The sequence below is a fragment of the Ptiloglossa arizonensis genome, chromosome 2, assembly GCF_051014685.1.
Source record: "Ptiloglossa arizonensis isolate GNS036 chromosome 2, iyPtiAriz1_principal, whole genome shotgun sequence".
NCBI lineage: Eukaryota > Metazoa > Arthropoda > Insecta > Hymenoptera > Colletidae > Ptiloglossa > Ptiloglossa arizonensis.
In genome coordinates this window covers 34,489,590-34,628,422 of record NC_135049.1, presented here as the reverse complement: position 1 = coordinate 34,628,422, position 138,833 = coordinate 34,489,590, and positions in this window count along the sequence as shown.

Sequence of the window (138,833 nt, the reverse complement as noted above, 5' to 3'; positions counted from 1 at the left end):
TCTTCGTTTCTCCGTTTCTTTGTTCGTTTCCCCGTTTCTTTCTTCGTTTCTTCGTTTCTTTCTTCGTTTCTCAGTTTCTTTCTTCGTTTCTCCGTTTCTTTCTTCGTTTCTCCGTTTCTTTGTTCGTTTCCCCGTTTCTTTCTTCGTTTCTCCGTTTCTTTCCTCGTTTCTCCGTTTCTTTCTTCGTTTCTACGTTCATTTCTTCGTTTCTCCATTTTTTTCTTCGTTTCTCCATTTATTTCTCCGTTTCTTCGTTTCTTTCTTCGTTACTCCGTTTCTTTCTTCGTTTCTCCGTTTCTTTCTTCGTTTCTCCGTTTCTTTCTTCGTTTCTCCGTTTCTTTCTTCGTTTCTTCGTTTCTTTCTTCGTTTCTCCGTTTATTTCTTCATTTCTCCGTTTCTTTCTTCGTTTCTCCGTTTCTTTGTTCGTTTCCCCGTTTCTTCCTTCGTTTCTCCGTTTCTTTCCTCGTTTCTCCGTTTCTTTCTTCGTTTCTACGTTCATTTCTTCGTTTCTCCATTTTTTTCTTCGTTCTCCATTTATTTCTCCGTTTCTTCGTTTCTTTCTTCGTTACTCCGTTTGTTTCTTCGTTTCTCCGTTTCTTTCTTCGTTTCTCCGTTTCTTTCTTCGTTTCTCCGTTTATTTCATCGTTTCTCCATTTATTTCTCCGTTTCTCCGATTATTTCTTCGTTTCTCCATTTATTTCTCCGATTCTCCGTTTCTTTCTTCGTTTCTCCGTTTCTTTCTTCGTTTCTCCGTTTCTTTCTTCGTTTCTCAGTTTCTTTCTTCGTTTCTCCGTTTCTTTCTTCGTTTCTCCGTTTATTTCTCCGTTTCTCCATTTATTTCTCCGTTTCTTTCTTCGTTTCTTCGTTTCTTTCTTGGTTACTCCGTTTCTTTCTTCGTTTCACCGTTTCTTTCTTCGTTTCTCCATTTATTTCTCCGTTTCTCCGTTTCTTTCTTCGTTTCTCCGTTTATTTCATCGTTTCTCCATTTATTTCTCCGTTTCTCCGATTATTTCTTCGTTTCTCCATTTATTTCTCCGATTCTCCGTTTCTTTCTTCGTTTCTCCGTTTCTTTCCTCGTTTCTCCGTTTATTTCTCCGATTCTCCGTTTCTTTCTTCGTTTCTCCGTTTCTTTGTTCGTTTCCCTGTTTCTTTCTTCGTTTCTCCGTTTCTTTCCTCGTTTCTCCGTTTCTTTCTTCGTCTCAACGTTTATTTCTTCGTTTATCTATTTATTTCTTCGTTTCTCCATTTATTTCTCCGTTTCTTCGTTTCTTTTTTCGTTACTCCGTTTCTTTCTTTGTTTCTCCGTTTCTTTCTTCGTTTCTCCGTTTCTTTCTTCGTTTCTCCGTTTATTTCTTCGTTTCTCCATTTATTTCTCCGTTTCTCCGTTTATTTCTTCGTTTCTCCATTTATTTCTCCGTTTCTTCGTTTCTTTCTTCGTTACTCCGTTTCTTTCTTCGTTTCTCCGTTTCCTTCTTCGTTTCTCCGTTTCTTTCTTCGTTTCTCCGTTTCTTTCTTCGTTTCTCCGCTTCTTTCTACGTTTCTCCGTTTCTTTCTTCGTTTCTCCGTTTCTTTGTTCGCTTCTCCGTTTCTTTCTTCGTTTCTCCGTTTCTTTCCTCGTTTCTCTGTTTCTTTCTTCGTTTCTCCGTTTATTTCTTCGTTTCTCCATTTATTTCTCCGTTTCTACGTTTCTTTCATCGTTTCTCCGTTTCTTTCTTCGTTTCTCCGTTTCTTTCTTCGTTTCTCCATTTCTTTCTTCGTTTCTCCGTTTCTTTCTTCGTTTCTCCGTTTATTTCTTCGTTTCTCCATTTATTTCTCCGTTCCTTTCTTCGTTTCTCCGTTTCTTCGTTCGTTTCTCCGTTTCTTTCTTCGTTTCTCTGTGTATTTCTTCGTTTCTCCATTTATTTCTCCGTTTCTACGTCTCTATCTTTGTTTCTCCGTTTCTTTGTTCGTTTCTCCGTTTCTTTGTTCGTTTCTCCCTTTCTTTTTTCGTTTCTCCGTTTCTTTGTTCGTTTCTCCGTTTCTTTTTCCGTTTCTCGGCTTGTTTCTCCGTTTCTCCATTTATTTCTCCGTTTCTTTCTTCGTTTCTCTGTTTCTTTCTTCGTTTCTCCGTTTCTTTCTTCGTTTCTTTCTTCGTTTCTCCGTTTATTTCTTCGTTTCTCCATTTATTTCTCCGTTTCTCCGTTTCTTTGTTAGTTTCTCCGTTTCTTTCTCCGTTTCTCGGTTTATTTCTTCGATTCTCCATTTATTTCTCCGATTCTCCGTTTCTTTCTTCGTTTCTCCATTTATGTCTCCGTTTCTCCGTTTCTTTGTTCGTTTCTCCGTTTCTTTCTTCGTTTCTCCGTTTCTTTGTTCGTTTCTTCGTTTCTTTGATCGTTTCTCCGTTTCTCGGTTTATTTCTTCGTTTCTCCATTTATTTCTCCGTTTCTTTGTTCGTTTCTCCGTCTTTCTTCGTTTCTCCGTTTCTTTGTTCGTTTCTCCGTTTCTTTGTTCGTTTCTCCGTTTCTTTTTTCGTTTCTCCGTTTCTTTGTTCGTTTCTCCGTTTCTTGGTTTATTTCTTCGTTTCACCATTTATTTCTCCGTTTCTTACTTCGTTTCTTCGTTTCTTTCTTCGTTACTCCGTTTCTTTTCCGTTTCTCCGTTTCGTTCTTCGTTCCTTTGTTTCTTTCTTCGTTTCTCTGTTTCTTTCTTCGTATCTCCGTTTCATTCTTCGCTTCTCCGTTTCGTTCTTCGTTTCTCCGTTTCTTTCTTCGTTTCTCCGTTTCTGTCTTCGTTTCTCCGTTTCCTTGTTCGTTTCTCCGTTTATTTCTTCGTTTCTCCATTTATTTCTTCGTTTCGTTCTTAGTTTCTTCCTTTCTTTCTTCGTTTCTCCGTTTATTTCTCCGTTTCTCCATTTATTTCTCCGTTTCTCCGTTTCTTTCTTCGTTTCTCCGTTTCTTTGTTCGTTTCTCCGTTTCTTTCTCCGTTTCTACGTTTCTCCGTTTCGTTCTTCGTTTCACCGTTTCTTTGTTCGTTTCTCCGTTTCTTTCTTCGTTTTGTGGGTAATCGGGAGAAAGGAAAGTACGCTAATTCTTTCGTTCACTGGCTTTATTGCGGATTCGGTCGTATCGCGTGGTCGTGTCGGTCGGGTCGAAGATCGGTCGAAGACTGCTCCTCGGGGCTCGTCCCCGTCCCTTCTTTCTCCGACCATTCTTTAGGGCCCCGTTTATCGCCAGGCGACGATTGACAATTTTCGTGGCCAGCTTCGTTGCTGCGTTTTGTTTATCTCAAGAGGCGACGGTCTGGCGGCGTGCTCGAGCACGGGCCGCCACACCAGCCCCCTTGGTGAAAATAAGGGTACCCTTATTCATATCGGCTTGCCCGCAACGTAGCGGTCGGGAAAATGGACGCGTCTACCCGATTTCGTCGTGCGTTCGCTCTGCTCTTTCGTACGGGAATCCGCGGTGTCGTTGTCGGCCTTCCGCGGTGGGGGTTTGTTGGTTGCGCCCTGGCTGTCGTCCTGTAGCAGGTAGGCTGGCTTGAGTCTGTCTAACGACACTGGCACCACCCGATCCTTGACACGTATGTTGAAATGCTTCGGGTGTCGCTCGACTACCTCGTAAGGGCCGTCGTACGCCGGTTGCAGGGCGCCTTTGAGGCCGCCGTGCCTCACGAACACGTGCGTCGTTGTGGCGAGGTCCTTGAAGACGAACACCTTTTTGTTTCCGTGGCGCGTTACAGGCGTCGGGCGCAGTCCGCGGAAATGCTCGCGTAGTTTCGCGACGTAGGCTTCCTCGTTGTCGTTCGCGGTTCGCCGCTCTATCAATAATTCGCCCGGCAGGCGAATCGGTTCGCCGTACAACATTTCGGCCGGAGTCGCTTTGATGTCGTCCTTCCAGGCGGCTCGGATGCCTAAAAGGACGACCGGTAACGCCGCGGCCCAGCTGTCCGCGTGGCACACGATTGCCGATTTCAACTGGCGGTGGAATCGTTCCACCATGCCGTTCGCTGCTGGATGGTACGCAGTTGTACGCAAATGTTTCGTCCCGATCAGGAGCGACAATTGTTGGAATAAAGCGGATTCGAATTGTCGGCCCTGATCGGTTGTGATTCGATGGGGTGCGCCGAACCGGGCGATCCAACCCGCGAGTAACGCGTGAGCTACCGTCTCGGCGGTAACATCTTCAACGGGGAACGCTTCCGGCCAGCGTGCGTAACGATCGATACATGTTACGCAGTATCGATACCCCCTTGACATCGGCAACGGCCCGATGATGTCCACGTGGACATGCTCAAAACGCCCCGACGGCGTATCAAATCTACCCGCCGGTGTAGACACGTGCCTACTGGTCTTCGCTCGTTGGCACGGCACGCACGCCTGTGCCCAGGTTCTACAATCCTTCCGGATACCTGGCCACACAAAACGCTGCGCTACTAGCCGCGCGGTCGCTTTCGCCCCGGGATGCGCGAGATCGTGGATGGAATCGAAGGCGCGTTTTCGAAACTCCCTCGTCACGAATGGTCGCAATGAGGGGGTCGTCGTGTCGCAGTACACCGCCGAACTCCCGTCGGAAAACGCAACTCGCTTCAGCGCGAGTGACGTGCTCGATTGTAGCAACGCCTGTAATTCTTCGTCTCGCTGTTGGGAGTCGGCGAGTTTCGCATAGTCGAGGGCCCGGGAAATCTGCGCGACCCGTGACAAGGCGTCGGCCACGACGTTGTCTTTCCCGGACACGTGCCGGATGTCGGTTGTAAATTGTCCGATAAAGTCTAAATAGCGGAACTGTCGGGGGGTATGTTTCCCCGGTTTTTGCGCGAACGCGAAGGTGATCGGTTTATGGTCGGTAAAGATCGTGAATACGCGGCCTTCCACCATATGCCGAAAGTACCTGACGGCTTTATACACCGCCAGAAGTTCCCGGTCATACGGACTGTACTTCCGTTCGGCCTGCGTTAGCTTTTTCGTGAAGAAAGCTAATGGTTGCCATCCGTCGCCCGATCGCTGCTGCAACGCAGCTCCCACCGTGAAATCGGAAGCATCTGTAAAAAGTGCCAAAGGCAACGAGACGTCGGGGTGCGCGAGCAATGCCGCCCGCGCGAGGCTGTCCTTACACCGTTCGAACGCTTCGATTCTGTCCGGCGACCAGTCGACGGGGGTTCGGCCCTTGACGTTACCCTGAAGGGCTGCGTTTAGGGGGGCCTGAATCTCTGCGGCGGCCGGCACGAAACGCCGGTAGAAGTTTAGCATGCCCAGGAATTGTCGCAGTTCTTTAACTGTCTCTGGGCGTGGGAAAGTTCGAATTGCTTCGACTTTTTGCGGCAACGGTCGTGTGCCGCTCTCGTTCACCGCGTATCCCAAGAACGTCACTTCCGGCGCACCAAAAACGCACTTCGCGCAATTCACGAGCACTCCGTACTCGCTCAATCGTCTGAAAAGTTCGCGTAAATGATGTTCGTGCTCTTCGACCGAGCTCGATGCCACGAGAATGTCGTCGATGTAAACGTAGCACCAATCGAGTCCGCGTAACACCTCGTCCATAAAGCGCTGGAATGTCTGGGCCGCGTTTCGTAGACCGAACGACATCCAAGGGAACTCGAACAGCCCGAAAGGTGTAGTGATGGCGGTTTTAGGGATATCGTCCGGGTTCACTGGGATTTGGTTGTACGCCCGCACTAAATCTATCGTCGAGAACAACGTCTTGCCGGCCAGACATTGCGCAAAATCCTCGACGTGAGGCACCGGGTATTTATCCGGGATTGTTCTTGCGTTCAACGCCCGGTAGTCTCCGCACGGTCGCCATTCGTCGTTCTTCTTCGGGACCAGGTGCAGGGCCGACGACCAGCAACTTTCGGAACGGCGCGCCGTTCCGTCCCTCACCATGGCCTCGAACTCCGCTTTGGCGATTCGCAGTTTGTCGGGAGCGAGGCGTCGCGGTTTACAAGACACTGGTGGACCCGGTGTGGTCCTGATGTAGTGGCACGTCTCGTGTCTCGTCGTGCGGTGTCCTCCCGATGGTCGCGTGACGTCCGGGAACTCGGCAAGGATCGTATGGAATCTAGATTCCCCGGATATCGCTTTTACGCTTCCCGCTCGATTTTCGACCACGCGTCCCCCCGTCGATAACGTGGTTAACGCGTCCACCAGTTTTTTTGCTCGCAGGTCGACGAGGAGGTTGAAAAAGTTTAAAAAATCGGCGCCTATGATCGGGGTTGTAACGTCGGCAATGACGAATCGCCACGTGAAATCCCGTCTCAGCCCCAGGTTTAGACGGAACGTGACGTAACCGTAGGTCCGGATCGTCGAACCGTTCGCCGCGTATAGCTCGTACGTCGTCTTTTCGTGCACCCCCTTCGCCCGCGACCGCGGAAACACGCACAAATCCGATCCGGTGTCCACCATAAAAATTGTTCTGGTCATTCGATCCGTCACGAACAAGCGGCTTGTAGTCGGCACGCGATCGCTTGCCGCCATTAACGATCGGCCCGATTGTTTTCCGCCACATGATTGCACGGCTGGCGGCATCTTCTCGCTGCGGTACCGAACATCCAATGGTACCAGCACCGGCCGTCCTCGGGGGGAGGCGAGGCATTATAGTCGCGCGACCTCGAAGGGCTCCGTCGGGCGTCACGCGACCTCGAAAAGCTCCGTCGGGCGTCACGCGACCTCGAAGGGCTCCGTCGGGCGTCCCGCGACGGCGGGCGCGAGTGGCGGTAATCGTCTCTGCTGACGCGGAGGGCCGCGATCTCACGGCGTAGCTCGGCCAACTCCGCGTGGATCCCGTCGGGTGCGGTCGACGCGGCGGTGACCTGGGGACCCGGTGTCACCTCTGCCACGGCGTCGGCGAGAGAAGCGAGCTCGGACAAACTTTCCTTCTTTTGTGATACCAACACCGATTGGATGTTCCGGGGGAGGCGCCCCAGCCACAGTGTCCTCAAAAATTCGTTCGACACCGTGTCGCCCGCAAGGTTTTGTAACCGGCGCAGGAAAGTCGATGGCTTCCCGTCGCCGATTTCCTCGTGCTCCAGGAGCGTGCGGATCTTCTGCTCCCTGGTGTCCGAGAGGCGTCGGATCAGTTCCGCTTTTAACGTATCGTACATGTTCTGCGTTGGCGGGTCGCTGATGATGTCGTTCACCAGGTCGGCGTACTGGTTCTCCAGATGCGCGCTTACGTAATGGTACTTGGTGGAATCCTGGGTGATTCCAGCCAGCACGAATTGCGACTCCAGCTGCCGGAACCATGTTTCTGGGTTCTTTTCCCAAAACGGCGGGACGCGAATCGCGACGCGTGCTACCGTGACGTCCTGCGGAAGGTCCGTCATCGCTGCCGCTGGCCTTCTCCCAATTCCACACCAATTCTTTCACGATCACTCACGTCGGGGTCACCAATTATGTGGGTAATCGGGAGAAAGGAAAGTACGCTAATTCTTTCGTTCACTGGCTTTATTGCGGATTCGGTCGTATCGCGTGGTCGTGTCGGTCGGGTCGAAGATCGGTCGAAGACTGCTCCTCGGGGCTCGTCCCCGTCCCTTCTTTCTCCGACCATTCTTTAGGGCCCCGTTTATCGCCAGGCGACGATTGACAATTTTCGTGGCCAGCTTCGTTGCTGCGTTTTGTTTATCTCAAGAGGCGACGGTCTGGCGGCGTGCTCGAGCACGGGCCGCCACAGTTTCTCCGTTTCTTTCTTCGTTTCTTTCTTCGTTTCTCCGTTTCTTTCTTCGCTTCTCCGTTTATTTCTTCGTTTCTCCATTTATTTCTCCGTTTCTCCGTTTCTTTGTTCGTATCTCCGTTTCTTTCTCCGTTTCGCAGTTTATTTCTTCGTTTCTCCATTTATTTCTCCGTTTCTCCGTTTCTTTCTTCGTTTCTCCGTTTCTGTCTTCGTTTCTCCGTTTCCTTGTTCGTTTCTCCGTTTATTTCTTCGTTTCTCCATTTATTTCTTCGTTTCTTTCTCCGTTTCTCCGTTTCTTTCTTCGTTTCTCCATTTATTTCTCCGTTTCTCCGTTTCTTTCTTCGTTTCTCCGTTTCTTTGTTCGTTTCTCCGTTTCTTTTTCCGTTTTTCGGTTTATTTCTTCGTGTCTCCATTTATTTCTCCGTTTCTCCGTTTCTTTCTTCGTTTCTCCGTTTATTTCTTCGTTTCTCCATTTATTTCTCCGTTTCTCCGTTTCTTTCATCGTTTCTCCGTTTCTTTCTTCGTTTCTCCGTTTCTTTCTTCGTTTCTCCGTTTCTTTCTTCGTTTTTCCGTTTCTTTCTTCGTTTCTCCGTTTATTTCTTCGTTTCTCCATTTATTTCTCCGTTCCTTTCTTCGTTTCTCCGTTTCTTCGTTCGTTTCTCCGTTTCTTTCTTCGTTTCTCTGTGTATTTCTTCGTTTCTCCATTTATTTCTCCGTTTCTACGTTTCTTTCTTCGTTTCTACGTTTATTTCTTCGCTTCTCCATTTATTTCTCCGTTTCTCCGTTTCTTTCTTCGTTTCTCCATTTATGTCTCCGTTTCTCCGTTTCTTTGTTCGTTTCTCCGTTTCCTTCTTCGTTTCTTTCTCCGTTTCTCCGTTTCTTTCTTCGTTTCTCCGTTTCTGTCTTCGTTTCTCCGTTTCCTTGTTCGTTTCTCCGTTTATTTCTTCGTTTCTCCATTTATTTCTTCGTTTCTTTCTCCGTTTCTCCGTTTCTTTCTTCGTTTCTCCATTTATTTCTCCGTTTCTCCGTTTCTTTCTTCGTTTCTCCGTTTCTTTGTTCGTTTCTCCGTTTCTTTTTCCGTTTTTCGGTTTATTTCTTCGTGTCTCCATTTATTTCTCCGTTTCTCCGTTTCTTTCTTCGTTTCTCCGTTTATTTCTTCGTTTCTCCATTTATTTCTCCGTTTCTCCGTTTCTTTCATCGTTTCTCCGTTTCTTTCTTCGTTTCTCCGTTTCTTTCTTCGTTTCTCCGTTTCTTTCTTCGTTTTTCCGTTTCTTTCTTCGTTTCTCCGTTTATTTCTTCGTTTCTCCATTTATTTCTCCGTTCCTTTCTTCGTTTCTCCGTTTCTTCGTTCGTTTCTCCGTTTCTTTCTTCGTTTCTCTGTGTATTTCTTCGTTTCTCCATTTATTTCTCCGTTTCTACGTTTCTTTCTTCGTTTCTACGTTTATTTCTTCGCTTCTCCATTTATTTCTCCGTTTCTCCGTTTCTTTCTTCGTTTCTCCATTTATGTCTCCGTTTCTCCGTTTCTTTGTTCGTTTCTCCGTTTCTTTCTTCGTTTCTCCGTTTCTTTCTTCGTTTCTTCGTTTCTTTGATCGTTTCTCCGTTTCTCGGTTTATTTCTTCGTTTCTCCATTTATTTCTCCGTTTCTTTGTTCGTTTCTCCGTCTTTCTTCGTTTCTCCGTTTCTTTGTTCGTTTCTCCGTTTCTTTGTTCGTTTCTCCGTTTCTTGGTTTATTTCTTCGTTTCACCATTTATTTCTCCGTTTCTTACTTCGTTTCTTCGTTTCTTTCTTCGTTACTCCGTTTCTTTTCCGTTTCTCCGTTTCGTTCTTCGTTCCTTTGTTTCTTTCTTCGTTTCTCTGTTTCTTTCTTCGTATCTCCGTTTCATTCTTCGCTTCTCCGTTTCGTTCTTCGTTTCTCCGTTTCTTTCTTCGTTTCTCCGTTTCTGTCTTCGTTTCTCCGTTTCCTTGTTCGTTTCTCCGTTTATTTCTTCGTTTCTCCATTTATTTCTTCGTTTCGTTCTTAGTTTCTTCCTTTCTTTCTTCGTTTCTCCGTTTATTTCTCCGTTTCTCCATTTATTTCTCCGTTTCTCCGTTTCTTTGTTCGTGTCTCCGTTTCTTTCTCCGTTTCGCAGTTTATTTCTTCGTTTCTCCATTTATTTCTCCGTTTCTCCGTTTCTTTCTTCGTTTCCCCGTTTCTGTCTTCGTTTCTCCGTTTCCGTGTTCGTTTCTCCGTTTATTTCTTCGTTTCTCCATTTATTTCTTGGTTTCGTTCTTAGTTTCTTCCTTTCTTTCTTAGTTTCTCCGTTTATTTCTCCGTTTCTCCATTTATTTCTCCGTTTCTCCGTTTCTTTCTTCGTTTCTCCGTTTCTTTGTTCGTTTCTCCGTTTCTTTCTCCGTTTCTGCGTTACTCCGTTTCGTTCTTCGTTTCACCGTTTCTTTGTTCGTTTCTCCGTTTCTTTCTTCGTTTCTCCGTTTCTTTCTTCGTTTCTTTCTTCGTTTCTCCGTTTCTTTCTTCGTTTCTCCATTTATTTCTCCGTTTCTCCGTTTCTTTCTTCGTTTCTCCGTTTCTTTGTTCGTTTCTCCGTTTCTTTTTCCGTTTTTCGGTTTATTTCTTCGTGTCTCCATTTATTTCTCCGTTTCTCCGTTTCTTTCTTCGTTTCTCCGTTTATTTCTTCGTTTCTCCATTTATTTCTCCGTTTCTCCGTTTCTTTCATCGTTTCTCCGTTTCTTTCTTCGTTTCTCCGTTTCTTTCTTCGTTTCTCCGTTTCTTTCTTCGTTTCTCCGTTTCTTTCTTCGTTTCTCCGTTTATTTCTTCGTTTCTCCATTTACTTCTCCGTTCCTTTCTTCGTTTCTCCGTTTCTTCGTTCGTTTCTCCGTTTCTTTCTTCGTTTCTCTGTGTATTTCTTCGTTTCTCCATTTATTTCTCCGTTTCTACGTTTCTTTCTTCGTTTCTACGTTTATTTCTTCGCTTCTCCATTTATTTCTCCGTTTCTCCGTTTCTTTCTTCGTTTCTCCGTTTCTTTGTTCGTTTCTGCGTTTCTTTGTTCGTTTCTCTGTTTCTTTGTTCGTTTCTCCGTTTCTTTGTTCGTTTCTCCGTTTCTCGGTTTATTTCTTCGTTTCTCCATTTATTTCTCCGTTTCTTACTTCGTTTCTTCGATTCTTTCTTCGTTACTTCTCTTCTTTTTCGTTTCTCCGTTTCGTTCTTATTTTCTTCGTTTCTTTCTTCGTTTCTCCGTTTATTTCTTCGTTTCTCCATTTATTTCTTCGTTTCTCCGTTTCTTTCTTCGTTTCTCCGTTTCTTTGTTCGTTTCTCCGTTTCTTTCTCCGTTTCTACGTTCCTCCGTTTCGTTCTTCGTTCTTCGTTTCACCGTTTCTTTGTCCGTTTCTCCGTTTCTTTCTTCGTTTCTCCGTTTCTTTCTTCGTTTCTCCGTTTCTTTCTTCGTTTCTCCGTTTATTTCTTCGTTTCTCCATTTATTTCTCCGTTTCTCCGTTTCTTTGTTCGCATCTCCGTTTCTTTCTCCGGTTGTCAGTTTATTTCTTCGTTTTTTCCATTTATTTCTCCGCTTCTCCGTTTCTTTGTTCGTTTCTCCGTTTCTTTGTTCGTTTCTCTGTTTCTATGTCCGTTTCTCCGTTTCATTCTTCGTTTCTTTCTTCGTTACTCCGTTTCTTTCTTCGTTTTTTCGTTTCTTTCTTCGTTTCTCCGTTTCTTTCTTCGTTTCTCCGTTTCTTTCTTCGTTTCTCCATTTATATCTCCGTTTCTCCGTTTCTTTGTTCGTTTCTCCGTTTCTTTCTTCGTTTCTCCGTTTCTTTGTTCGTTTCTCCGTTTCTCGGTTTATTTCTTCGTTTCACCATTTATTTCTCCGTTTCTTACATCGTTTCTTCGCTTCTTTCTTCGTTACTCCGTTCCTTTTCGTTTCTCCGTTTCGTTCTTAGTTTCTTCGTTTCTTACTTCGTTTCTCCGTTTATTTCTTCGTTTCTCCGCTTCTTTCCTCGTTTCTACGTTTCTTTCTTCGTTTCTACGTTTATTTCTTCGCTACTCCATTTATTTCTCCGTTTCTCCGTTTCTTTCTTCGTTTCTCCGTTTCTTTGTTCGTTTTTCCGTTTCTTTGTTCGTTTCTCTGTTTCTTTGATCGTTTCTCCGTTTCTTTGTTCGTTTCTCCGTTTCTCGGTTTATTTCTTCGTTTCTCCATTTATTTCTCCGTTTCTTACTCCGTTTCTTCGTTTCTTTCTTCGTTACTTCTCTTCTTTTTCGTTTCTCCGTTTCGTTCTTAGTTTCTTCGTTTCTTTCTTCGTTTCTCCGTTTATTTCTTCGTTTCTCCATTTATTTCTCCGTTTCGCCGTTTCTTTGTTCGTATCTCCGTTTCTTTCTCCGTTTCTCCGTTTCTTTCTTCGTTTCTCCATTTATTTCTCCGTTTCTCCGTTTCTTTCTTCGTTTCTCCGTTTCTTTGTCCGTTTCTCCGTTTCTTTTTCCGTTTTTCGGTTTATTTCTTCGTGTCTCCATTTATTTCTCCGTTTCTCCGTTTCTTTCTTCGTTTCTCCGTTTATTTCTTCGTTTCTCCATTTATTTCTCCGTTTCTCCGTTTCTTTCATCGTTTCTCCGTTTCTTTCTTCGTTTCTCCGTTTCTTTCTTCGTTTCTCCGTTTCTTTCTTCGTTTCTCGGTTTCTTTCTTCGTTTCTCCGTTTCTTTCTTCGTTTCTCCGTTTCTTTGTTCGTTTCTCCGTTTATTTCTTCGTTTCTCCATTTATTTCTTCGTTTCTCCGTTTCTTTGTTCGTTTCTCCGTTTATTTCTTCGTTTCTCCATTTATTTCTCCGTTTCTCCGTTTATTTCTTCGTTTCTCCATTTATTTCTCCGATTCTCCGTTTCTTTCTTCGTTTCTCCGTTTCTTTCTTCGTTTCTCGGTTCCTTTGTTCGTTTCTCCGTTTCTTTCTTCGTTTCTCCGTTTATATCTTCGTTTCTCCATTTATTTCTCCGTTTCTTTCTTCGTTTCTCCGTTTCATTCTTCGTTTCTCCGTTTCTTTCTTCGTTTCTCCGTTTCATTCTGCGTTTCTCCGCTTCTTCATTCGTTTCTCGGTTTCTTTCTCCGTTTCTCGGTTTATTTATTCGTTTCTCCGTTTCTTTCTTCGTTTCTCCGTTTATTTCTTCATTTCTCCATTTGTTTCTCCGTTTCTCCGGTTCTTTCTTCGTTTCTCCGTTCCTTTGTGCGTTTCTCCGTTTCTTTGTTCGTTTCTCCGTTTCTTTGTTCGTTTCTCCGTTTCTTTGTTCGTTTCTCCGTTTCTTTCTTCGTTTCTCCGTTTCTTTCTTCGTTTCTCCGTTTCTTTCTTTGTTTCTCAGTTCCTTTCTTCATTTCTCCGTTTCTTTCTTCGTTTCACCGTTTCATTCTCCGTTTTTGCGTTTCATTTTTCGTTTCTCCGTCTCTTTCTTCGTTTCTCCGTTTCTTTGTTCGTTTCTCCGTTTCTTTCTTCGTTTCTTCGTTTCTTTCTTCGTTCCTCCGTTTATTTCTTCATTTCTCCGTTTCTTTCTTCGTTTCTCCGTTTCTTTGTTCGTTTCCCCGTTTCTTTCTTCGTTTCTCCGTTTCTTTCCTCGTTTCTCCGTTTCTTTCTTCGTTTCTACGTTCATTTCTTCGTTTCTACATATATTTCTCCGTTTCTTCGTTTCTTTCTTCGTTACTCCGTTTCTTTCTTCGTTTCTCCGTTTCTTTCTTCGTTTCTCCGTTTCTTTCTTCGTTTCTCCGTTTCTTTCTTCGTTTCTCCGTTTATTTCTTCGTTTCTCCACTTATTTCTCCGTTTCTCCGTTTCATTCTTCGTTTCTCCGTTTCTTTGTTCGTTTCCCCGTTTCTTTCTTCGTTTCTCTGTTTCTTTCCTCGTTTCTCCGTTTCTTTCTTCGTTTCTACGTTTATTTCTTCGTTTCTCCATTTATTTCTTCGTTTCTCCATTTATTTCTCCGTTTCTTCGTTTCTTTCTTCGTTACTCCGTTTGTTTCTTCGTTTCTCCGTTTCTTTCTTCGTTTCTCCGTTTCTTTCTTCGTTTCTCCGTTTATTTCATCGTTTCTCCATTTATTTCTCCGTTTCTCCGATTATTTCTTCGTTTCTCCATTTATTTCTCCGATTCTCCGTTTCTTTCTTCGTTTCTCCGTTTCTTTGTTCGTTTCTCCGTTTCTTTCTTCGTTTCTCAGTTTCTTTCTTCGTTTCTCCGTTTCTTTCTTCGTTTCTCCGTTTATTTCTCCGTTTCTCCATTTATTTCTCCGTTTCTTTCTTCGTTTCTTCGTTTCTTTCTTGGTTACTCCGTTTCTTTCTTCGTTTCTCCGTTTCTTTCTTCGTTTCTCCATTTATTTCTCCGTTTCTCCGTTTCTTTCTTCGTTTCTCCGTTTATTTCATCGTTTCTCCATTTATTTCTCCGTTTCTCCGATTATTTCTTCGTTTCTCCATTTATTTCTCCGATTCTCCGTTTCTTTCTTCGTTTCTCCGTTTCTTTCCTCGTTTCTCCGTTTATTTCTCCGATTCTCCGTTTCTTTCTTCGTTTCTCCGTTTCTTTGTTCGTTTCCCTGTTTCTTTCTTCGTTTCTCTGTTTCTTTCCTCGTTTCTCCGTTTCTTTCTTCGTCTCAACGTTTATTTCTTCGTTTATCCATTTATTTCTTCGTTTCTCCATTTATTTCTCCGTTTCTTCGTTTCTTTTTTCGTTACTCCGTTTCTTTCTTCGTTTCTCCGTTTCTTTCTTCGTTTCTCCGTTTCTTTCTTCGTTTCTCCGTTTATTTCTTCGTTTCTCCATTTATTTCTCCGTTTCTCCGTTTATTTCTTCGTTTCTCCATTTATTTCTCCGTTTCTTCGTTTCTTTCTTCGTTACTCCGTTTCTTTCTTCGTTTCTCCGTATCTTTCTTCGTTTCTCCGTTTCTTTCTTCGTTTCTCCGTTTCTTTCTTCGTTTCTCCGTTTATTTCTTCGTTTCTCCATTTATTTCTCCGTTTCTCCGTTTCTTTCATCGTTTCTCCGTTTCTTTCTTCGTTTCTCCGTTTCTTTCTTCGTTTCTCCATTTCTTTCTTCGTTTCTCCGTTTCTTTCTTCGTTTCTCCGTTTATTTCTTCGTTTCTCCATTTATTTCTCCGTTCCTTTCTTCGTTTCTCCGTTTCTTCGTTCGTTTCTCCGTTTCTTTCTTCGTTTCTCTGTGTATTTCTTCGTTTCTCCATTTATTTCTCCGTTTCTACGTCTCTATCTTTGTTTCTCCGTTTCTTTGTTCGTTTCTCCGTTTCTTTGTTCGTTTCTCCCTTTCTTTTTTCGTTTCTCCGTTTCTTTGTTCGTTTCTCCGTTTCTTTTTCCGTTTCTCGGCTTGTTTCTCCGTTTCTCCATTTATTTCTCCGTTTCTTTCTTCGTTTCTCTGTTTCTTTCTTCGTTTCTCCGTTTCTTTCTTCGTTTCTCCGTTTCTTTCTTCGTTTCACCGTTTCTTTCATCGTTTCTCCGTTTATTTCTTCGTTTCTCCATTTATTTCTCCGTTTCATCGTTTCTTTGTTCGTTTCTCCGTTTCTTTCTTCGTTTCTACGTTTCTTTCTTCCTTTCTCCGTTTCTTTCTTCGTTTCTCCGTTTCTTTCTTCGTTTCTTCATTTCTTTGTTCGTTTCTCCGTTTCATTGTTCGTTTCACCGTTTCTTTCTGCGTTTCTTCGTTTCTTTCTTCGTTACTCCGTTTCTTTCTTCGTTTCTCCGCTTCTTTCCTCGTTTCTACGTTTCTTTCTTCGTTTCTACGTTTATTTCTTCGCTTCTCCATTTATTTCTCCGTTTCTCCGTTTCTTTCTTCGTTTCTCCGTTTCTTTGTTCGTTTCTCCGTTTCTTTGTTCGTTTCTCTGTTTCTTTGTTCGTTTCTCCGTTTCTTTGTTCGTTTCTCCGTTTCTCGGTTTATTTCTTCGTTTCTCCATTTATTTCTCCGTTTCTTACTTCGTTTCTTCGTTTCTTTCTTCGTTACTTCTCTTCTTTTTCGTTTCTCCGTTTCGTTCTTAGTTTCTTCGTTTCTTTGTTCGTTTCTCCGTTTCTTTCTCCGTTTCTCCGTTTCTTTGTTCGTTTCTCCGTTTGTTTCTTCGTTTCGCCATTTATTTCTCCGTCTCTCCGTTTCGTTCTTCGTTTCACCGTTTCTTTCTTCGTTTCTCCGTTACTTTCTTCGTTTCTCCGCTTCTTTCTACGTTTCTCCGTTTCTTTCTTCGTTTCTCCGTATCTTTCTTCGTTTCTCCGTTTCTTTCCTCGTTTCTCTGTTTCTTTCTTCGTTTCTCCGTTTATTTCTTCGTTTCTCCATTTATTTCTCCGTTTCTCCGTTTCTTTCATCGTTTCTCCGTTTCTTTCTTCGTTTCTCCGTTTCTTTCTTCGTTTCTCCATTTCTTTCTTCGTTTCTCCGTTTCTTTCTTCGTTTCTCCGTTTATTTCTTCGTTTCTCCATTTATTTCTCCGTTCCTTTCTTCGTTTCTCCGTTTCTTCGTTCGTTTCTCCGTTTCTTTCTTCGTTTCTCTGTGTATTTCTTCGTTTCTCCATTTATTTCTCCGTTTCTACGTCTCTATCTTTGTTTCTCCGTTTCTTTGTTCGTTTCTCCGTTTCTTTGTTCGTTTCTCCCTTTCTTTTTTCGTTTCTCCGTTTCTTTGTTCGTTTCTCCGTTTCTTTTTCCGTTTCTCGGCTTGTTTCTCCGTTTCTCCATTTATTTCTCCGTTTCTTTCTTCGTTTCTCTGTTTCTTTCTTCGTTTCTCCGTTTCTTTCTTCGTTTCTCCGTTTCTTTCTTCGTTTCACCGTTTCTTTCATCGTTTCTCCGTTTATTTCTTCGTTTCTCCATTTATTTCTCCGTTTCATCGTTTCTTTGTTCGTTTCTCCGTTTCTTTCTTCGTTTCTACGTTTCTTTCTTCCTTTCTCCGTTTCTTTCTTCGTTTCTCCGTTTCTTTCTTCGTTTCTTCATTTCTTTGTTCGTTTCTCCGTTTCATTGTTCGTTTCACCGTTTCTTTCTGCGTTTCTTCGTTTCTTTCTTCGTTACTCCGTTTCTTTCTTCGTTTCTCCGCTTCTTTCCTCGTTTCTACGTTTCTTTCTTCGTTTCTACGTTTATTTCTTCGCTTCTCCATTTATTTCTCCGTTTCTCCGTTTCTTTCTTCGTTTCTCCGTTTCTTTGTTCGTTTCTCCGTTTCTTTGTTCGTTTCTCTGTTTCTTTGTTCGTTTCTCCGTTTCTTTGTTCGTTTCTCTGTTTCTGTTCGTTTCTCCGTTTCTTTGTTCGTTTCTCCGTTTCTCGGTTTATTTCTTCGTTTCTCCATTTATTTCTCCGTTTCTTACTTCGTTTCTTCGTTTCTTTCTTCGTTACTTCTCTTCTTTTTCGTTTCTCCGTTTCGTTCTTAGTTTCTTCGTTTCTTTGTTCGTTTCTCCGTTTCTTTCTCCGTTTCTCCGTTTCTTTGTTCGTTTCTCCGTTTGTTTCTTCGTTTCGCCATTTATTTCTCCGTCTCTCCGTTTCGTTCTTCGTTTCTTCGTTTCTTTGTTCGTTTCTCCGTTTCTTTCTCCGTTTCTCCGTTTCTTTGTTCGTTTCTCCGTTTCTTTTTCCGTTTCTCGGCTTGTTTCTCCGTTTCTCCATTTATTTCTCCGTTTCTTTCTTCGTTTCTCTGTTTCTTTCTTCGTTTCTCCGTTTCTTTCTTCGTTTCTCCGTTTCTTTCTTCGTTTCACCGTTTCTTTCATCGTTTCTCCGTTTATTTCTTCGTTTCTCCATTTATTTCTCCGTCTCATCGTTTCTTTGTTCGTTTCTCCGTTTCTTTCTTCGTTTCTACGTTTCTTTCTTCCTTTCTCCGTTTCTTTCTTCGTTTCTCCGTTTCTTTCTTCGTTTCTTCATTTCTTTGTTCGTTTCGCCGTTTCATTGTTCGTTTCACCGTTTCTTTCTGCGTTTCTTCGTTTCTTTCTTCGTTACTCCGTTTCTTTCTTCGTTTCTCCGCTTCTTTCCTCGTTTCTACGTTTCTTTCTTCGTTTCTACGTTTATTTCTTCGCTTCTCCATTTATTTCTCCGTTTCTCCGTTTCTTTCTTCGTTTCTCCGTTTCTTTGTTCGTTTCTCCGTTTCTTTGTTCGTTTCTCTGTTTCTTTGTTCGTTTCTCCGTTTCTTTGTTCGTTTCTCTGTTTCTTTGTTCGTTTCTCCGTTTCTTTGTTCGTTTCTCCGTTTCTCGGTTTATTTCTTCGTTTCTCCATTTATTTCTCCGTTTCTTACTTCGTTTCTTCGTTTCTTTCTTCGTTACTTCTCTTCTTTTTCGTTTCTCCGTTTCGTTCTTAGTTTCTTCGTTTCTTTGTTCGTTTCTCCGTTTCTCCGTTTCTTTGTTCGTTTCTCCGTTTGTTTCTTCGTTTCGCCATTTATTTCTCCGTCTCTCCGTTTCGTTCTTCGTTTCTTCGTTTCTTTGTTCGTTTCTCCGTTTCTTTCTCCGTTTCTCCGTTTCTTTGTTCGTTTCTCCGTTTATTTCTTCGATTCTCCATTTATTTCTCCGATTCTCCGTTTCTTTCTTCGTTTCTCCATTTATGTCTCCGTTTCTCCGTTTCTTTGTTCGTTTCTCCGTTTCTTTCTTCGTTTCTCCGTTTCTTTGTTCGTTTCTTCGTTTCTTTGATCGTCTCTCCGTTTCTCGGTTTATTTCTTCGTTTCTCCATTTATTTCTCCGTTTCTTTGTTCGTTTCTCCGTCTTTCTTCGTTTCTCCGTTTCTTTGTTCGTTTCTCCGTTTCTTTGTTCGTTTCTCCGTTTCTTTGTTCGTTTCTCCGTTTCTTTGTTCGTTTCTCCGTTTCTTTGTTCGTTTCTCCGTTTCTTGGTTTATTTCTTCGTTTCACCATTTATTTCTCCGTTTCTTACTTCGTTTCTTCGTTTCTTTCATCGTTACTCCGTTTCTTTTCCGTTTCTCCGTTTCGTTCTTCGTTCCTTTGTTTCTTTCTTCGTTTCTCTGTTTCTTTCTTCGTATCTCCGTTTCATTCTTCGCTTCTACGTTTCGTTCTTCGTTTCTCCGTTTCTTTCTTCGTTTCTCCGTTTCTGTCTTCGTTTCTCCGTTTCCTTGTTCGTTTCTCCGTTTATTTCTTCGTTTCTCCATTTATTTCTTCGTTTCGTTCTTAGTTTCTTCCTTTCTTTCTTCGTTTCTCCGTTTATTTCTCCGTTTCTCCATTTATTTCTCCGTTTCTCCGTTTCTTTCTTCGTTTCTCCGTTTCTTTGTTCGTTTCTCCGTTTCTTTCTCCGTTTCTACGTTTCTCCGTTTCGTTCTTCGTTTCACCGTTTCTTTGTTCGTTTCTCCGTTTCTTTCTTCGTTTCTCCGTTTCTTTCTTCGTTTCTTTCTTCGTTTCTCCGTTTCTTTCTTCGTTTCTCCGTTTATTTCTTCGTTTCTCCATTTATTTCTCCGTTTCTCCGTTTCTTTGTTCGTATCTCCGTTTCTTTCTCCGTTTCGCAGTTTATTTCTTCGTTTCTCCATTTATTTCTCCGTTTCTCCGTTTCTTTCTTCGTTTCTCCGTTTCTGTCTTCGTTTCTCCGTTTCCTTGTTCGTTTCTCCGTTTATTTCTTCGTTTCTCCATTTATTTCTTCGTTTCTTTCTCCGTTTCTCCGTTTCTTTCTTCGTTTCTCCATTTATTTCTCCGTTTCTCCGTTTCTTTCTTCGTTTCTCCGTTTCTTTGTTCGTTTCTCCGTTTCTTTTTCCGTTTTTCGGTTTATTTCTTCGTGTCTCCATTTATTTCTCCGTTTCTCCGTTTCTTTCTTCGTTTCTCCGTTTATTTCTTCGTTTCTCCATTTATTTCTACGTTTCTCCGTTTCTTTCATCGTTTCTCCGTTTCTTTCTTCGTTTCTCCGTTTCTTTCTTCGTTTCTCCGTTTCTTTCTTCGTTTCTCCGTTTCTTTCTTCGTTTCTCCGTTTATTTCTTCGTTTCTCCATTTATTTCTCCGTTCCTTTCTTCGTTTCTCCGTTTCTTCGTTCGTTTCTCCGTTTCTTTCTTCGTTTCTACGTTTATTTCTTCGCTTCTCCATTTATTTCTCCGTTTCTCCGTTTCTTTCTTCGTTTCTCTGTTTCTTTGTTCGTTTCTGCGTTTCTTTGTTCGTTTCTCTGTTTCTTTGTTCGTTTCTCCGTTTCTTTGTTCGTTTCTCCGTTTCTCGGTTTATTTCTTCGTTTCTCCATTTATTTCTCCGTTTCTTACTTCGTTTCTTCGATTCTTTCTTCGTTACTTCTCTTCTTTTTCGTTTCTCCGTTTCGTTCTTTGTTTCTTCGTTTCTTTCTTCGTTTCTCCGTTTATTTCTTCGTTTCTCCATTTATTTCTCCGTTTCTCCGTTTCTTTCTTCGTTTCTCCGTTTCTTTGTTAGTTTCTCCGTTTCTTTCTCCGTTTCTACGTTTCTCCGTTTCGTTCTTCGTTTCACCGTTTCTTTGTCCGTTTCTCCGTTTCTTTCTTCGTTTCTCCGTTTCTTTCTTCGTTTCTTTCTTCGTTTCTCCGTTTCTTTCTTCGTTTCTCCGTTTATTTCTTCGTTTCTCCATTTATTTCTCCGTTTCTCCGTTTCTTTGTTCGTATCTCCGTTTCTTTCTCCGTTTCTCAGTTTATTTCTTCGTTTCTCCATTTATTTCTCCGTTTCTCCGTTTCTTTGTTCGTTTCTCCGTTTCTTTGTTCGTTTCTCTGTTTCTATGTCCGTTTCTCCGTTTCATTCTTCGTTTCTTTCTTCGTTACTCCGTTTCTTTCTTCGTTTCTTCGCTTCTTTCTTCGTTACTCCGTTCCTTTTCGTTTCTCCGTTTCGTTCTTAGTTTCTTCGTTTCTTACTTCGTTTCTCCGTTTATTTCTTCGTTTCTCCGCTTCTTTCCTCGTTTCTACGTTTCTTTCTTCGTTTCTACGTTTATTTCTTCGCTACTCCATTTATTTCTCCGTTTCTCCGTTTCTTTCTTCGTTTCTCCGTTTCTTTGTTCGTTTTTCCGTTTCTTTCTTCGTTTCTCTGTTTCTTTGATCGTTTCTCCGTTTCTTTGTTCGTTTCTCCGTTTCTCGGTTTATTTCTTCGTTTCTCCATTTATTTCTCCGTTTCTTACTCCGTTTCTTCGTTTCTTTCTTCGTTACTTCTCTTCTTTTTCGTTTCTCCGTTTCGTTCTTAGTTTCTTCGTTTCTTTCTTCGTTTCTCCGTTTATTTCTTCGTTTCTCCATTTATTTCTCCGTTTCTCCGTTTCTTTCTTCGTTTCTCCGTTTCTTTGTTCGTTTCTCCGTTTCTTTCTCCGTTTCTACGTTTCTCCGTTTAGTTCTTCGTTTCACCGTTTCTTTGTTCGTTTCTCCGTTTCTTTCTTCGTTTCTCCGTTTCTTTCTTCGTTTCTTTCTTCGTTTCTCCGTTTCTTTCTTCGTTTCTCCGTTTATTTCTTCGTTTCTCCATTTATTTCTCCGTTTCTCCGTTTCTTTGTTCGTATCTCCGTTTCTTTCTCCGTTTCTCAGTTTATTTCTTCGTTTCTCCATTTATTTCTCCGTTTCTCCGTTTCTTTGTTCGTTTCTCCGTTTCTTTGTTCGTTTCTCTGTTTCTATGTCCGTTTCTCCGTTTCATTCTTCGTTTCTTTCTTCGTTACTCCGTTTCTTTCTTCGTTTCTTCGTTTCTTTCTTCGTTTCTCCGTTTCTTTCTTCGTTTCTCGGTTTCTTTCTTCGTTTCTCCATTTATATCTCCGTTTCTCCGTTTCTTTGTTCGTTTCTCCGTTTCTTTCTTCGTTTCCCCATTTATGTCTCCGTTTCTCCGTTTCTTTGTTCGTTTCTCCGTTTCTTTCTTCGTTTCTCCGTTTCTTTGTTCGTTTCTTCGTTTCTTTGATCGTTTCTCCGTTTCTCGGTTTATTTCTTCGTTTCTCCATTTATTTCTCCGTTTCTTTCTTCGTTTCTCCGTTTCATTCTTCGTTTCTGCGCTTCATTGTTCGTTTCTCCGTATCTCTCTTCCTTTCTCCTTTTCTTTTTTCGTTTCTCCGTTTCTTTCTTCGCTTCTTCGTTTCTTTCTACGTTTCTTTCTTCGTATCTCCGTTTCATTCTTCGTTTCTCCGTTTCTTTCTTCGTTTCTCCGTTTCTGTCTTCGTTTCTCCGTTTCCTTGTTCGTTTCTCCGTTTATTTCTTCGTTTCTCCATTTATTTCTTCGTTTCTTTCTTCGTTTCTCCGTTTCTTTCTTCGTTTCTCCATTTATTTCTCCGTTTCTCCGTTTCTTTCTTCGTTTCTCCGTTTCTTTGTTCGTTTCTCCGTTTCTTTTTCCGTTTTTCGGTTTATTTCTTCGTGTCTCCATTTATTTCTCCGTTTCCCCGTTTCTTTCTTCGTTTCTCCGTTTCCTTGTTCGTTTCTCCGTTTCCTTGTTCGTTTCTCCGTTTCTTTGTTCGTTTCTCCGTTTATTTCTTCGTTTCACCATTTATTTCTCCGTTTCTCCGTTTATTTCTTCGTTTTTCCATTTATTTCTCCGTTTCTCCGTTTATTTCTTCGTTTCTCCATTTATTTCTCCTATTCTGCGTTTCTTTCTTCGTTTCTCCATTTCTTTCTTCGTTTCTCCGTTTCTTTCTTCGTTTCTGCGTTTCTTTCTTCGTTTCTCCGTTTCCTTCTTCGTTTCTCCGTTTCTTTCTTCGTTTCTCCGTTTCTTTCTTCGTTTCTCCGTTTCCTTGTTCGTTTCTCCGTTTATTTCTTCGTTTCTCCATTTATTTCTCCGTTTCTTTGTTCGTTTCTCCGTTTCTTTGTTCGTATCTCCGTTTCTTTCTTCGTTTCTCCGTTTCTTTCTTCGTTTCTCCGTTTCTTTCTCCGTTTCTCCGTTTATTTGTTCGTTTCTCCATTTATTTCTCCTATTCTGCGTTTCTTTCTTCGTTTCTCCATTTCTTTCTTCGTATCTCCGTTTCTTTCTTCGTTTCTGCGTTTCTTTCTTCGTTTCTCCGTTTCCTTCTTCGTTTCTCCGTTTCTTTCTTCGTTTCTCCGTTTCTTTCTTCGTTTCTCCGTTTCTTTCTTCGTTTCTCCGTTTCTTTCTTCGTTTCTCCGTTTCCATCTTCGTTTCTCCGTTTCCTTGTTCGTTTTTCCGTTTATTTCTTCGTTTCTCCATTTATTTCTCCGTTTCTTTGTTCGTTTCTCCGTTTCTTTGTTCGTATCTCCGTTTCTTTCTTCGTTTCTCCGTTTCTTTCTTCGTTTCTCCGTTTCTTTCTTCGTTTCTGCGTTTCTTTCTTCGTTTCTCCGTTTGCTTCTTCGTTTCTCCGTTTCTTTGTTCGTTTCTCCGTTTCTTTGTTCGTTTCTCCGTTTCTTTCTTCGTTTCTCCGTTTCTTTGTTCGTTTCTCCGTTTCTCGGTTTATTTCTTCGTTTCTCCATTTATTTCTACGTTTCTTTCTTCGTTTCTCCGTTTCTTTGTTCGTATCTCCGTTTCTTGCTACGTTTCTCCGTTTCTTTCTTCATTTCTCCGTTTCTTTCTTCGTTTCTCCGTTTCCTTGTTCGTTTCTCCGTTTATTTCTTCGTTTCTCCATTTATTTCTCCGTTTCTCTATTCGTTTCTCCGTTTCTTTCTTCGTCTCTCCGTTTCTTTGTTCGTTTCTCCGTTTCCTTCTTCGTTTCTTCGTTTCTTTCTTCGTTTCTTCATTTCTTTCTTCGTTTCTCCGTTTCTTTCTTCGTTTCTCCGTTTGCTTGTTCGTTTCTCCTTTTATTTCTTCGTTTCTCCATTTATTTCACCGTTTCTCCGTATCTTTCTTCGTTTCTCCGTTTCTTTGTTCGTTTCTCCGTTACTTTCTTCGTTTCTCCGTTTCTTTCTTCGTTTCTCCGTTTCGTTCTTCGTTTCTCCCTTTCTTTCTGCGTTTCATCGTTTCTTTCTTCGTTACTCCGTTTCTTTCTTCGTTTCTCCGTTTCTTTCCCCGCTCCTCCGTTTCTTTCTTCGTTTCTACGTTTATTTCTTCGTTTCTCCATTTATTTCCCCATTTCTCCGTTTCTTTCTTCTGTTCTCCGTTTCTTTGTTCGTTTCTCCGTTTCTTTGTTCGTTTCTCCGTTTCTTTCTTCGTTTCTCCGTGTCTTTCTTCGTTTCTCCGTTTCCTTCTCCGTTTCTCTGTTTATTTCTTCGTTTCTCCATTTATTTCTCCGTTTCTTTCTTCGTTTCTTCGTTTCTTTCTTCGTTACTCCGTTTCGTTCTTCGTTTCTACGTTTCTTTCTTCGTTTCTCCGTTTCTTTCTTCGTTTCTCCGTTTATTTCTTCGTTTCTCGATTTATTTCTCCGTTTCTCCGTTTCTGTCTTCGTTTCTCCGTTTCTATGTTCGTTTCTCCGTTTCTTTGTTCGCTTCTCCGTTTCTTTGTTCGTTTCTCCGTTTCTTTGTGCGTTCCTCCGTTTCTTTCTTCGTTTCTCCGTTTCTTTCTTCGTTTCTTTCTTCGTTTCTTTCTTCGTTTCTCCGATTCTTTCTTCGTTTCTCCGTTTCATTCTTCGTTTCTCCGTTTCCTTGTTCGTTTCTCCGCTTATTTCTTCGTTTCTCCATTTATCTCTCCGTTTCTTTGTGCGTTCCTCCGTTTCTTTCTTCGTTTCTCCGTTTCTTTCTTCGTTTCTCCGTTTCTTTCTTCGTTACTCCGTTTCTTTCTTCGTTTCTCCGTTTCTTTCTTCGTTTCTCGGTTTCTTTCTTCGTTTCTCCATTTATATCTCCGTTTCTCCGTTTCTTTGTTCGTTTCTCCGTTTCTTTCTTCGTTTCCCCATTTATGTCTCCGTTTCTCCGTTTCTTTGTTCGTTTCTCCGTTTCTTTCTTCGTTTCTCCGTTTCTTTGTTCGTTTCTTCGTTTCTTTGATCGTTTCTCCGTTTCTCGGTTTATTTCTTCGTTTCTCCATTTATTTCTCCGTTTCTTTCTTCGTTTCTCCGTTTCATTCTTCGTTTCTGCGCTTCATTGTTCGTTTCTCCGTATCTCTCTTCCTTTCTCCTTTTCTTTTTTCGTTTCTCCGTTTCTTTCTTCGCTTCTTCGTTTCTTTCTACGTTTCTTTCTTCGTATCTCCGTTTCATTCTTCGTTTCTCCGTTTCTTTCTTCGTTTCTCCGTTTCTGTCTTCGTTTCTCCGTTTCCTTGTTCGTTTCTCCGTTTATTTCTTCGTTTCTCCATTTATTTCTTCGTTTCTTTCTTCGTTTCTCCGTTTCTTTCTTCGTTTCTCCATTTATTTCTCCGTTTCTCCGTTTCTTTCTTCGTTTCTCCGTTTCTTTGTTCGTTTCTCCGTTTCTTTTTCCGTTTTTCGGTTTATTTCTTCGTGTCTCCATTTATTTCTCCGTTTCCCCGTTTCTTTCTTCGTTTCTCCGTTTCCTTGTTCGTTTCTCCGTTTCCTTGTTCGTTTCTCCGTTTCTTTGTTCGTTTCTCCGTTTATTTCTTCGTTTCACCATTTATTTCTCCGTTTCTCCGTTTATTTCTTCGTTTTTCCATTTATTTCTCCGTTTCTCCGTTTATTTCTTCGTTTCTCCATTTATTTCTCCTATTCTGCGTTTCTTTCTTCGTTTCTCCATTTCTTTCTTCGTTTCTCCGTTTCTTTCTTCGTTTCTGCGTTTCTTTCTTCGTTTCTCCGTTTCCTTCTTCGTTTCTCCGTTTCTTTCTTCGTTTCTCCGTTTCTTTCTTCGTTTCTCCGTTTCCTTGTTCGTTTCTCCGTTTATTTCTTCGTTTCTCCATTTATTTCTCCGTTTCTTTGTTCGTTTCTCCGTTTCTTTGTTCGTATCTCCGTTTCTTTCTTCGTTTCTCCGTTTCTTTCTTCGTTTCTCCGTTTCTTTCTCCGTTTCTCCGTTTATTTGTTCGTTTCTCCATTTATTTCTCCTATTCTGCGTTTCTTTCTTCGTTTCTCCATTTCTTTCTTCGTATCTCCGTTTCTTTCTTCGTTTCTGCGTTTCTTTCTTCGTTTCTCCGTTTCCTTCTTCGTTTCTCCGTTTCTTTCTTCGTTTCTCCGTTTCTTTCTTCGTTTCTCCGTTTCTTTCTTCGTTTCTCCGTTTCTTTCTTCGTTTCTCCGTTTCCATCTTCGTTTCTCCGTTTCCTTGTTCGTTTTTCCGTTTATTTCTTCGTTTCTCCATTTATTTCTCCGTTTCTTTGTTCGTTTCTCCGTTTCTTTGTTCGTATCTCCGTTTCTTTCTTCGTTTCTCCGTTTCTTTCTTCGTTTCTCCGTTTCTTTCTTCGTTTCTGCGTTTCTTTCTTCGTTTCTCCGTTTGCTTCTTCGTTTCTCCGTTTCTTTGTTCGTTTCTCCGTTTCTTTGTTCGTTTCTCCGTTTCTTTCTTCGTTTCTCCGTTTCTTTGTTCGTTTCTCCGTTTCTCGGTTTATTTCTTCGTTTCTCCATTTATTTCTACGTTTCTTTCTTCGTTTCTCCGTTTCTTTGTTCGTATCTCCGTTTCTTGCTACGTTTCTCCGTTTCTTTCTTCATTTCTCCGTTTCTTTCTTCGTTTCTCCGTTTCCTTGTTCGTTTCTCCGTTTATTTCTTCGTTTCTCCATTTATTTCTCCGTTTCTCTATTCGTTTCTCCGTTTCTTTCTTCGTCTCTCCGTTTCTTTGTTCGTTTCTCCGTTTCCTTCTTCGTTTCTTCGTTTCTTTCTTCGTTTCTTCATTTCTTTCTTCGTTTCTCCGTTTCTTTCTTCGTTTCTCCGTTTGCTTGTTCGTTTCTCCTTTTATTTCTTCGTTTCTCCATTTATTTCACCGTTTCTCCGTATCTTTCTTCGTTTCTCCGTTTCTTTGTTCGTTTCTCCGTTACTTTCTTCGTTTCTCCGTTTCTTTCTTCGTTTCTCCGTTTCGTTCTTCGTTTCTCCCTTTCTTTCTGCGTTTCATCGTTTCTTTCTTCGTTACTCCGTTTCTTTCTTCGTTTCTCCGTTTCTTTCCCCGCTCCTCCGTTTCTTTCTTCGTTTCTACGTTTATTTCTTCGTTTCTCCATTTATTTCCCCATTTCTCCGTTTCTTTCTTCTGTTCTCCGTTTCTTTGTTCGTTTCTCCGTTTCTTTGTTCGTTTCTCCGTTTCTTTCTTCGTTTCTCCGTGTCTTTCTTCGTTTCTCCGTTTCCTTCTCCGTTTCTCTGTTTATTTCTTCGTTTCTCCATTTATTTCTCCGTTTCTTTCTTCGTTTCTTCGTTTCTTTCTTCGTTACTCCGTTTCGTTCTTCGTTTCTACGTTTCTTTCTTCGTTTCTCCGTTTCTTTCTTCGTTTCTCCGTTTATTTCTTCGTTTCTCGATTTATTTCTCCGTTTCTCCGTTTCTGTCTTCGTTTCTCCGTTTCTATGTTCGTTTCTCCGTTTCTTTGTTCGCTTCTCCGTTTCTTTGTTCGTTTCTCCGTTTCTTTGTGCGTTCCTCCGTTTCTTTCTTCGTTTCTCCGTTTCTTTCTTCGTTTCTTTCTTCGTTTCTTTCTTCGTTTCTCCGATTCTTTCTTCGTTTCTCCGTTTCATTCTTCGTTTCTCCGTTTCCTTGTTCGTTTCTCCGCTTATTTCTTCGTTTCTCCATTTATCTCTCCGTTTCTTTGTGCGTTCCTCCGTTTCTTTCTTCGTTTCTCCGTTTCTTTCTTCGTTTCTCCGTTTCTTTCTTCGTTACTCCGTTTCTTTCTTCGTTTCTCCGTTTCATTCTTCGTTTCCTCGTATCTTTCTTCGTTTCTTTGTTTCTTTCTTCGTTACTCCGATTCTTTCTTCGTTTCTCCGTTTCTTTGTTCGTTCCTCCGTTTCTTTCTCCGTTTCTCGGTCTATTTCTTCGTTTCTCCACTTATTTCTCCGATTCTCCGTTTCTTTCTTCGTTTCTCAGTTTCTTTCTTCGTTTCTCCGTTTCTTTCTTCGTTTCTCCGTTTATATCTTCGTTTCTCCATTTATTTCTCCGTTTCTTTCTTCGTTTCTCCGTTTCATTCTTCGTTTCTGCGCTTCATTGTTCGTTTCTCCGTATCTTTCTTCCTTTCTCCTTTTCTTTTTTCGTTTCTCCGTTTCTTTCTTCGCTTTTTCGTTTCTTTCTACGTTTCTTTCTTCGTTTCTCCGTTTCTTTCTTCGTTTCTCCGTTTGTTTCTTCGCTTCTCCGTTTATTTCTTCGTTTCTCCGTTTCTTTCTTCGTTTCTCCGTTTATTTCTTCGTTTCTCCATTTATTTCTCCGTTTCTCCGTTTCTTTCTTCGTTTCTCCGCTTCTTTGTTCGTTTCCCCATTTCTTTGTTCGTGTCTCCGTTTATTTCCTCGTTTCTCCGTTTCTTTCTTCGTTTCTCCGTTTATTTCTTCGTTTCTCCGTTTATTTCTTCGTTTCTCCATTTATTTCTCCGTTCCTCCGTTTCTTTCTTCGTTTCTCCGCTTCTTTGTTCGTTCCTCCATTTCTTTGTTCGTATCTCCGTTTCTTTCTTCGTTTCTCCGCTTCTTTGTTCGTTTCTCCATTTCTTTGTTCGTATCTCCGTTTCATTCTTCGTTTCTCCGTTTCTTTCTTCGTTTCTCCGTTTCTTTCTTCGTTTCTCCGTGTCTTTCTTCGTTTCTCCGTTTCCTTCTCCGTTTCTCGGTTTATTTCTTCGTTTCTCCATTTATTTCTCCGTTTCTTTCTTCGTTTCTTCGTTTCTTTCTTCGTTACTCCGTTTCGTTCTTCGTTTCTCCGTTTCTTTCTTCGTTTCTCCGTTTCTTTCTTCGTTTCTCCGTTTCTTTCTTCGTTTCTCCGTTTATTTCTTCGTTTCTCGATTTATTTCTCCGTTTCTCCCTTTCTGTCTTCGTTTCTCCGTTTCTATGTTCGTTTCTCCGTTTCTTTGTTCGTTTCTCCGTTCCTTTGTTCGTTTTCCGTTTCTTTGTTCGCTTCTCCGTTTCTTTGTTCGTTTCTCCGTTTCTTTGTGCGTTCCTCCGTTTCTTTCTTCGTTTCTCCGTTTCTTTCTTCGTTTCTTTCTTCGTTTCTCCGATTCTTTCTTCGTTTCTCCGTTTCTTTCTTCGTTTCTCCGTTTCCTTGTTCGTTTCTCCGCTTATTTCTTCGTTTCTCCATTTATCTCTCCGTTTCTTTGTGCGTTCCTCCGTTTCTTTCTTCGTTTCTCCGTTTCTTTCTTCGTTTCTCCGTTTCTTTCTTCGTTACTCCGTTTCTTTCTTCGTTTCTCCGTTTCATTCTTCGTTTCCTCGTTTCTTTCTTCGTTTCTTTGTTTCTTTCTTCGTTACTCCGATTCTTTCTTCGTTTCTCCGTTTCTTTGTTCGTTCCTCCGTTTCTTTCTCCGTTTCTCGGTCTATTTCTTCGTTTCTCCATTTATTTCTCCGATTCTCCGTTTCTTTCTTCGTTTCTCAGTTTCTTTCTTCGTTTCTCCGTTTCTTTCTTCGTTTCTCCGTTTATATCTTCGTTTCTCCATTTATTTCTCCGTTTCTTTCTTCGTTTCTCCGTTTCATTCTTCGTTTCTGCGCTTCATTGTTCGTTTCTCCGTATCTTTCTTCCTTTCTCCTTTTCTTTTTTCGTTTCTCCGTTTCTTTCTTCGCTTCTTCGTTTCTTTCTACGTTTCTTTCTACGTTTCTCCGTTTCTTTCTTCGTTTCTCCGTTTGTTTCTTCGCTTCTCCGTTTATTTCTTCGTTTCTCCGTTTCTTTCTTCGTTTCTCCGTTTATTTCTTCGTTTCTCCATTTATTTCTCCGTTTCTCCGTTTCTTTCTTCGTTTCTCCGCTTCTTTGTTCGTTTCCCCATTTCTTTGTTCGTGTCTCCGTTTATTTCCTCGTTTCTCCGTTTCTTTCTTCGTTTCTCCGTTTATTTCTTCGTTTCTCCGTTTATTTCTTCGTTTCTCCACTTATTTCTCCGTTCCTCCGTTTCTTTCTTCGTTTCTCCGCTTCTTTGTTCGTTCCTCCATTTCTTTGTTCGTATCTCCGTTTCTTTCTTCGTTTCTCCGCTTCTTTGTTCGTTTCTCCATTTCTTTGTTCGTATCTCCGTTTCATTCTTCGTTTCTCCGTTTCTTTCTTCGTTTCTCCGTTTCTTTCTTCGTTCCTCCGTTTCTTTCTTCGTTTCTCCGTTTCTTTCTTCGTTTCTCCGTTTCTTTCTTCGTTCCTCCGTTTCTTTCTTCGTTTCTCCGTTTCTTTCTTCGTTTCTCCGTTTCCTTGTTCATTTCTCCGTTTATTTCTTCTTTTCTCCATTTATTTCCCCGTTTCTTTGTTCGTTTCTCCGATTCTTTGTTCGTTTCTCCGTTTCTTTCTCCGTTTCTTTGTTCGTTTCTCCGTTTATTTCTTCGTCACCCCATTTATTTCTCCGTTTCTCCGTTTCTTTCTACGTTTCTCCGTTTGCTTCTTCGCTTCTCCGTTTATTTCCTCGTTTCTCCGTTTCTTTCTTCGTTTCTCCGTTTATTTCTTCGTTTCTCCGTTTATTTCTTCGTTTCTCCATTTATTTCTCCGTTCCTCCGTTTCTTTCTTCGTTTCTCCGCTTCTTTGTTCGTTCCTCCATTTCTTTGTTCGTATCTCCGTTTCTTTCTTCGTTTCTCCGCTTCTTTGTTCGTTTCTCCATTTCTTTGTTCGTATCTCCGTTTCATTCTTCGTTTCTCCGTTTCTTTCTTCGTTTCTCCGTTTCTTTCTTCGTTTCTTCGTTTCTTTCATCGTTACTGCGATTCTTTCTTCGTTTCTCCGTTTCTTTCTTCGTTTCTCCGTTTCTTTCTTCGTTTCTCCGTTTGCTTCTTCGATTCTCCATTTATTTCTTCGTTTCTCCGTTTTTTTCTTCGTTTCTCCGTTTATTTCTTCGTTTCTCCGTTTCTTTCTTCGTTTCTTCGTTTCTTTCTTCATTTCTCCGTTTCTTTCTTCGTTTCTCCGTTTCTTCCTTCGTTTCATCGTTTCTCCGTTTCTGCGTTTCTCGGTTTATTCCTTCGTTTCTCCATTTATTTCTCCGATTCTCCGTTTCTTTCTTCGTTTCTTCGTTTCTTTCATCGTTACTGCGTTTCTTTCTTCGTTTCTCCGTTTCTTTCTTCGTTTCTCCGTTTCTTTCTTCGTTTCTCCGTTTCTTTCTTCGTTTATCCGTTTGCTTCTTGGATTCTCCATTTATTTCTTCGTTTCTCCGTTTCTTTCTTCGTTACTCCGTTTCTTTCTCCGATTCTCGGTTTATTTCTTCGTTTCTCCATTTATTTCTCCGATTCTCTGTTTCTTTCTACGTTTCTTTCTTCGTTGCTCCGTTTCTTCCTTCGTTTCATCGTTTCTCCGTTTCTCCGTTTGTCGGTTTATTCCTTCGTTTCTCCATTTTATTCTCCGATTCTCCGTTTCTTTCTGCGTTTCATCGTTTCTCTCTTCGTTACTCCGTTTCTTTCTTCGTTTCTCAGTTTCTTTCCTCGTTTCTTCGTTTCTTTCTTCGTTTCTACGTTTATTTCTTCGTTTCTCCATTTACTTCTCCGTTTCTCCGTTTCTTTCTTCGTTTCTCCATTTATTTCTCCGATTCTCCGTTTCTTTCTGCGTTTCATCGTTTCTCTCTTCGTTACTCCGTTTCTTTCTTCGTCTCTCGGTTTCTTTCCTCGTTTCTCCGTTTCTTTCTTAGTTTCTACGTTTATTTCTTCGTTTCTCCATTTACTTCTCCGTTTCTCCGTTTCTTTGTTCGTTTCTGCGTTTCATTGGTCATTTCTCCGTTTCTTTCTCCGTTTCTCGGCTTACTTCTTCGTTCCTCCATTTATTTCTCCGATTCTCCGTTTCTTTCTTCGTTTCTTCGTTTCTTTCTTCGCTACTCCGTTTCTTCCTTCGTTTCTCCGCTTCTCTCTTCGTTTCTCCGTTTCTTTCTCCGATTCTCCGTTTCTTTCTTCGTTTCTCCATTTATTTCTCCGTTTCTCCGTTTCTTTCTTCGTTCTCCGTTTCCTTGTTCGTTTCTCCGTTTATTTCTTCGTTTCTCCATTTATTTCTCCGTTTCTCCGTTTCTTTCTTCATTTCTCCGTTTCTTTGTTCGTTTCTCCGTTTCTTTGTTCGTTTCTCCGTTTCTTTCTTCGCTTCTCCGTTTCTTTCTTCGTTTCTCCGTTTCTTTCTTCGCTTCTCCGTTTCTTTGTTCGTTTCTCCGTTTCCTTGTTCGTTTCTCCGTTTATTTCTTCGTTTCTCCGTTTCTTTCTTCGTTTCACCGTTTCTTTCTTCGTTTCTCCGTTTCTTCCTGCGTCTCATCGTTTCTCTCTTCGTTACTCCGTTTCTTTCTTCGTTTCTCAGTTTCTTTCCCCGTTTCTCCGTTTCTTTCTTCGTTTCTACGTTTATTTCTTCGTTTCTCCATTTATTTCTCCGTTTCTTCGTTTCTTTCTTCGTTTCTCCGTTTCTTTCTTCGTTTCTCCGTTTCTTTCTTCGTTTCTCCGTTTATTTCTTCGTTTCTCCATTTATTTCTCCGTTTCTTTCTTCGTTTCTCCGTTTCTTTGTTCGTTTCTCCGTTTCATTGATCGTTTCTCCGTTTCTTTCTCCGTTTCTCGGTTTATTGCTTCGTTTCTCCATTTATTTCTCCGATTCTCCGATTCTTTCTTCGTTTCTTCGTTTCTTTCTTCGTTACTCCGTTTCTTCCTTCGTTTCTCCGTTTCTCTCTTCGTTTGTCCGTTTCTTTCTCCGTTTCTCCGTTTCTTTCTTCGTTTCTCCGTTTCTTTGTTCGTTTCTCCGTTTCATTCATCGTTTCTCCGTTTCTTTCTCCGTTTCTCGGTTTATTTCTTCGTGTCTCCATTTATTTCTCCGATTCCCCGTCTCTTTCTTCGTTTCTTCGTTTCTTTCTTCGTTACTCCGTTTCTTCCTTCGTTTCTCCGTTTCTCTGTTCGTTTCTCCGTTTCTTTCATCGTTTCTCCGTTTATTTCTTCGTTTCTCCATTTATTTCTTCGTTTCTCCATTTATTTCTCCGTTTCTTCGTTTCTTTCTTCGTTACTCCGGTTCTTTCTTCGTTTCTCCGTCTCTTTCTTCGTTTCTCCGTTTCTTTCTTCGTTTCTCCGTTTCTTCCTTCGTTTCTCCGTTTCTTTGTTCGTTTCTCCGTTTCTTTGTTCGTTTCTCCATTTCTTTGTTCGTTTCTCCGTTTCTTTGTTCGTTTCTCCATTTATTTCTTCGTTTCTCCATTTATTTCTTCGTTTCTCAGTTTCTTTCCTCGTTTCTCCGTTTCTTTCTTCGTTTCTACGTTTATTTCTTCGTTTCTCCATTTATTTCTCCGTTTCTTCGTTTCTTTCTTCATTTCTCCGTTTCTTTCTCCGTTTCTCCGTTTCTTTCTTCGTTTCTCCGTTTTTTTGTACGTTTCTCCGTTTCATTCATCGTTTCTCCGTTTCATTCATCGTTTCTCCGTTTCTTTCTCCGTTTCTCGGTTTATTTCTTCGCGTCTCCATTTATTTCTCCGATTCCCCGTTTCTTTCTTCGTTTCTTCGTTTCTTTCTTTGTTACTCCGTTTCTTCCTTCGTTTCTCCGTTTCTCTGTTCGTTTCTCCGTTTCTTTCTTCGTTTCTCCGTTTATTTCTTCGTTTCTCCATTTATTTCTTCGTTTCTCCATTTATTTCTCCGTTTCTCCGTTTCTTTCTTCGTTACTCCGGTTCTTTCTTCTTTTCTCCGTCTCTTTCCTCGTTTCTCCGTTTCTTTCTTCGTTTCTCCGTTTCTTCCTTCGTTTCTCCGTTTCTTTGTTCGTTTCTCCGTTTCTTTGTTCGTTTCTCCATTTCTTTGTTCGTTTCTCCGTTTCTTTGTTCGCTTTTCCGTTTCTTTCTTCGTTTCTCCATTTATTTCTTCGTTTCTCCATTTCTTTTTTCGTTTCTCCGTTTCTTTGTTCGTTTCTCCGTTTCTTCCTTCGTTTCTCCGTTTCTTTGTTCGTTTCTCCGTTTCTTTGTTCGTTTCTCCATTTATTTCTTCGTTTCTCCATTTATTTCTCCGTTTCTCCGTTTCTTTCTTCGTTACTCCGGTTCTTTCTTCTTTTCTCCGTCTCTTTCCTCGTTTCTCCGTTTCTTTCTTCGTTTCTCCGTTTCTTCCTTCGTTTCTCCGTTTCTTTGTTCGTTTCTCCGTTTCTTTGTTCGTTTCTCCATTTCTTTGTTCGTTTCTCCGTTTCTTTGTTCGCTTTTCCGTTTCTTTCTTCGTTTCTCCATTTATTTCTTCGTTTCTCCGTTTCTTTCTTCGTTTCTCCGTTTATTTCTTCGTTTCTCCGTTTCTTTCTTCGTTTCTCCGTTTCTTTGTTCGTTTCTCCGTTTCTTTCTGCATTTCATCGTTTCTTTCTTCGTTACCCCGTTTCTATCTTCGTTTCTCTGTTTCTTTCCTCGTTTCTCCGTTTCTTTCTTCGTTTCTCCGTTTCTCTCTTCGTTTCTCCGTTTCTTTCTTCGTTTCTCCGTTTATTTCTTCGTTTCTCCATTTATTTCTTCGTTTCTCCATTTATTTCTCCGTTTCTCTGCTTCTTTCTTCGTTTCTCCGTTTCTTTGTTCGTTTCTCCGTTTCTTTCTTGGTTTCTCCGTTTCTGTGCTCGTTTCTCCGTTTCTTTCTCCGTTTCTCGGTTTATTTCTTCGCTTCTCCATTTACTTCTCCGTTTCTCCGTTTCTTTGTTCGTTTCTGCGTTTCATTGGTCATTTCTCCGTTTCTTTCTCCGTTTATCGGCTTACTTCTTCGTTCCTCCATTTATTTCTCCGATTCTCCGTTTCTTTCTTCGTTTCTTCGTTTCTTTCTTCGTTACTCCGTTTCTTCCTTCGTTTCTCCGCTTCTCTCTTCGTTTCTCCGTTTCATTCTCCGATTCTCCGTTTCTTTGTTCGTTTCTCCATTTCTTTGGTCGTTTCTCCGTTTCTTTGTTCGTTTCTCCGTATCTTTCGTCGTTTCTCCGTTTATTTCTTCGTTTCCCCATTTATTTCTTCGTTTCTCCGTTTCATTGTTCGTTTCTCCGTTTATTTCTCCGTTTCTCCGTTTCTTTCTTCGTTTCTCCGTTTCTTTGTTCGTTTCTCCGTTTCATTCATCGTTTCTCCGTTTCTTTCTCCGTTTCTCGGTTTATTTCTTCGTGTCTCCATTTATTTCTCCGATTCCCCGTCTCTTTCTTCGTTTCTTCGTTTCTTTCTTCGTTACTCCGTTTCTTCCTTCGTTTCTCCGTTTCTCTGTTCGTTTCTCCGTTTCTTTCATCGTTTCTCCGTTTATTTCTTCGTTTCTCCATTTATTTCTTCGTTTCTCCATTTATTTCTCCGTTTCTTCGTTTCTTTCTTCGTTACTCCGGTTCTTTCTTCGTTTCTCCGTCTCTTTCTTCGTTTCTCCGTTTCTTTCTTCGTTTCTCCGTTTCTTCCTTCGTTTCTCCGTTTCTTTGTTCGTTTCTCCGTTTCTTTGTTCGTTTCTCCATTTCTTTGTTCGTTTCTCCGTTTCTTTGTTCGTTTCTCCATTTATTTCTTCGTTTCTCCATTTATTTCTTCGTTTCTCAGTTTCTTTCCTCGTTTCTCCGTTTCTTTCTTCGTTTCTACGTTTATTTCTTCGTTTCTCCATTTATTTCTCCGTTTCTTCGTTTCTTTCTTCATTTCTCCGTTTCTTTCTCCGTTTCTCCGTTTCTTTCTTCGTTTCTCCGTTTTTTTGTACGTTTCTCCGTTTCATTCATCGTTTCTCCGTTTCATTCATCGTTTCTCCGTTTCTTTCTCCGTTTCTCGGTTTATTTCTTCGCGTCTCCATTTATTTCTCCGATTCCCCGTTTCTTTCTTCGTTTCTTCGTTTCTTTCTTTGTTACTCCGTTTCTTCCTTCGTTTCTCCGTTTCTCTGTTCGTTTCTCCGTTTCTTTCTTCGTTTCTCCGTTTATTTCTTCGTTTCTCCATTTATTTCTTCGTTTCTCCATTTATTTCTCCGTTTCTCCGTTTCTTTCTTCGTTACTCCGGTTCTTTCTTCTTTTCTCCGTCTCTTTCCTCGTTTCTCCGTTTCTTTCTTCGTTTCTCCGTTTCTTCCTTCGTTTCTCCGTTTCTTTGTTCGTTTCTCCGTTTCTTTGTTCGTTTCTCCATTTCTTTGTTCGTTTCTCCGTTTCTTTGTTCGCTTTTCCGTTTCTTTCTTCGTTTCTCCATTTATTTCTTCGTTTCTCCATTTCTTTTTTCGTTTCTCCGTTTCTTTGTTCGTTTCTCCGTTTCTTCCTTCGTTTCTCCGTTTCTTTGTTCGTTTCTCCGTTTCTTTGTTCGTTTCTCCATTTATTTCTTCGTTTCTCCATTTATTTCTCCGTTTCTCCGTTTCTTTCTTCGTTACTCCGGTTCTTTCTTCTTTTCTCCGTCTCTTTCCTCGTTTCTCCGTTTCTTTCTTCGTTTCTCCGTTTCTTCCTTCGTTTCTCCGTTTCTTTGTTCGTTTCTCCGTTTCTTTGTTCGTTTCTCCATTTCTTTGTTCGTTTCTCCGTTTCTTTGTTCGCTTTTCCGTTTCTTTCTTCGTTTCTCCATTTATTTCTTCGTTTCTCCGTTTCTTTCTTCGTTTCTCCGTTTATTTCTTCGTTTCTCCGTTTCTTTCTTCGTTTCTCCGTTTCTTTGTTCGTTTCTCCGTTTCTTTCTGCATTTCATCGTTTCTTTCTTCGTTACCCCGTTTCTATCTTCGTTTCTCTGTTTCTTTCCTCGTTTCTCCGTTTCTTTCTTCGTTTCTCCGTTTCTCTCTTCGTTTCTCCGTTTCTTTCTTCGTTTCTCCGTTTATTTCTTCGTTTCTCCATTTATTTCTTCGTTTCTCCATTTATTTCTCCGTTTCTCTGCTTCTTTCTTCGTTTCTCCGTTTCTTTGTTCGTTTCTCCGTTTCTTTCTTGGTTTCTCCGTTTCTGTGCTCGTTTCTCCGTTTCTTTCTCCGTTTCTCGGTTTATTTCTTCGCTTCTCCATTTACTTCTCCGTTTCTCCGTTTCTTTGTTCGTTTCTGCGTTTCATTGGTCATTTCTCCGTTTCTTTCTCCGTTTATCGGCTTACTTCTTCGTTCCTCCATTTATTTCTCCGATTCTCCGTTTCTTTCTTCGTTTCTTCGTTTCTTTCATCGTTACTGCGTTTCTTTCTTCGTTTCCCCGTTTCTTTTTTCGTTTCTCCGTTTGCTTCTTCGATTCTCCATTTATTTCTTCGTTTCTCCGTTTTTTTCTTCGTTTCTCCGTTTATTTCTTCGTTTCTCCGTTTCTTTCTTCGTTTCTTCGTTTCTTTCTTCATTTCTCCGTTTCTTTCTTCGTTTCTCCGTTTCTTCCTTCGTTTCATCGTTTCTCCGTTTCTGCGTTTCTCGGTTTATTCCTTCGTTTCTCCATTTATTTCTCCGATTCTCCGTTTCTTTCTTCGTTTCTTCGTTTCTTTCATCGTTACTGCGTTTCTTTCTTCGTTTCTCCGTTTCTTTCTTCGTTTATCCGTTTGCTTCTTGGATTCTCCATTTATTTCTTCGTTTCTCCGTTTCTTTCTTCGTTACTCCGTTTCTTTCTCCGATTCTCGGTTTATTTCTTCGTTTCTCCATTTATTTCTCCGATTCTCTGTTTCTTTCTACGTTTCTTTCTTCGTTGCTCCGTTTCTTCCTTCGTTTCATCGTTTCTCCGTTTCTCCGTTTGTCGGTTTATTCCTTCGTTTCTCCATTTTATTCTCCGATTCTCCGTTTCTTTCTGCGTTTCATCGTTTCTCTCTTCGTTACTCTGTTTCTTTCTTCGTTTCTCAGTTTCTTTCCTCGTTTCTTCGTTTCTTTCTTCGTTTCTACGTTTATTTCTTCGTTTCTCCATTTACTTCTCCGTTTCTCCGTTTCTTTCTCCGTTTCTCGGCTTACTTCTTCGTTCCTCCATTTATTTCTCCGATTCTCCGTTTCTTTCTTCGTTTCTTCGTTTCTTTCTTCGCTACTCCGTTTCTTCCTTCGTTTCTCCGCTTCTCTCTTCGTTTCTCCGTTTCTTTCTCCGATTCTCCGTTTCTTTCTTCGTTTCTCCATTTATTTCTCCGTTTCTCCGTTTCTTTCTTCGTTCTCCGTTTCCTTGTTCGTTTCTCCGTTTATTTCTTCGTTTCTCCATTTATTTCTCCGTTTCTCCGTTTCTTTCTTCATTTCTCCGTTTCTTTGTTCGTTTCTCCGTTTCTTTGTTCGTTTCTCCGTTTCTTTCTTCGCTTCTCCGTTTCTTTCTTCGTTTCTCCGTTTCTTTCTTCGCTTCTCCGTTTCTTTGTTCGTTTCTCCGTTTCCTTGTTCGTTTCTCCGTTTATTTCTTCGTTTCTCCGTTTCTTTCTTCGTTTCACCGTTTCTTTCTTCGTTTCTCCGTTTCTTCCTGCGTCTCATCGTTTCTCTCTTCGTTACTCCGTTTCTTTCTTCGTTTCTCAGTTTCTTTCCTCGTTTCTCCGTTTCTTTCTTCGTTTCTACGTTTATTTCTTCGTTTCTCCATTTATTTCTCCGTTTCTTCGTTTCTTTCTTCGTTTCTCCGTTTCTTTCTTCGTTTCTCCGTTTCTTTCTTCGTTTCTCCGTTTATTTCTTCGTTTCTCCATTTATTTCTCCGTTTCTTTCTTCGTTTCTCCGTTTCTTTGTTCGTTTCTCCGTTTCATTGATCGTTTCTCCGTTTCTTTCTCCGTTTCTCGGTTTATTGCTTCGTTTCTCCATTTATTTCTCCGATTCTCCGATTCTTTCTTCGTTTCTTCGTTTCTTTCTTCGTTACTCCGTTTCTTCCTTCGTTTCTCCGTTTCTCTCTTCGTTTGTCCGTTTCTTTCTCCGTTTCTCCGTTTCTTTCTTCGTTTCTCCGTTTCTTTGTTCGTTTCTCCGTTTCATTCATCGTTTCTCCGTTTCTTTCTCCGTTTCTCTGTTTATTTCTTCGTGTCTCCATTTATTTCTCCGATTCCCCGTCTCTTTCTTCGTTTCTTCGTTTCTTTCTTCGTTACTCCGTTTCTTCCATCGTTTCTCCGTTTCTCTGTTCGTTTCTCCGTTTCTTTCATCGTTTCTCCGTTTATTTCTTCGTTTCTCCATTTATTTCTTCGTTTCTCCATTTATTTCTCCGTTTCTTCGTTTCTTTCTTCGTTACTCCGGTTCTTTCTTCGTTTCTCCGTCTCTTTCTTCGTTTCTCCGTTTCCTTCTTCGTTTCTCCGTTTCTTCCTTCGTTTCTCCGTTTCTTTGTTCGTTTCTCCGTTTCTTTGTTCGTTTCTCCATTTCTTTGTTCGTTTCTCCGTTTCTTTGTTCGTTTCTCCATTTATTTCTTCGTTTCTCCATTTATTTCTTCGTTTCTCAGTTTCTTTCCTCGTTTCTCCGTTTCTTTCTTCGTTTCTACGTTTATTTCTTCGTTTCTCCATTTATTTCTCCGTTTCTTCGTTTCTTTCTTCGTTTCTCCGTTTCTTTCTCCGTTTCTCCGTTTCTTTCTTCGTTTCTCCGTTTTTTTGTACGTTTCTCCGTTTCATTCATCGTTTCTCCGTTTCATTCATCGTTTCTCCGTTTCTTTCTCCGTTTCTCGGTTTATAGCTTCGTGTCTCCATTTATTTCTCCGATTCCCCGTTTCTTTCTTCGTTTCTTCGTTTCTTTCTTTGTTACTCCGTTTCTTCCTTCGTTTCTCCGTTTCTCTGTTCGTTTCTCCGTTTGTTTCTTCGTTTCTCCGTTTATTTCTTCGTTTCTCCATTTATTTCTTCGTTTCTCCATTTATTTCTCCGTTTCTCCGTTTCTTTCTTCGTTACTCTGGTTCTTTCTTCGTTTCTCCGTTTCTTTCTTCGTTTCTCCGTTTATTTCTTCGTTTCTCCATTTATTTCTTCGTTTCTCCATTTATTTCTCCGTTTCTCTGTTTCTTTCTTCGTTACTCCGGTTCTTTCTTCGATTCCCCGTTTCTTTCTTCGTTTCTCCGTTTCTTTCTTCGTTTCTCCGTTTATTTCTTCGTTTCTCCGTTTCTTTCTTCGTTTCTCCGTTTCTTTGTTCGTTTCTCCGTTTCTTTCTGCATTTCATCGTTTCTTTCTTCGTTACCCCGTTTCTATCTTCGTTTCTCTGTTTCTTTCCTCGTTTCTCCGTTTCTTTCTTCGTTTCTCCGTTTCTCTCTTCGTTTCTCCGTTTCTTTCTTCGTTTCTCCGTTTATTTCTTCGTTTCTCCATTTATTTCTTCGTTTCTCCATTTATTTCTCCGTTTCTCTGCTTCTTTCTTCGTTTCTCCGTTTCTTTGTTCGTTTCTCCGTTTCTTTCTTGGTTTCTCCGTTTCTGTGCTCGTTTCTCCGTTTCTTTCTCCGTTTCTCGGTTTATTTCTTCGCTTCTCCATTTACTTCTCCGTTTCTCCGTTTCTTTGTTCGTTTCTGCGTTTCATTGGTCATTTCTCCGTTTCTTTCTCCGTTTATCGGCTTACTTCTTCGTTCCTCCATTTATTTCTCCGATTCTCCGTTTCTTTCTTCGTTTCTTCGTTTCTTTCTTCGTTACTCCGTTTCTTCCTTCGTTTCTCCGCTTCTCTCTTCGTTTCTCCGTTTCATTCTCCGATTCTCCGTTTCTTTGTTCGTTTCTCCATTTCTTTGGTCGTTTCTCCGTTTCTTTGTTCGTTTCTCCGTATCTTTCGTCGTTTCTCCGTTTATTTCTTCGTTTCCCCATTTATTTCTTCGTTTCTCCGTTTCATTGTTCGTTTCTCCGTTTATTTCTCCGTTTCTCCGTTTCTTTCTTCGTTTCTCCGTTTCTTTCTTCGTTTCTTCGTTTCTTTCTTCATTTCTCCGTTTCTTTCTTCGTTTCTCCGATTCTTCCTTCGTTTCACCGTTTCCCTGTTTCTCCGTTTCTCGGTTTATTCCTTCGTTTCTCCATTTATTTCTCCGATTCTCCGTTTCTCTCTTCGTTTCTTCGTTTCTTTCATCGTTACTGCGTTTCTTTCTTCGTTTCTCCGTTTCTTTCTTCGTTTCTCCGTTTCTTTCTACGTCTCTCCGTTGATTTCTTCGTTTCTCCATTTATTTCTCCGTTTCTCCGTTTCTTTCTTCGTTTCTCCGTTTCTTTCTTCGTTTCTCCCTTTCTTTGTTCGTTTCTCCGTTTCATTGTTCGTTTCTCCGTTTTTTTGTTCGTTTCTCCGTTTATTTCTTCATTTCTCCATTTATTTCTCCGATTCTCCGTTTCTTTCTTCGTTTCTTCGTTTCTTTCATCGTTACTGCGTTTCTTTCTTCGTTTCCCCGTTTCTTTTTTCGTTTCTCCGTTTGCTTCTTCGATTCTCCATTTATTTCTTCGTTTCTCCGTTTTTTTCTTCGTTTCTCCGTTTATTTCTTCGTTTCTCCGTTTCTTTCTTCGTTTCTTCGTTTCTTTCTTCATTTCTCCGTTTCTTTCTTCGTTTCTCCGTTTCTTCCTTCGTTTCATCGTTTCTCCGTTTCTGCGTTTCTCGGTTTATTCCTTCGTTTCTCCATTTATTTCTCCGATTCTCCGTTTCTTTCTTCGTTTCTTCGTTTCTTTCATCGTTACTGCGTTTCTTTCTTCGTTTCTCCGTTTCTTTCTTCGTTTATCCGTTTGCTTCTTGGATTCTCCATTTATTTCTTCGTTTCTCCGTTTCTTTCTTCGTTACTCCGTTTCTTTCTCCGATTCTCGGTTTATTTCTTCGTTTCTCCATTTATTTCTCCGATTCTCTGTTTCTTTCTACGTTTCTTTCTTCGTTGCTCCGTTTCTTCCTTCGTTTCATCGTTTCTCCGTTTCTCCGTTTGTCGGTTTATTCCTTCGTTTCTCCATTTTATTCTCCGATTCTCCGTTTCTTTCTGCGTTTCATCGTTTCTCTCTTCGTTACTCTGTTTCTTTCTTCGTTTCTCAGTTTCTTTCCTCGTTTCTTCGTTTCTTTCTTCGTTTCTACGTTTATTTCTTCGTTTCTCCATTTACTTCTCCGTTTCTCCGTTTCTTTCTTCGTTTCTCCATTTATTTCTCCGATTCTCCGTTTCTTTCTGCGTTTCATCGTTTCTCTCTTCGTTACTCCGTTTCTTTCTTCGTCTCTCGGTTTCTTTCCTCGTTTCTCCGTTTCTTTCTTAGTTTCTACGTTTATTTCTTCGTTTCTCCATTTACTTCTCCGTTTCTCCGTTTCTTTGTTCGTTTCTGCGTTTCATTGGTCATTTCTCCGTTTCTTTCTCCGTTTCTCGGCTTACTTCTTCGTTCCTCCATTTATTTCTCCGATTCTCCGTTTCTTTCTTCGTTTCTTCGTTTCTTTCTTCGCTACTCCGTTTCTTCCTTCGTTTCTCCGCTTCTCTCTTCGTTTCTCCGTTTCTTTCTCCGATTCTCCGTTTCTTTCTTCGTTTCTCCATTTATTTCTCCGTTTCTCCGTTTCTTTCTTCGTTCTCCGTTTCCTTGTTCGTTTCTCCGTTTATTTCTTCGTTTCTCCATTTATTTCTCCGTTTCTCCGTTTCTTTCTTCATTTCTCCGTTTCTTTGTTCGTTTCTCCGTTTCTTTGTTCGTTTCTCCGTTTCTTTCTTCGCTTCTCCGTTTCTTTCTTCGTTTCTCCGTTTCTTTCTTCGCTTCTCCGTTTCTTTGTTCGTTTCTCCGTTTCCTTGTTCGTTTCTCCGTTTATTTCTTCGTTTCTCCGTTTCTTTCTTCGTTTCACCGTTTCTTTCTTCGTTTCTCCGTTTCTTCCTGCGTCTCATCGTTTCTCTCTTCGTTACTCCGTTTCTTTCTTCGTTTCTCAGTTTCTTTCCTCGTTTCTCCGTTTCTTTCTTCGTTTCTACGTTTATTTCTTCGTTTCTCCATTTATTTCTCCGTTTCTTCGTTTCTTTCTTCGTTTCTCCGTTTCTTTCTTCGTTTCTCCGTTTCTTTCTTCGTTTCTCCGTTTATTTCTTCGTTTCTCCATTTATTTCTCCGTTTCTTTCTTCGTTTCTCCGTTTCTTTGTTCGTTTCTCCGTTTCATTGATCGTTTCTCCGTTTCTTTCTCCGTTTCTCGGTTTATTGCTTCGTTTCTCCATTTATTTCTCCGATTCTCCGATTCTTTCTTCGTTTCTTCGTTTCTTTCTTCGTTACTCCGTTTCTTCCTTCGTTTCTCCGTTTCTCTCTTCGTTTGTCCGTTTCTTTCTCCGTTTCTCCGTTTCTTTCTTCGTTTCTCCGTTTCTTTGTTCGTTTCTCCGTTTCATTCATCGTTTCTCCGTTTCTTTCTCCGTTTCTCTGTTTATTTCTTCGTGTCTCCATTTATTTCTCCGATTCCCCGTCTCTTTCTTCGTTTCTTCGTTTCTTTCTTCGTTACTCCGTTTCTTCCATCGTTTCTCCGTTTCTCTGTTCGTTTCTCCGTTTCTTTCATCGTTTCTCCGTTTATTTCTTCGTTTCTCCATTTATTTCTTCGTTTCTCCATTTATTTCTCCGTTTCTTCGTTTCTTTCTTCGTTACTCCGGTTCTTTCTTCGTTTCTCCGTCTCTTTCTTCGTTTCTCCGTTTCCTTCTTCGTTTCTCCGTTTCTTCCTTCGTTTCTCCGTTTCTTTGTTCGTTTCTCCGTTTCTTTGTTCGTTTCTCCATTTCTTTGTTCGTTTCTCCGTTTCTTTGTTCGTTTCTCCATTTATTTCTTCGTTTCTCCATTTATTTCTTCGTTTCTCAGTTTCTTTCCTCGTTTCTCCGTTTCTTTCTTCGTTTCTACGTTTATTTCTTCGTTTCTCCATTTATTTCTCCGTTTCTTCGTTTCTTTCTTCGTTTCTCCGTTTCTTTCTCCGTTTCTCCGTTTCTTTCTTCGTTTCTCCGTTTTTTTGTACGTTTCTCCGTTTCATTCATCGTTTCTCCGTTTCATTCATCGTTTCTCCGTTTCTTTCTCCGTTTCTCGGTTTATAGCTTCGTGTCTCCATTTATTTCTCCGATTCCCCGTTTCTTTCTTCGTTTCTTCGTTTCTTTCTTTGTTACTCCGTTTCTTCCTTCGTTTCTCCGTTTCTCTGTTCGTTTCTCCGTTTGTTTCTTCGTTTCTCCGTTTATTTCTTCGTTTCTCCATTTATTTCTTCGTTTCTCCATTCATTTCTCCGTTTCTCCGTTTCTTTCTTCGTTACTCCGGTTCTTTCTTCTTTTCTCCGTCTCTTTCCTCGTTTCTCCGTTTCTTTCTTCGTTTCTCCGTTTCTTCCTTCGTTTCTCCGTTTCTTTGTTCGTTTCTCCGTTTCTTTGTTCGTTTCTCCATTTCTTTGTTCGTTTCTCCGTTTCTTTGTTCGTTTTTCCGTTTCTTTCTTCGTTTCTCCATTTATTTCTTCGTTTCTCCATTTCTTTTTTCGTTTCTCCGTTTCTTTGTTCGTTTTTCCGTTTCTTTCTTCGTTTCTCCATTTATTTCTTCGTTTCTCCATTTATTTCTCCGTTTCTCCGTTTCTTTCTTCGTTACTCCGGTTCTTTCTTCGTTTCTCCGTTTCTTTCTTCGTTTCTCCGTTTATTTCTTCGTTTCTCCATTTATTTCTTCGTTTCTCCATTTATTTCTCCGTTTCTCTGTTTCTTTCTTCGTTACTCCGGTTCTTTCTTCGATTCCCCGTTTCTTTCTTCGTTTCTCCGTTTCTTTCTTCGTTTCTCCGTTTATTTCTTCGTTTCTCCGTTTCGTTCTTCGTTTCTCCGTTTCTTTGTTCGTTTCTCCGTTTCTTTCTGCATTTCATCGTTTCTTTCTTCGTTACCCCGTTTCTATCTTCGTTTCTCTGTTTCTTTCCTCGTTTCTCCGTTTCTTTCTTCGTTTCTCCGTTTCTCTCTTCGTTTCTCCGTTTCTTTCTTCGTTTCTCCGTTTATTTCTTCGTTTCTCCATTTATTTCTTCGTTTCTCCATTTATTTCTCCGTTTCTCTGTTTCTTTCTTCGTTTCTCCGTTTCTTTGTTCGTTTCTCCGTTTCTTTCTTGGTTTCTCCGTTTCTGTGCTCGTTTCTCCGTTTCTTTCTCCGTTTCTCGGTTTATTTCTTCGCTTCTCCATTTATGTCTGCGTTTCTTTCTTCGTTTCTTCGTTTCTTTCTTCGTTACTCCGTTTCTTTGTTCGTTTCTCCGTTTCTTTGTTCGTTTCTCCGTTTCTTTGTTCGTTTCTCCGTTTCTTTTTCCGTTTCTCGGCTTGTTTCTTCGTTTCTCCATTTATTTCTCCGTTTCTTTCTTCGTTTCTATGTTTCTATCTTCGTTTCTCCGTTTCTTTCTTCGTTACTCCGTTTCTTTCTTCGTTTCTCCGCTTCTTTCCTCGTTTCTACGTTTCTTTCTCCGTTTCTCGGTTTATTTCTTCGTTTCTGCATTTATTTCTCCGTTTCTCCGTTTCTTTCTCCGCTTCTCCGATTCTTTGTTCGTTTCTCCGTTTCTTTCTCCGTTTCTTTTTGCGTTTCTCCGTTTATTTCTTCGTCACCCCATTTATTTCTCCGTTTCTCCGTCTCTTTCTCCGTTTCTCCGCTTCTTTGTTCGTTTCTCCGTTTCTTTCTACGTTTCTCCGTTTCTTTCTTCGTTTCTCCGTTTCTTTCTTCGTTTCTCCGTTTCTATGTCCGTTTCTCCGTTTCTTTCTTCGTTTCTTTCTTCGTTACTCCGTTTCTTTCTTCGTTTCTTCGTTTCTTTCTTCGTTTCTCCGTTTCTATGTCCGTTTCTCCGTTTCTTTCTTCGTTTCTTTCTCCGATTCTCCGTTTCATTCTTCGTTTCTCCGTTTGTTTCTTTGTTCCTTTCTTTGTTTCTTCGTTTCTTTCATCGTTTCTCCGTTTCTTTCTTCGTTCCTCCGTTTCTTTCTTCTATTCTCCGTTTATTTCTTCGTTTCTCCGTTTATTTCTTCGTTTCTCAATTTATTTTTCCGTTTCTCCGTTTCTTTGTTCGTTTCTCCGTTTCTTTCTCCGTTTCTCAGTTTATTTCTTCGTTTCTCCATTTATTTCTCCGATTCTCCGTTTCTTTCTTCGTTTCTCCATTTATGTCTCCGATTCTCCGTTTCTTTCTCCGTTTCTCCGTTTCTTTCTCCGTTTCTTTCTTCGTTTCTCCGTTTCTTTCTTCGTTTCTCCGTTTCTTTCTTCGTTTCTTTCTTCGTTTCTCCGTTTCTTTCTTCGTTTCTCCGTTTATTTCTTCGTTTCTCCATTTATTTCTCCGTTTCTCCGTTTCTTTGTTCGTTTCTCCGTTTCTTTCTCCGTTTCTCAGTTTATTTCCTCGTTTCTCCATTTATTTCTCCGATTCTCCGTATCTTTCTTCGTTTCTCCGTTTCTTTGTGCGTTTCTCCGTTCATTTCTTCGTTTCTCCATTTATTTCTCCGTTTCTCCGTTTATTTCTTCGTTTCTCCATTTATTTCTCCGTTTCTCCGTTTATTTCTTCGTTTCTCCGTTTATTTCTTCGTTTCTCCATTTACTTCTCCGTTTCTCCGTTTCTTTGTTCGTTTTTGCGTTTCATTGGTCATTTCTCCGTTTCTTCGTCCGTTTCTCGGTTTACTTCTTCGTTCCTCCATTTATTTCCCCGATTCAGCGTTTCTTTCTTCGTTTCTTTCTTCGTTACTCCGTTTCTTCCTTCGTTTCTGCGCTTCTCTCTTCGTTTCTCCATTTATTTCTCCGTTTCTTCGTTTCTCCGTGTCTTTATTCGTTTCTCCGTTTCTTTCTTCGTTTCTCCGTTTATTTCTCCGTTCCTCCATTTGTTTCTCCGATTCTGTGTTTCTTTCTATGTTTCTTTCTTCGTTGCTCCGTTTCTTCCTTCGTTTCTCCATTTATTTCTCCGATTCTCCGTTTCTTTCTGCGTTTCATCGTTTCTCTCTTCGTTACTCGGTTTCTTTCTTCGTTTCTCAGTTTCTTTCCTCGTTTCTCCGTTTCTTTCTTCGTTTCTACGTTTATTTCTTCGTTTCTTCGTTTCTTTCATCGTTACTCCGTTTCTTTCTTCGTTTCTTCGTTTCTTTCTTCGTTACTCCGTTTCTTTCTCCGATTCTCGGTTTATTTCTTCGTTTCTCCATTTATTTCTCCGATTCTGTGTTTCTTTCTACGTTCCTTTCTTCGTTGCTCCATTTCTTCCTTCGTTTCATCGTTTCTCCGTTTCTCCGTTTGTCGGTATATTCCTTCGTTTCTCCATTTATTTCTCCGATTCTCCGTTTCTTTCTGCGTTTCATCGTTTCTCACTTCGTTACTCGGTTTCTTTCTTCGTTTCTCAGTTTCTTTCCTCGTTTCTCCGTTTCTTTCTTCGTTTCTACGTTTATTTCTTCGTTTCTCCATTTACTTCTCCGTTTCTCCGTTTCTTTGTTCGTTTCTGCCTTTCATTGGTCATTTCTCCGTTTCTTTCTTCTTCGTCCGTTTCTCGGCTTACTTTTTGTTCCTCCATTTATTTCTCCGATTCTCCGTTTCTTTCTTCGTTTCTTCGTTTCTTTCTTCGTTACTCCGTTTCTTCCTTCGTTTCTCCGCTTCTCTTCGTTTCTCCGTTTCTTTCTCTGTTTCTCCGTTTCTTTCTTCGTTTCTCTGTTTCTTTGTTCGTTTCTGCGTTTCATTGATCGTTTCTCCGTTTCTTTCCCCGTTTCTCGGTTTCTTTCTTCGTTCCTCCATTTATTTCTCCGATTCTCCGTTTGTTTCTTCGTTTCTTCGTTTCTTTCTTCGTTACTCCGTCTCTTCCTTCGTTTCTCCGTTTCTCTCTTCGTTTCTCCGTTTCTTTCTCCGTTTCTCCGTTTCTTTCTTCGTGTCTCCATTTATTTCTCCGATTCCCCGTTTCTTTCTCCGTTTCTTCGTTTCTTTCTTCGTTACTCCGTTTCTTCCTTCGTTTCTCCATTTCTCTTTTCGTTTCTCCGTTTCTTTCTTCGTTTCTCCGTTTATTTCTTCGTTTCTCCATTTATTTCTTCGTTTCTCCATTTATTTCTCCGTTTCTTCGTTTCTTTCTTCGTTACTCCGGTTCTTTCTTCGTTTCTCCGTCTCTTTCTTCATTTCTCCGTTTCTTTCTTCGTTTCTCCGTTTCTTCCTTCGTTTCTCCGTTTCTTTGTTCGTTTCTCCGTTTCTTTGTTCGTTTCTCCATTTCTTTGTTCGTTTCTCCGTTTCTTTGTTCGTTTTTCCGTTTCTTTCTTCGTTACTCCATTTATTTCTTCGTTTCTCCATTTCTTTTTTCGTCTCTCCGTTTCTTTGTTCGTTTTTCCGTTTCTTTCTTCGTTTCTCCATTTATTTCTTCGTTTCTCCAATTATTCCTCCGTTTCTCTGTTTCTTTCTTCGTTACTCCGGTTCTTTCTTCGTTTCTCCGTTTCTTTCTTCGTTTCTCCGTTTATTTCTTCGTTTCTCCATTTATTTCTTCGTTTCTCCATTGATTTCTCCGTTTCTCTGTTTCTTTCTTCGTTACTTCGGTTCTTTCTTCGATTCCCCGTTTCTTTCTTCGTTTCTCCGTTTCTTTCTTCGTTTCTCCGTTTATTTCTTCGTTTCTCCGTTTCTTTCTTCGTTTCTCCGTTTCTTTGTTCGTTTCTCCGTTTATATCTTCGTTTCTCCATTTATTTCTTCGTTTCTCCGTTTCTTTGTTCGTTTCTCCGTTTATTTCTTCGTTTCTCCATTTATTTCTCCGTTTCTCCGTTTATTTCTTCGTTTCTCCATTTATTTCTCCGATTCTCCGTTTCTTTCTTCGTTTCTCCGTTTCTTTCTTCGTTTCTCGGTTCCTTTGTTCGTTTCTCCGTTTCTTTCTTCGTTTCTCCGTTTATATCTTCGTTTCTCCATTTATTTCTCCGTTTCTTTCTTCGTTTCTCCGTTTCATTCCTAGTTTCTCCGTTTCTTTCTTCGTTTCTCCGTTTCATTCTGCGTTTCTCCGCTTCTTTATTCGTTTCTCGGTTTCTTTCTCCGTTTCTCGGTTTATTTATTCGTTTCTCCGTTTCTTTCTTCGTTTCTCCGTTTATTTCTTCATTTCTCCATTTGTTTCTCCGTTTCTCCGGTTCTTTCTTCGTTTCTCCGTTCCTTTGTGCGTTTCTCCGTTTCTTTGTTCGTTTCTCCGTTTCTTTGTTCGTTTCTCCGTTTCTTTGTTCGTTTCTCCGTTTCTTTCTTCGTTTCTCCGTTTCTTTCTTCGTTTCTCCGTTTCTTTCTTTGTTTCTCAGTTCCTTTCTTCATTTCTCCGTTTCTTTCTTCGTTTCACCGTTTCATTCTCCGTTTTTGCGCTTCATTTTTCGTTTCTCCGTCTCTTTCTTCGTTTCTCCGTTTCTTTGTTCGTTTCTCCGTTTATTTCTCCGATTCTCCGTTTCTTTCTTCGTTTCTCCGTTTCTTTCTTCGTTTCTCCATTTCTTTCTTCGTTTCTCCGTTTCTTTCTTCGTTTCTCCGTTTATTTCTTCGTTTCTCCATTTATTTCTCCGTTCCTTTCTTCGTTTCTCCGTTTCTTCGTTCGTTTCTCCGTTTCTTTCTTCGTTTCTCTGTGTATTTCTTCTTTTCTCCATTTATTTCTCCGTTTCTACGTCTCTATCTTTGTTTCTCCGTTTCTTTGTTAGTTTCTCCGTTTCTTTGTTCGTTTCTCCCTTTCTTTTTTCGTTTCTCCGTTTCTTTCTTCGTTTCTCCGTTTCTTTCTTCGTTTCTTCATTTCTTTGTTCGTTTCTCCGTTTCATTGTTCGTTTCACCGTTTCTTTCTGCGTTTCTTCGTTTCTTTCTTCGTTACTCCGTTTCTTTCTTCGTTTCTCCGCTTCTTTCCTCGTTTCTACGTTTCTTTCTTCGTTTCTACGTTTATTTCTTCGCTTCTCCATTTATTTCTCCGTTTCTCCGTTTCTTTCTTCGTTTCTCCGTTTCTTTGTTCGTTTCTCCGTTTCTTTGTTCGTTTCTCTGTTTCTTTGTTCGTTTCTCCGTTTCTTTGTTCGTTTCTCCGTTTCTCGGTTTATTTCTTCGTTTCTCCATTTATTTCTCCGTTTCTTACTTCGTTTCTTCGTTTCTTTCTTCGTTACTTCTCTTCTTTTTCGTTTCTCCGTTTCGTTCTTAGTTTCTTCGTTTCTTTGTTCGTTTCTCCGTTTCTTTCTCCGTTTCTCCGTTTCTTTGTTCGTTTCTCCGTTTGTTTCTTCGTTTCTCCATTTATTTTTCCGTCTCTCCGTTTCGTTCTTCGTTTCACCGTTTCTTTGTTCGTTTCTCCATTTCTTTCTTCGTTTCTCCGTTTCTTTCTTCGTTTCTTTCTTCGTTTCTCCGTTTATTTCTTCGTTTCTCCATTTATTTCTCCGTTTCTCCGTTTCTTTGTTAGTTTCTCCGTTTCTTTCTCCGTTTCTCGGTTTATTTCTTCGATTCTCCATTTATTTCTCCGATTCTCCGTTTCTTTCTTCGTTTCTCCATTTATGTCTCCGTTTCTCCGTTTCTTTGTTCGTTTCTCCGTTTCTTTCTTCGTTTCTCCGTTTCTTTGTTCGTTTCTTCGTTTCTTTGATCGTTTCTCCGTTTGTCGGTTTATTTCTTCGTTTCTCCATTTATTTCTCCGTTTCTTTGTTCGTTTCTCCGTCTTTCTTCGTTTCTCCGTTTCTTTGTTCGTTTCTCCGTTTCTTTGTTCGTTTCTCCGTTTCTTTGTTCGTTTCTCCGTTTCTTTGTTCGTTTCTCCGTTTCTTGGTTTATTTCTTCGTTTCACCATTTATTTCTCCGTTTCTTACTTCGTTTCTTCGTTTCTTTCTTCGTTACTCCGTTTCTTTTCCGTTTCTCCGTTTCGTTCTTCGTTCCTTTGTTTCTTTCTTCGTTTCTCTGTTTCTTTCTTCGTATCTCCGTTTCATTCTTCGCTTCTACGTTTCGTTCTTCGTTTCTCCGTTTCATTCTTCGTTTCTCCGTTTCTGTCTTCGTTTCTCCGTTTCCTTGTTCGTTTCTCCGTTTATTTCTTCGTTTCTCCATTTATTTCTTCGTTTCGTTCTTAGTTTCTTCCTTTCTTTCTTCGTTTCTCCGTTTATTTCTCCGTTTCTCCATTTATTTCTCCGTTTCTCCGTTTCTTTCTTCGTTTCTCCGTTTCTTTGTTCGTTTCTCCGTTTCTTTCTCCGTTTCTACGTTTCTCCGTTTCGTTCTTCGTTTCACCGTTTCTTTGTTCGTTTCTCCGTTTCTTTCTTCGTTTCTCCGTTTCTTTCTTCGTTTCTTTCTTCGTTTCTCCGTTTCTTTCTTCGTTTCTCCGTTTATTTCTTCGTTTCTCCATTTATTTCTCCGTTTCTCCGTTTCTTTGTTCGTATCTCCGTTTCTTTCTCCGTTTCGCAGTTTATTTCTTCGTTTCTCCATTTATTTCTCCGTTTCTCCGTTTCTTTCTTCGTTTCTCCGTTTCTGTCTTCGTTTCTCCGTTTCCTTGTTCGTTTCTCCGTTTATTTCTTCGTTTCTCCATTTATTTCTTCGTTTCTTTCTCCGTTTCTCCGTTTCTTTCTTCGTTTCTCTATTTATTTCTCCGTTTCTCCGTTTCTTTCTTCGTTTCTCCGTTTCTTTCTTCGTTTCTCCGTTTCTTTTTCCGTTTTTCGGTTTATTTCTTCGTGTCTCCATTTATTTCTCCGTTTCTCCGTTTCTTTCTTCGTTTCTCCGTTTATTTCTTCGTTTCTCCATTTATTTCTCCGTTTCTCCGTTTCTTTCATCGTTTCTCCGTTTCTTTCTTCGTTTCTCCGTTTCTTTCTTCGTTTCTCCGTTTCTTTCTTCGTTTCTCCGTTTCTTTCTTCGTTTCTCCGTTTATTTCTTCGTTTCTCCATTTATTTCTCCGTTCCTTTCTCCGTTTCTCCGTTTCTTCGTTCGTTTCTCCGTTTCTTTCTTCGTTTCTCTGTGTATTTCTTCGATTCTCCATTTATTTCTCCGTTTCTACGTTTCTTTCTTCGTTTCTACGTTTATTTCTTCGCTTCTCCATTTATTTCTCCGTTTCTCCGTTTCTTTCTTCGTTTCTCCGTTTCTTTGTTCGTTTCTGCGTTTCTTTGTTCGTTTCTCTGTTTCTTTGTTCGTTCCTCCGTTTCTTTGTTCGTTTCTCCGTTTCTCGGTTTATTTCTTCGTTTCTCCATTTATTTCTCCGTTTCTTACTTCGTTTCTTCGATTCTTTCTTCGTTACTTCTCTTCTTTTTCGTTTCTCCGTTTCGTTCTTAGTTTCTTCGTTTCTTTCTTCGTTTCTCCGTTTATTTCTTCGTTTCTCCATTTATTTCTCCGTTTCTCCGTTTCTTTCTTCGTTTCTCCGTTTCTTTGTTCGTTTTTCCGTTTCTTTGTTCGTTTCTCTGTTTCTTTGATCGTTTCTCCGTTTCTTTGTTCGTTTCTCCGTTTCTCGGTTTATTTCTTCGTTTCTCCAGTTATTTCTCCGTTTCTTACTCCGTTTCTTCGTTTCTTTCTTCGTTACTTCTCTTCTTTTTCGTTTCTCCGTTTCGTTCTTAGTTTCTTCGTTTCTTTCTTCGTTTCTCCGTTTATTTCTTCGTTTCTCCATTTATTTCTCCGTTTCTCCGTTTCTTACTTCGTTTCTTCGTTTCTTTCTTCGTTTCTCCATTTATTTCTCCGATTCTCCGTTTCTTTCTTCGTTTCCCCATTTATGTCTCCGTTTCTCCGTTTCTTTGTTCGTTTCTCCGTTTCTTTCTTCGTTTCTCCGTTTCTTTGTTCGATTCTTCGTTTCTTTGATCGTTTCTCCGTTTCTCGGTTTATTTCTTCGTTTCTCCATTTATTTCTCCGTTTCTTTGTTCGTTTCTCCGTCTTTCTTCGTTTCTCCGTTTCTTTCTCCGTTTCTCAGTTTATTTCTTCGTTTCTCCATTTATTTCTCCGTTTCTCCGTTTCTTTGTTCGTTTCTCCGTTTCTTTGTTCGTTTCTCCGTTTCTTTGTTCGTTTCTCCGTTTCTTTGTTCGTTTCTCCGTTTCTTTGTTCGTTTCTCCGTTTCTTTGTTCGTTTCTCCGTTTCTTGGTTTATTTCTTCGTTTCACCATTTATTTCTCCGTTTCTTACTTCGTTTCTTCGTTTCTTTCTTCGTTACTCCGTTTCTTTTCCGTTTCTCCGTTTCGTTCTTCGTTTCTTTGTTTCTTTCTTCGTTTCTCTGTTTCTTTCTTCGTATCTCCGTTTCATTCTTCGTTTCTCCGTTTCTTTCTTCGTTTCTCCGTTTCTGTCTTCGTTTCTCCGTTTCCTTGTTCGTTTCTCCGTTTATTTCTTCGTTTCTCCATTTATTTCTTCGTTTCTTTCTTCGTTTCTCCGTTTCTTTCTTCGTTTCTCCATTTATTTCTCCGTTTCTCCGTTTCTTTCTTCGTTTCTCCGTTTCTTTGCTCGTTTCTCCGTCTCTTTTTCCGTTTTTCGGTTTATTTCTTCGTGTCTCCATTTATTTCTCCGTTTCTCCGTTTCTTTCTTCGTTTCTCCGTTTCCTTGTTCGTTTCTCCGTTTCCTTGTTCGTTTCTCCGTTTCTTTGTTCGTTTCTCCGTTTATTTCTTCGTTTCACCATTTACTTCTCCGTTTCTCCGTTTATTTCTTCGTTTTTCCATTTATATCTCCGTTTCTCCGTTTATTTCTTCGTTTCTCCATTTATTTCTCCTATTCTGCGTTTCTTTCTTCGTTTCTCCATTTCTTTCTTCGTTTCTCCGTTTCTTTCTTCGTTTCTGCGTTTCTTTCTTCGTTTCTCCGTTTCCTTCTTCGTTTCTCCGTTTCTTTCTTCGTTTCTCCGTTTCTTTCTTCGTTTCTCCGTTTCTTTCTTCGTTTCTCCGTGTCTTTCTTCGTTTCTCCGTTTCCTTCTCCGTTTCTCGGTTTATTTCTTCGTTTCTCCATTTATTTCTCCGTTTCTTTCTTCGTTTCTTCGTTTCTTTCTTCGTTACTCCGTTTCGTTCTTCGTTTCTCCGTTTCTTTCTTCGTTTCTCCGTTTCTTTCTTCGTTTCTCCGTTTATTTCTTCGTTTCTCGATTTATTTCTCCGTTTCTCCGTTTCTGTCTTCGTTTCTCCGTTTCTATGTTCGTTTCTCCGTTTCTTTGTTCGTTTCTCCGTTCCTTTGTTCGTTTTCCGTTTCTTTGTTCGCTTCTCCGTTTCTTTGTTCGTTTCTCCGTTTCTTTGTGCGTTCCTCCGTTTCTTTCTTCGTTTCTCCGTTTCTTTCTTCGTTTCTTTCTTCGTTTCTCCGATTCTTTCTTCGTTTCTCCGTTTCTTTCTTCGTTTCTCCGTTTCCTTGTTCGTTTCTCAGCTTATTTCTTCGTTTCTCCATTTATCTCTCCGTTTCTTTGTGCGTTCCTCCGTTTCTTTCTTCGTTTCTCCGTTTCTTTCTTCGTTTCTCCGTTTCTTTCTTCGTTACTCCGTTTCTTTCTTCGTTTCTCCGTTTCATTCTTCGTTTCCTCGTTTCTTTCTTCGTTTCTTTGTTTCTTTCTTCGTTACTCCGATTCTTTCTTCGTTTCTCCGTTTCTTTGTTCGTTCCTCCGTTTCTTTCTCCGTTTCTCGGTCTATTTCTTCGTTTCTCCATTTATTTCTCCGATTCTCCGTTTCTTTCTTCGTTTCTCAGTTTCTTTCTACGTTTCTCCGTTTCTTTCTTCGTTTCTCCGTTTATATCTTCGTTTCTCCATTTATTTCTCCGTTTCTTTCTTCGTTTCTCCGTTTCATTCTTCGTTTCTCCGCTTCTTTGTTCGTTTCTCCATTTCTTTGTTCGTATCTCCGTTTCTTTCTTCGTTTCTCCGCTTCTTTGTTCGTTTCTCCTTTTCTTTTTTCGTTTCTCCGTTTCTTTCTTCGCTTCTTCGTTTCTTTCTACGTTTCTTTCTTCGTTTCTCCGTTTCTTTCTTCGTTTCTCCGTTTGTTTCTTCGCTTCTCCGTTTATTTCTTCGTTTCTCCGTTTCTTTCTTCGTTTCTCCGTTTATTTCTTCGTTTCTCCATTTATTTCTCCGTTTTTCCGTTTCTTTCTTCGTTTCTCCGCTTCTTTGTTCGTTTCCCCATTTCTTTGTTCGTGTCTCCGTTTATTTCCTCGTTTCTCCGTTTCTTTCTTCGTTTCTCCGTTTATTTCTTCGTTTCTCCGTTTATTTCTTCGTTTCTCCATTTATTTCTCCGTTCCTCCGTTTCTTTCTTCGTTTCTCCGCTTCTTTGTTCGTTCCTCCATTTCTTTGTTCGTATCTCCGTTTCTTTCTTCGTTTCTCCGATTCTTTGTTCGTTTCTCCATTTCTTTGTTCGTATCTCCGTTTCATTCTTCGTTTCTCCGTTTCTTTCTTCGTTTCTCCGTTTCTTTCTTCGTTCCTCCGTTTCTTTCTTCGTTTCTCCGTTTCTTTCTTCGTTTCTCCGTTTCTTTCTTCGTTCCTCCGTTTCTTTCTTCGTTTCTCCGTTTCTTTCTTCGTTTCTCCGTTTCCTTGTTCATTTCTCCGTTTATTTCTTCTTTTCTCCATTTATTTCCCCGTTTCTTTGTTCGTTTCTCCGATTCTTTGTTCGTTTCTCCGTTTCTTTGTTCGTTTCTCCGTTTATTTCTTCGTCACCCCATTTATTTCTCAGTTTCTCCGTTTCTTTCTACGTTTCTCCGTTTGCTTCTTCGCTTCTCCGTTTATTTCCTCGTTTCTCCGTTTCTTTCTTCGTTTCTCCGTTTATTTCTTCGTTTCTCCGTTTATTTCTTCGTTTCTCCATTTATTTCTCCGTTCCTCCGTTTCTTTCTTCGTTTCTCCGCTTCTTTGTTCGTTTCTCCATTTCTTTGTTCGTATCTCCGTTTCTTTCTTCGTTTCTCCGCTTCTTTGTTCGTTTCTCCATTTCTTTGTTCGTATCTCCGTTTCATTCTTCGTTTCTCCGTTTCTATCTTCGTCTCTCCGTTTCTTTCTTCGTTTCTCCATATCTTTCTTCGTTTCTGCGTTTCTTTCTTCGGTTCTCCGTTTCTTTCTTCGTTTCTCTGTTTCTTTCTTCTATTCTCCGTATATTTCTTCGTTTCTCCGTTTCTCCGTTTCTTTGATCCTTTCTCCGATTCTTTCTCCGTTTCTCGGTTTATTCCTTCGTTTCTCCATTTATTTCTCCGATCCTCCGTTTCTTTCTTCGTTTCTCAGATTCTTTCTTCGTTTCTCCGTTTCTTTCTTCGTTTCTCCGTTTCTTTCTTCGTTTCTCCGTTTCTTTCTTCGATTCTCCGTTTATTTCTTCGTTTCACCGTTTCTTTCTTCGTTTCTCCGTTTGTTTCTTCGTTTCTCCGTTTCTTTCTTCATTTCTCCGTTTCTTTCTTCGTTTCTCCGTTTCTACCTTCGTTTCATCGTTTATCCGTTTCTGCGTTTCTCGGTTTATTCCTTCGTTTCTCCATTTATTTCTCCGATTCTCCGTTTCTTTCCTCGTTTCTTCGTTTCTTTCATCGTTACTGCGATTCTTTCTTCGTTTCTCCGTTTCTTTCTTCGTTTCTCCGTTTCTTTCTTCGTTTCTCCGTTTGCTTCTTCGATTCTCCATTTATTTCTTCGTTTCTCCGTTTCTTTCTTCGTTTCTCCGTTTATTTCTTCGTTACTCCGTTTCTTTCTCCGATTCTCGGTTTATTTCTTCGTTTCTCCATTTATTTCTCCGATTCTGTGTTTCTTTCTACGTTTCTTTCTTCGTTGCTCCGTTTCTTCCTTCGTTTCATCGTTTCTCCGTTTCACCGTTTGTCGGTTTATTCCTTCGTTTCTCCATTTTTTTCTCCGATTCTCCGTTTCTTTCTGCGTTTCATTGTTTCTCGCTTCGTTACTCCGTTTCTTTCTTCGTTTCTCAGTTTCTTTCCTCGTTTTTTCCGTTTCTTTCTTCGTTTCTACGTTTATTTCTTCGTTTCTCCATTTATTTCTCCGTTTCTTCGTTTCTTTCTTCGTTTCTCCGTTTCTTTCTTCGTTTCTCCGTCTCTTTCTTCGTTTCTACGTTTATTTCTTCGTTTCTCCATTTACTTCTCCGTTTCTCCGTTTCTTTGTTCGTTTCTGCCTTTCTTTGGTCATTTCTCCGTTTCTTTCCCCGTTTCTCGGCTTACTTCTTCGTTCCTCCATTTATTTCTCCGATTCTCCGTTTCTTTCTTCGTTTCTTCGTTTCTTTCTTCGTTACTCCGTTTCTTCCTTCGTTTCTCCGCTTCTCTCTTCGTTTCTCCGTTTCTTTCTCTGTTTCTCCGTTTCTTTCTTCGTTTCTCCGTTTCTTTGTTCGTTTCTGCGTTTCATTGATCGTTTCTCCGTTTCTTTCCCCGTTTCTCGGTTTATTTCTTCGTTCCTCCATTTATTTCTCCGATTCTCCTTTTCTTTCTTCGTTTCTTCGTTTCTTTCTTCGTTACTCCGTTTCTTCCTTCGTTTCTCCGTTTCTCTCTTCGTTTCTCCGTTTCTTTCTTCGTTTCTCCGTTTCTCTCTTCGTTTCTCCGTTTCTTTCTCCGTTTCTCCGTTTCTTTCTTCGTTTCTCCATTTATTTCTCCGATTCTCCGTTTCTTTCTGCGTTTCATCGTTTCTCTCTTCGTTACTCCGTTTCTTTCTTCGTTTCTCAGTTTCTTTCCTCGTTTCTCCGTTTCTTTCTTCGTTTCTACGTTTATTACTTCGTTTCTCCATTTACTTCTCCGTTTCTCCGTTTCTTTGTTCGTTTCTGCGTTTCATTGGTCATTTCTCCGTTTCTTTCTCCGTTTATCGGCTTACTTCTTCGTTCCTCCATTTATTTCTCCGATTCTCCGTTTCTTTCTTCGTTTCTTCGTTTCTTTCTTCGTTACTCCGTTTCTTCCTTCGTTTCTCCGCTTCTCTCTTCGTTTCTCCGTTTCTTTCTCCGATTCTCCGTTTCTTTGTTCGTTTCTCCATTTCTTTGGTCGTTTCTCCGTTTCTTTGTTCGTTTCTCCGTTTCTTTCGTCGTTTCTCCGTTTATTTCTTCGTTTCCCCATTTATTTCTTCGTTTCTCCGTTTCATTGTTCGTTTCTCCGTTTATTTCTCCGTTTCTCCGTTTCTTTCTTCGTTTCTCCGTTTCTTTCTTCGTTTCTTCGTTTCTTTCTTCATTTCTCCGTTTCTTTCTTCGTTTCTCCGATTCTTCCTTCGTTTCACCGTTTCCCTGTTTCTCCGTTTCTCGGTTTATTCCTTCGTTTCTCCATTTATTTCTCCGATTCTCCGTTTCTCTCTTCGTTTCTTCGTTTCTTTCATCGTTACTGCGTTTCTTTCTTCGTTTCTCCGTTTCTTTCTTCGTTTCTCCGTTTCTTTCTACGTCTCTCCGTTGATTTCTTCGTTTCTCCATTTATTTCTCCGTTTCTCCGTTTCTTTCTTCGTTTCTCCGTTTCTTTCTTCGTTTCTCCCTTTCTTTGTTCGTTTCTCCGTTTCATTGTTCGTTTCTCCGTTTTTTTGTTCGTTTCTCCGTTTATTTCTTCATTTCTCCATTTATTTCTCCGATTCTCCGTTTCTTTCTTCGTTTCTTCGTTTCTTTCATCGTTACTGCGTTTCTTTCTTCGTTTCTCCGTTTCTTTTTTCGTTTCTCCGTTTGCTTCTTCGATTCTCCATTTATTTCTTCGTTTCTCCGTTTTTTTCTTCGTTTCTCCGTTTATTTCTTCGTTTCTCCGTTTCTTTCTTCGTTTCTTCGTTTCTTTCTTCATTTCTCCGTTTCTTTCTTCGTTTCTCCGTTTCTTCCTTCGTTTCATCGTTTCTCCGTTTCTGCGTTTCTCGGTTTATTCCTTCGTTTCTCCATTTATTTCTCCGATTCTCCGTTTCTTTCTTCGTTTCTTCGTTTCTTTCATCGTTACTGCGTTTCTTTCTTCGTTTCTCCGTTTCTTTCTTCGTTTCTCCGTTTCTTTCTTCGTTTATCCGTTTGCTTCTTGGATTCTCCATTTATTTCTTCGTTTCTCCGTTTCTTTCTTCGTTACTCCGTTTCTTTCTCCGATTCTCGGTTTATTTCTTCGTTTCTCCATTTATTTCTCCGATTCTCTGTTTCTTTCTACGTTTCTTTCTTCGTTGCTCCGTTTCTTCCTTCGTTTCATCGTTTCTCCGTTTCTCCGTTTGTCGGTTTATTCCTTCGTTTCTCCATTTTATTCTCCGATTCTCCGTTTCTTTCTGCGTTTCATCGTTTCTCTCTTCGTTACTCCGTTTCTTTCTTCGTTTCTCAGTTTCTTTCCTCGTTTCTTCGTTTCTTTCTTCGTTTCTACGTTTATTTCTTCGTTTCTCCATTTACTTCTACGTTTCTCCGTTTCTTTCTTCGTTTCTCCATTTATTTCTCCGATTCTCCGTTTCTTTCTGCGTTTCATCGTTTCTCTCTTCGTTACGCCGTTTCTTTCTTCGTCTCTCGGTTTCTTTCCTCGTTTCTCCGTTTCCTTCTTAGTTTCTACGTTTATTTCTTCGTTTCTCCATTTACTTCTCCGTTTCTTTGTTCGTTTCTGCGTTTCATTGGTCATTTCTCCGTTTCTTTCTCCGTTTCTCGGCTTACTTCTTCGTTCCTCCATTTATTTCTCCGATTCTCCGTTTCTTTCTTCGTTTCTTCGTTTCTTTCTTCGCTACTCCGTTTCTTCCTTCGTTTCTCCGCTTCTTTCTTCGTTTCTCCGTTTCTTTCTCCGATTCTCCGTTTCTTTCTTCGTTTCTCCATTTATTTCTCCGTTTCTCCGTTTCTTTCTTCGTTCTCCGTTTCCTTGTTCGTTTCTCCGTTTATTTCTTCGTTTCTCCATTTATTTCTCCGTTTCTCCGTTTCTTTCTTCATTTCTCCGTTTCTTTGTTCGTTTCTCCGTTTCTTTGTTCGTTTCTCCGTTTCATTGATCGTTTCTCCGTTTCTTTCTCCGTTTCTCGGTTTACTGCTTCGTTTCTCCATTTATTTCTCCGATTCTCCGATTCTTTCTTCGTTTCTTCGTTTCTTTCTTCGTTACTCAGTTTCTTCCTTCGTTTCTCCGTTTCTCTCTTCGTTTGTCCGTTTCTTTCTCCGTTTCTCCGTTTCTTTCTTCGTTTCTCCGTTTCTTTGTTCGTTTCTCCGTTTCATTCATCGTTTCTCCGTTTCTTTCTCCGTTTCTCGGTTTATTTCTTCGTGTCTCCATTTATTTCTCCGATTCCCCGTCTCTTTCTTCGTTTCTTCGTTTCTTTCTTCGTTACTCCGTTTCTTCCTTCGTTTCTCCGTTTCTCTGTTCGTTTCTCCGTTTCTTTCATCGTTTCTCCGTTTATTTCTTCGTTTCTCCATTTATTTCTTCGTTTCTCCATTTATTTCTCCGTTTCTTCGTTTCTTTCTTCGTTACTCCGGTTCTTTCTTCGTTTCTCCGTCTCTTTCTTCGTTTCTCCGTTTCTTTCTTCGTTTCTCCGTTTCTTCCTTCGTTTCTCCGTTTCTTTGTTCGTTTCTCCGTTTCTTTGTTCGTTTCTCCATTTCTTTGTTCGTTTCTCCGTTTCTTTGTTCGTTTCTCCATTTATTTCTTCGTTTCTCCATTTATTTCTTCGTTCCTCAGTTTCTTTCCTCGTTTCTCCGTTTCTTTCTTCGTTTCTACGTTTATTTCTTCGTTTCTCCATTTATTTCTCCGTTTCTTTGTTTCTTTCTTCGTTTCTCCGTTTCTTTCTCCGTTTCTCCGTTTCTTTCTTCGTTTCTCCGTTTTTTTGTACGTTTCTCCGTTTCATTCATCGTTTCTCCGTTTCTTTCTCCGTTTCTCGGTTTATTTCTTCGTGTCTCCATTTATTTCTCCGATTCCCCGTTTCTTTCTTCGTTTCTTCGTTTCTTTCTTTGTTATTCCGTTTCTTCCTTCGTTTCTCCGTTTCTCTGTTCGTTTCTCCGTTTCTTTCTTCGTTTCTCCGTTTATTTCTTCGTTTCTCCATTTATTTCTTCGTTTCTCCATTTATTTCTCCGTTTCTCCGTTTCTTTCTTCGTTACTCCGGTTCTTTCTTCTTTTCTCCGTCTCTTTCCTCGTTTCTCCGTTTCTTTCTTCGTTTCTCCGTTTCTTCCTTCGTTTCTCCGTTTCTTTGTTCGTTTCTCCGTTTCTTTGTTCGTTTCTCCATTTCTTTGTTCGTTTCTCCGTTTCTTTGTTCGTTTTTCCGTTTCTTTCTTCGTTTCTCCATTTATTTCTTCGTTTCTCCATTTCTTTTTTCGTTTCTCCGTTTCTTTGTTCGTTTTTCCGTTTCTTTCTTCGTTTCTCCATTTATTTCTTCGTTTCTCCATTTATTTCTCCGTTTCTCCGTTTCTTTCTTCGTTACTCCGGTTCTTTCTTCGTTTCTCCGTTTCTTTCTTCGTTTCTCCGTTTATTTCTTCGTTTCTCCATTTATTTCTTCGTTTCTCCATTTATTTCTCCGTTTCTCTGTTTCTTTCTTCGCTACTCCGGTTCTTTCTTCGATTCCCCGTTTCTTTCTTCGTTTCTCCGTTTCTTTCTTCGTTTCTCCGTTTATTTCTTCGTTTCTCCATTTATTTCTCCGTTTCTTTCTTCGTTTCTCCGTTTCTTTGTTCGTTTCTCCGTTTCATTGATCGTTTCTCCGTTTCTTTCTCCGTTTCTCGGTTTACTGCTTCGTTTCTCCATTTATTTCTCCGATTCTCCGATTCTTTCTTCGTTTCTTCGTTTCTTTCTTCGTTACTCCGTTTCTTCCTTCGTTTCTCCGTTTCTCTCTTCGTTTGTCCGTTTCTTTCTCCGTTTCTCCGTTTCTTTCTTCGTTTCTCCGTTTCTTTGTTCGTTTCTCCGTTTCATTCATCGTTTCTCCGTTTCTTTCTCCGTTTCTCGGTTTATTTCTTCGTGTCTCCATTTATTTCTCCGATTCCCCGTCTCTTTCTTCGTTTCTTCGTTTCTTTCTTCGTTACTCCGTTTCTTCCTTCGTTTCTCCGTTTCTCTGTTCGTTTCTCCGTTTCTTTCATCGTTTCTCCGTTTATTTCTTCGTTTCTCCATTTATTTCTTCGTTTCTCCATTTATTTCTCCGTTTCTTCGTTTGTTTCTTCGTTACTCCGGTTCTTTCTTCGTTTCTCCGTCTCTTTCTTCGTTTCTCCGTTTCTTTCTTCGTTTCTCCGTTTCTTCCTTCGTTTCTCCGTTTCTTTGTTCGTTTCTCCGTTTCTTTGTTCGTTTCTCCATTTCTTTGTTCGTTTCTCCGTTTCTTTGTTCGTTTCTCCATTTATTTCTTCGTTTCTCCATTTATTTCTTCGTTTCTCCATTTATTTCTCCGTTTCTCCGTTTCTTTCTTCGTTACTCCGGTTCTTTCTTCTTTTCTCCGTCTCTTTCCTCGTTTCTCCGTTTCTTTCTTCGTTTCTCCGTTTCTTCCTTCGTTTCTCCGTTTCTTTGTTCGTTTCTCCGTTTCTTTGTTCGTTTCTCCATTTCTTTGTTCGTTTCTCCGTTTCTTTGTTCGTTTTTCCGTTTCTTTCTTCGTTTCTCCATTTATTTCTTCGTTTCTCCATTTATTTCTCCGTTTCTCCGTTCCTTTCTTCGTTTCTCCGTTTCTTTGTTCGTTTCTCCGTTTCTTTGTTCGTTTCTCCGTTTCTTTCTTCGTTTCTCCGTTTATTTCTTCGTGTCTCCATTTATTTCTTCGTTTCTCCATTTATTTCTCCGTTTCTCTGTTTCTTTCTTCGTTTCTCCGTTTCTTTGTTCGTTTCTCCGTTTCTTTCTTGGTTTCTCCGTTTCTGTGCTCGTTTCTCCGTTTCTTTCTCCGTTTCTCGGTTTATTTCTTCGTGTCTCCATTTATTTCTCCGATTCCCCGTCTCTTTCTTCGTTTCTCCATTTATTTCTCCGTTTCTCCGTTTCTTTCTTCGTTACTCCGGTTCTTTCTTCGTTTCTCCGTTTCTTTCTTCGTTTCTCCGTTTATTTCTTCGTTTCTCCATTTATTTCTTCGTTTCTCCATTTATTTCTTCGTTTCTCCATTTATTTCTCCGTTTCTTCGTTTCTTTCTTCGTTACTCCGGTTCTTTCTTCGTTTCTCCGTCTCTTTCTTCGTTTCTCCGTTTCTTTCTTCGTTTCTCCGTTTCTTCCTTCGTTTCTCCGTTTCTTTGTTCGTTTCTCCGTTTCTTTGTTCGTTTCTCCATTTCTTTGTTCGTTTCTCCGTTTCTTTGTTCGTTTCTCCATTTATTTCTTCGTTTCTCCATTTATTTCTTCGTTCCTCAGTTTCTTTCCTCGTTTCTCCGTTTCTTTCTTCGTTTCTACGTTTATTTCTTCGTTTCTCCATTTATTTCTCCGTTTCTTTGTTTCTTTCTTCGTTTCTCCGTTTCTTTCTCCGTTTCTCCGTTTCTTTCTTCGTTTCTCCGTTTTTTTGTACGCGTCTCCGTTTCATTCATCGTTTCTCCGTTTCTTTCTCCGTTTCTCGGTTTATTTCTTCGTGTCTCCATTTATTTCTCCGATTCCCCGTTTCTTTCTTCGTTTCTTCGTTTCTTTCTTTGTTATTCCGTTTCTTCCTTCGTTTCTCCGTTTCTCTGTTCGTTTCTCCGTTTCTTTCTTCGTTTCTCCGTTTATTTCTTCGTTTCTCCATTTATTTCTTCGTTTCTCCATTTATTTCTCCGTTTCTCCGTTTCTTTCTTCGTTACTCCGGTTCTTTCTTCTTTTCTCCGTCTCTTTCCTCGTTTCTCCGTTTCTTTCTTCGTTTCTCCGTTTCTTCCTTCGTTTCTCCGTTTCTTTGTTCGTTTCTCCGTTTCTTTGTTCGTTTCTCCATTTCTTTGTTCGTTTCTCCGTTTCTTTGTTCGTTTTTCCGTTTCTTTCTTCGTTTCTCCATTTATTTCTTCGTTTCTCCATTTCTTTTTTCGTTTCTCCGTTTCTTTGTTCGTTTTTCCGTTTCTTTCTTCGTTTCTCCATTTATTTCTTCGTTTCTCCATTTATTTCTCCGTTTCTCCGTTTCTTTCTTCGTTACTCCGGTTCTTTCTTCGTTTCTCCGTTTCTTTCTTCGTTTCTCCGTTTATTTCTTCGTTTCTCCATTTATTTCTTCGTTTCTCCATTTATTTCTCCGTTTCTCTGTTTCTTTCTTCGCTACTCCGGTTCTTTCTTCGATTCCCCGTTTGTTTCTTCGTTTCTCCGTTTCTTTCTTCGTTTCTCCGTTTATTTCTTCGCTTCTCCATTTATTTCTCCGTTTCTTTCTTCGTTTCTCCGTTTCTTTGTTCGTTTCTCCGTTTCATTGATCGTTTCTCCGTTTCTTTCTCCGTTTCTCGGTTTACTGCTTCGTTTCTCCATTTATTTCTCCGATTCTCCGATTCTTTCTTCGTTTCTTCGTTTCTTTCTTCGTTACTCCGTTTCTTCCTTCGTTTCTCCGTTTCTCTCTTCGTTTGTCCGTTTCTTTCTCCGTTTCTCCGTTTCTTTCTTCGTTTCTCCGTTTCTTTGTTCGTTTCTCCGTTTCATTCATCGTTTCTCCGTTTCTTTCTCCGTTTCTAGGTTTATTTCTTCGTGTCTCCATTTATTTCTCCGATTCCCCGTCTCTTTCTTCGTTTCTTCGTTTCTTTCTTCGTTACTCCGTTTCTTCCTTCGTTTCTCCGTTTCTCTGTTCGTTTCTCCGTTTCTTTCATCGTTTCTCCGTTTATTTCTTCGTTTCTCCATTTATTTCTTCGTTTCTCCATTTATTTCTCCGTTTCTTCGTTTGTTTCTTCGTTACTCCGGTTCTTTCTTCGTTTCTCCGTCTCTTTCTTCGTTTCTCCGTTTCTTTCTTCGTTTCTCCGTTTCTTCCTTCGTTTCTCCGTTTCTTTGTTCGTTTCTCCGTTTCTTTGTTCGTTTCTCCATTTCTTTGTTCGTTTCTCCGTTTCTTTGTTCGTTTCTCCATTTATTTCTTCGTTTCTCCATTTATTTCTTCGTTTCTCCATTTATTTCTCCGTTTCTCCGTTTCTTTCTTCGTTACTCCGGTTCTTTCTTCTTTTCTCCGTCTCTTTCCTCGTTTCTCCGTTTCTTTCTTCGTTTCTCCGTTTCTTCCTTCGTTTCTCCGTTTCTTTGTTCGTTTCTCCGTTTCTTTGTTCGTTTCTCCATTTCTTTGTTCGTTTCTCCGTTTCTTTGTTCGTTTTTCCGTTTCTTTCTTCGTTTCTCCATTTATTTCTTCGTTTCTCCATTTATTTCTCCGTTTCTCCGTTCCTTTCTTCGTTTCTCCGTTTCTTTGTTCGTTTCTCCGTTTCTTTGTTCGTTTCTCCGTTTCTTTCTTCGTTTCTCCGTTTATTTCTTCGTGTCTCCATTTATTTCTTCGTTTCTCCATTTATTTCTCCGTTTCTCTGTTTCTTTCTTCGTTTCTCCGTTTCTTTGTTCGTTTCTCCGTTTCTTTCTTGGTTTCTCCGTTTCTGTGCTCGTTTCTCCGTTTCTTTCTCCGTTTCTCGGTTTATTTCTTCGCTTCTCCATTTATGTCTGCGTTTCTTTCTTCGTTTCTTCGTTTCTTTCTTCGTTACTCCGTTTCTTTCTTCGTTTCTCCGTTTCTTTCCTCGTTTCTCCGTTTCTTTCTTCGTTTCTACGTCTATTCCTACGTTTCTCCATTTATTTCTCCGTTTCTCCGTTTCATTCTTCGTTTCTCCGTTTCTTTCTTCGTTTCTCCGTTTCTTTCCTCGTTTCTCCGTTTATTTCTTCGTTTCTCCGTTTCTTTCGTCGTTTCTCCGTTTCTTTGTTCGTTTCTCCGTTTCATTGATCGTTTCTCAGTTTCTTTCTCCGTTTCTCGGTTTATTTCTTCGTGTCTCCATTTATTTCTCCGATTCTTCGTTTCTTTCTTAGTTTCTTCATTTCATTCCTCGCTACTCCGTTTCTTCCTTCGTTTCTCCGTTTCTCTCTTCGTTTCTCCGTTTCTTTCTACGTTTCCCCGTTTATTTCTTCGTTTCTCCATTTATTTCTTCGTTTCTCCATTTATTTCTCCGTTTCTCCGTTTCTTTCTTCGTTACTCCGGTTCTTTCTTCGTTTCTCCGTTTCTTTCTTCGTTTCTCCGTTTCTTCGTTCGTTTCTCCGTTTCTTTGTTCGTTTCTCCATTTCTTTGTTCGTTTCTCCGTTTCTTTGTTCGTTTCTCCGTTTCTTTGTTCGTTTCTCCGTTTCTTTCTTCGTTTCTCCGTTTATTTCTTCGTTTGTCCATTTATTTCTCCGTTTCTCCGTTTCTTTCTTCGTTTCTCCGTTTCTTTGTGCGTTTCTCCGTTCATTTCTTCGTTTCTCCATTTATTTCTCCGTTTCTCCGTTTATTTCTCCGTTTCTCCATTTATTTCTCCGTTTCTCCGTTTATTTCTTCGTTTCTCCATTTATTTCTCCGATTCTCCGTTTCTTTCTCCGTTTCTCCGTTTCTTTCTTCGTTTCTTTCTTCGCTTCTCCGTTTCTTTCTTCGTTTCTGCGTTTCTTTCTTCGTTTCTCCGTTTCTTTCTTCGTTTCTCCGTTTCTGTGTTCGTTTCTCCGTTTCTTTCTCCGTTTCTCGGTTTATTTCTTCGCTTCTCCATTTATGTCTGCGTTTCTTTCTTCGTTTCTTCGTTTCTTTCTTCGTTACTCCGTTTCTTTGTTCGTTTCTCCGTTTCTTTGTTCGTTTCTCCGTTTCTTTGTTCGTTTCTCCGTTTCTTTTTCCGTTTCTCGGCTTGTTTCTTCGTTTCTCCATTTATTTCTCCGTTTCTTTCTTCGTTTCTATGTTTCTTTCTTCGTTTCTCCGTTTCTTTCTTCGTTACTCCGTTTCTTTCTTCGTTTCTCCGCTTCTTTCCTCGTTTCTACGTTTCTTTCTTCGTTTCTACGTTTATTTCTTCGCTTCTCCATTTATTTCTCCGTTTCTCCGTTTCTTTCTTCGTTTCTCCGTTTCTTTGTTCGTTTCTCCGTTTCTTTGTTCGTATCTCCGTTTCTTTGTTCGTTTCTCCGTTTCTCGGTTTATTTCTTCGTTTCTGCATTTATTTCTCCGTTTCTCCGTTTCTTTCTCCGTTTCTCCGTTTCTTTGTTCGTTTCTCCGTTTCTTTCTCCGTTTCTTTTTGCATTTCTCCGTTTATTTCTTCGTCACCCCATTTATTTCTCCGTTTCTCCGTCTCTTTCTCCGTTTCTCCGTTTCTTTGTTCGTTTCTCCGTTTCTTTCTACGTTTCTCCGTTTCTTTCTTCGTTTCTCCGTTTCTTTCTTCGTTTCACCGTTTCTATGTCCGTTTCTCCGTTTCTTTCTTCGTTTCTTTCTTCGTTACTCCGTTTCTTTCTTCGTTTCTTCGTTTCTTTCTTCGTTTCTCCGTTTCTTTCTTCGTTTCTCCGATTGTTTCTTCGTTTCTCCATTTATTTCTCCGATTCTCCGTTTCATTCTTCGTTTCTCCGTTTGTTTCTTTGTTCCTTTCTTTGTTTCTTCGTTTCTTTCATCGTTTCTCCGTTTCTTTCTTCGTTCCTCCGTTTCTTTCTTCTATTCTCCGTTTATTTCTTCGTTTCTCCGTTTATTTCTTCGTTTCTCAATTTATTTCTCCGTTTCTCCGTTTCTTTGTTCGTTTCTCCGTTTCTGTCTCCGTTTCTCAGTTTATTTATTCGTTTCTCCATTTATTTCTCCGATTCTCCGTTTCTTTCTTCGTTTCTCCATTTATGTCTCCGATTCTCCGTTTCTTTCTCCGTTTCTCCGTTTCTTTCTCCGTTTCTTTCTTCGTTTCTCCGTTTCTTTCTTCGTTTCTTTCTTCGTTTCTCCATTTATTTCTCCGTTTCTCCGTTTATTTCTTCGTTTCTCCATTTATTTCTCCGTTTCTCCGTTTATTTCTTCGTTTCTCCGTTTATTTCTTCGTTTCTCCATTTACTTCTCCGTTTCTCCGTTTCTTTGTTCGTTTTTGCGTTTCATTGGTCATTTCTCCGTTTCTTTCTCCGTTTCTCGGTTTACTTCTTCGTTCCTCCATTTATTTCCCCGATTCAGCGTTTCTTTCTTCGTTTCTTTCTTCGTTACTCCGTTTCTTCCTTCGTTTCTGCGCTTCTCTCTTCGTTTCTCCATTTATTTTTCCGTTTCTTCGTTTCTCCGTTTCTTTCTTCGTTTCTCCGTTTCTTTCTTCGTTTCTCCGTTTCTTTCTTCGTTTCTCCGTTTATTTCTTCGTTCCTCCATTTATTTCTCCGATTCTGTGTTTCTTTCTATGTTTCTTTCTTCGTTGCTCCGTTTCTTCCTTCGTTTCCCCATTTATTTCTCCGATTCTCCGTTTCTTTCTGCGTTTCATCGTTTCTCTCTTCGTTACTCGGTTTCTTTCTTCGTTTCTCAGTTTCTTTCCTCGTTTCTCCGTTTCTTTCTTCGTTTCTACGTTTATTTCTTCGTTTCTTCGTTTCTTTCATCGTTACTCCGTTTCTTTCTTCGTTTCTTCGTTTCTTTCTTCGTTACTCCGTTTCTTTCTCCGATTCTCGGTTTATTTCTTCGTTTCTCCATTTATTTCTCCGATTCTGTGTTTCTTTCTACGTTCCTTTCTTCGTTGCTCCATTTCTTGCTTCGTTTCATCGTTTCTCCGTTTCTCCGTTTGTCGGTTTATTCCTTCGTTTCTCCATTTATTTCTCCGATTCTCCGTTTCTTTCTGCGTTTCATCGTTTCTCACTTCGTTACTCGGTTTCTTTCTTCGTTTCTCAGTTTCTTTCCTCGTTTCTCCGTTTCTTTCTTCGTTTCTACGTTTATTTCTTCGTTTCTCCATTTACTTCTCCGTTTCTCCGTTTCTTTGTTCGTTTCTGCCTTTCATTGGTCATTTCTCCGTTTCTTTCTCTGTTTCTCGGCTTACTTCTTCGTTCCTCCATTTATTTCTCCGATTCTCCGTTTCTTTCTTCGTTTCTTCGTTTCTTTCTTCGTTACTCCGTTTCTTCCTTCGTTTCTCCGCTTCTCTTCGTTTCTCCGTTTCTTTCTCTGTTTCTCCGTTTCTTTCTTCGTTTCTCCGTTTCTGTGTTCGTTTCTGCGTTTCATTGATCGTTTCTCCGTTTCTTTCTCCGTTTCTCCGTTTCTTTCTTCGTGTCTCCATTTATTTCTCCGATTCCCCGTTTCTGTCTTCGTTTCTTCGTTTCTTTCTTCGTTACTCCGTTTCTTCCTTCGTTTCTCCGTTTCTCTTTTCGTTTCTCCGTTTCTTTCTTCGTTTCTCCGTTTATTTCTTCGTTTCTCCATTTATTTCTTCGTTTCTCCATTTATTTCTCCGTTTCTTCGTTTCTTTCTTCGTTACTCCGGTTCTTTCTTCGTTTCTCCGTCTCTTTCTTCGTTTCTCCGTTTCTTTCTTCGTTTCTCCGTTTCTTCCTTCGTTTCTCCGTTTCTTTGTTCGTTTCTCCGTTTCTTTGTTCGTTTCTCCATTTCTTTGTTCGTTTCTCCGTTTCTTTGTTCGTTTTTCCGTTTCTTTCTTCGTTTCTCCATTTATTTCTTCGTTTCTCCATTTCTTTTTTCGTCTCTCCGTTTCTTTGTTCGTTTTTCCGTTTCTTTCTTCGTTTCTCCATTTATTTCTTCGTTTCTCCAATTATTCCTCCGTTTCTCTGTTTCTTTCTTCGTTACTCCGGTTCTTTCTTCGTTTCTCCGTTTCTTTCTTCGTTTCTCCGTTTATTTCTTCGTTTCTCCATTTATTTCTTCGTTTCTCCATTGATTTCTCCGTTTCTCTGTTTCTTTCTTCGTTACTTCGGTTCTTTCTTCGATTCCCCGTTTCTTTCTTCGTTTCTCCGTTTCTTTCTTCGTTTCTCCGTTTATTTCTTCGTTACTCCGGTTCTTTCTTCGTTTCTCCGTTTCTTTCTTCGTTTCTCCGTTTATTTCTTCGTTTCTCCATTTATTTCTTCGTTTCTCCATTGATTTCTCCGTTTCTCTGTTTCTTTCTTCGTTACTTCGGTTCTTTCTTCGATTCCCCGTTTCTTTCTTCGTTTCTCCGTTTCTTTCTTCGTTTCTCCGTTTATTTCTTCGTTTCTCCGTTTCTTTCTTCGTTTCTCCGTTTCTTTGTTCGTTTCTCCGTTTCTTTGTTCGTTTCTCCGTTTCTTTCTGCATTTCATCGTTTCTTTCTTCGTTACCCCGTTTCTATCTTCGTTTCTCCGTTTCTTTCCTCGTTTCTCCGTTTCTTTCTTCGTTTCTCCGTTTCTCTCTTCGTTTCTCCGTTTCTTGCTTCGTTTCTCCGTTTATTTCTTCGTTTCTCCATTTATTTCTTCGTTTCTCCATTTATTTCTCCGTTTCGCCGTTTCTTTCTTCGTTTCTCCGTTTCTTTCTTCGTTTCTCCGTTTATTTCTTCGTTTCTCCATTTATTTCTCCGTTTCTCCATTTATTTCTCCGTTTCTCTGTTTCTTTCTTCGTTTCTCAGTTTCTTTCTTCGTTTCTCCATTTATTTCTCCGTTTCTCCGTTTCATTCTTCGTTTCTCCGTTTCTCTCTTCGATTCTCCGTTTCTGTGTTCGTTTCTCCGTTTCTTTCTCCGTTTCTCGGTTTATTTCTTCGCTTCTCCATTTATGTCTGCGTTTCTTTCTTCGTTTCTTCGTTTCTTTCTTCGTTACTCCGTTTCTTTCTTCGTTTCTCCGTTTCTTTCTTCGTTTTTCCGTTTATTTCTTCGTTTCTCCATTTATTTCTTCGTTTCTCCATTTATTTCTCCGTTTCTCCGTTTCTTTCTTCGTTACTCCGGTTCTTTCTTCGTTTCTCCGTTTCTTTCTTCGTTTCTCCGTTTATTTCTTCGTTTCTCCATTTATTTCTTCGTTTCTCCATTGATTTCTCCGTTTCTCTGTTTCTTTCTTCGTTACTCCGGTTCTTTCTTCGTTACTCCGGTTCTTTCTTCGTTACTCCGGTTCTTTCTTCGATTCCCCGTTTCTTTGGTCGTTTCTCCGTTTCTTTCTTCGTTTCTCCGATTCTTTGTTCGTTTCTCCGTTTCTTTGTTCGTTTCTCCGTTTCTCGGTTTATTTCTTCGTTTCTCCATTTATTTCTCCGTTTCTTACTTCGTTTCTTCGTTTCTTTCTTCGTTACTCCGTTTCTTTCTCCGTTTCTCCGTTTCTTTCTCCGTTTCTTCGTTTCTTTCTCCGTTTCTTTCTTCGTTTCTCCGTTTCTTTCTTCGTTTCTTTCTTCGTTTCTCCGTTTGTTTCTTCGTTTCTCCGTTTGTTTCTTCGTTTCTCCATTTATTTCTCCGTTTCTCCGTTTCTTTGTTCGTTTCTCCGTTTCTTTCTCCGTTTCTCAGTTTATTTCTTCGTTTCTCCATTTATTTCTCCGATTCTCCGTTTCTTTCTCCGTTTCTCCGTTTCTTTCTTCGTTACTCCGTTTCTTTCTCCGTTTCTCCGTTTCTTTCTCCGTTTCTTTCTTCGTTTCTCCGTTTCTTTCTTCGTTTCTTTCTTCGTTTCTCCGTTTCTTTCTTCGTTTCTCCGTTTATTTCTTCGTTTCTCCATTTATTTCTCCGTTTCTCCGTTTCTTTGTTCGTTTCTCCGTTTCTTTCTCCGTTTCTCAGTTTATTTCTTCGTTTCTCCATTTATTTCTCCGATTCTCCGTTTCTTTCTTCGTTTCTCCGTTTCTTTGTGCGCTTCTCCGTTCATTTCTTCGTTTCTCCATTTATTTCTCCGTTTCTCCGTTTATTTCTTCGTTTCTCCATTTATTTCTCCGTTTCTCCGTTTATTTCTTCGTTTCTCCGTTTATTTCTTCGTTTCTCCATTTACTTCTCCGTTTCTCCGTTTCTTTGTTCGTTTTTGCGTTTCATTGGTCATTTCTCCGTTTCTTTCTCCGTTTCTCGGTTTACTTCTTCGTTTCTCCATTTATTTCCCCGATTCAGCGTTTCTTTCTTCGTTTCTTCATTTCTTTCTTCGTTACTCCGTTTCTTCCTTCGTTTCTGCACTTCTCTCTTCGTTTCTCCATTTATTTCTCCGTATCTTTCTTCGTTTCTCCGTTTCTTTCTTCGTTTCTCCGTTTATTTCTTCGTTCCTCCATTTATTTCTCCGATTCTGTGTTTCTTTCTATGTTTCTTTCTTCGTTGCTCCGTTTCTTCCTTCGTTTCTCCATTTATTTCTCCGATTCTCCGTTTCTTTCTGCGTTTCATCGTTTCCCTCTTCGTTACTCGGTTTCTTTCTTCGTTTCTCAGTTTCTTTCCTCGTTTCTCCGTTTCTTTCTTCGTTTCTACGTTTATTTCTTCGTTTCTTCGTTTCTTTCATCGTTACTCCGTTTCTTTCTTCGTTTCTTCGTTTCTTTCTTCGTTTCTCCGTTTCTTTCTTCGTTTCTCCGTTTATTTCTTCGTTTCTCCATTTATTTCTCCGTTTCTTTCTTCGTTTCTCCGTTTCTTTGTTCGTTTCTCCGTTTCATTGATCGTTTCTCCGTTTCTTTCTCCGTTTCTCGGTTTATTGCTTCGTTTCTCCATTTATTTCTCCGATTCTCCGATTCTTTCTTCGTTTCTTCGTTTCTTTCTTCGTTACTCCGTTTCTTCCTTCGTTTCTCTCTTCGTTTCTCCGTTTCTTTCTCCGTTTCTCCGTTTCTTTCTTCGTTTCTCCGTTTCTTTGTTCGTTTCTCCGTTTCATTCATCGTTTCTCCGTTTCTTTCTCCGTTTCTCGGTTTATTTCTTCGTGTCTCCATTTATTTCTCCGATTCCCCGTTTCTTTCTTCGTTTCTTCGTTTCTTTCTTCGTTACTCCGTTTCTTCCTTCGTTTCTCCGTTTCTATCTTCGTTTCTCCGCTTCTTTCCTCGTTTCTCCGTTTCTTTCTTCGTTTCTCCGTTTCTCTCTTCGTTTCTCCGTTTCTTTCTTCGTTTCTCCGTTTATTTCTTCGTTTCTCCATTTATTTCTTCGTTTCTCCATTTATTTCTCCGTTTCGCCGTTTCTTTCTTCGTTTCTCCGTTTCTTTATTCGTTTCTCCGTTTATTTCTTCGTTTCTCCATTTATTTCTCCGTTTCTCCATTTATTTCTCCGTTTCTCTGTTTCTTTCTTCGTTTCTCAGTTTCTTTCTTCGTTTCTCCATTTATTTCTCCGTTTCTCCGTTTCATTCTTCGTTTCTCCGTTTCTCTCTTCGATTCTCCGTTTCTGCGTTCGTTTCTCCGTTTCTTTCTCCGTTTCTCGGTTTATTTCTTCGCTTCTCCATTTATGTCTGCGTTTCTTTCTTCGTTTCTTCGTTTCTTTCTGCGTTACTCCGTTTCTTTCTTCGTTTCTCCGTTTCTTTGTTCGTTTCTCCGTTTCTTTCTTCGTTTCTCAGTTTCTTTCCTCGTTTCTCCGTTTCTTTGTTCGTTTCTCCATTACTTTGTTCGTTTCTCCGTTTCTTTGTTCGTTTTTCCGTTTCTTTCTTCGTTTCTCCATTTATTTCTTCGTTTCTCCATTTCTTTTTTCGTTTCTCCGTTTCTTTGTTCGTTTTTCCGTTTCTTTCTTCGTTTCTCCATTTATTTCTTCGTTTCTCCATTTATTTCTCCGTTTCTCCGTTTCTTTCTTCGTTACTCCGGTTCTTTCTTCGTTTCTCCGTTTCTTTCTTCGTTTCTCCGTTTATTTCTTCGTTTCTCCATTTATTTCTTCGTTTCTCCATTTATTTCTCCGTTTCTCTGTTTCTATCTTCGTTACTCCGGTTCTTTCTTCGATTCCCCGTTTCTTTCTTCGTTTCTCCGTTTCTTTCTCCGTTTCTCGGTTTATTTCTTCGTGTCTCCATTTATTTCTCCGATTCCCCGTTTCTTTCTTCGTTTCTTCGTTTCTTTCTTCGTTACTCCGTTTCTTCCTTCGTTTCTCCGTTTCTCTGTTCGTTTCTCCGTTTCTTTCTTCGTTTCTCCGTTTATTTCTTCGTTTCTCCATTTATATCTTCGTTTCTCCATTTATTTCTCCGTTTCTTCGTTTCTTTCTTCGTTACTCCGGTTCGTTCTTCGTTTCTCAGTTTCTTTCTTCGTTTCTCCATTTATTTCTCCGTTTCTCCGTTTCATTCTTCGTTTCTCTGTTTCTCTCTTCGATTCTCCGTTTCTGTGTTCGTTTCTCCGTTTCCTTCTCCGTTTCTCGGTTTATTTCTTCGCTTCTCCATTTATGTCTGCGTTTCTTTCTTCGTTTCTTCGTTTCTTTCTTCGTTACTCCGTTTCTTTCTTCGTTTCTCCGTTTCTTTGTTCGTTTCTCCGTTTCTTTCTTGGTTTCTCCGTTTCTGTGCTCGTTTCTCCGTTTCTTTCTCCGTTTCTCGGTTTATTTCTTCGCTTCTCCATTTATGTCTGCGTTTCTTTCTTCGTTTCTTCGTTTCTTTCTTCGTTACTCCGTTTCTTTCTTCGTTTCTCCGTTTCTTTCTTCGTTTCTCCGTTTCTTTCTTCGTTTCTCCGTTTCTTTCTTCGTTTCTTTCTTCGTTTCTTTCTTCGTTTCTCCGTTTCTTTCTTCGTTTCTCCGTTTGTTTCTTCGTTTCTCCATTTATTTCTCCGTTTCTCCGTTTCTTTGTTCGTTTCTCCGTTTCTTTCTCCGTTTCTCAGTTTATTTCTTCGTTTCTCCATTTATTTCTCCGATTCTCCGTTTCTTTCTCCGTTTCTCCGTTTCTTTCATCGTTACTCCGTTTCTTTCTTCGTTTCTTCGTTTCTTTCTTCGTTACTCCGTTTCTTTCTCCGATTCTCGGTTTATTTCTTCGTTTCTCCATTTATTTCTCCGTTTCTTTCTTCGTTTCTCCGTTTCTTTCTTCGTTTCTCCGTTTATTTCTTCGTCACCCCATTTATTTCTCCGTTTCTCCGTCTCTTTCTCCGTTTCTCCGTTTCTTTGTTCGTTTCTTCGTTTCTTTCATCGTTTCTCCGTTTCTTTCTTCGTTCCTCCGTTTCTTTCTTCTATTCTCCGTTTATTTCTTCGTTTCTCCGTTTATTTCTTCGTTTCTCAATTTATTTCTCCGTTTCTCCGTTTCTTTGTTCGTTTCTCCGTTTCTTTCTCCGTTTCTCAGTTTATTTCTTCGTTTCTCTATTTATTTCTCCGATTCTCCGTTTCTTTCTTCGATTCTCCATTTATGTCTCCGTTTCTCCGTTTCTTTGTTCGTTTCTCCGTTTCTCCGTTTCTTTGTTCGTTTCTCCGTTTCTTTGATCGTTTCTCCGTTTCTCGGTTTATTTCATCGTTTCTCCATTTATTTCTCCGTTTCTTTGGTCGTTACTCCGTTTCTTTCTCCGTTTCTTTCTCCGTTTCTCCGTTTCTTTCTCCGTTTCTCCGTTTCTTTCTCCGTTTCTCTCTTCGTTTCTCCGTTTCTTTCTTCGTTTCTCCGTTTATTTCTTCGTTCCTTCATTTATTTCTCCGATTCTGTGTTTCTTTCTATGTTTCTTTCTTCGTTGCTCCGTTTCTTCCTACGTTTCTCCATTTATTTCTCCGATTCTCCGTTTCTTTCTGCGTTTCATCGTTTCCCTCTTCGTTACTCGGTTTCTTTCTTCGATTCTCAGTTTGTTTCCTCGTTTCTCCGTTTCTTTCTTCGTTTCTACGTTTATTTCTTCGTTTCTTCGTTTCTTTCATCGTTACTCCGTTTCTTTCTTCGTTTCTTCGTTTCTTTCTTCGTTACTCCGTTTCTTTCTCCGATTCTCGGTTTATTTCTTCGTTTCTCCATTTATTTCTCCGATTCTGTGTTTCTTTCTACGTTCCTTTCTTCGTTGCTCCATTTCTTCCTTCGTTTCATCGTTTCTCCGTTTCTCCGTTTGTCGGTTTATTCCTTCGTTTCTCCATTTTTTTCTCCGATTCTCCGTTTCTTTCTGCGTTTCATCGTTTCTCTCTTCGTTACTCCGTTTCTTTCTTCGTTTCTCAGTTTCTTTCCTCGTTTCTCCGTTTCTTTCTTCGTTTCTACGTTTATTTCTTCGTTTCTCCATTTATTTCTCCGTTTCTTCGTTTCTTTCTTCGTTTCTCCGTTTCTTTCTTCGTTTCTCCGTCTCTTTCTTCGTTTCTCCGTTTATTTCTTCGTTTCTCCATTTACTTCTCCGTTTCTCCGTTTCTTTGTTCGTTTTTGCGTTTCATTGGTCATTTCTCCGTTTCTTTCTCCGTTTCTCGGTTTACTTCTTCGTTCCTCCATTTATTTCCCCGATTCTCCGTTTCTTTCTTCGTTTCTTCGTTTCTTTCTTCGTTACTCCGTTTCTTCCTTCGTTTCTGTGCTTCTCTCTTCGTTTCTCCGTTTCTTTCTCTGTTTCTCCGTTTCTTTCTTCGTTTCTCCGTTTCTTTCTTCGTTTCTCCGTTTCCTTGATCGTTTCTCCGTTTCTTTCTCCGTTTCTCGGTTTACTTCTTCGTTCCTCCATTGATTTCCCCGATTCAGCGTTTCTTTCTTCGTTTCGTCGTTTCTTTCTTCGTTACTCCGTTTCTTCCTTCGTTTCTGCGCTTCTCTCTTCGTTTCTCCATTTATTTCTCCGTTTCTTCGTTTCTTTCTTCGTTTCTCCGTTTCTTTCTTCGTTTCTCCGTTTCTTTCTTCGTTTCTCCGTTTATTTCTTCGTTCCTCCATTTATTTCTCCGATACTGTGTTTCTTTCTATGTCTCTTTCTTCGTTGCTCCGTTTCTTCCTTCGTTTCTCCATTTATTTCTCCGATTCTCCGTTTCTTTCTGCGTTTCATCGTTTCTCTCTTCGTTACTCGGTTTCTTTCTTCGTTTCTCAGTTTCTTTCCTCGTTTCTCCGTTTCTTTCTTCGTTTCTACGTTTATTTCTTCGTTTCTCCATTTACTTCTCCGTTTCTCCGTTTCTTTGTTCGTTTCTGCCTTTCATTGGTCATTTCTCCGTTTCTTTCTCTGTTTCTCGGCTTACTTCTTCGTTCCTCCATTTATTTCTCCGATTCTCCGTTTCTTTCTTCGTTTCTTCGTTTCTTTCTTCGTTACTCCGTTTCTTCCTTCGTTTCTCCGCTTCTCTTCGTTTCTCCGTTTCTTTCTCTGTTTCTCCGTTTCTTTCTTCGTTTCTCCGTTTCTGTGTTCGTTTCTGCGTTTCATTGATCGTTTCTCCGTTTCTTTCCCCGTTTCTCGGTTTCTTTCTTCGTTACTCCGTTTCTTCCTTCGTTTCTCCGTTTCCTTGATCGTTTCTCCGTTTCTTTCTCCGTTTCTCGGTTTATTTCTTCGTGTCTCCATTTATTTCTCGGACTCTCCGTTTCTTTCTGCGTTTCATCGTTTCTCTCTTCGTTACTCGGTTTCTTTCTTCGTTTCTCAGTTTCTTTCCTCGTTTCTCCGTTTCTTTCTTCGTTTCTACGTTTATTTCTTCGTTTCTCCATTTACTTCTCCGTTTCTCCGTTTCTTTGTTCGTTTCTGCCTTTCATTGGTCATTTCTCCGTTTCTTTCTCCGTTTCTCGGCTTACTTTTTGTCCTCCATTTATTTCTCCGATTCTCCGTTTCTTTCTTCGTTTCTTCGTTTCTTTCTTCGTTACTCCGTTTCTTCCTTCGTTTCTCCGCTTCTCTTCGTTTCTCCGTTTCTTTCTCTGTTTCTCCGTTTCTTTCTTCGTTTCTCCGTTTCTTTGTTCGTTTCTGCGTTTCATTGATCGTTTCTCCGTTTCTTTCCCCGTTTCTCGGTTTCTTTCTTCGTTCCTCCATTTATTTCTCCGATTCTCCGTTTGTTTCTTCGTTTCTTCGTTTCTTTCTTTGTTACTCCGTTTCTTCCTTCGTTTCTCCTTTTCGTTCTTCGTTTCTCCTTTTCGTTCTTCGTTTCTCCGTTTCTTCCTTCGTTTCTCCGTTTCTCTCTTCGTTTCTCCGTTTCTTTCTCCGTTTCTCCGTTTCTTTCTTCGTTTCTCCATTTATTTCTCCGATTCTCCGTTTCTTTCTGCGTTTCATCATTTCTCTCTTCGATACTCCGTTTCTTTCTTCGTTTCTCAGTTTCTTTCCTCGTTTCTCCGTTTCTTTCTTCGCTTCTACGTTTATTTCTTCGTTTCTCCATTTACTTCTCCGTTTCTCCGTTTCTTTGTTCGTTTCTGCGTTTCATTGGTCATTTCTCCGTTTCTTTCTCCGTTTCTCGGCTTACTTCTTCGTTCCTCCATTTATTTCTCCGATTCTCCGTTTCTTTCTTCGTTTCTTCGTTTCTTTCTTCGTTACTCCGTTTCTTCCTTCGTTTCTCCGCTTCTCTCTTCGTTTCTCCGTTTCTTTCTCCGATTCTCCGTTTCTTTGTTCGTTTCTCCATTCCTTTGTTCGTTTCTCCGTTTCTTTCTTCGTTTCTCCGTTTATTTCTTCGTTTCCCCATTTATTTCTTCGTTTCTCCGTTTCCTTGTTCGTTTCTCCGTTTATTTCTCCGTTTCTCCGTTTCTTTGTTCGTTTCTCCGTTTCTTTCTCCGTTTCTCAGTTTATTTCTTCGTTTCTCTATTTATTTCTCCGATTCTCCGTTTCTTTCTTCGATTCTCCATTTATGTCTCCGTTTCTCCGTTTCTTTGTTCGTTTCTCCGTTTCTCCGTTTCTTTGTTCGTTTCTCCGTTTCTTTGATCGTTTCTCCGTTTCTCGGTTTATTTCATCGTTTCTCCATTTATTTCTGCCTTTCTTTGGTCGTTTCTCCGTTTCTTTCTTCGTTACTCCGTTTCTTTCTCCGTTTCTCCGTTTCTTTCTCCGTTTCTCCGTTTCTTTCTCCGTTTCTCTCTTCGTTTCTCCGTTTCTTTCTCCGTTTCTCCGTTTATTTCTTCGTTCCTCCATTTATTTCTCCGATTCTGTGTTTCTTTCTATGTTTCTTTCTTCGTTGCTCCGTTTCTTCCTTCGTTTCTCCATTTATTTCTCCGATTCTCCGTTTCTTTCTGCGTTTCATCGTTTCCCTCTTCGTTACTCGGTTTCTTTCTTCGTTTCTCAGTTTGTTTCCTCGTTTCTCCGTTTCTTTCTTCGTTTCTACGTTTATTTCTTCGTTTCTTCGTTTCTTTCATCGTTACTCCGTTTCTTTCTTCGTTTCTTCGTTTCTTTCTTCGTTACTCCGTTTCTTTCTCCGATTCTCGGTTTATTTCTTCGTTTCTCCATTTATTTCTCCGATTCTGTGTTTCTTTCTACGTTCCTTTCTTCGTTGCTCCATTTCTTCCTTCGTTTCATCGTTTCTCCGTTTCTCCGTTTGTCGGTTTATTCCTTCGTTTCTCCATTTTTTTCTCCGATTCTCCGTTTCTATCTGCGTTTCATCGTTTCTCTCTTCGTTACTCCGTTTCTTTCTTCGTTTCTCAGTTTCTTTCCTCGTTTCTCCGTTTCTTTCTTCGTTTCTACGTTTATTTCTTCGTTTCTCCATTTATTTCTCCGTTTCTTCGTTTCTTTCTTCGTTTCTCCGTTTCTTTCTTCGTTTCTCGGTTTACTTCTTCGTTCCTCCATTGATTTCCCCGATTCAGCGTTTCTTTCTTCGTTTCGTCGTTTCTTTCTTCGTTACTCCGTTTCTTCCTTCGTTTCTGCGCTTCTATCTTCGTTTCTCCATTTATTTCTCCGTTTCTTCGTTTCTTTCTTCGTTTCTCCGTTTCTTTCTTCGTTTCTCCGTTTCTTTCTTCGTTTCTCCGTTTATTTCATCGTTCCTCCATTTATTTCTCCGATACTGTGTTTCTTTCTATGTTTCTTTCTTCGTTGCTCCGTTTCTTCCTTCGTTTCTCCATTTATTTCTCCGATTCTCCGTTTCTTTCTGCGTTTCATCGTTTCTCTCTTCGTTACTCGGTTTCTTTCTTCGTTTCTCAGTTTCTTTCCTCGTTTCTCCGTTTCTTTCTTCGTTTCTACGTTTATTTCTTCGTTTCTCCATTTACTTCTCCGTTTCTCCGTTTCTTTGTTCGTTTCTGCCTTTCATTGGTCATTTCTCCGTTTCTTTCTCTGTTTCTCGGCTTACTTCTTCGTTCCTCCATTTATTTCTCCGATTCTCCGTTTCTTTCTTCGTTTCTTCGTTTCTTTCTTCGTTACTCCGTTTCTTCCTTCGTTTCTCCGCTTCTCTTCGTTTCTCCGTTTCTTTCTCTGTTTCTCCGTTTCTTTCTTCGTTTCTCCGTTTCTGTGTTCGTTTCTGCGTTTCATTGATCGTTTCTCCGTTTCTTTCCCCGTTTCTCGGTTTCTTTCTTCGTTACTCCGTTTCTTCCTTCGTTTCTCCGTTTCCTTGATCGTTTCTCCGTTTCTTTCTCCGTTTCTCGGTTTATTTCTTCGTGTCTCCATTTATTTCTCGGACTCTCCGTTTCTTTCTGCGTTTCATCGTTTCTCTCTTCGTTACTCGGTTTCTTTCTTCGTTTCTCAGTTTCTTTCCTCGTTTCTCCGTTTCTTTCTTCGTTTCTACGTTTATTTCTTCGTTTCTCCATTTACTTCTCCGTTTCTCCGTTTCTTTGTTCGTTTCTGCCTTTCATTGGTCATTTCTCCGTTTCTTTCTCCGTTTCTCGGCTTACTTTTTGTCCTCCATTTATTTCTCCGATTCTCCGTTTCTTTCTTCGTTTCTTCGTTTCTTTCTTCGTTACTCCGTTTCTTCCTTCGTTTCTCCGCTTCTCTTCGTTTCTCCGTTTCTTTCTCTGTTTCTCCGTTTCTTTCTTCGTTTCTCCGTTTCTTTGTTCGTTTCTGCGTTTCATTGATCGTTTCTCCGTTTCTTTCCCCGTTTCTCGGTTTCTTTCTTCGTTCCTCCATTTATTTCTCCGATTCTCCGTTTGTTTCTTCGTTTCTTCGTTTCTTTCTTTGTTACTCCGTTTCTTCCTTCGTTTCTCCTTTTCGTTCTTCGTTTCTCCTTTTCGTTCTTCGTTTCTCCGTTTCTTCCTTCGTTTCTCCGTTTCTCTCTTCGTTTCTCCGTTTCTTTCTCCGTTTCTCCGTTTCTTTCTTCGTTTCTCCATTTATTTCTCCGATTCTCCGTTTCTTTCTGCGTTTTATCGTTTCTCTCTTCGATACTCCGTTTCTTTCTTCGTTTCTCAGTTTCTTTCCTCGTTTCTCCGTTTCTTTCTTCGCTTCTACGTTTATTTCTTCGTTTCTCCATTTACTTCTCCGTTTCTCCGTTTCTTTGTTCGTTTCTGCGTTTCATTGGTCATTTCTCCGTTTCTTTCTCCGTTTCTCGGCTTACTTCTTCGTTCCTCCATTTATTTCTCCGATTCTCCGTTTCTTTCTTCGTTTCTTCGTTTCTTTCTTCGTTACTCCGTTTCTTCCTTCGTTTCTCCGCTTCTCTCTTCGTTTCTCCGTTTCTTTCTCCGATTCTCCGTTTCTTTGTTCGTTTCTCCATTCCTTTGTTCGTTTCTCCGTTTCTTTCTTCGTTTCTCCGTTTATTTCTTCGTTTCCCCATTTATTTCTTCGTTTCTCCGTTTCCTTGTTCGTTTCTCCGTTTATTTCTCCGTTTCTCCGTTTCTTTGTTCGTTTCTCCGTTTCTTTCTCCGTTTCTCAGTTTATTTCTTCGTTTCTCTATTTATTTCTCCGATTCTCCGTTTCTTTCTTCGATTCTCCATTTATGTCTCCGTTTCTCCGTTTCTTTGTTCGTTTCTCCGTTTCTCCGTTTCTTTGTTCGTTTCTCCGTTTCTTTGATCGTTTCTCCGTTTCTCGGTTTATTTCATCGTTTCTCCATTTATTTCTGCGTTTCTTTGGTCGTTTCTCCGTTTCTTTCTTCGTTACTCCGTTTCTTTCTCCGTTTCTCCGTTTCTTTCTCCGTTTCTCCGTTTCTTTCTCCGTTTCTCTCTTCGTTTCTCCGTTTCTTTCTCCGTTTCTCCGTTTATTTCTTCGTTCCTCCATTTATTTCTCCGATTCTGTGTTTCTTTCTATGTTTCTTTCTTCGTTGCTCCGTTTCTTCCTTCGTTTCTCCATTTATTTCTCCGATTCTCCGTTTCTTTCTGCGTTTCATCGTTTCCCTCTTCGTTACTCGGTTTCTTTCTTCGTTTCTCAGTTTGTTTCCTCGTTTCTCCGTTTCTTTCTTCGTTTCTACGTTTATTTCTTCGTTTCTTCGTTTCTTTCATCGTTACTCCGTTTCTTTCTTCGTTTCTTCGTTTCTTTCTTCGTTACTCCGTTTCTTTCTCCGATTCTCGGTTTATTTCTTCGTTTCTCCATTTATTTCTCCGATTCTGTGTTTCTTTCTACGTTCCTTTCTTCGTTGCTCCATTTCTTCCTTCGTTTCATCGTTTCTCCGTTTCTCCGTTTGTCGGTTTATTCCTTCGTTTCTCCATTTTTTTCTCCGATTCTCCGTTTCTTTCTGCGTTTCATCGTTTCTCTCTTCGTTACTCCGTTTCTTTCTTCGTTTCTCAGTTTCTTTCCTCGTTTCTCCGTTTCTTTCTTCGTTTCTACGTTTATTTCTTCGTTTCTCCATTTATTTCTCCGTTTCTTCGTTTCTTTCTTCGTTTCTCCGTTTCTTTCTTCGTTTCTCCGTCTCTTTCTTCGTTTCTCCGTTTATTTCTTCGTTTCTCCATTTACTTCTCCGTTTCTCCGTTTCTTTGTTCGTTTTTGCGTTTCATTGGTCATTTCTCCGTTTCTTTCTCCGTTTCTCGGTTTACTTCTTCGTTCCTCCATTGATTTCCCCGATTCAGCGTTTCTTTCTTCGTTTCGTCGTTTCTTTCTTCGTTACTCCGTTTCTTCCTTCGTTTCTGCGCTTCTCTCTTCGTTTCTCCATTTATTTCTCCGTTTCTTCGTTTCTTTCTTCGTTTCTCCGTTTCTTTCTTCGTTTCTCCGTTTCTTTCTTCGTTTCTCCGTTTATTTCATCGTTCCTCCATTTATTTCTCCGATACTGTGTTTCTTTCTATGTTTCTTTCTTCGTTGCTCCGTTTCTTCCTTCGTTTCTCCATTTATTTCTCCGATTCTCCGTTTCTTTCTGCGTTTCATCGTTTCTCTCTTCGTTACTCGGTTTCTTTCTTCGTTTCTCAGTTTCTTTCCTCGTTTCTCCGTTTCTTTCTTCGTTTCTACGTTTATTTCTTCGTTTCTCCATTTACTTCTCCGTTTCTCCGTTTCTTTGTTCGTTTCTGCCTTTCATTGGTCATTTCTCCGTTTCTTTCTCTGTTTCTCGGCTTACTTCTTCGTTCCTCCATTTATTTCTCCGATTCTCCGTTTCTTTCTTCGTTTCTTCGTTTCTTTCTTCGTTACTCCGTTTCTTCCTTCGTTTCTCCGCTTCTCTTCGTTTCTCCGTTTCTTTCTCTGTTTCTCCGTTTCTTTCTTCGTTTCTCCGTTTCTGTGTTCGTTTCTGCGTTTCATTGATCGTTTCTCCGTTTCTTTCCCCGTTTCTCGGTTTCTTTCTTCGTTACTCCGTTTCTTCCTTCGTTTCTCCGTTTCCTTGATCGTTTCTCCGTTTGTTTCTCCGTTTCTCGGTTTATTTCTTCGTGTCTCCATTTATTTCTCGGACTCTCCGTTTCTTTCTGCGTTTCATTGTTTCTCTCTTCGTTACTCCGTTTCTTTCTTCGTTTCTCCATTTATTTCTCCGTTTCTTCGTTTCTTTCTTCGTTTCTCCGTTTCTTTCTTCGTTTCTCCGTTTCTTTCTTCGTTTCTCCGTTTATTTCTTCGTTCCTCCATTTATTTCTCCGATTCTGTGTTTCTTTCTATGTTTCTTTCTTCGTTGCTCCGTTTCTTCCTTCGTTTCTCCATTTATTTCTCCGATTCTCCGTTTCTTTCTGCGTTTCATCGTTTCTCTCTTCGTTACTCGGTTTCTTTCTTCGTTTCTCAGTTTCTTTCCTCGTTTCTCCGTTTCTTTCTTCGTTTCTACGTTTATTTCTTCGTTTCTCCATTTACTTCTCCGTTTCTCCGTTTCTTTGTTCGTTTCTGCCTTTCATTGGTCATTTCTCCGTTTCTTTCTCCGTTTCTCGGCTTACTTTTTGTCCTCCATTTATTTCTCCGATTCTCCGTTTCTTTCTTCGTTTCTTCGTTTCTTTCTTCGTTACTCCGTTTCTTCCTTCGTTTCTCCGCTTCTCTTCGTTTCTCCGTTTCTTTCTGCGTTTCATCGTTTCTCTCTTCGTTACTCCGTTTCTTTCTTCGTTTCTCAGTTTCTTTCCTCGTTTCTCCGTTTCTTTCTTCGCTTCTACGTTTATTTCTTCGTTTCTCCATTTACTTCTCCGTTTCTCCGTTTCTTTGTTCGTTTCTGCGTTTCATTGGTCATTTCTCCGTTGCTTTCTCCGTTTCTCGGCTTACTTCTTCGTTCCTCCATTTATTTCTCCGATTCTCCGTTTCTTTCTTCGTTTCTTCGTTTCTTTCTTCGTTACTCCGTTTCTTCCTTCGTTTCTCCGCTTCTCTCTTCGTTTCTCCGTTTCTTTCTCCGATTCTCCGTTTCTTTGTTCGTTTCTCCATTCCTTTGTTCGTTTCTCCGTTTCTTTCTTCGTTTCTCCGTTTATTTCTTCGTTTCCCCATTTATTTCTTCGTTTCTCCGTTTCTTTCTTCGTTTCTCCGTTTCTATCTTCGTTTCTCCGTTTATTTCTTCGTTTCTCCGTTTCTTTCTTCGTTTCTTCGTTTCTTTCTTCATTTCTCCGTTTCTTTCTTCGTTTCTCCGATTCTTCCTTCGTTTCATCGTTTCCCCGTTTCTCCGTTTCGCGGTTTATTCCTTCGTTTCTCCATTTATTTCTCCGATTCTCCGTTTATTTCTTCGTTTCTTCGTTTCTTTCTTTGTTACTCCGTTTCTTCCTTCGTTTCTCCTTTTCGTTCTTCGTTTCTCCTTTTCGTTCTTCGTTTCTCCGTTTCTTCCTTCGTTTCTCCGTTTCTCTCTTCGTTTCTCCGTTTCTTTCTCCGTTTCTCCGTTTCTTTCTTCGTTTCTCCATTTATTTCTCCGATTCTCCGTTTCTTTCTGCGTTTCATCGTTTCTCTCTTCGTTACTCCGTTTCTTTCTTCGTTTCTCAGTTTCTTTCCTCGTTTCTCCGTTTCTTTCTTCGCTTCTACGTTTATTTCTTCGTTTCTCCATTTACTTCTCCGTTTCTCCGTTTCTTTGTTCGTTTCTGCGTTTCATTGGTCATTTCTCCGTTGCTTTCTCCGTTTCTCGGCTTACTTCTTCGTTCCTCCATTTATTTCTCCGATTCTCCGTTTCTTTCTTCGTTTCTTCGTTTCTTTCTTCGTTACTCCGTTTCTTCCTTCGTTTCTCCGCTTCTCTCTTCGTTTCTCCGTTTCTTTCTCCGATTCTCCGTTTCTTTGTTCGTTTCTCCATTCCTTTGTTCGTTTCTCCGTTTCTTTCTTCGTTTCTCCGTTTATTTCTTCGTTTCCCCATTTATTTCTTCGTTTCTCCGTTTCTTTCTTCGTTTCTCCGTTTCTATCTTCGTTTCTCCGTTTATTTCTTCGTTTCTCCGTTTATTTCTCCGTTTCTCCGTTTCTTTCTTCGTTCTCCGTTTCCTTGTTCGTTTCTCCGTTTCTTTCTTCGTTCCTCCGTTTATATCTTCGTTTCTCCATTTATTTCTCCGTTTCTTTCTTCGTTTCTCCGTTTCATCCTTCGTTTCTCCGTTTCTTTCTTCGTTTCTCCGTTTATTTCTTCGTTTCTCCGTTTCTTTCTTCGTTTCTCCGTTTCTATCTTCGTTTCTCCGTTTATTTCTTCGTTTCTCCGTTTCTTTCTTCGTTTCTTCGTTTCTTTCTTCATTTCTCCGTTTCTTTCTTCGTTTCTCCGATTCTTCCTTCGTTTCATCGTTTCCCCGTTTCTCCGTTTCGCGGTTTATTCCTTCGTTTCTCCATTTATTTCTCCGATTCTCCGTTTCTCTCTTCGTTTCTTCGCTTCTATCATCGTTACTGCGTTTCTTTCTTCGTTTCTCCGTTTCTTTCTTCGTTTCTCCGTTTCTTTCTACGTCTCTCCGTTGATTTCTACGTTTCTCCATTTATTTCTCCGTTTCTCCGTTTCTTTCTTCGTTTCTCCGTTTCTTTCTTCGTTTCTACGTTTCTTTCTTCGTCTCTCCGTTTCTTTCTTCGTTTCTCCGTTTCTTTCTTCATTTCTCCGTTTATTTCTTCATTTCTCCATTTATTTCTCCGTTTCTCCGTTTCTTTCTTCGTTTCTCCGTTTCTTTCTTCGTTTCTCCCTTTCTTTGTTCGTTTCTCCGTTTCATTGTTCGTTTCTCCGTTTCTTTGTTCGTTTCTCCGTTTATTTCTTCATTTCTCCATTTATTTCTCCGATTCTCCGTTTCTTTCTTCGTTTCTTCGTTTCTTTCATCGTTACTGCGTTTCTTTCTTCGTTTCTCCGTTTCTTTCTTCGTTTCTCTGTTTATTTCTTCGTTTCTCCGTTTCTTTCTTCGTTTCTTCGTTTCTTTCATCGTTACTGCGTTTCTTTCTTCGTTTCTCCGTTTCTTTCTTCGTTTCTCTGTTTCTTTCTTCGTTTCTCCGTTTGCTTCTTCGATTCTCCATTTATTTCTTCGTTTCTCCGTTTCTTTCTTCGTTTCTCTGTTTATTTCTTCGTTTCTCCGTTTCTTTCTTCGTTTCTTCGTTTCTTTCTTCATTTCTCCGTTTCTTTCTTCGTTTCTCCGTTTCTTCCTTCGTTTCATCGTTTCACCGTTTCTCCGTTTCTCGGTTTATTCCTTCGTTTCTCCATTTATTTCTCCGAATCTCCGTTTCTTTCTTCGTTTCTACGTTTATTTCTTCGTTTCTCCATTTATTTCTCCGTTTCTTCGTTTCTTTCTTCGTTTCTCCGTTTCTTTCTTCGTTTCTCCGTTTATTTCTTCGTTTCTACATTTACTTCTCCGTTTCTCCGTTTCTTTGTTCGTTTCTGCCTTTCATTGGTCATTTCTCCGTTTCTTTCTCTGTTTCTCGGCTTACTTCTTCGTTCCTCCATTTATTTCTCCGATTCTCCGTTTCTTTCTTCGTTTCTTCGTTTCTTTCTTCGTTACTCCGTTTCTTCCTTCGTTTCTCCGCTTCTCTTCGTTTCTCCGTTTCTTTCTCTGTTTCTCCGTTTCTTTCTTCGTTTCTCCGTTTCTGTGTTCGTTTCTGCGTTTCATTGATCGTTTCTCCGTTTCTTTCCCCGTTCCTCGGTTTCTTTCTTCGTTACTCCGTTTCTTCCTTCGTTTCTCCGTTTCCTTGATCGTTTCTCCGTTTCTTTCTCCGTTTCTCGGTTTATTTCTTCGTGTCTCCATTTATTTCTCGGACTCTCCGTTTCTTTCTGCGTTTCATTGTTTCTCTCTTCGTTACTCCGTTTCTTTCTTCGTTTCTCCATTTATTTCTCCGTTTCTTCGTTTCTTTCTTCGTTTCTCCGTTTCTTTCTTCGTTTCTCCGTTTCTTTCTTCGTTTCTCCGTTTATTTCTTCGTTCCTCCATTTATTTCTCCGATTCTGTGTTTCTTTCTATGTTTCTTTCTTCGTTGCTCCGTTTCTTCCTTCGTTTCTCCATTTATTTCTCCGATTCTCCGTTTCTTTCTGCGTTTCATCGTTTCTCTCTTCGTTACTCGGTTTCTTTCTTCGTTTCTCAGTTTCTTTCCTCGTTTCTCCGTTTCTTTCTTCGTTTCTACGTTTATTTCTTCGTTTCTCCATTTACTTCTCCGTTTCTCCGTTTCTTTGTTCGTTTCTGCGTTTCATTGGTCATTTCTCCGTTGCTTTCTCCGTTTCTCGGCTTACTTCTTCGTTCCTCCATTTATTTCTCCGATTCTCCGTTTCTTTCTTCGTTTCTTCGTTTCTTTCTTCGTTACTCCGTTTCTTCCTTCGTTTCTCCGCTTCTCTCTTCGTTTCTCCGTTTCTTTCTCCGATTCTCCGTTTCTTTGTTCGTTTCTCCATTCCTTTGTTCGTTTCTCCGTTTCTTTCTTCGTTTCTCCGTTTATTTCTTCGTTTCCCCATTTATTTCTTCGTTTCTCCGTTTCCTTGTTCGTTTCTCCGTTTATTTCTCCGTTTCTCCGTTTCTTTCTTCGTTCTCCGTTTCCTTGTTCGTTTCTCCGTTTCTTTCTTCGTTCCTCCGTTTATATCTTCGTTTCTCCATTTATTTCTCCGTTTCTTTCTTCGTTTCTCCGTTTCATCCTTCGTTTCTCCGTTTCTTTCTTCGTTTCTCCGTTTATTTCTTCGTTTCTCCGTTTCTTTCTTCGTTTCTCCGTTTCTATCTTCGTTTCTCCGTTTATTTCTTCGTTTCTCCGTTTCTTTCTTCGTTTCTTCGTTTCTTTCTTCATTTCTCCGTTTCTTTCTTCGTTTCTCCGATTCTTCCTTCGTTTCATCGTTTCCCCGTTTCTCCGTTTCGCGGTTTATTCCTTCGTTTCTCCATTTATTTCTCCGATTCTCCGTTTCTCTCTTCGTTTCTTCGCTTCTATCATCGTTACTGCGTTTCTTTCTTCGTTTCTCCGTTTCTTTCTTCGTTTCTCCGTTTCTTTCTACGTCTCTCCGTTGATTTCTACGTTTCTCCATTTATTTCTCCGTTTCTCCGTTTCTTTCTTCGTTTCTCCGTTTCTTTCTTCGTTTCTACGTTTCTTTCTTCGTCTCTCCGTTTCTTTCTTCGTTTCTCCGTTTCTTTCTTCATTTCTCCGTTTATTTCTTCATTTCTCCATTTATTTCTCCGTTTCTCCGTTTCTTTCTTCGTTTCTCCGTTTCTTTCTTCGTTTCTCCCTTTCTTTGTTCGTTTCTCCGTTTCATTGTTCGTTTCTCCGTTTCTTTGTTCGTTTCTCCGTTTATTTCTTCATTTCTCCATTTATTTCTCCGATTCTCCGTTTCTTTCTTCGTTTCTTCGTTTCTTTCATCGTTACTGCGTTTCTTTCTTCGTTTCTCCGTTTCTTTCTTCGTTTCTCTGTTTATTTCTTCGTTTCTCCGTTTCTTTCTTCGTTTCTTCGTTTCTTTCATCGTTACTGCGTTTCTTTCTTCGTTTCTCCGTTTCTTTCTTCGTTTCTCTGTTTCTTTCTTCGTTTCTCCGTTTGCTTCTTCGATTCTCCATTTATTTCTTCGTTTCTCCGTTTCTTTCTTCGTTTCTCTGTTTATTTCTTCGTTTCTCCGTTTCTTTCTTCGTTTCTTCGTTTCTTTCTTCATTTCTCCGTTTCTTTCTTCGTTTCTCCGTTTCTTCCTTCGTTTCATCGTTTCACCGTTTCTCCGTTTCTCGGTTTATTCCTTCGTTTCTCCATTTATTTCTCCGAATCTCCGTTTCTTTCTTCGTTTCTACGTTTATTTCTTCGTTTCTCCATTTATTTCTCCGTTTCTTCGTTTCTTTCTTCGTTTCTCCGTTTCTTTCTTCGTTTCTCCGTTCCTTTCTTCGTTTCTCCGTTTATTTCTTCGTTTCTACATTTACTTCTCCGTTTCTCCGTTTCTTTGTTCGTTTCTGCGTTTCAATGGTCATTTCTCCGTTTCTTTCTCCGTTTCTCGGTTTACTTCTTCGTTCCTCCATTTATTTCTCCGATTCTCCGTTTCTTTCTTCGTTTCTCCGTTTCTTTCTTCGTTTCTCCGTTTCATCCTTCGTTTCTCCGTTTCTTTCTTCGTTTCTACGTTTATTTCTTCGTTTCTCCATTTATTTCTCCGTTTCTTCGTTTCTTTCTTCGTTTCTTCGTTTCTTTCTTCGTTTCTCCGTTTCTTTCTTCGTTTCTCCGTTTCTTTCTTCGTTTCTCCGTTTATTTCTTCGTTTCTCCATTTATTTCTACGATTCTGTGTTTCTTTCTACGTTTCTTTCTTCGTTGCTCCGTCCATTCCTTCGTTTCATCGTTTTTCCGTTTCTCCGTTTGTCGGTTTATTCCTTCGTTTCTCCATTTCTTTCTCCGATTCTCCGTTTCTTTCTTCGTTTCTTCGTTTCTTTGTTCGTTTCTCCGTTTCTTTGTTCGTTTCTCCGTTTCTTTCTTCGCTACTCCGTTTCTTCCTTCGTTTCTCCGCTTCTCTCTTCGTTTCTCCGTTTCTTTCTCCGATTCTCCGTTTCTTTCTTCGTTTCTCCATTTATTTCTCCGTTTCTCCGTTTCTTTCTTCGTTCTCCGTTTCCTTGTTCGTTTCTCCGTTTATTTCTTCTTTTCTCCATTTATTTCTCCGTTTCTCCGTTTCTTTCTTCATTTCTCCGTTTCTTTGTTCGTTTCTCCGTTTCTTTGTTCGTTTCTCCGTTTCTTTCTTCGTTTCTCCGTTTCTTCCTGCGTCTCATCGTTTCTCTCTTCGTTACTCCGTTTCTTTCTTCGTTTCTCAGTTTCTTTCCTCGCTTCTCCGTTTCTTTCTTCGTTTCTACGTTTATTTCTTCGTTTCTCCATTTATTTCTCCGTTTCTTCGTTTCTTTCTTCGTTTCTCCGTTTCTTTCTTCGTTTCTCCGTTTATTTCTTCGTTTCTCCATTTATTTCTCCGTTTCTTTCTTCGTTTCTCCGTTTCTTTCTCCGTTTCTCGGTTTATTTCTTCGTGTCCCCATTTATTTCTCCGATTCTGTGTTTCTTTCTACGTTTCTTTCTTCGTTGCTCCGTCTCTTCCTTCGTTTCATCGTTTTTCCGTTTCTCCGTTTGTCGGTTTATTCCTTCGTTTCTCCATTTATTTCTCCGATTCTCCGTTTCTTTCTGCGTTTCATCGTTTCTCTCTTCGTTACTCCGTTTCTTTCTTCGTTTCTCCATTTATTTCTCCGTTTCTTCGTTTCGTTCTTCGTTTCTCCGTTTCTTGCTTCGTTTCTCCGTTTCTTTCTTCGTTTCTCCGTTTATTTCTGCGTTCCTCCATTTATTTCTCCGATTCTCCGTTTCTTTCTTCGTTTCTTCGTTTCATTCATCGTTACTCCGTTTCTCTCTTCATTTCTCCGTTTATTTCTTCGTTTCTACGTTTATTTCTTCGTTTCTCCATTTACTTCTCCGTTTCTCCGTTTCTTTCTTCGTTTCTCCATTTATTTCTCATATTCTCCGTTTCTTTCAGCGTTTCATCGTTTCTCTCTTCGTTACTCCGTTTCTTTCTTCGTTTCTCGGTTTCTTTCCTCGTTTCTCCGTTTCTTTCTTCGTTTTTCCGTTTCTTTCTTCGTTTCTCCATTTATTTCTCCGTTTCTCCGTTTCTTTCTTCGTTTCTCCATTTCTTTGTTTGTTTCTCCGATTCCTTGTTCGTTTCTCCGTTTCTTTCTCCGTTTCTCCGTTTCTTTGTTCGTTTCTCCGTTTCTTTGTTCGTATCTCCGGTTCTTTCTTCGTTTCTCCGTTTCTTTGTTAGTTTCTCCGTTTCTTTCTTCGTTTCTCCGTATCTTTCTTCGTTTCTCCGTTTCCTTGTTCGTTTCTCCGTTTATTTCTTCGTTTCTCCATTTGTTTCTCCGTTTCTCCGTTTCTTTCTTCGTTTCACCGTTTCTTTGTTCGTTTCTCCGTTTCTTTCTTCGTTTCTCCGTTTCTTTGTTCGTTTCTCCGTTTCTTTCTTCGTTTCTCCGTTTCTTTGTTCGTTTCTCCGTTTCTTTGTTCGTTTCTCCGTTTCTTTGTTCGTTTCTCCGTTTCTTTCTTCGTTTCTTCGTTTCTTTCTTCGTTACTCCGTTTCTTTCTTTGTTTCTCCGTTTCTTTCTCAGTTTCTCGGTTTATTTCTTCGTTTCTCCATTTATTTCTCCGTTTCTTTCTTCGTTTCTCCATTTATTTCTCCGTTTCTTTCTTCGTTACTCCGTTTCTTTCTTTGTTTCTCCGTTTGTTTCTTCGTTTCTCCGTTTCTTTTTCCGTTTCTCAGTTTATTTCTTCGTTTCTCCTATTATTTCTCCGTTTCTTTCATCGTTTCTTTCTTCGTTACTCCGTTTCTTTCTTCGTTTCTCCGTTTCTTTGTTCTATTCTACGTTTCTTTCTCCGTACCTCGCTTTATTTCTTCGTTTCTCCATTTATGTCTCCGTTTCTTTCTTCGTTACTCCGTATCTTTCTTCGTTTCTCCGTTTCTTTCTTCGTTTCTCCGTTTCTTTCTTCGTTTCTCCGTTTCTTTCTTCGTTTCTCCGTTTATTTCTTCGTTTCTCCATTTATGTCTCCGTATCTCCATTTCTTTCTTCATTTCTCCGTTTCTTTGTTCGTTTCTCCGTTTCCTTGTTCGTTTCTCCGTTTCTTTCTTCGTTTCTCCGTTTCTTTGTTCGTTTCTCCGTTTCTTTCTCCGTTTCTCGGTTTATTTCTTCGTTTCCCCGTTTCTCTCTTCGTTTCTTCGTTTCTTTCTTCATTTCTCCGTTTCTTTCTTCGTTTCTTCGTTTCCCCGTTTCTCCGTTTCTCCGTTTCTCCGTTTCTCCGTTTCGATTAAATGATTATAATAGTTATAATTTCTATTATAAATCATTTGAGCTATAGTTAAATTGTACACTAATACTCTAAATACATATTTAATATATTTTTTAATCTGTTTAGCCTCCAGAAGAATTTTATTTATACTATTTACTATATATAATAATTTACACAGTATCGGAAAGAAATCTAATTATTTATTTATAATGATTTTTTTTTTCACTTATCTTAAAAATTTGGATGTACTCTTTAACTGTTCGATTCATTTCTTTAATTTATTCATTAATTTGAATTAATTTATTCTTTATAATAACTTTACTAAAATTAATCTTGATAATTATTATAGAACTCATATTAAAATTTAATAATGAAATTTATTTTATTTGCCTAATTAATGTAATTATTGCCCCTATCATTTGCTTAAACAAAAAAATCAATCATAATAATTATAGGATATTCATCTGTTATACAAACATCTATTATAGTTATTTTATTAATAATTAACAAAAATAAATTTTTAACATATTTCATTTTATATTCAATAATTTCTTTAATTTTAATTTTTATATTTAAAATAATAAAGATTAACTCTTCTTCCTTATTTAATATATCAACCTCTAATAAAAGAAAAATTATTTTATACTCAATAATTATTATGTACACAAATTTCCCACCTATAGCACCCTTTATACTGAAATGAATCGTCCTAGAAACATTAATAAATTGAAGAATAAAATTTACCGTGGAAGGTTTAGTTTTACATTTATTCGAAAGATGAAACATACAAAAGTTTGTACAAAGGTATTTATTTATTTTATCGCACGGTAGGGAATATCATACAAATGGAAATACTTATCTCTAATGTCGGTAAATTGTACTTGTCGCGCCATCTATTTGTGGAAATTAGAACAATTCCTCGACAAGCTTGAGCGTTTCTCCGCCAGGTGTTTTCACCCCTTAAGTGTAGTTTAACCCTTTCTCCAATAGATGGCAACCCATGTAATTACCACGTTACAGGGATTTGTAATTGCGGGTTCAGAATATATTTGCATACATACAAACTATAATTCCGATATGTAGCGAAATATTCATTTATTTTATCGCACGGTTTCTTCGATTGTATTTGTTCGATCTAACCAAATACTTCAAGAAATTGATGGCTTTATAGCCATTATTTATACCGGAACATTGTGAAAAATTGTTTAATCTACGGTCCAACGACGGTTGTTAATTATTATGATAAATAAACGTCAAGATATTGCGAAATCTGCGAAGGCGAACGGTTCCGGGGAATGTTTGTTCATTTCCGCCATTGTTACTAACATTTATGTATGTTCCCAATTTTAATCGAACAATGTGCATCCTATTTATGCATTGAAAATGATTAAGTACCTCATAGAAATTAATTTGGATCGAGATTCAAAGTAAAACGTGTTTCGTAAAGTTTTATAGCAGGGAATGTAACAATTGTTTGTTAAATACATCAATTTAACATTTGCTTAATTCTTATAATTTACACAATACGCGTAGTAGTTGCATTTTTTATTTAAAAGCGCTGAAATTCAATTAATCGCTTTTCTAGATGCAACAATCATAGCGATGGACGCTTGTGAATCGGTCATCGATACGTGTAACCTTGTGAATGTCAGTTTGATCTCAACGAAAAATTCCATCGCGAGCAATGAATATTTCGATTAAATGATATTTTAAGCCTTTATTTATACTAGGGCATTGTTAATAATTATTTAAACTATGGTACTACGACAATTGTTAATAATTATGATAAATAAACATCAAGATATTGCAAAATCTGCGAAGGCGAATAGTTTCGGTGAATGTTTATTCATTTTCGCGAGTTTTACTAACATTCATGCATGTTCCCAATATTAATCGAACAATGTTCATCTTATTGATGCATTACAAATGATTAAGAACTTATAGAAATTAATTTTGATCGAACTTCGATGTAAAGAGATGATTCTTAAAGTTTTAAAATGAAAAGTGAAGTAATTTATTACTATAATTTGGTTTAAAAAATCAATTCTTTTGTCAGACATCTAATGATTTGATTTAATTAAATATTATATGAGTAGGTTAAAATTTAATTTTGGTTGTTAATTCAATTAATAAAGTTTGAATAATTAGTTCTTTCCACAACAATTGGCATAAATCTGTGATTAGCTCCGCAGATTTCAGAACATTGTCCGAAAAATACTCCAGGTCGATTAGTAATTAAATTTATTTGGTTAATTCGCCCTGGTACTGAGTCTATTTTTAAGCCTAAAGACGGAACAGTTCAAGAGTGAATTACGTCGTTTGATGTTGTTAATATTCGAATTAGTGTATTAGATGGAATAATTATTCGATTATCTACGTCTAGGAGACGAAAAATGTAAATATTATTTAAATCTTTATCTATATAGGAGTCAAAATTTAAATTACTAAATTCTGGGTATTCATAGGATCAATATCATTGGTGCCCAATTGATTTGATTGTTAAGTATACGGGTATTCATAGTTCATCAATAAAATATAGGGTTTTTAAAGAAGGAAGTGCAATTACTCCTAAAATTATTATTGGGAGTAAAGTTCATACAATTTCAATATGATGATTTTTAAGTGAAAATCGATTGATAAATTTATTAGTAAAAATATCTAATATAATTATTAGAGTTAATGAAGAGATTATAATTATTATAATTATTGTGAAGTTGTGAAAAAGATTTAAATTATCGGCATATGGCGAATTGGGGTCTTGGAAATTAATTATTTTTCATTGAGACATTTTTAATAAAAATATTAAATTTTATAAATGAATCTTAAATTCATGCACTAATCTGCCATATTAAGATTTGTTTTTAATAATTAGAGGAATAGAGAGGAATGAGTGGTCTTTTGAGGAAAAGTTTTGGGGTCATTCTAGTGATGATTGATTAAATTTAAATATAGCTAGACGTTTAGTTATAAATCTCTCCAATATAATAAACAAGAGTAAAATTATTCTTTTGAATGAAATTATTGAGCCAATAGATGATAATAAATTTTCACAGTAGTAGGAATCCGGGTAATCTGAATAACGTCGAGGTATTCCTGTCATTCCTAAAAAATGCTGATGGAAAAAAGTTATATTTACCCCAATAAATATTATATAAAATTGAGTTTTAAGATAAAATTGATTTAGGGTAAATCCTGTGAATAAAGGGAATCAATGAATTAATGAAGCAATAATAGAAAATACTGCTCCTATTGACAGTACATAGTGGAAATGAGAGACAACAGAGTATGTATCATGTAGTATAATATCAATAGATGAGTTTGATAATATAATTCCTGTTAATCCTCCTATTGTAAATAAAAAAATAAAGCCAAATTATCAAATAATAGAAGGATTAATAATAAGTTTTGACCCGTAGTACGTAGCTAGTCATCTAAATACTTTGATTCCTGTGGGAATTGCAATGATTATAGTTGCCGAAGTGAAATAAGCTCGTGTGTCTACATCTAAGCCTACTGTGAATATGTGATGTGCTCACACAATAAATCCTAGAAATCCAATTCCGAGTATTGCATAAACTATCCCTAGGTTCCCTTTTTCCCTCTTTCATTGAAAATGATATGGGAGATTAATCCAAACCCGGGTAAAATTAAAATATAGACTTCAGGATGCTCAAAAAATCAAAATAAATGTTGAAATAAAATTGGGTCCCCTCCCCCAGTAGGATCAAAGAAGGAAGTATTTAAATTTCGGTCTGTTAATAACATAGTAATAGCTCCGGCTAATACAGGTAGTGAGAGAAGAAGCAAAATTGTAGTAATTAATACTGACCAAGCAAATAAGGATATTTGATCGAATTTTAAAGCATTATTTTTTATTTTAAGAATTGTAACAATAAAATTAATTGATCCTATAATTGAAGAGATACCTGCAATATGCAAAGAAATAATTGTTAAGTCTATAGATGAAGATGGGTGATAAAGATTTGATGACAAAGGAGGGTAGATTGTTCATCCAGTTCCCGAGCCTGGGAATAATAGTGTTGTAAGAATTAAAAGTAATAATGAAGGGGGGATTAGTCACAATCTTATATTATTTATTCGGGGAAATGCTGTATCAGGGGATCCAATTATTAAGGGAATTATTCAGTTTCCGAATCCTCCGATTATAAATGGTAAAACTATAAAAGAAATTATTACAAAAGCATGTGATGTTACAATTGAGTTATAAATTTGGTCGATATTAATTCAAGTTCCTGGCCTATTTAATTCTATTCGAATTAGTATCCTTAAAGAAGAACCAATTATACCAGATCATATAGCTGATATGAAATATAATATCCCAAAATTTTTGTGATTTGTTGAATACATATATTAATTATGCTAAAAATTAATATAACCAGTAGATCATAAATATAAATATAAATATTAAAAAAGTTATAAATAGATAATAGTTTAGAAAATTAAGGTTAATTTAATTATATATATTTTATTTAATTGAAGGGAAAAAATATAAGAAGGATATATTTAAATAATTTCATGATGTAATTAATCTTATAAAAAGATATACAATTATTAAAAGTATAAATTTTATTCTTGATATTATTAATGTTTCTAGGACGATTCATTTCAGTATAAAGGGTGCTATACGTGGGAAATTTGTGTACATAATAATTATTGAGTATAAAACAATTTTTCTTTTATTAGAGGTTAATATATTAAATTAGGAAGAAGAATTAATCTTTATTATTTTAAATATAAAAATTAAATTTGAAGAAATTATTGAATATAAAATGAAATATGTTAAAAATGTATCTTTGTTAATTATTAATAACATAACTATAATAGATGTTTGTATAACAGATGAATACCCTATAATTATTTTGATTGATTTTTTATTTAAGCAAATGATAGGGGCAATAATTACATTAATTAGGCAAATAAAATAAATTTCATTATTAAACTTTAATAGGAGTTCTATAATAATTATCAAGATTAATTTTATTAAAGTTATTATAAAGAATAGATTAATTCAATTTAATGAATAAATTAAAGAAATGAATCGAACATTTAAAGAGTACATCCCAATTTTTAAGATAAGTGAAAAAAAATTATTATTATAAATAAATAATTAGATTTATTTCCAATTCTGTGTAAATTATTATATATAGTAAATAGTATAAATAAAATTCTTCTGGAGGCTAAAGAGATTAAAAAATATATTAAATATGTACTTAGAGTATTAGTGTCAAATTTAACTATAGATCAAATGATTTATAATGGAAATTATAAATATTCTCCCATATCTCGCGAACGGATTGACGAACTTCAGAAATTCCTGTTGCATCTGAAAGTTGAAACCCGCCCGATTACAATGGTGTGTGTACTTTTCCCCGGGGCCATTCCAGTTATTGTTTTCTAGTATCAGACTTGCGAAAATTTTGAAGGGTTTCTCAACCATTCCTTAACTTCAAACTCCGATATTTCGCGAACGGATTGACGAACTTTAGAAATCACTGACGCATCTGAAAGTAGAAACTCGCCCGATTACAATGGTGTGTGTACTTTTCACCGAGGCCATTCCAGTTATTGGTTTCGAGTATCAGACTTGCGAAATTTTGATGGTTCCTCAACCATTCCTTCACTTCCAACTCCTATATCTCGCGAACGGACTGAGGAAATCGAGAAATTCCTGTTGCATCTGAAACTAGAAGCTCGCCCGATTACAATGGTGTATGTACTTTTCCCTTAGGCCATTCCAGTTACTGGTTTCGAGTATCAGACTTGGGAAAATTTTGACGGTTTCTCAACCATTCCTTAACTTCAAACTCCCATATCTCGCGAACGGATTGAGGAACCCGAGAATTTCCTGTTGTATCTGACAGCAGAAACTCGCCCGATTACAACGGTATGTGTATTGTTGCCCTAGGCCATAGTAGTTATTGGTTTCTTGTATCAGACTTGCGAAAATTTTGATGGTTTCTCAAACATTCCTTAACTTCAAACTCCCATATCTCCCGAACGGATTGACGAACTGGAGAAATTCCTGTTGCATCTGAAAGTAGAAACTCGCCCGATTACAATGGTGTGTGTACATTTCCCCTAGGCCATTCCAGTTATTGGTTTCGAGTATCAGACTTGCGAAAATTTTGATGGTTTCTCAACCATCTCTTAACTACAAACTCCGATATTTCGCGAACGGATTGACGAACTTGAGAAATTCCTGACGCATCTGAAAGTAGAAACTCGACCGATTACAATGGTGTGTGTACTTTTCCCCGAGGCCATTCCAGTTATTGGTTTCGAGTATCAGACTTGCGAAAATTTTGATGGTTTCTCAACCATTCATTAACTTCGAACTCCCATATCTCGCGAACGGATTGACGAACTTGAGAAATTCCTGACACATCTGAAAGCAGAAACTCGCCCGATTAGAACGGTATGTATATTTTTCCCCTAGGCCATTGTAGTTATTGGTTTCGGGTATCAGACTTGCGGAAATTTTGATGGTTTCTCAACTATTCCTTAACTTCAAACTCCCATATCTCGCGAACGGATTGACGAATTCGAGAAATTCCTGTTGCATGTGAAAGCAGAAACTCGCCCGATTACATTGGTATGTGTACTTCTCCCCTCGGCCATTCCTGTTATTCGTTTCTAGCTTCAGAATTGCGAAAATTTTAATGGTTTCTCAACCATTCCTTAACTTCAAACTCCCACATCTCGCGAACGGATTGACGAACTCGAGAAATGCCTGTTGCATCTAAAAGCAGAAACTCGCCCGATTACAACGGTATGTGTATTTTTGCCCTAGGCCATAGTAGTTATTGGTTTCGAGTATCAGACTTGCGAAAATTTTGATGGTTTCTCAACCATTCATTAACTTCGAACTCCCATATCTCGCGAACGGATTGACGAATCCGAAAAATTTCTGTTGCATCTGAAAGTAGAAACTCTCTCGATTGCAACGGTATGTGTATTTTTCCGCTAGGCCATTGTAGTTATTTGTTTCGAGTATCAGACTTGCGAAAATTTTGATGGTTTCTCAACTATTCCTTAACTTCAAACTCCCATATCTCGCGAATGGATTGACGAACTCGAGAAATGCCTGTTGCATCTAAAAGCAGAAACTCGCCCGATTTCAATGGTGTGTGTACTTTTCGCCTCGGCAATTCCAGTTATTGGTTTGTAGCATCAGAATTGCGAAAATTTGGTGGTTTTTCAACCATCTCTTAACTTCAAACTCCCATATCTCGCGATCGGATTGACGAGCTCGCGAAATTCCTGTTGCATCTGACAGCAGAAACTAGCCCGATTACAACGGTAAGTGTATTTTTGCCCTAGGCCATAGTAGTTATTGGTTTCGAGTATCAGACTTGCGAAATTTTGATGGATTCTCAACCATACCTTAACTTCAAACTCCCATATCTCGCGAACGGATTGACGAACTCGAGAGATTCCTGTTGCATCTGAAAGCAGAAACTCGCCCGATTACAATGGTGTGTGTACTTTTCCCCTAGGCCATTCCAGTTATTGGTTTAGGGTATCAGAATTGCGATAATTTTGATGGTTTCTCAACCATCTCTTAACTCCAAACTCCGATATTTCGCGAACGGATTGACGAATTCGAAAAATTTCTGTTGCGTCTGAAAGCAGAAACTCTCCCGAATAGAACGGTATGTGCATTATTCCCCTAGGCCATTGTAGTTATTGGTTTCGAGTATCAGACTTGCGAAAATTTTGATGGTTTCTCAACCATTCCTTAACTTCAAACTCCCATATCTCGCGAACGGATTGACGTGCTCGAGAAATTCCTGTTGCATCTGAATGTAGAAATTCCCCCGATTAGAATGGTGTGTGTACTTTTCCCCTAGGCCATTCCAGTTATTGGTTTCGAGTATCAGACTTGCGAAAATTTTGCTGGTTTCTCAAACATTCCATAACTTCAAACTCCCATATCTCGCGAACGGATTGACGAACTCGTGAAATTCCTGTTGCAACTGAAAGTAGAAACTCGCCCGATTACAACGGTATGTGTATTTCTCCCCTAGGCCATTCCAGGTATCGGTTTCGAGTATCAGAGCAGCGAAAGTTTTGGCGGTTTCACATCAGTTCCATGACTTCAAACTCCCATATCTCGCGAACGGATTGACGGACTCGAGAAATTCCTGTTGGATCTTAAAGTAGAAACTCGCGCGATTACAACGGTATGTGTATTTTTGCCCTAGGCCATAGTAGTTATTGGTTTCGAGTATCAGACTTGCGAAAGTTTTGATGGTTTCTCAACCATTCCTTAATTTCAAACTCGCATATCTCGCGAACGGATTGACGAACTCGGGTAATTCCTGTTGAATCTGAAAGCAGAGACTCGCCGGATTACAACGGCATGTGTATTTTTGCCCTAGACCATTGTAATTAATGGCTTCGAGTATCAGATTCCGAAAATTTTGATGGTTTCTCAACCATTCCTTAACTTCAAACTCCCATATCTCGCGAACGGATTGACGAACTCGAGAAATTCCTGTTGCATCTGAAAGCAGAAACTCGCCCGTTTACAATGTTATGTGTATTTTTGCCCTAGGCCATAGTAGTTATTGGTTTCTAGTATCAGACTTGCGAAAATTTTGATGGTTTCTCAACCATTCCATAACGTCAAACTCCCATGTATCGCGAACGGATTGACGAACTCGAGAAATTCCTGTTGCATCTGAAAGCAGAAATTCGCCCGATTACAACGGTATGTGCATTTTTGCCCTAGGCCATAGTAGTTATTGGTTTCGGGAATACGACATGCGAAAATTTTGATGGTTTCTCAACCATTCCTTAACTTCAAAATCCCATATCTCGCGAACGGATTGACGAACTCGAGAAATTCCTGTTGCATCTGAAAGCAGAAACTTGCCCGATTACAATGGTGTGTGTACTTTTCCCCTAGGCCAGTTCAGTTATTGATTTCGTGTATCAGACTTGCGAAAATTTTGATGGTTTCTCAACCATTCCTTAACTTCAAACTCCAATATCTCGTGAACGGACTGACGAAATAGAGAATTTCCTGTTGCATCTGAAAGTAGAAACTCGCCCGATTACGACGGTATGTGTATTGTTGCCCTAGGCCATAGTAGTTATTGGTTTCGAGTATCAGACTTGCGAAAATTTTGATGGTTTCTCAAGCATTCCTTAACTTCAAACTCCCATATCTCGCGAACGGATTGACGAACTCGAGAAATTCATGTTGCATCTGAAAGTAGAAACTCGCCCGATTACAATGGTGTGTGTACTTTTCCCCTAGGCCATTGCAGTTATTGGTTTCGAGTATCAGACTTGCGAAAATTTTGATGGTTTCTCAAACATTCCTTAACTCCAAACTCCGATATTTCGCGAACGGATTGACGAACTTGAGGAAATCCTGACGCATCTGAAAGTAGAAACTTGCCCGATTACAATGGTGTGTGTACTTTTCCCCTAGGCCATTCCAGTTATTGGTTTCGAGTATCAGACTTGCGAAAATTTTGATGGTTTCTCAAGCATTCCTTAACTTCAAACTCCCATATCTCGCGAACGGATTGACGAACTCGAGAAATTCATGTTGCATCTGAAAGTAGAAACTCGCCCGATTACAATGGTGTGTGTACTTTTCCCCTAGGCCATTGCAGTTATTGGTTTCGAGTATCAGACCTGCGAAAACTTTGATGGTTTCTCAACCATTCCTTAACTTCAAACTCCCATATCTCGCGAACGGATTGACGAACTCGAAAAATTCCTGTTGCATCTGAAAGTAGAAATTTGCCCGATTACAATGGTGTGTGTACTTTTCCCCTAGGCCATTCCAGTTGTTGGTTTCGAGTATCAGACTTGCGAAAATTTTGATGGTTTCTCAACCATTCCATAACTTCAAACTCCCATGTATCGCGAACGGATTGACGAACTCGAGAAATTCCTGTTGCATCTGAAAGCAGAAATTCGCCCGATTACAACGGTATGTGCATTTTTGCCCTAGGCCATAGTAGTTATTGGTTTCGAGAATACGACATGCGAAAATTTTGATGGTTTCTCAACCATTCCTTAACTTCAAAATCCCATATCTCGCGAACGGATTGACGAACTCGAGAAATTCCTGTTGCATCTGAAAGCAGAAACTTGCCCGATTACAATGGTGTGTGTACTTTTCCCCTAGGCCAGTCCAGTTATTGATTTCGTGTATCAGACTTGCGAAAATTTTGATGGTTTCTCAACCATTCCTTAACTTCAAACTCCAATATCTCGTGAACGGACTGACGAAATAGAGAATTTCCTGTTGCATCTGAAAGTAGAAACTCGCCCGATTACGACGGTATGTGTATTGCTGCCCTAGGCCATAGTAGTTATTGGTTTCGAGTATCAGACTTGCGAAAATTTTGATGGTTTCTCAAGCATTCCTTAACTTCAAACTCCCATATCTCGCGAACGGATTGACGAACTCGAGAAATTCATGTTGCATCTGAAAGTAGAAACTCGCCCGATTACAATGGTGTGTGTACTTTTCCCCTAGGCCATTGCAGTTATTGGTTTCGAGTATCAGACTTGCGAAAATTTTGATGGTTTCTCAAACATTCCTTAACTCCAAACTCCGATATTTCGCGAACGGATTGACGAACTTGAGGAAATCCTGACGCATCTGAAAGTAGAAACTTGCCCGATTACAATGGTGTGTGTACTTTTCCCCTAGGCCATTCCAGTTATTGGTTTCGAGTATCAGATTCCGAAAATTTTGATGGTTTCTCAACCATTCCTTAACTTCAAACTCCCATATCTCGCGAACGGATTGACGAACTCGAGAAATTCCTGTTGCATCTGAAAGTAGAAACTTGCCCGATTACAATGGTGTGTGTACTTTTCCCCTAGGCCATTCCAGTTATTGGTTTCGAGTATCAGACTTGCGAAAATTTTGATGGTTTCTCAACCATTCCATAACTTCAAACTCACATATATGCGAACGGATTGACGAACTCGAGAAATTCCTGTTGCATCTGAAAGCAGAAACTCGCCCGATTACAAAGGTTTGTGCATTTTTGCCCTAGGCCATAGTAGTTATTGGTTTCGAGTATCAGATTCCGAAAATTTTGATGGTTTCTCAACCATTCCTCAATTTCAAACTCGCATATCTCGCGAACGGATTGACGGACTAGAGAAATTCCTGTTGCATCTGAAAGCAGAAACTCGCCCGATTACAACGGTGTAGCTGCTCGTGGTAGATCTCGAGGATCTTTCGAGCATTGAATGTGTTTGCACGATGGGTGCCGACTATAGATGACTCGAAGGACCACCTTCCCGTTGGAAGGACTAACTGTTGTTGATCGTTGTCCACTAGGCTGGACCGATGGAGGTTGTAACGCCGCCTTCGAGGTCTCCGCCGCTTGCTGCTCTCACGTCCAGGGGGGTGTTGAGCGTTGTCCTCACACACGGCGCCTCACTGGATGCACAAGTCGGTTGCCGAACTTCCTCGAAGGTCCAGGATTCCGTGGAGGCTCGAGGGATTGCTGGTAATTCCCTCGAGGAGTGCAAGTTCTTTGTGGGAACTAACGCCGGAAGCTTCACACGTCAATCCGTGCGTTCAGGCCAAAACTCTAACCGTGATCTCTTAGCTGTACTCTGTACGCCTTGGTTGTAAGCCCTTGGCGATACTCTGTACACTCTAGTCGTCGACCCTTGGTTCTATTGTCTTGGTGGTATTCTGTGCAACTAGTCTAAGATTTCTCGGGTCAGTGCAAACGTCGCCTCGGTTCGCCCTACTCCCTTGAATTAAGGGTGGGTGGCGACGAATGCCTGACCAATTACGACGGGTCCTAGTCCCGCCGAATCTAGGACATGCCCATCGCTATGGGGCTTAGGTGGGGGCGTCGCGACGTAGACAGGGTGTCCAAACCCCTGCAGGCCTGGGCTGGAATTTTCCAGCATCCCGAATGACGCAACAAGCGGCGCTAGGGCCTCGCGTGCCAGGCGATGCAGAGGGTCCCTGTCCAAGTGCCTGCAGTGTTTTATGACGGGAAATAGCTATCACTTGCTCCGTGCCTCGAGTCGAACAACAAATAAACTCACCTTCGGTGACAGGCCCGTGCCGTAGCCATGTGGACAATTTCTCTAACAAACTCGAAGCACGGTCCCGCCATAAAACGCAGCTGCAAGCCTCTACAAACGGTATGTGTATTTTTGCCCTGGACCATAGTAGTTATTGGTTTCGAGTATCAGATTCCGAAAATTTTGATGGTTTCTCAGCCATTCCTTAACTTCAAACTCCCATATCTCGCGAACGGATTGGCGAAATCGAGAAATTCCTGTTGCATCTGAAAGTAGTAACTTGCCCGATTACAATGGTGTGTGTACTTTTCCCCTAGGCCATTCCAGTTATTGGTTTCGAGTATCAGACTTGCGAAAATTTTGATGGTTTCTCAACCATTCCATAACTTCAAACTCCCATATATGCGAACGGATTGACGAAATCGAGACATTCCTTTCGCATCTGAAAGCAGAAACTCGCCCGATTACAACGGGATGTGCATTTTTGCCCTAGGCCATAGTAGTTATTGGTTTCGAGTATAAGACATGCGAAAATTTTGATGGTTTCTCAACCATTCCTTAACTTCAAACTCCCATACCTCGCGAACGGATTGACGAACTCGAGAAATTCCTGTTGCATCTGAAAGCAGAAACTCGCCCGATTACAACGGTATGTGTTCTTTTCCCCTAGCCCATTCCAGTTATTCGTTTCTAGCATCAGAATTGCGAAAATTTTGATATTTTCTCAACCGTCTCTTAACTCCAAACTCCCATATCTCGCGTACGGATTGACGAACTCGAGAAATTCCTGTTGCATCTGAAAGCAGAAACTCGCCCGATTACAATGGTGTGTGTACTTTTCCCTTAGGCCATTCCAGTTATTGGTTTCGTGTATCAGACTTGCGAAATTTTTGATTGTGTCTCAACCATTCCTTAACTTCAAACTCCCATATCTCGCGAACGGATTGACGAACTCGAGAAATTCCTATTGCATCTGAAGGCAGAAACTCGCCCGATTACAATGGTGTGTGTACTTTTCCCCTAGGCCATTGCAGTTATTGGTTTCGAGTATCAGACTTGCGAAAACTTTGATGGTTTCTCAACAATTCCTTAACTTCAAACTCCCATATCTCGCGAACGGATTGACGAACTCGAAAAATTCCTGTTGCATCTGAAAGTAGAAATTTGCCCGATTACAATGGTGTGTGTACTTTTCCCCTAGGCCATTCCAGTTGTTGGTTTCGAGTATCAGACTTGCGAAAATTTTGATGGTTTCTCAACCATTCCATAACTTCAAACTCCCATATCACGCGAACGGATTGACGAACTCGAGAAATTACTGTTGCATCTGAAAGCAGAAACTCGCCCGATTACAATGGTGTGTGTACTTTTCCCCTAGGCCATTCCAGTTATTGGTTTCGAGTATCAGACTTGCGAAAATTTTGATGGTTTCTCAACCATTCCTCAATTTCAAACTCGCATATCTCGCGAACGGATTGACGAACTCGAGAAGTTCCTGTCGCCTCTGAAAGTAGATACTTGCCCGATTACAATGGTGTGTGTACTTTTCCCCTAGGTCATTCCAATTATTCGTTTCTAGCATCAGAATTGCGAAAATTTTGATGGTTTCTCAGCAATTCTTTAACTTCAAACTCCCATATCTCGCGAACGGATTGACTTACTCGAGAAATTCCTATTGCATCTGAAAGTAGATACTCGCCCGATTACAAAGGTATGTGCATTTTTCCCCTAGGCAATGGTAGTTATTGGTTTCGAATACCAGACTTGCGAAATTTGTGATGGTTTCTCAACCATTCCTTAACTTCAAACTCCCATATCTCGCGAACGGATTGACGATCTCGAGAAATTCCTGTTGCATTTGAAAGTAGAAACTGGCCCGATTACAATGGTGTGTGTACTTTTCCCCTAGGCAGTTCCGGTTATTGGTTTCGAGTATCAGATTTGCGAAAATTTTGGTGGTTTCTCAACCATTCCTTAACTTCAAACTCTCATATCTCGCGAACGGATTGGCGAACTCGAGAAGTTCCAGTCGCCTCTGAAAGTAGATACTTGCGCGATTACAATGGTGTGTGTATTTTTCCCCTCGGTCATTCCAGTTATTCGTTTCTAGCATCAGAATTGCGAAAATTTTGATGGTTTCTCTACCATTCCTTAACTTCAAACTCTCATATCTCGCGAACGGATTGGCGAACTCGAGAAGTTCCTGTCGCCTCTGAAAGTAGATACTTGCCCGATTACAATGGTGTGTGTACTTTTCCCCTAGGTCATTCCCGTTGTTCGTTTCGAGTATCAGACTTCCGAACATTTTGATGGTTTCTCAACCATTCCTCAACTTCAAACTCCGATACCTCGCGAACGGATTGGCGAACTCGAGAAATTCCTGCTGCATTTGAAAGTAGAAACTGGCCCGATTACAATGGTGTGTGTACTTTTCCCCTAGGCCGTTCCGGTTATTGGTTTCGAGTATCCGGCTTGCGAAAATTTTGATGGTTTCTCAACCATTCCTTAATTTCAAACTCCCATATCTCGCGAACGGATTGACGAGCTCGAGAAATTCCTGTTGCATCTGAAAGTATAAACTCGCCCGATTACAAAGGTATGTGTATTTTTCCCCTGGGGCTTTGTAGTTATTGGTTTCGAGTATCAGACTTGAGAAAATTTTGATGGTTTCACAACCATTCCTTAACTTCAAACTCCCATATCTCGCGAACGGATTGACGAACTCGAGGAATTCCTGTTGCATCTGAAAGTAGAAACTCGCCCCATTACAATGGTGTGTGTACTTTTCCCCTAGGCCATTCCAGTTATTGGTTTCGAGTATCAGTTTAGCGAAAATTTTGATGGTTTCTCAACCGTTCCTTAATTTCGAACTCCCATATCTCGCGAACGGATTGACGAGCTCGAGAAATTCCTGTTGCATCTGCAAGTATAAACTCGCCCGAGTGCAAAGGTATGTGTATTTTTTCCCTAGGGCATTGTAGTTATTGGTTTCGAGTATCAGACTTGCGAAAATTTTGATGGTTTCTCAAGCATTCCTTAACTTCAAACTCCCATATCTCGCGAACGGATTGGCGAACTCGAGAAAGTCCTGTTGCATCTGAAAGTAGAAACTCGCCCCATTACAATGGTGTGTATACTTTGCCCTTAGGCCGTTCCAGTTATTGGTTTCGAGTATCAGACTTGCGAAAATTTTGATGGTTTCTCAAGCATTCCTTAACATCAAACTCCCATATCTCGCGAACGGATTGACGAACTCAATTATTTCCTGTTGCATCTGAAAGTAGAAAGTCTACCGATTACAATGGTGTGTGTACTTTTCCCCTAGGCCATTCCAGTTATTGGTTTCGAGTATCACACTTGCGCAAATTTTGATGGTTTCTCAAGCATTCCTTAACTTCAAACTCCCATATCTCGCGAACGGATTGGCGAACTCGAGAAAGTCCTGTTGCATCTGAAAGTAGAAACTCGCCCCATTACAATGGTGTGTATACTTTGCCCCTAGGCCGTTCCAGTTATTGGTTTCGAGTATCAGACTTGCGAAAATTTTGATGGTTTCTCAAGCATTCCTTAACGTCAAACTCCCATATCTCGCGAACGGATTGACGAACTCAATTATTTCCTGTTGCATCTGAAAGTAGAAAGTCTACCGATTACAATGGTGTGTGTACTTTTCCCCTAGGCCATTCCAGTTATTGGTTTCGAGTATCACACTTGCGCAAATTTTGATGGTTTCTCAAACATTCCTTAACTTCAAACTCCCATATCTCGCGAACGGATTGACGAACTCGAAAAATTCCTGTTGCATCTGAAAGTAGAAATTTGCCCGATTACAATGGTGTGTGTACTTTTCCCCTAGGCCATTCCAGTTGTTGGTTTCGAGTATCAGACTTGCGAAAATTTTGATGGTTTCTCAACCATTCCATAACTTCAAACTCCCATGTATCGCGAACGGATTGACGAACTCGAGAAATTCCTGTTGCATCTGAAAGCAGAAATTCGCCCGATTACAACGGTATGTGCATTTTTGCCCTAGGCCATAGTAGTTATTGGTTTCGAGAATACGACATGCGAAAATTTTGATGGTTTCTCAACCATTCCTTAACTTCAAAATCCCATATCTCGCGAACGGATTGACGAACTCGAGAAATTCCTGTTGCATCTGAAAGCAGAAACTTGCCCGATTACAATGGTGTGTGTACTTTTCCCCTAGGCCAGTCCAGTTATTGATTTCGTGTATCAGACTTGCGAAAATTTTGATGGTTTCTCAACCATTCCTTAACTTCAAACTCCAATATCTCGTGAACGGACTGACGAAATAGAGAATTTCCTGTTGCATCTGAAAGTAGAAACTCGCCCGATTACGACGGTATGTGTATTGTTGCCCTAGGCCATAGTAGTTATTGGTTTCGAGTATCAGACTTGCGAAAATTTTGATGGTTTCTCAAGCATTCCTTAACTTCAAACTCCCATATCTCGCGAACGGATTGACGAACTCGAGAAATTCATGTTGCATCTGAAAGTAGAAACTCGCCCGATTACAATGGTGTGTGTACTTTTCCCCTAGGCCATTGCAGTTATTGGTTTCGAGTATCAGACTTGCGAAAATTTTGATGGTTTCTCAAACATTCCTTAACTCCAAACTCCGATATTTCGCGAACGGATTGACGAACTTGAGGAAATCCTGACGCATCTGAAAGTAGAAACTTGCCCGATTACAATGGTGTGTGTACTTTTCCCCTAGGCCATTCCAGTTATTGGTTTCGAGTATCAGATTCCGAAAATTTTGATGGTTTCTCAACCATTCCTTAACTTCAAACTCCCATATCTCGCGAACGGATTGACGAACTCGAGAAATTCCTGTTGCATCTGAAAGTAGAAACTTGCCCGATTACAATGGTGTGTGTACTTTTCCCCTAGGCCATTCCAGTTATTGGTTTCGAGTATCAGACTTGCGAAAATTTTGATGGTTTCTCAACCATTCCATAACTTCAAACTCACATATATGCGAACGGATTGACGAACTCGAGAAATTCCTGTTGCATCTGAAAGCAGAAACTCGCCCGATTACAAAGGTTTGTGCATTTTTGCCCTAGGCCATAGTAGTTATTGGTTTCGAGTATCAGATTCCGAAAATTTTGATGGTTTCTCAACCATTCCTCAATTTCAAACTCGCATATCTCGCGAACGGATTGACGGACTAGAGAAATTCCTGTTGCATCTGAAAGCAGAAACTCGCCCGATTACAACGGTGTAGCTGCTCGTGGTAGATCTCGAGGATCTTTCGAGCATTGAATGTGTTTGCACGATGGGTGCCGACTATAGATGACTCGAAGGACCACCTTCCCGTTGGAAGGACTAACTGTTGTTGATCGTTGTCCACTAGGCTGGACCGATGGAGGTTGTAACGCCGCCTTCGAGGTCTCCGCCGCTTGCTGCTCTCACGTCCAGGGGGGTGTTGAGCGTTGTCCTCACACACGGCGCCTCACTGGATGCACAAGTCGGTTGCCGAACTTCCTCGAAGGTCCAGGATTCCGTGGAGGCTCGAGGGATTGCTGGTAATTCCCTCGAGGAGTGCAAGTTCTTTGTGGGAACTAACGCCGGAAGCTTCACACGTCAATCCGTGCGTTCAGGCCAAAACTCTAACCGTGATCTCTTAGCTGTACTCTGTACGCCTTGGTTGTAAGCCCTTGGCGATACTCTGTACACTCTAGTCGTCGACCCTTGGTTCTATTGTCTTGGTGGTATTCTGTGCAACTAGTCTAAGATTTCTCGGGTCAGTGCAAACGTCGCCTCGGTTCGCCCTACTCCCTTGAATTAAGGGTGGGTGGCGACGAATGCCTGACCAATTACGACGGGTCCTAGTCCCGCCGAATCTAGGACATGCCCATCGCTATGGGGCTTAGGTGGGGGCGTCGCGACGTAGACAGGGTGTCCAAACCCCTGCAGGCCTGGGCTGGAATTTTCCAGCATCCCGAATGACGCAACAAGCGGCGCTAGGGCCTCGCGTGCCAGGCGATGCAGAGGGTCCCTGTCCAAGTGCCTGCAGTGTTTTATGACGGGAAATAGCTATCACTTGCTCCGTGCCTCGAGTCGAACAACAAATAAACTCACCTTCGGTGACAGGCCCGTGCCGTAGCCATGTGGACAATTTCTCTAACAAACTCGAAGCACGGTCCCGCCATAAAACGCAGCTGCAAGCCTCTACAAACGGTATGTGTATTTTTGCCCTGGACCATAGTAGTTATTGGTTTCGAGTATCAGATTCCGAAAATTTTGATGGTTTCTCAGCCATTCCTTAACTTCAAACTCCCATATCTCGCGAACGGATTGGCGAAATCGAGAAATTCCTGTTGCATCTGAAAGTAGTAACTTGCCCGATTACAATGGTGTGTGTACTTTTCCCCTAGGCCATTCCAGTTATTGGTTTCGAGTATCAGACTTGCGAAAATTTTGATGGTTTCTCAACCATTCCATAACTTCAAACTCCCATATATGCGAACGGATTGACGAAATCGAGACATTCCTTTCGCATCTGAAAGCAGAAACTCGCCCGATTACAACGGGATGTGCATTTTTGCCCTAGGCCATAGTAGTTATTGGTTTCGAGTATAAGACATGCGAAAATTTTGATGGTTTCTCAACCATTCCTTAACTTCAAACTCCCATACCTCGCGAACGGATTGACGAACTCGAGAAATTCCTGTTGCATCTGAAAGCAGAAACTCGCCCGATTACAACGGTATGTGTTCTTTTCCCCTAGCCCATTCCAGTTATTCGTTTCTAGCATCAGAATTGCGAAAATTTTGATATTTTCTCAACCGTCTCTTAACTCCAAACTCCCATATCTCGCGTACGGATTGACGAACTCGAGAAATTCCTGTTGCATCTGAAAGCAGAAACTCGCCCGATTACAATGGTGTGTGTACTTTTCCCTTAGGCCATTCCAGTTATTGGTTTCGTGTATCAGACTTGCGAAATTTTTGATTGTGTCTCAACCATTCCTTAACTTCAAACTCCCATATCTCGCGAACGGATTGACGAACTCGAGAAATTCCTATTGCATCTGAAGGCAGAAACTCGCCCGATTACAATGGTGTGTGTACTTTTCCCCTAGGCCATTGCAGTTATTGGTTTCGAGTATCAGACTTGCGAAAACTTTGATGGTTTCTCAACAATTCCTTAACTTCAAACTCCCATATCTCGCGAACGGATTGACGAACTCGAAAAATTCCTGTTGCATCTGAAAGTAGAAATTTGCCCGATTACAATGGTGTGTGTACTTTTCCCCTAGGCCATTCCAGTTGTTGGTTTCGAGTATCAGACTTGCGAAAATTTTGATGGTTTCTCAACCATTCCATAACTTCAAACTCCCATATCACGCGAACGGATTGACGAACTCGAGAAATTACTGTTGCATCTGAAAGCAGAAACTCGCCCGATTACAACGGTGTGTGTACTTTTCCCCTAGGCCATTCCAGTTATTGGTTTCGAGTATCAGACTTGCGAAAATTTTGATGGTTTCTCAACCATTCCTCAATTTCAAACTCGCATACCTCGCGAACGGATTGACGAACTCGAGAAGTTCCTGTCGCCTCTGAAAGTAGATACTTGCCCGATTACAATGGTGTGTGTACTTTTCCCCTAGGTCATTCCAATTATTCGTTTCTAGCATCAGAATTGCGAAAATTTTGATGGTTTCTCAGCAATTCTTTAACTTCAAACTCCCATATCTCGCGAACGGATTGACTTACTCGAGAAATTCCTATTGCATCTGAAAGTAGATACTCGCCCGATTACAAAGGTATGTGCATTTTTCCCCTAGGCAATGGTAGTTATTGGTTTCGAATACCAGACTTGCGAAATTTGTGATGGTTTCTCAACCATTCCTTAACTTCAAACTCCCATATCTCGCGAACGGATTGACGAACTCGAGAAATTCCTGTTGCATCTGAAACCAGAAACTCGTCCGATTTCAACGGTATGTGTACTTTCCCCTAGGCCATTCCAGTTATTGGTTTCGAGTATCACACTTGCGAAAATTTTGATGGTTTCTCAACCATTCCTTAACTTCAAACTCCCATATCTCGCGAACGGATTGGCGAACTCGAGAAAGTCCTGTTGCATCTGAAAGTAGAAACTCGCCCCATTACAATGGTGTATATACTTTGCCCCTAGGCCGTTCCAGTTATTGGTTTCGAGTATCAGACTTGCGAAAATTTTGATGGTTTCTCAAGCATTTCTTAACGTCAAACTCCCATATCTCGCGAACGGATTGACGAACTCAATTATTTCCTGTTGCATCTGAAAGTAGAAAGTCTACCGATTACAATGGTGTGTGTACTTTTCCCCTAGGCCATTCCAGTTATTGGTTTCGAGTATCACACTTGCGCAAATTTTGATGGTTTCTCAACCATTCCTTAACTTCAAACTCCCATATCTCGCGAACGGATTGACGATCTCGAGAAATTCCTGTTGCATTTGAAAGTAGAAACTGGCCCGATTACAATGGTGTGTGTACTTTTCCCCTAGGCAGTTCCGGTTATTGGTTTCGAGTATCAGATTTGCGAAAATTTTGGTGGTTTCTCAACCATTCCTTAACTTCAAACTCTCATATCTCGCGAACGGATTGGCGAACTCGAGAAGTTCCAGTCGCCTCTGAAAGTAGATACTTGCGCGATTACAATGGTGTGTGTATTTTTCCCCTCGGTCATTCCAGTTATTCGTTTCTAGCATCAGAATTGCGAAAATTTTGATGGTTTCTCTACCATTCCTTAACTTCAAACTCTCATATCTCGCGAACGGATTGGCGAACTCGAGAAGTTCCTGTCGCCTCTGAAAGTAGATACTTGCCCGATTACAATGGTGTGTGTACTTTTCCCCTAGGTCATTCCCGTTGTTCGTTTCTAGCATCAGAATTGCGAAAATTTTGATGGTTTCTCTACCATTCCTTAACTTCAAACTCCCATATCTCGCGAACGGATTGACGAACTCGAGAAATTCCTGTTGCATTTGAAAGTAGAAACTGGCCCGATTACAATGGTGTGTGTACTTTTCCCCTAGGCCGTTCCGGTTATTGGTTTCGAGTATCAGACTTCCGAACATTTTGATGGTTTCTCAACCATTCCTCAACTTCAAACTCCGATACCTCGCGAACGGATTGGCGAACTCGAGAAATTCCTGCTGCATTTGAAAGTAGAAACTGGCCCGATTACAATGGTGTGTGTACTTTTCCCCTAGGCCGTTCCGGTTATTGGTTTCGAGTATCCGGCTTGCGAAAATTTTGATGGTTTCTCAACCATTCCTTAATTTCAAACTCCCATATCTCGCGAACGGATTGACGAGCTCGAGAAATTCCTGTTGCATCTGAAAGTATAAACTCGCCCGATTACAAAGGTATGTGTATTTTTCCCCTGGGGCTTTGTAGTTATTGGTTTCGAGTATCAGACTTGAGAAAATTTTGATGGTTTCACAACCATTCCTTAACTTCAAACTCCCATATCTCGCGAACGGATTGACGAACTCGAGGAATTCCTGTTGCATCTGAAAGTAGAAACTCGCCCCATTACAATGGTGTGTGTACTTTTCCCCTAGGCCATTCCAGTTATTGGTTTCGAGTATCAGTTTAGCGAAAATTTTGATGGTTTCTCAACCGTTCCTTAATTTCGAACTCCCATATCTCGCGAACGGATTGACGAGCTCGAGAAATTCCTGTTGCATCTGCAAGTATAAACTCGCCCGAGTGCAAAGGTATGTGTATTTTTTCCCTAGGGCATTGTAGTTATTGGTTTCGAGTATCAGACTTGCGAAAATTTTGATGGTTTCTCAAGCATTCCTTAACTTCAAACTCCCATATCTCGCGAACGGATTGGCGAACTCGAGATAGTCCTGTTGCATCTGAAAGTAGAAACTCGCCCCATTACAATGGTGTGTATACTTTGCCCTTAGGCCGTTCCAGTTATTGGTTTCGAGTATCAGACTTGCGAAAATTTTGATGGTTTCTCAAGCATTCCTTAACATCAAACTCCCATATCTCGCGAACGGATTGACGAACTCAATTATTTCCTGTTGCATCTGAAAGTAGAAAGTCTACCGATTACAATGGTGTGTGTACTTTTCCCCTAGGCCATTCCAGTTATTGGTTTCGAGTATCACACTTGCGCAAATTTTGATGGTTTCTCAAGCATTCCTTAACTTCAAACTCCCATATCTCGCGAACGGATTGGCGAACTCGAGAAAGTCCTGTTGCATCTGAAAGTAGAAACTCGCCCCATTACAATGGTGTGTATACTTTGCCCCTAGGCCGTTCCAGTTATTGGTTTCGAGTATCAGACTTGCGAAAATTTTGATGGTTTCTCAAGCATTCCTTAACGTCAAACTCCCATATCTCGCGAACGGATTGACGAACTCAATTATTTCCTGTTGCATCTGAAAGTAGAAAGTCTACCGATTACAATGGTGTGTGTACTTTTCCCCTAGGCCATTCCAGTTATTGGTTTCGAGTATCACACTTGCGCAAATTTTGATGGTTTCTCAAACATTCCTTAACTTCAAACTCCCATATCTCGCGAACGGATTGACGAACTCGAGGAATTCCTGTTGCATCTGAAAGTAGAAACTCGCCCCATTACAATGGTGTGTGTACTTTTCCCCTAGGCCATTCCAGTAATTGGTTTCGCGTATCAGTTTAGCGAAAATTTTGATGGTTTCTCAACCGTTCCTTAATTTCGAACTCCCATATCTCGCGAACGGATTGACGAGCTCGAGAAATTCCTGTTGCATCTGAAAGTATAAACTCGCCCGATTGCAAAGGTATGTGTATTTTTTCCCTAGGGCATTGTAGTTATTGGTTTCGAGTATCAGACTTGCGAAAATTTTGATGGTTTCTCAAGCATTCCTTAACTTCAAACTCCCATATCTCGCGAACGGATTGACGAACTCGAGAAATTCCTGTTGCATTTGAAAGTAGAAACTTGCCCGATTACAACGGTGTGTGTACTTTTCCCCTAGGCCGTTCCAGTTATTGGTTTCGAGTATCAGACTTGCGAAAATTTTGATGGTTTCTCAACCATTCCTTAACTTCAAACTCCCATATCTCGCGAACGGATTGGCGAACTCGAGAAAGTCCTGTTGCATCTGAAAGTAGAAACTCGCCCCATTACAATGGTATATATACTTTGCCCCTAGGCCGTTCCAGTTATTGGTTTCGAGTATCAGACTTGCGAAAATTTTGATGGTTTCTCAAGCATTCCTTAACGTCAAACTCCCATATCTCGCGAACGGATTGACGAACTCAATTATTTCCTGTTGCATCTGAAAGTAGAAAGTCTACCGATTACAATGGTGTGTATACTTTTCCCCTAGGTCATTCCATTTATTCGTTTCTAGCATCAGAATTGCGAAAATTTTGATGGTTTCTCAGCAATTCTTTAACCACAGACTCCCATATCTCGCGAACGGATTGACGAACTCGAGAAATTCCTATTGCATCTGAAAGTAGATTCTCGCCCGATTACAAAGGTATGTGCATTTTTCCCCTAGGCAATGGTAGTTATTGGTTTCGAATATCAGACTTGCGAAATTTGTGATGGTTTCTCAACCATTCCTTAACTTCAAACTCCCATATCTCGCGAACGGATTGACGAACTCGAGAAATTCCTGTTGCATCTGAAACCAGAAACTCGTCCGATTTCAACGGTATGTGTACTTTTCCCCTAGGCCATTCCAGTAATTGGTTTCGAGTATCACACTTGCGCAAATTTTGATGGTTTCTCAACCATTCCTTAACTTCAAACTCCCATATCTCGCGAACGGATTGACGAACTCGAGAAATTCCTGTTGCATTTGAAAGTAGAAACTGGCCCGATTACAATGGTGTGTGTACTTTTCCCCTAGGTCATTCCCGTTATTCGTTTCTAGCATCAGAATTGCGAAAATTTTGATGGTTTCTCTACCATTCCTTAACTTCAAACTCCCATATCTCGCGAACGGATTGACGAACTCGAGAAATTCCTGTTGCATTTGAAAGTAGAAACTGGCCCGATTACAATGGTGTGTGTACTTTTCCCCTAGGCCGTTCCGGTTATTGGTTTCGAGTATCAGACTTCCGAACATTTTGATGGTTTCTCAACCATTCCTTAACTTCAAACTCCGATACCTCGCGAACGGATTGGCGAACTCGAGAAATTCCTGTTGCATTTGAAAGTAGAAACTGGCCCGATTACAATGGTGTGTGTACTTTTCCCCTAGGCCGTTCCGGTTATTGGTTTCGAGTATCCGGCTTGCGAAAATTTTGATGGTTTCTCAACCATTCCTTAATTTCAAACTCCCATATCTCGCGAACGGATTGACGAACTCGAGGAATTCCTGTTGCATCTGAAAGTAGAAACTCGCCCCATTACAATGGTGTGTGTACTTATCCCCTAGGCCATTCCAGTTATTGGTTTCGAGTATCAGTTTAGCGAAAATTTTGATGGTTTCTCAACCGTTCCTTAATTTCGAACTCCCATATCTCGCGAACGGATTGACGAGCTCGAGAAATTCCTGTTGCATCTGAAAGTATAAACTCGCCCGATTGCAAAGGTATGTGTATTTTTTCCCTAGGGCATTGTAGTTATTGGTTTCGAGTATCAGACTTGCGAAAATTTTGATGGTTTCTCAAGCATTCCTTAACTTCAAACTCCCATATCTCGCGAACGGATTGGCGAACTCGAGAAAGTCCTGTTGCATCTGAAAGTAGAAACTCGCCCTATTACAATGGTGTATATACTTTGCCCCTAGGCCGTTCCAGTTATTGGTTTCGAGTATCAGACTTGCGAAAATTTTGATGGTTTCTCAAGCATTCCTTAACGTCAAACTCCCATATCTCTCGAACGGATTGACGAACTCATTTATTTCCTGTTGCATCTGAAAGTAGAAAGTCTACCGATTACAATGGTGTGTGTACTTTTCCCCTAGGCCATTCCAGTTATTGGTTTCGAGTATCACACTTGCGCAAATTTTGATGGATTCTCAACCATTCCTTAACTTCAAACTCCCATATCTCGCGAACGGATTGACGATCTCGAGAAATTCCTGTTGCATTTGAAAGTAGAAACTGGCCCCATTACAATGGTGTTTGTACTTTTCCCCTAGGCAGTTCCGGTTATTGGTTTCGAGTATCAGATTTGCGAAAATTTTGGTGGTTTCTCAACCATTCCCTAACTTCAAACACTCATATCTCGCGAACGGATTGGCGAACTCGAGAAGTTCCAGTCGCCTCTGAAAGTAGATACTTGCCCGATTACAATGGTGTGTGTACTTTTCCCCTAGGTCATTCCAGTTATTCGTTTCTAGCATCAGAATTGCGAAAATTTTGATGGTTTCTCTACCATTCCTTAAATTCAAACTCCCATATCTCGCGAACGGATTGACGAACTCGAGAAATTCCTGTTGCATTTGAAAGTAGAAACTGGCCCGATTACAATGGTGTGTGTACTTTTCCCCTAGGCCGTTCCGGTTATTGGTTTTGAGTATCAGACTTGCGAAAATTTTGGTGGTTTCTCAACCATTCCTTAACTTCAAACTCTCATATCTCGCGAACGGTTTGGCGAACTCGAGAAGTTCCTGCCGCCTCTGAAAGTAGATACTTGCCCGATTACAATGGTGTGTGTACTTTTCCCCTAGGTCATTCCCGTTATTCGTTTCTAGCATCAGAATTGCGAAAATTTTGATGGTTTCTCTACCATTCCTTAACTTCAAACTCCCATATCTCGCGAACGGATTGACGAACTCGAGAAATTCCTGTTGCATTTGAAAGTAGAAACTGGCCCGATTACAATGGTGTGTGTACTTTTCCCCTAGGCCGTTCCGGTTATTGGTTTCGAGTATCAGACTTCCGAACATTTTGATGGTTTCTCAACCATTCCTTAACTTCAAACTCCGATACCTCGCGAACGGATTGGCGAACTCGAGAAATTCCTGTTGCATTTGAAAGTAGAAACTGGCCCGATTACAATGGTGTGTGTACTTTTCCCCTAGGCCGTTCCGGTTATTGGTTTCGAGTATCCGGCTTGCGAAAATTTTGATGGTTTCTCAACCATTCCTTAATTTCAAACTCCCATATCTCGCGAACGGATTGACGAGCTCGAGAAATTCCTGTTGCATCTGAAAGTATAAACTCGCCCGATTACAAAGGTATGTGTATTTTTCCCCTAGGACTTTGTAGTTATTGGTTTCGAGTATCAGACTTGAGAAAATTTTGATGGTTTCTCAACCATTCCTTAACTTCAAACTCCCATATCTCGCGAACGGATTGACGAACTCGAGGAATTCCTGTTGCATCTGAAAGTAGAAACTCGCCCCATTACAATGGTGTGTGTACTTTTCCCCTAGGCCATTCCAGTAATTGGTTTCGAGTATCAGTTTAGCGAAAATTTTGATGGTTTCTCAACCGTTCCTTAATTTCGAACTCCCATATCTCGCGAACGGATTGACGAGCTCGAGAAATTCCTGTTGCATCTGAAAGTATAAACTCGCCCGATTGCAAAGGTATGTGTATTTTTTCCCTAGGGCATTGTAGTTATTGGTTTCGAGTGTCAGACTTGCGAAAATTTTGATGGTTTCTCAAGCATTCCTTAACTTCAAACTCCCATATCTCGCGAACGGATTGGCGAACTCGAGAAAGTCCTGTTGCATCTGTAAGTAGAAAGTCGCCCCATTACAATGGTGTATATACTTTGCCCCTAGGGCGTTCCAGTTATTGGTTTCGAGTATCAGACTTGCGAAAATTTTGATGGTTTCTCAAGCATTCCTTAACGTCAAACTCCCATATCTCGCGAACGGATTGACGAACTCAATTATTTCCTGTTGCATCTGAAAGTAGAAAGTCTACCGATTACAATGGTGTGTATACTTTTCCCCTAGGTCATTCCAGTTATTCGTTTCTAGCATCAGAATTGCGAAAATTTTGATGGTTTCTCAGCAATTCTTTAACTTCAGACTCCCATATCTCGCGAACGGATTGACGAACTCGAGAAATTCCTATTGCATCTGAAAGTAGATACTCGCCCGATTACAAAGGTATGTGCATTTTTCCCCTAGGCAATGGTAGTTATTGGTTTCGAATATCAGACTTGCGAAATTTGTGATGGTTTCTCAACCATTCCTTAACTTCAAACTCCCATATCTCGCGAACGGATTGACGAACTCGAGAAATTCCTGTTGCATCTGAAACCAGAAACTCGTCCGATTTCAACGGTATGTGTACTTTTCCCCTAGGCCATTCCAGTTATTGGTTTCGAGTATCAAACTTGCGAAAATTTTGATGGTTTCTCAACCATTCCTTAACTTCAAACTCCCATATCTCGCGAACGGATTGACGAACTCGAGAAATTCCTGTTGCATTTGAAAGTATAAACTCGCCCGATTACAAAGGTATGTGTATTTTTCCACTAGGGCTTTGTAGTTATTGGTTTCGAGTATCAGACTTGCGAAAATTTTGATGGTTTCTCAAGCATACCTTAACGTCAAACTCCCATATCTCGCGAACGGATTGACGAACTCAATTATTTCCTGTTGCATCTGAAAGTAGAAAGTCTACCGATTACAATGGTGTGTATACTTTTCCCCTAGGTCATTCCAGTTATTCGTTTCTAGCATCAGAATTGCGAAAATTTTGATGGTTTCTCAGCAATTCCTTAACTTCAAACTCCCATATCTCGCGAACGGATTGACGAACTAAGTGCATCTGAAAGTAGATACTCGCCTGATTACAAAGGTATGTGCATTTTTCCCCTAGGCAATGGTAGTTATTGGTTTCGAATATCAGACTTGCGAAATTTGTGATTGTTTCTCAACCATTCCTTAACTTCAAACTCCCATATCTCGCGAACGGATTGACGAACTCGAGAAATTCCTGTTGCATCTGAAACCAGAAACTCGTCCGATTTCAACGGTATGTGTACTTTTCCCCTAGGCCATTCCAGTTATTGGTTTCGAGTATCACACTTGCGAAAATTTAGATGGTTTCTCAACCATTCCTTAACTTCAAACTCCCATATCTCGCGAACGGATTGACGAGCTCGAGAAATTCCTGTTGCATCTGAAAGTATAAACTCGCCCGATTACATTGGTATGTGTATTTTTCCCCTAGGGCTTTGTAGTTATTGGTTTCGAGTATCAGACTTGAGAAAATTTTGATGGTTTCTCAACCATTCCTTAACTTCAAACTCCCATATCTCGCGAACGGATTGGCGAACTCGAGAAAGTCCTGTTGCATCTGAAAGTAGAAACTCGCCCCATTACAATGGTGTATATACTTTGCCCCTAGGCCGTTCCAGTTATTGGTTTCGAGTATCAGACTTGCGAAAATTTTGACGGTTTCTCAAGCATTCCTTAACGTCAAACTCCCATATCTCGCGAACGGATTGACGAACTCAATTATTTCCTGTTGCATCTGAAAGTAGAAAGTCTACCGATTACAATGGTGTGTGTGCTTTTCCCCTAGGCCATTCCAGTTATTGGTTTCGAGGATCACACTTGCGCAAATTTTGATGGTTTCTCAACCATTCCTTAACTTCAAACTCCCATATCTCGCGAACGGATTGACGATCTCGAGAAATTCCTGTTGCATTTGAAAGTAGATACTTGCCCGATTACAATGGTGTGTGTACTTTTCCCCTAGGTCATTCCAGTTATTCGTTTCTAGCATCAGAATTGCGAAAATTTTGATGGTTTCTCTACCATTCCTTAACTTCAAACTCCCATATCTCGCGAACGGATTGACGAGCTCGAGAAATTCCTGTTGCATCTGAAAGTATAAACTCGCCCGATTACAAAGGTATGTGTATTTTTCCACTAGGGCTTTGTAGTTATTGGTTTCGAGTATCAGACTTGCGAAAATTTTGATGGTTTCTCAAACATTCCTTAACTTCAAACTCCCATATCTCGCTATCGGATTGACGAACTCGAGAAATTCCTGTTGCATCTGAAAGTATAAACTCGCCCGATTACAAAGGTATGTGTATTTTTCCCCTAGGGCTTTGTAGTTATTGGTTTCGAGTATCAGACTTGAGAAAATTTTGATGGTTTCTCAACCATTCCTTAACTTCAAACTCCCATATCTCGCGAACGGATTGACGAACTCGAGGAATTCCTGTTGCATCTGAAAGTAGAAACTCGCCCCATTACAATGGTGTGTGTACTTTTCCCCTAGGCCATTCCAGTAATTGGTTTCGAGTATCAGTTTAGCGAAAATTTTGATGGTTTCTCAACCGTTCCTTAATTTCGAACTCCCATATCTCGCGAACGGATTGACGAGCTCGAGAAATTCCTGTTGCATCTGAAAGTATAAACTCGCCCGATTGCAAAGGTATGTGTATTTTTTCCCTAGGGCATTGTAGTTATTGGTTTCGAGTATCAGACTTGCGAAAATTTTGATGGTTTCTCAAGCATTCCTTAACTTCAAACTCCCATATCTCGCGAACGGATTGACGAACTCGAGAAATTCCTGTTGCATTTGAAAGTAGAAACTTGCCCGATTACAACGGTGTGTGTACTTTTCCCCTAGGCCGTTCCAGTTATTGGTTTCGAGTATCAGACTTGCGAAAATTTTGATGGTTTCTCAACCATTCCTTAACTTCAAACTCCCATATCTCGCGAACGGATTGGCGAACTCGAGAAAGTCCTGTTGCATCTGAAAGTAGAAAATCGCCCCATTACAATGGTGTGTGTACTTTTCCCCTAGGCCATTCCAGTAATTGGTTTCGAGTATCAGTTTAGCGAAAATTTTGATGGTTTCTCAACCGTTCCTTAATTTCGAACTCCCATATCTCGCGAACGGATTGACGAGCTCGAGAAATTCCTGTTGCATCTGAAAGTATAAACTCGCCCGATTGCAAAGGTATGTGTATTTTTTCCCTAGGGCATTGTAGTTATTGGTTTCGAGTATCAGACTTGCGAAAATTTTGATGGTTTCTCAAGCATTCCTTAACTTCAAACTCCCATATCTCGCGAACGGATTGACGAACTCGAGAAATTCCTGTTGCATTTGAAAGTAGAAACTTGCCCGATTACAACGGTGTGTGTACTTTTCCCCTAGGCCGTTCCAGTTATTGGTTTCGAGTATCAGACTTGCGAAAATTTTGATGGTTTCTCAACCATTCCTTAACTTCAAACTCCCATATCTCGCGAACGGATTGGCGAACTCGAGAAAGTCCTGTTGCATCTGAAAGTAGAAACTCGCCCCATTACAATGGTGTATATACTTTGCCGCTAGGCCGTTCCAGTTATTGGTTTCGAGTATCAGACTTGCGAAAATTTGGATGGTTTCTCAAGCATTCCTTAACGTCAAACTCCCATATCTCGCGAACGGATTGACGAACTCAATTATTTCCTGTTGCATCTGAAAGTAGAAAGTCTACCGATTACAATGGTGTGTATACTTTTCCCCTAAGTCATTCCAGTTATTCGTTTCTAGCATCAGAATTGCGAAAATTTTGATGGATTCTCAGCAATTCTTTAACCACAGACTCCCATATCTCGCGAACGGATTGACGAACTCGAGAAATTCCTATTGCATCTGAAAGTAGATACTCGCTCGATTACAAAGGTATGTGCATTTTTCCCCTAGGCAATGGTAGTTATTGGTTTCGAATATCAGACTTGCGAAATTTGTGATGGTTTCTCAACCATTCCTTAACTTCAAACTCCCATATCTCGCGAACGGATTGACGAACTCGAGAAATTCCTGTTGCATCTGAAACCAGAAACTCGTCCGATTTCAACGGTATGTTTACTTTTCCCCTAGGCCATTCCAGTTATTGGTTTCGAGTATCACACTTGCGCAAATTTTGATGGTTTCTCAACAATTCCTTAACTTCAAACTCCCATATCTCGCGAACGGATTGACGAACTCGAGAAATTCCTGTTGCATTTGAAAGTAGAAACTGGCCCGATTACAATGGTGTGTGTACTTTTCCCCTAGGCCGTTCCGGTTATTGGTTTCGAGTATCAGACTTCCGAACATTTTGATGGTTTCTCAACCATTCCTTAACTTCAAACTCCGACACCTCGCGAACGGATTGGCGAACTCGAGAAATTCCTGTTGCATTTGAAAGTAGAAACTGGCCCGATTACAATGGTGTGTGTACTTTTCCCCTAGGCCGTTCCGGTTATTGGTTTCGAGTATCAGACTTCCGAACATTTTGATGGTTTCTCAACCATTCCTTAACTTCAAACTCCGACACCTCGCGAACGGATTGGCGAACTCGAGAAATTCCTGTTGCATTTGAAAGTAGAAACTGGCCCGATTACAACGGTGTGTGTACTTTTCCCCTAGGCCGTTCCGGTTATTGGTTTCGAGTATCCGGCTTGCGAAAATTTTGATGGTTTCTCAACCATTCCTTAATTTCAAACTCCCATATCTCGCGAACGGATTGACGAACTCGAGGAATTCCTGTTGCATCTGAAAGTAGAAACTCGCCCCATTACAATGGTGTGTGTACTTATCCCCTAGGCCATTCCAGTTATTGGTTTCGAGTATCAGTTTAGCGAAAATTTTGATGGTTTCTCAACCGTTCCTTAATTTCGAACTCCCATATCTCGCGAACGGATTGTCGAGCTCGAGAAATTCCTGTTGCATCTGAAAGTATAAACTCGCCCGATTGCAATGGTATGTGTATTTTTTCCCTAGGGCATTGTAGTTATTGGTTTCGAGTATCAGACTTGCGAAAATTTTGATGGTTTCTCAAGCATTCCTTAACTTCAAACTCCCATATCTCGCGAACGGATTGGCGAACTCGAGAAAGTCCTGTTGCATCTGAAAGTAGAAACTCGCCCTATTACAATGGTGTATATACTTTGCCCCTAGGCCGTTCCAGTTATTGGTTTCGAGTATCAGACTTGCGAAAATTTTGATGGTTTCTCAAGCATTCCTTAACTTCAAACTCCCATATCTCGCGAACGGATTGACGAGCTCGAGAAATTCCTGTTGCATCTGAAAGTATAAACTCGCCCGATTACAAAGGTATGTGTATTTTTCCCCTAGGGCTTTGTAGTTATTGGTTTCGAGTATCAGACTTGAGAAAATTTTGATGGTTTCTCTACCATTCCTTAACTTCAAACTCCCATATCTCGCGAACGGATTGACGAACTCGAGGAATTCCTGTTGCATCTGAAAGTAGAAACTCGCCCCATTACAATGGTGTCTGTACTTTTCCCCTAGGCCATTCCAGTAATTGGTTTCGACTATCAGTTTAGCGAAAATTTTGATGGTTTCTCAACCGTTCCTTAATTTCGAACTCCCATATCTCGCGAACGGATTGACGAGCTCGAGAAATTCCTGTTGCATCTGAAAGTATAAACTCGCCCGATTGCAAAGGTATGTGTATTTTTTCCCTAGGGCATTGTAGTTATTGGTTTCGAGTGTCAGACTTGAGAAAATTTTGATGGTTTCTCTACCATTCCTTAACTTCAAACTCCCATATCTCGCGAACGGATTGACGAACTCGAGGAATTCCTGTTGCATCTGAAAGTAGAAACTCGCCCCATTACAATGGTGTCTGTACTTTTCCCCTAGGCCATTCCAGTAATTGGTTTCGACTATCAGTTTAGCGAAAATTTTGATGGTTTCTCAACCGTTCCTTAATTTCGAACTCCCATATCTCGCGAACGGATTGACGAACTCGAGAAATTCCTGTTGCATTTGAAAGTAGAAACTTGCCCGATTACAACGGTGTGTGTACATTTCCCCTAGGCCGTTCCAGTTATTGGTTTCGAGTATCAGACTTGCGAAAATTTTGATGGTTTCTCAACCATTCCTTAACTTCAAACTCCCATATCTCGCGAACGGATTGGCGAACTCGAGAAATTCCTGTTGCATTTGAAAGTAGAAACTGGCCCGATTACAATGGTGTGTGTACTTTTCCCCTAGGCCGTTCCGGTTATTGGTTTCGAGTATCCGGCTTGCGAAAATTTTGATGGTTTCTCAACCATTCCTTAATTTCAAACTCCCATATCTCGCGAACGGATTGACGAGCTCGAGAAATTCCTGTTGCATCTGAAAGTATAAACTCGCCCGATTACAAAGGTATGTGTATTTTTCCCCTAGGGCTTTGTAGTTATTGGTTTCGAGTATCAGACTTGAGAAAATTTTGATGGTTTCTCAACCATTCCTTAACTTCAAACTCCCATATCTCGCGAACGGATTGACGAACTCGAGGAATTCCCTTTGCATCTGAAAGTAGAAACTCGCCCCATTACAATGGTGTCTGTACTTTTCCCCTAGGCCATTCCAGTAATTGGTTTCGAGTATCAGTTTAGCGAAAATTTTGATGGTTTCTCAACCGTTCCTTAATTTCGAACTCCCATATCTCGCGAACGGATTGACGAGCTCGAGAAATTCCTGTTGCATCTGAAAGTATAAACTCGCCCGATTGCAAAGGTATGTGTATTTTTTCCCTAGGGCATTGTAGTTATTGGTTTCGAGTGTCAGACTTGCGAAAATTTTGATGGTTTCTCAAGCATTCCTTAACTTCAAACTCCCATATCTCGCGAACGGATTGACGAACTCGAGAAATTCCTGTTGCATTTGAAAGTAGAAACTTGCCCGATTACAACGGTGTGTGTACATTTCCCCTAGGCCGTTCCAGTTATTGGTTTCGAGTATCAGACTTGCAAAAATTTTGATGGTTTCTCAACCATTCCTTAACTTCAAACTCCCATAACTCGCGAACGGATTGGCGAACTCGAGAAATTCCTGTTGCATTTGAAAGTAGAAACTGGCCCGATTACAATGGTGTGTGTACTTTTCCCCTAGGCCGTTCCGGTTATTGGTTTCGAGTATCCGGCTTGCGAAAATTTTGATGGTTTCTCAACCATTCCTTAATTTCAAACTCCCATATCTCGCGAACGGATTGACGAGCTCGAGAAATTCCTGTTGCATCTGAAAGTATAAACTCGCCCGATTACAAAGGTATGTGTATTTTTCCCCTAGGGCTTTGTAGTTATTGGTTTCGAGTATCAGACTTGAGAAAATTTTGATGGTTTCTCAAGCATTCCTTAACTTCAAACTCCCATATCTCGCGAACGGATTGACGAACTCGAGAAATTCCTATTGCATTTGAAAGTAGAAACTTGCCCGATTACAACGGTGTGTGTACATTTCCCCTAGGCCGTTCCAGTTATTGGTTTCGAGTATCAGACTTGCGAAAATTTTGATGGTTTCTCAACCATTCCTTAACTTCAAACTCCCATATCTCGCGAACGGATTGGCGAACTCGAGAAAGTCCTGTTGCATCTGAAAGTAGAAACTCGCCCCATTACAATGGTGTATATACTTTGCCCCTAGGCCGTTCCAGTTATTGGTTTCGAGTATCAGACTTGCGAAAATTTTGATGGTTTCTCAAACATTCCTTAACGTCAAACTCCCATATCTCGCGAACGGATTGACGAACTCAATTATTTCCTGTTGCATCTGAAAGTAGAAAGTCTACCGATTACAATGGTGTGTATACTTTTCCCCTAGGTCATTCCAGTTATTCGTTTCTAGCATCAGAATTGCGAAAATTTTGATGGTTTCTCAGCAATTCTTTAACTTCAGACTCCCATATCTCGCGAACGGATTGACGAACTCGAGAAATTCCTATTGCATCTGAAAGTAGATACTCGCCCGATTACAAAGGTATGTGCATTTTTCCCCTAGGCAATGGTAGTTATTGGTTTCGAATATCAGACTTGCGAAATTTGTGATGGTTTCTCAACCATTCCTTAACTTCAAACTCCCATATCTCGCGAACGGATTGACGAACTCGAGAAATTCCTGTTGCATCTGAAACCAGAAACTCGTCCGATTTCAACGGTATGTGTACTTTTCCCCTAGGCCATTCCAGTTATTGGTTTCGAGTATCAAACTTGCGAAAATTTTGATGGTTTCTCAACCATTCCTTAACTTCAAACTCCCATATCTCGCGAACGGATTGGCGAACTCGAGAAATTCCTGTTGCATTTGAAAGTAGAAACTGGCCCGATTACAATGGTGTGTGTACTTTTCCCCTAGGCCGTTCCGGTTATTGGTTTCGAGTATCCGGCTTGCGAAAATTTTGATGGTTTCTCAACCATTCCTTAACTTCAAACTCCCATATCTCGCGAACGGATTGACGAGCTCGAGAAATTCCTGTTGCATCTGAAAGTATAAACTCGCCCGATTACAAAGGTATGTGTATTTTTCCCCTGGGGCTTTGTAGTTATTGGTTTCGAGTATCAGACTTGAGAAAATTTTGATGGTTTCTCAACCATTCCTTAACTTCAAACTCCCATATCTCGCGAACGGATTGACGAACTCGAGGAATTCCTGTTGCATCTGAAAGTAGAAACTCGCCCCATTACAATGGTGTGTGTACTTTTCCCCTAGGCCATTCCAGTTATTGGTTTCGAGTATCAGTTTAGCGAAAATTTTGATGGTTTCTCAACCGTTCCTTAATTTCGAACTCCCATATCTCGCGAACGGATTGACGAGCTCGAGAAATTCCTGTTGCATCTGAAAGTATAAACTCGCCCGATTGCAAAGGTATTTGTATTTTTTCCCTAGGGCATTGTAGTTATTGGTTTCGAGTATCAGAGTTGCGAAAATTTTGATGGTTTCTCAAGCATTCCTTAACTTCAAACTCCCATATCTCGCGAACGGATTGACGATCTCAATTATTTCCTGTTGCATCTGAAAGTAGAAAGTCTACCGATTACAATGGTGTGTGTACTTATCCCCTAGGTCATTCCAGTTATTCGTTTCTAGCATCAGAATTGCGAAAATTTAGACGGTTTCTCAACGATTCCTTAACTTCAAACTCCCATATCTCGCGAACGGATTGACGAACTCGAGAAGTTCCTATTGCATCTGAAAGTAGAAACTCGCCCGATTACAAAGGTATGTGCATTTTTCCCCTAGGCAATGGTAGTTATTGGTTTCGAGTATCAGACTTGCGAAATTTGTGATGGTTTCTCAACCATTCCTTAACTTCAAACTCCCATATCTCGCGAACGGATTGACGAGCTCGAGAAATTCCTGTTGCATCTGAAAGTATAAACTCGCCCGATTACAAAGGTATGTGTATTTTTCCCCTAGGGCTTTGTAGTTATTGGTTTCGAGTATCAGACTTGCGAAAATTTTGATGGTTTCTCAACCATTCCTTAACTTCAAACTCCGATACCTTGCGAACGGATTGGCGAACTCGCGAAATTCCTGTTGCATTTGAAAGTAGAAACTGGCCCGATTACAATGGTGTGTGTACTCTTCCACTAGGCCGTTCCGGTTATTGGTTTCGAGTATCAGACTTGCGAAAATTTTGATGGTTTCTCAACCATTATTTAACTTCAAACTCCCATATCTCGCGAACGGATTGACGAGCTCGAGAAATTCCTGTTGCATCTGAATGTATAAACTCGCCCGATTACAAAGGTATGTGTATTTTTCCCCTAGGACTTTGTAGTTATTGTTTTCGTGTATCAGACTTGCGAAATTTGTGATGGTTTCTCAACCATTCCTTAACTTCAAACTCCCATATCTCGCGAACGGATTGACGAACTCGAGAAATTCCTGTTGCATCTGAAACCAGAAACTCGTCCGGTTACAACGATATGTGTATTTTTGCCCTAGGCCATAGTAGTTATTGGTTTCGAGTATCAGACTTGCGAAAATTTTGATGGTTTCTCAACCATTCTTTAACTTCAAACTCCGATAACTCGCGAACGGATTGGGGAACTCGGGAAGTTCCTGTCGCCTCTGAAAGTAGATACTTGCCCGATTACAATGGTGTGTGTACTTTTCCCCTAGGTCATTCCAGTTACTCGTTTCTAGCATCAGAATTGCGAAAATTTTGATGGTTTCTCAACCATTCCTTAACTTCAAACTACCATATCTCGCGAACGGATTGACGAACTCGAGAAGTTCCTATTGCATCTGAAAGTAGAAACTCGCCCAATTACAAAGGTATGTGCATTTTTCCCCTAGGCAATGGTAGTTATTGGTTTCGAGTATCAGACTTGCGAAATTTGTGATGGTTTCTCAACCGTTCCTTAACTTCAAACTCCCATATCTCGCGAACGGATTGACGAACTCGAGAAATTCCTGTTGCATCTGGAACCAGAAACTCGTCCGATTACAACGGTATGTGTATTTTTGCCCTAGGCCATAGTAGTTATTGGTTTCGAGTATCAGACTTGCGAAAATTTTGATGGTTTCTCAACCATTCCTTAACTTCAAACTCCGATACCTCGCGAACGGAATGGCGAACTCGAGAAATTCCTGTTGCATTTGAAAGTAGAAACTGGCCCGATTACAATGGTGTGTGTACTTTTCCCCTAAGCCTTTGTAGTTATTGGTTTCGATTATCAGACTTGCGACAATTTTGATGGTTTCTCAACCGTTCCTTAATTTCAAATCCCATATCTCGCGAACGGATTGACGAACTCGAGAAATTCCTGTTGTATCTAAAAGCAGAAACTCGCCCGATTACAACGGTATGTGTATTTTTGCCCTAGGCCATAGTAGTTATTGGTTTCGAGTGTCAGACTTGCCAAAATTTTGATGGTTTCTCAACCATTCTTTAACTTCAAACTCCGATACCTCGCGAACGGATTGGCGAATTCGAGAAGTTCCTGCCGCCTCTGAAAGTAGATACTTGCCCGATTACAATGGTGTGTGTACTTTTCCCCTAGGTCATTCCAGTTATTCGTTTCTAGCATCAGACTTGCGAAAATTTTGATGGTTTCTCAACCATTCCTTAACTTCACACTCCCATATCTCACGAACGGATTGACGAGCTCGAGAAATTCCTGTTGCATCTGAAAGTAGATACTCGCCCGATTACAAAGGTATGTGTAGTTTTCCCCTAGGCCTTTGTAGTTATTGGTTTCGAGTATCAGACTTCCGAAAATTTTGATGGATTCTCAAGCATTCCTTAACTTCAAACTCCCATATCTCGCGAACGGATTGACGAACTCGCTTATTTCCTGTTGCATCTGAAAGTAGAAAGTAGACCGATTACAATGGTGTGTGTACTTTTTCCCTACGTCATTCCAGTTATTCGTTTCTAGCATCAGAATTGCGAAAATTTTGATGGTTTCTCAACCATTCCTAAACTTCAAACTCCCATATCTCGCGAACGGATTGACGAACTCGAGAAATTCCTGTTGCATCTGAAAGTATAAACTCGCCCGATTACAAAGGTATGTGTATTTTTCCCCTAGGGCTTTGTAGTTATTGGTTTCGAGTATCAGACTTGCGAAAATTTTGATGGTTTCTCAACCATTCCTTAACTTCAAACTCCGATACCTTGCGAACGGATTGGCGAACTCGCGAAATTCCTGTTGCATTTGAAAGTAGAAACTGGCCCGATTACAATGGTGTGTGTACTCTTCCACTAGGCCGTTCCGGTTATTGGTTTCGAGTATCAGACTTGCGAAAATTTTGATGGTTTCTCAACCATTATTTAACTTCAAACTCCCATATCTCGCGAACGGATTGACGAGCTCGAGAAATTCCTGTTGCATCTGAATGTATAAACTCGCCCGATTACAAAGGTATGTGTATTTTTCCCCTAGGACTTTGTAGTTATTGTTTTCGTGTATCAGACTTGCGAAATTTGTGATGGTTTCTCAACCATTCCTTAACTTCAAACTCCCATATCTCGCGAACGGATTGACGAACTCGAGAAATTCCTGTTGCATCTGAAACCAGAAACTCGTCCGGTTACAACGATATGTGTATTTTTGCCCTAGGCCATAGTAGTTATTGGTTTCGAGTATCAGACTTGCGAAAATTTTGATGGTTTCTCAACCATTCTTTAACTTCAAACTCCGATAACTCGCGAACGGATTGGGGAACTCGGGAAGTTCCTGTCGCCTCTGAAAGTAGATACTTGCCCGATTACAATGGTGTGTGTACTTTTCCCCTAGGTCATTCCAGTTACTCGTTTCTAGCATCAGAATTGCGAAAATTTTGATGGTTTCTCAACCATTCCTTAACTTCAAACTACCATATCTCGCGAACGGATTGACGAACTCGAGAAGTTCCTATTGCATCTGAAAGTAGAAACTCGCCCAATTACAAAGGTATGTGCATTTTTCCCCTAGGCAATGGTAGTTATTGGTTTCGAGTATCAGACTTGCGAAATTTGTGATGGTTTCTCAACCGTTCCTTAACTTCAAACTCCCATATCTCGCGAACGGATTGACGAACTCGAGAAATTCCTGTTGCATCTGGAACCAGAAACTCGTCCGATTACAACGGTATGTGTATTTTTGCCCTAGGCCATAGTAGTTATTGGTTTCGAGTATCAGACTTGCGAAAATTTTGATGGTTCCTCAACCATTCCTTAACTTCAAACTCCGATACCTCGCGAACGGATTGGCGAACTCGAGAAATTCCTGTTGCATTTGAAAGTAGAAACTGGCCCGATTACAATGGTGTGTGTACTTTTGCCCTAAGCCTTTGTAGTTATTGGTTTCGATTATCAGACTTGCGACAATTTTGATGGTTTCTCAACCGTTCCTTAATTTCAAATCCCATATCTCGCGAACGGATTGACGAACTCGAGAAATTCCTGTTGTATCTAAAAGCAGAAACTCGCCCGATTACAACGGTATGTGTATTTTTGCCCTAGGCCATAGTAGTTATTGGTTTCGAGTGTCAGACTTGCCAAAATTTTGATGGTTTCTCAACCATTCTTTAACTTCAAACTCCGATACCTCGCGAACGGATTGGCGAATTCGAGAAGTTCCTGCCGCCTCTGAAAGTAGATACTTGCCCGATTACAATGGTGTGTGTACTTTTCCCCTAGGTCATTCCAGTTATTCGTTTCTAGCATCAGACTTGCGAAAATTTTGATGGTTTCTCAACCATTCCTTAACTTCACACTCCCATATCTCACGAACGGATTGACGAGCTCGAGAAATTCCTGTTGCATCTGAAAGTAGATACTCGCCCGATTACAAAGGTATGTGTAGTTTTCCCCTAGGCCTTTGTAGTTATTGGTTTCGAGTATCAGACTTCCGAAAATTTTGATGGTTTCTCAAGCATTCCTTAACTTCAAACTCCCATATCTCGCGAACGGATTGACGAACTCGCTTATTTCCTGTTGCATCTGAAAGTAGAAAGTAGACCGATTACAATGGTGTGTGTACTTTTTCCCTACGTCATTCCAGTTATTCGTTTCTAGCATCAGAATTGCGAAAATTTTGATGGTTTCTCAACCATTCCTAAACTTCAAACTCCCATATCTCGCGAACCGATTGACGAACTCGAGAAATTCCTGTTGCATCTAAAAGCAGAAACTCGCCCGATTACACCGGTATGTGTATTTTTGCGCTAGGCCATAGTAGTTACTGGTTTCGAGTATCAGACTTGCGAAAATTTTGATGGTTTCTCAACCATTCCTCAACTTCAGACTCCGATACCTCGCGAACGGATTGGCGAACTCGAGAAATTCCTGTTGCATTTGAAAGTAGAAACTGGCCCGATTACAATGGTGTGTGTACTTTTCCCCTAGGCCGTTCCGGTTATTGGTTTCGAGTATCAGACTTGCGAAAATTTTGATGGTTTCTCAACCATTCCTTAACTTCAAACTCCCATATCTCGCGAACGGATTGACTAGCTCGAGAAATTCCTGTTGCTTCTGAAAGTATAAACTCGCCCGATTACAAAGGTATGTGTATTTTTCCCCTAGGGCTTTGAAGTTATTGGTTTCGAGTATCAGACTTGCGAAAATTTTGATGGATTCTCAAGCATTCCTTAACTTCAAACTCCCATATCTCGCGAACGGATTGGCGAACTCGAGAAAGTCCTGTTGCATTAGAAAGTAGAAACTTGCCCGATGACAATGGTGTGTATACTTTGCCCCTAGGCCGTTCCAGTTAGTGGTTTCGAGTTTCAGACTTGCGAAAATTTTGATTGTTTCTCAACCATTCCTTAACTTCAAACTTCCATATCTCGCGAACGGATTGACGAGCTCGAGAAATTCCTGTTGCATCTGAAAGTATAAACTCGCCCGATTACAAAGGTATGTGTATTTTTCCACTAGGGCTTTGTAGTTATTGGTTTCGAGTATCAGACTTGCGAAAATTTTGATGGTTTCTCAAGCATACCTTAACGTCAAACTCCCATATCTCGCGAACGGATTGACGAACTCAATTATTTCCTGTTGCATCTGAAAGTAGAAAGTCTACCGATTACAATGGTGTGTATACTTTTCCCCTAGGTCATTCCAGTTATTCGTTTCTAGCATCAGAATTGCGAAAATTTTGATGGTTTCTCAGCAATTCCTTAACTTCAAACTCCCATATCTCGCGAACGGATTGACGAACTAAGTGCATCTGAAAGTAGATACTCGCCCGATTACAAAGGTATGTGCATTTTTCCCCTAGGCAATGGTAGTTATTGGTTTCGAATATCAGACTTGCGAAATTTGTGATTGTTTCTCAACCATTCCTTAACTTCAAACTCCCATATCTCGCGAACGGATTGACGAACTCGAGAAATTCCTGTTGCATCTGAAACCAGAAACTCGTCCGATTTCAACGGTATGTGTACTTTTCCCCTAGGCCATTCCAGTTATTGGTTTCGAGTATCACACTTGCGAAAATTTTGATGGTTTCTCAACCATTCCTTAACTTCAAACTCCCATATCTCGCGAACGGATTGACGAGCTCGAGAAATTCCTGTTGCATCTGAAAGTATAAACTCGCCCGATTACAATGGTATGTGTATTTTTCCCCTAGGGCTTTGTAGTTATTGGTTTCGAGTTTCAGACTTGAGAAAATTTTGATGGTTTCTGAACCATTCCTTAACTTCAAACTCCCATATCTCGCGAACGGATTGGCGAACTCGAGAAATTCCTGTTGCATCTGAAAGTAGAAACTCGCCCCATTACAATGGTGTATATACTTTGCCCCTAGGCCGTTCCAGTTATTGGGTTCGAGTATCAGACTTGCGAAAATTTTGACGGTTTCTCAAGCATTCCTTAACGTCAAACTCCCATATCTCGCGAACGGATTGACGAACTCAATTATTTCCTGTTGCATCTGAAAGTAGAGAGTCTACCGATTACAATGGTGTGTGTGCTTTTCCCCTAGGGCATTCCAGTTATTGGTTTCGAGTATCACACTTGCGCAAATTTTGATGGTTTCTCAACCATTCCTTAACTTCAAACTCCCATATCTCGCGAACGGATTGACGATCTCGAGAAATTCCTGTTGCATTTGAAAGTAGAAACTGGCCCGATTACAATGGTGTGTGTACTTTTCCCCTAGGCAGTTCCGGTTATTGGTTTCGAGTATCAGATTTGCGAAAATTTTGGTGGTTTCTCAACCATTCCTTAACTTCAAACTCTCATATCTCGCGAACGGATTGGCGAACTCGAGAAGTTCCAGTCGCCTCTGAAAGTAGATACTTGCCCGATTACAATGGTGTGTGTACTTTTCCCCTAGGTCATTCCAGTTATTCGTTTCTAGCATCAGAATTGCGAAAATTTTGATGGTTTCTCTACCATTCCTTAACTTCAAACTCCCATATCTCGCGAACGGATTGACGAGCTCGAGAAATTCCTGTTGCATCTGAAAGTATAAACTCGCCCGATTACAAAGGTATGTGTATTTTTCCACTAGGGCTTTGTAGTTATTGGTTTCGAGTATCAGACTTGCGAAAATTTTGATGGTTTCTCAACCATTCCTTAACTTCAAACTCCCATATCTCGCGATCGGATTGACGAACTCGAGAAATTCCTGTTGCATCTGAAAGTATAAACTCGCCCGATTACAAAGGTGTATATACTTTGCCCCTAGGCCGTTCCAGTTATTGGTTTCGAGTATCAGACTTGCGAAAATTTTGATGGTTTCTCAAGCATTCCTTAACGTCAAACTCCCATATCTCGCGAACGGATTGACGAACTCAATTATTTCCTGTTGCATCTGAAAGTAGAAAGTCTACCGATTACAATGGTGTGTGTACTTTTCCCCTAGGCCATTCCAGTTATTGTTTTCGAGTATCACACTTGCGCAAATTTTGATGGTTTCTCAACCATTCCTTAACTTCAAACTCCCATATCTCGCGAACGGATTGACGAGCTCGAGAAATTCCTGTTGCATCTGAAAGTATAAACTCGCCCGATTACAAAGGTATGTGTATTTTTCCACTAGGGCTTTGTAGTTATTGGTTTCGAGTATCAGACTTGCGAAAATTTTGATGGTTTCTCAACCATTCCTTAACTTCAAACTCCCATATCTCGCGAACGGATTGACGAACTCGAGAAATTCCTGTTGAAACTGAAAGTATAAACTCGCCCGATTACAAAGGTATGTGTATTTTTCCACTAGGGCTTTGTAGTTATTGGTTTCGAGTATCAGACTTGCGAAAATTTTGATGGCTTCTCAAGCATTCCTTAACTTCAAACTCCCATATCTCGCGAACGGATTGACGAACTCAATTATTTCCTGTTGTATCTGAAAGTAGAAAGTCTACCGATTACAATGGTGTGTGAACTTATCCCCTAGGTCATTCCAGTTATTCGTTTCTAGCATCAGAATTGCGAAAATTTAGATGGTTTCTCAACCATTCCTTAACTTCAAACTCCTATATCTCGCGAACGGATTGACGAACTCGAGAAGCTCCTATTGCATCTGAAAGTAGAAACTCGCCCGATTACAATGGTATGTGCATTTTTCCCCTAGGCAATGGTAGTTATTGGTTTCGAGTATCAGACTTGCGAAAATTTTGATGGTTTCTCAACCATTCCTTAACTTCAAACTCCGATACCTCGCGAACGGATTGGCGAACTCGCGAAATTCCTGTTGCATTTGAAAGTAGAAACTGGCCCGATTACAAAGGTATGTGTATTTTTCCCCTAGGACATTGTAGTTATTGTTTTCGTGTATCAGACTTGCGAAATTTGTGATGGTTTCTCAACCATTCCTTAACTTCAAACTCCCATATCTCGCGAACGGATTGACGAACTCGAGAAATTCCTGTTGCATCTGAAACCAGACACTCGTCCGGTTACAACGATATGTGTATTTTTGCCCTAGGCCATAGTAGTTATTGGTTTCGAGTATCAGACTTGCGAAAATTTTGATGGTTTCTCAACCATTCTTTAACTTCAAACTCCGATAACTCGCGAACGGATTGGCGAACTCGGGAAGTTCCTGTCGCCTCTGAAAGTAGATACTTGCCCGATTACAATGGTGTGTGTACTTTTCCCCTAGGTCATTCCAGTTACTCGTTTCTAGCATCAGAATTGCGAAAATTTTGATGGTTTCTCTACCATTCCTTAACTTCAAACTACCATATCTCGCGAACGGATTGACGAACTCGAGAAGTTCCTATTGCATCTGAAAGTAGAAACTCGCCCAATTACAAAGGTATGTGCATTTTTCCCCTAGGCAATGGTAGTTATTGGTTTCGAGTATCAGACTTTTTTTTTTTTTTTTTTTTTTTTTTTTAACGTGGGGGAAATCTTCGAAAGACCCCCCCGCCGCCTGGGGAGGGGCGGGGGGAGTGTGGGATTCCCCGCGCCCGGAAGGAAACCCATCGGGCGCGGGACCTACCCACTAAAACCCACCACGGTGGCCATCCTCGCACTATGCAGGGGGAGCACCTGGGACCGAAGACATCATAACATCAGGTGCTCCCCCGTGCAGGGCTCTCGCGCCCGTGTCCTACCGTTCCAGGGAAGGGAGGGGGTACTTCACCCTCCCTTCCCTGTTTTCTCCTCGGCGCTCTGGCGCCCGACGTCGGAGCAGGGCCACACTGCTCCGACGTCCCACTCCCGGGGGCCGCCCGAAGGCGGCCGCGAGTCCCACACTCGCGACCGCCCACGGCCCCCATAGCCGCGCCGGAGGCACGGCCCTGGGACCGTGCCGTCGGCGCGGCCGCACCCCGGCTCGTACGCTCCCGAGGGCGGCTCTGGCCTCTCCGCCCTCGAGAGCGTCGCCGTCCCTTATTCTTCCCACCCCTCAGACGACGGGCGGTGGCACGAGCCTCAAGGGCTACGCACCCTCGCCCGCCGCTCTCAGGGTGGCCTCCCCGGCCCTTCCGGAGGCCCACCCGCCCCCGGCCTCGGACGAGGCCTCGCTCGCGGTCTCCCGCTCTCGCGAATGCGGCTCGCGGCCTCCTTCTGCGAGATTACCTCCTCGCAGAAGGAGGCCACGGCCCGCCACTTCGTCTCGCTGCCGAGCATGGCCCGTACCACGCCCGGCAGCGATAGATTCGCCCCAATCACGGCCGTGAGGACACGGCGCTCCACCCCCCAGGCCGGACACACCTCGAGGGTGTGTTGCGCCGTGTCCTCGTCCGCTGGACAGTGCCAGCAGCGCGCCGCCTCTTCCACACCGATCCAGCACAGGTACTGTCCGAAGCATCCGTGCCCGGACAGCACCTGCACCAACCGGTAGGTGAGTGAGCCGAAGCGCCTACCCAGCCACTCAAACAGGACCGGCCGGATAGCCCGGACAGTCCTCTGGCCGAACAACGGCTCGGCCAGCCGCTGCTGCCAAAGCTGCAGCATGGACTCCCGGGCCTGGCGCCTGAGGGCCTCCACCTCGCATCCCGCCAGGACCACCCCATCCTCGCGGGCGCGCATGCGGCCCTCGTAGAAAGCCGCATGCGCGCCCGCGATCAAGTCCGCCGGGGGTAGCCCTGACAGGACGCTCGCCGCCTCATACGAAACGGTCCGGTACCCCCGGGCGATCCGCAGTGCAAGCCGCCTTTGAACCCGGCGCAGCAATACCTTGCTGCGCCGGGAGGCGGCCAGGTCGCCCGCCCAAACGGGGGCCCCGTATAGGGCCACCGAGTGGACCATTCCCGCGTAGAGGCGGCGAACCCGGTCACTCGGGCCCCGCAGGTTGGGGAGGATACGGCCCAAAGCGCCAGCTATCCTCTCCAACCGCGGGGCCAGGGCCCGGAAATGGCCCTCGAAGCGCCAGTGGCTGTCGAGGTGAAGTCCCAGATATTTCATCTGAGACCTCACCTCGACGTCTGTCTCACCCTCCCGGATCAGGGGGGGAGGCGGCTCTCCCCGGGGTCTATACATCCCGAGTACCTCGGTTTTGTGGAGAGCCACCTCCAAACCGATCCCCCTGATCCGGGAGACGACGCGCCGGGCACCGTCCTCGGCGGCCCGAACAGCCCCCCTCCAGTCCCCCCCGACGGCCAGCAACAAGGTGTCGTCCGCGTAACACGTCAGACTGACGCCGTCGGGGAGGTCTTCGGCCCGCAGGACGGTGTCGTACCCGAGGTTCCACAGCAGGGGTCCTAACACCGACCCCTGCGGAACCCCGGAGTACACCGCTCTCCTCTCCGTCCCGCACCGGCCCGGATACTCGATCCACCTGTCGCGGAGGTAGTCCTCGACGACTGCCCTAAGGTAGGCGGGGACTCGATGTTCCTCAAGCCCCCGCCTAATCGCCTCCCAGGGTAGGGTGTTAAACGCATTGGCGATGTCCAAGGACACCGCCAATGCCACCCCACTCCGGGAGACCGCCGAGGCCGAGAGGGACCGGACGCGTCGAATCGCGTCGATCGTCGACCGGCCCTCCCGGAACCCGAACTGGCACTCCGCCAGCCCGGGCCCACCCCGCGACAGGTGCCCGACGATGCGGGCCGCCACGACTCTTTCTAGGAGCTTGCCCACATCGTCGAGCAGGCAAATCGGCCGGTACGCGGACGGAGAGTCCGCGGGCCTACCCTCTTTCCGGAGGAGGACCATTCGGGCCACCTTCCATGCGGAGGGGAATCGCCCGGCCTCCAGGCAGCGGTCGAATAGCTCCCGGAGGCCGTCACCCAGGACGTCCACGGCCAAGACCAAGACTCGGCCGGGCACTCCCGAAGGACCCGGGGCAGTATCCTTCGCCCCGAGTCTTCGGTTGGCCGCGGCTAGCTCCCCAGCCGAGACCCCCAGCTCCGCGGACCAGGTGGTCGGGTCCGCAGAGGGACGTGGCCCGCTCTCCCCCACGATCGGGAAGAGCGTGTCGACCACGTCCCTCAAGAGCTGGGGGTCGAGACCCTCGGTGATCGGGGGAGCCCATGGCCGGAGTTTATTTAGAACTATCCGGTATGGGCGCCCCCATGGATCCCGCTCGAGGGTCTCGAGGAGCTCCTTCCAGCTCTGGGCCTTGGCCCGTTTGATGGCGACCTGCAGAGCCCTCTTTTCCGCCCGATAGGACTCGTACAGTTCCGCCGCCCCCGCCCGCGCGCCGTCGTCGCCGTTCCGTCCGGCCCGACGACGCGCGCGGGTGTACTGGCGTCGGGCCCGGACGCATGCTGTCCGCAATTCCCCGATTTCGCCCGACCACCAGTACACCGCCCGACGAGGAGACCGCGGCCCGGCCCGGGGCATCGCCGCGTCGCAAATGCGCGCGACGGCGCTCCCGAGCCGAGCCACGGCCCCCTCCAGGTCGGGCAGCCTGGTCTCCCGTCGAGGCCAGGTTTCGGCTAGAGCGGCTGCCACCAGGACGTCCTTGTCAAGGCGCCGAAGCGCCCATCTGCGTGGTGGGGCGCTACCCGCTCCCGGGCGGAGGTGTCGGTGTGGGGCCGCGGCGGCCTCGGGGGCGGTCAGGACCACACGGATATACCGGTGGTCCGATAATGTCTCCTCCCCCACCACCACGTCCCACCCGGACACCATACGCGCGGCGCCGGGGGATCCAAACGTCAAATCCACTATGGACCCTCCCCCGCGCCGCACGCACGTCAGCTCCGACCCCCGGTTAATCAACCGGAGGTCGAAGCCCGCCGCCCAGTCGCCCAGAGCCTCGCCCCTTCGATTGGTCCTGGGGGACCCCCATGCCACAGACCAGGCATTGAAGTCCCCCAGGACCAGCACCGGCCGGGGCGCAATCCTTGTGAGGCACGCCCCCACCCCGGCCAAGTACTGCTCGAAGGCAGCAAGGCCGCAGTTGGGCGAAACGTAGCACCCCACCACGGCGACTCCCCCCCACTGGACGGCGACGAATCCCGCCCCGCTCTCCAGTAAGGAGAACGGAGGGGACCCGTCACCGCCCTGCCACACAGCCGCCACCAAGCCGTCCGCATCCCCCATCCAATGCGGATGGTCGGGGACGCGGTACGGCTCGGCAGCGACTGCCAGACCACCCCCCCACTCCGCCAGCGTCTGACACATTAGGTCCTGCGCTGCGCGGCAGTGGTTGAGGTTGGCCTGCAGGAGGAGGCGGGGAGCCATTAATTGATGGCCTCCTCACCGCCTCCTGGTGGCACCTCCGTGAGGATGGCGGCGGGGCCAATGTCCACCTCCATCGCGGACATCAACGCCGCCGCCGACTCCGACCCCTTCTTTGCGGCCGTCGCGGCGGTCGCGGCCAGGTCCGCGGGCGCCTCGGCGCTCGCAGCTGGGGTTACTCTCACCGGCGCCGGGAGCGGCCCCGGCGCCCCCCTCCTCTGCCCTCGTCGGGATGGGGGGGTACACTGCTTCCCC